We start from the raw sequence: 137,668 nt of genomic DNA, 5'->3' as shown, positions 1-137,668 counted from the left end.
AACCTTACTTCCATCTTCTGTATCTGATAGGCAAGCAAGTGCCTTCCCTGCTGTACTGTCTTGACATTCCCAACTTTTTTTTTTTTGGTTTTAGGGCCACACCGTTTGACACTCGGGGGTTACTCCTGGCTATGCGCTCAGAAATCGCTCCTGGCTTGGGGGGACCATATGGGACGCCGGGGGATCGAACCCGGGTCCGTCCTACGCTAGCGCTTGCAAGGCAGACACCTTACCTCTAGCGCCACCTTCCCGGCCCCAGCCATTCCCAACTTTTGATTTTGTATGTGTTTTGTTTTGGGGCTACAGGTAGGGGTGCTTAGAGATAATTCCTGGCTCTGCACTCAGGGGCAACTCCTGGCAGGCTTGAGGGACCCTATGTGGTGGTGGCAATCTAACCCAATATTTTGTCTTTTTTGGGTTTTTTTGTTTGTTTGCTGTTTTGGGGTCATACCCGGCAGAACTCAGGGGTTACTCCTGGTTCTATGCTCCAAAATCGCTCCTGGCAGCCTCGGGGGACCATATGGGATGTCAGGATTCGAACTGCCATCCTTCTGCATGCAAGGCAAGCGCCTTACCTCCATGCTATATCTCCGGCCCCCGGCCCCCAGTATTTCGTTTTGTTTTGTGGCCACCCCCAATGATGTTCAGGGGTTACTCCTGGCTCTGCACTCAGGGATCATTCCTGGCAGGCTCAGAGACCTTCTGGGATGCCTTGGACTGAACCTGAGTTGGCTGCGTGCAAGGTAAATGCCCTCCCCCTCTGAATCCAGAAGCAGATGTCAAATGAGCCCTATTCCCAATGAACAGTTACTTCCAACATGCAACCCACAGCTTTTGTGAGTCATCCCTCACCATGAACCTCTGAGATGCCCCAGCCTATCACCACTGTCAGACCCAAGAAAATCCAGCAGGTTTGGCTGTTGACAGCAAAGAGTTAAACCCTGAACTTAAACTAACCCTTGCTTGTTCAGGACCTCGTGGTACAGGTGTTTTCCCTCAGTTGGGGACTCGCATCTTACTCAAGAGCAAATGAAGGTGTGAGTTGGGGTTTGAATCAAGGAACCAAAGAGGGGCCGGAGCGATTGCACAGTGGGTAGGGCCTTTGCTTTGCACGCAGCAAACCCGGGGCAGACCAGGTTCAAACCATGTCATCCTATATGTCCCCTGAGCTCACCCATGCACATATCGGCCTCTGAGCCTTCCCTCCCAGCTGACCTCAGTTTCTCTTTCTAGAAAGTTAACCTGCCTCTATTTCCCCAACCAGCCACCACACACTCATTGGGAAGAGAGAGAAGGAATTTCCATGTGCACCCCAGGAGACAACCCAAAATTCAGCCTTGTGAGGAAGTGGGGGCCCCTGGGGGAGACTCTAAGGATCCTAGTGAGTGTCTCCCATCCTGCAAAAACCACTTAATCCCCTTTTATTTTGGAAGGGGGGGTGTCAAATGGAAGTCAGACTTTTATTCTGAAGCCGAGGCCACAACCTATGAGGTAATCCTTGAAGCTGCCTGCGAGGCGTCTTCCCATTGGCTCTGGGGCCAAGCCACACCCCAGTTCCCCGGAGTCCCGCCTCCCCCCTGGAGCCCATAAAAAGGAGGAGCGCGCCCGGCTGGTCCTGGAGTCTCCGGATGCAGCTACTCACCTTGCAGCAGCGGCTGCACCAGGTGAGATGCCTGGGATGGGGGAACTAGCCCAAAACTGTGGCTGCTTGGAAGGGCGCAGGGTTGAAGGTCCTGGGGGGATGGCAACCCAAGAGGGGTCCCCCTGGTTTGCAGATCCACACATGGGGTCTTTCCAAGGCAGCAACAAAGACAGCGAAGTTGGAGGTGCAGCTGGCAGGTAAGTTTCTGGGATGCAACCTGAGGTCTGGAGCAACCTGCCTGTGTCTATCCCCTAGCACCCTCTGATCCCCAAAACCACTCCTGGGAGATCCCTGGGGAGGGAAAAGACATTGTGGAGGGAAGCAGGGATAGAGAGACGCTCTGGTTCAAGTCTCCTTCCTGCACAGCCTCCCCCCAAGCTGGAGCCGCCAACTCTGCCCCGGGAAACCCGGACAGGAAATTGCTGTTTAATTGGCCAATTAGTTCAGCAGTTATAATTTTTCAGCACCAGTCTCCGGACAGCGCCCGAGGAGGCTGGCTTGGCTTCATTTTCAGCACCGAGTCCTGGACAGCTCCGTTGGTAAGAAGGTTGGGGTTTTGGGGGGTTGAGGAGGGGGAGACCTGGAGAGAAAGAGAGTGATCCGGGGTGTTCCTAATGCTTATGGGGACTTTCCCCTATTGTTTTTATACATTTTCGAGTCTTTTTTTTTTGTTTCTTCCTTCCCCAGGGAGAAGGTGGAAAACTCATCAACAGCTGAGTTGATAGATGTACCCTTTGGGGGAGGAAACAGACCCTGGAGATCAAGTCTGTCTTCTTCCATGCAATCTCCTGTTATCAGCAATGCTACCAAACACTTCTCACTCAGTACATCACGCGTGCTGTCACCGGAAGACGGGTTTGGGGGGGGGGGTGTTAGCCCCAGCCACCTGCTGATAGGAGTCTCTAAAGAATGAGATGGGAGAGAGGAGCAGCATTGAAGGAGTCTTCCTGCAGTTGAGGTCCCTGGGTGCGAGCTGGGTATCACCCAAGACCACCCTGGCACTGGGAGACCACTTCCTGGGGAGTCCACTCAGCTCGGGTGAAGGGAAAGAGTTGGGTTGGGGGACAGGGGTTTTGTGGGGTCTTGGATGGGGACAGTGTGCAGAAGGCAGCAGCAAGAAGACCAGCACGAGTATGTGGTCCAATGCTGTGTGGAAGACTAGTGATTTTGTTGTTCTGACCCATCATGACAACAAGTCACATCTTCCCCCCAGCGTGGATGCCTGACAACGTTGCCCAGGACAGAAGATTGAGAGGGAGTGGGGTGTGGGTGGAAAGGGGGTGGGTGGGAGGACTTCCCCATTAGTGGGGCTTCGTACTGGTAAATCCCTTACTTAGCTTGCTGCACCGTCCCAGGAAGTCACTCGGGGCTGGCACTGGGGAACACCCCCAGTTCTGGTTGCTATGGAGACTTTTCAATAAAGGTTCTGGGAAAAATTTTTTCCTCTTCTTTCGTTTTTTCCACATCTCCCGCCTCGCGTCCATCCCCCGCCACCACCACCATCACTTACCATTGGAGCAATTCTTGGGGGTGAAGTGAGTTTGTTCATCATCCTGGGGGCATAGCCCTCCCCAGCCCCCCTAATTCTTTTCAACATTCAAAACTCAAATTGGAGGCACTCACTCTGGACTTCCTTTCCCTTGCCGGTGCACCCTCAGCTCAGAAAGTCCCTTCTGCCCCCCACTTCCCCACAGCCCCTCATAAGCTGCCCTTCACCAGGGGCAAAACTGCTGCCTCTTGCCTCAGTGCCTCCCCCAGGTTGTGTTTGGGACAAAGATATGCCTCCAAGGGGAATAGAAAGGTCCGGATTACATTTCATGGGGAAATCTGTCCTGTCCCCACCTTTGCTCAGTTGCTGGCTCTTAGCCCTAGGCCAGGGGCTCGATAAACATGTGGGGAATCCATTCATGCTTTGAACAAAAAACTAGTATATGGGGCTGAAAAGAAAGCACAGCGGTAAGGCGTTTACCTTGCATACAGGATGGTGGTTTGAATACCGGAATCCCGTATGGTTCCCCGAACCTGACGGGGGTGATTTCTGAGCATAGAGCCAGGAGTAACCCCTGAGTGCTACTGGGTGTGACCCAAAACCCCCCCAAAAAAAACAAATAAAAAGTACATGGTTTGTGGTCTCTTGGTCACTGATGCGTCACTGACTGGATGGTTTCTCTGAGCACACATGGGGGAGATCTCGCATGTCCTCAATGTCCCTTCCTAGGCGATGGTGACTTCAGGTGTTTATTGGGGGAGTATAATTCAATTTGAGGACACTCCAGGGCCCCCATCGGCCCCCTAATAGCCCCAGGAGAGCGCCAGGCTCATTTAATTAGTAATTACGAGGCATTGATTCGTCACGAGCTCTGGAAACCCTGCGCCCCAGTCAAATGAAATCTGTCTCTCCCCTGGGACCTCTGCCTCGGCAGGTCCACTAACAAGCATAGGAAATAGGAGGATGGGGGGGCGCCCATAAGGAGCTCCTTATGAAAAAGAGGAGGGCCGAGCTTTCTCTGGGGTATTGATTGTGCTCTTCTGGGAATCAGGGCGTGGGGGACACAGACAGGAAAAGGTCCTAAGTGGCTGCTGTCTTTGAGAGAGCCCCAGGGGGACCAATGAAAGGGGGGAAACTCCCCCCTCGTTTTCTCTAAAGCACTATCTCCCCAGCACAGCGTGGAGGGCACTTGCCGTGCACACAGCCAAGCGAGGTTTGATCCCTGACATCCTATAGGGTCCCCCAAACACGACCAGGAGTGATTCCTGAGCTCAGAGCCAGAGTTGAGCCTTGAGCACCGTCTAGTGTGGCCCCCTGTAGTTTTAAATAATTAACGATGGATCTGGATGGTGAAGGATGGAGGCCTTTGTCCTTAGGCCTCGACCATGTGGCTTCATCCCCCATCAACCAGCGGGTCTGGGGTTCAGGAAAGCGACGGGTATTGAACTCACTCACAGGCAGGCATCAGGAAGCATCAGCTTTATTCATACCCTATCCACCACATGTGTGTGGCCTACATCATAACCTTTCAAGCATTCAGCCATTCTTAGCTACCCTGCATCTTAATTCCTTTCAGCCATCTTTCCTTTGACCTCCATGCTGGTCAAAGACCAAAAGGGCAAAGACCCAGCCTAAAGCCAAAAGGGCAAAGACCCTAATCCCCTGGGTCAAAGGCTTTATATAACCTTCCAAGACCACTCCCCGGAATGGGAGGGGTCTTGCAGGTAAGGTTACACCTAATATCCAGTTCCCAAGACCCCTCCCAGAAAAGGGCGGGTCTCAGGTATGTACACCTAAATCCAGGGTGGAGTTACAGCCCCCAAACAAAATCCAACAAACACAAAGTCTCTCTTCCTGGTATTGTCAGGTGCCTCCAATTACAAGTTTGTCCTGGAACCCTCAATGGAGCCCACCGCCCAGATACCCCCAACCTGTCTCTTCCTGTTTATGTGGCATATTTCACCCCCGCCCCAGAATCCTCCAGCTCTGCCACTCATCTGAACAAGGCCATTCTCTCTCTCTCTCCTCTCTCTCTCTCTCTCTCTCTCTCTCCTCTCTCTCCTCTCTCTCCTCTCACTCTCTCCTCTCTCTCCCTCCCTCTCTCCCTCTCCCTCCCTCTCTCTTTCCCTCTTCTTCTCTCCCTCCCTCTCTCTTTCCCTCTCCCTCCCTCCCTCTCCCTCTCTCTTCCTCCCTCCCTCTTTCTCTCTCTCTCTCCCTCTCTCTCTCACACACACACACCTATCTCCACAAAGGTTCCTGCCACTAACCCCTTAACATACAATCAGCAGGCATACATAGGCCCCAAACACATGCACACATGTAGGCGTGCACACATACAGCCGTGCACAGAGAAAGCTCACTCACGGCAAGCTCTTCTCAGAGGCCACCTCTAGCCCACACTTGCCCTTCAGCCTTCCAAGACCACTCCCCTTGGCCATCAGGATGAAGCTCTAAGACCACCCAGCAGAGCGGCACAGTGCCCAGGAGGTTGGGAGGATTTCCCAACCTTTCCCGCTCCACCACTGACCCGGGCATCCATGCTCTAAGTTTCCTGAGAACGTCCAATTCCCAGAGTCCTCTCAGGAATACCCAGCCAGAGGCAGGCCTGGTCCCCAGAAATTTACATTTCCACCAGTTTCACTGGCAGCTGCACTGGCTCTTCCTTGGAAAAATTGCTCCTTTGGTTAATAAATGCACCTGCCAGAGGCTGGATCAATAGCACAGCAGCAGCAGCCGATCCAGGACCTAAGGTGGTTGGTTCGAATCCCAGCGTCCCATATGGTCCCCTGTGCCTGCCAGGAGCTATTTCTGAGCAGACAGCCAGGAGTAACCCCTGAGCATTACCGGGTGTGGCCCAAAAACCAAAAACCAAAAAAAAAAAAAAGCACAGCAGCAGGGCGTTTGTCTTGCATGCGACCTATCCGGCACCGACTCAGGTTCAATCCCCGGCATCCAATTCAGGGATGGCGAACTAATTCGACACAAAGAGCCAAAATTTTAAAACTGTGAGAGTCAGAGAGCCACACCACGCAGTGACCTGCCAAAACAGACCCTCACACAAAAGCATATAATTTTAACAATAATATATTGAACACATATTGCATTTTGCCATTTTGAGTGAGGGTAAAAATCCTGTTTGCCACCCCTCTCCTATATGGTCCCCTGAGCCTGCCAGGAGCGATTTCAGAGTATAGAGCGAGGAGTAATCCCTGAGTGCCGCTGGGTGTGGGCCCCCCACCCAATTGCACCAGCTAGGGGCCAGAGCGATAGCACAGCAGGGAAAGTATTTTTGCCTCACACACAGGCCACCATGGTTCTATCTCCAATATTCTATAAGGTTTGCTGAACCTATCAGCAGTGATCTCTGAGCTCAGAGCCAGGAATCAGCGCTGAGCACTGTTGGATGTCATCCTTCCACAGATAAAACAAAAGAAGCCAATAATAAGACACACTTCACCTGTATTCCTGTGCATTATTTCAAACAAGCAAATTCAAATTAATCTCCTGCTCACATTCCACTGAGTTTTTATTATTTTTCGGGCCACAGCCAGTGATACTCAGGACTGACTCCTAGCTCATCACTAAGGAATCAGGGGGTTCAGGGAAACTTATGGGGTGCTAGGGATTGAACCAGATCAGATGTGCATGAGGCAGATGCCTTCCCTGCTGTGCCCCTCTCCAGCTTTGCAAGTGTCTATTTTTTTAGTTTGTTTGTTTGTTTGTTTTTTGGTTTTTGGGCCACACCCAGTAACGCTCAGGGGTTACTCCTGGCTTTGTGCTCAGAAGTTGCTCTTGGCTTGGGGGACCATATGGGACACCGGGGGATCGAACCGCAGTCCGTCCAAGGTTAGCGCAGGCAAGGCAGGCACCTTACCTTTAGCGCCACCGCCCGGCCCCTGTTTGTTTGTTTGTTTGTTTTTGGATCAGACCTTGATGTGCTCAGGGTTTACTCCTGATTGCTCAGGGATCACTCCTGGTGATCTCAAGAACCATCTGGGATGCTGGGCCTCCAACCCAGGAAACTGTGTCCAAGGAAATCACCCTCCCTACTGTGCTACCATTCTGACCACCTCATTTTTGTAATGGGGGTAAATTTTTCTGTTTGTTTTGGGTCAAGGGTTACTCCTCGCTCTGTACTCAGAAATCACTTCTGGCAGGTTGGGGGAACCATATGGGATGTTGGGAATCAAACCACCGTCCGTCTTGGGTTAACCATATGTAAGGCAACTCCCTACCGCTATAGTATTGCTCTGGCCCCCTGGGGTAAATATTATAGTGTGGACAGCCTGTTTGTTGTTTGGTTTTGGGGACACAGACCTGGCCATGCTCAGGAATCACTTCTGGCTTGCTTGGGGACCCTATAAGATGAAGGGGATCAAGCCCAGGCTGGGCCTCCGCAAGGCAAATGCCCTCCCTGCTGTGCTATCCCTCTGGCTCCAGCGAGATTGTTGTTTTTATGTCATCTTGACCTGTTTTGAGAGCCTGGATTAAAGCCCAAAGCTTTTCTCAAGCAGCTGAAGAAGTCCAAGGCCGGGACACATACACACACACACACACACACACACACACACACACACACACACACACACACACACACACACATCTCAGCACCTGGAGCCCAGCAGCCAGGGCCCCTGACATGCCTCAGGATGCAGGGAACTGACCTAAATTAGTTGGAGCAGTGGGAGACATAGTAAGGCTACCCCCACCCCCGTCCCCAGCCAGTCACCCAGGAGACAAGAATTCCGCCTTTGTCCTCTGCCGAGGTCACAGAACACACTCAAGGTAAGTGCAGGGAAGGGGGGCGATGGGTGTGCGCGAGTGAGGTGCCCAGCCTGTCCCTGCCCCTCAAAGCAGTCAGACAACCTGGCCTGTTGGCCTGGAGTGGGGGAGATCTCTTCTACCTGGTCCTGGATTTCTGGGGGTGGGGCATATGGTATTCAGGGAATACTCTTGACTCTGTGCTCAGGGAGTACTTCTGGCAGGGTTTGAAGGACCCTAGGGGATGCTGGGAATCAAACCTGCCTCAGCTGTGTGCAAAGCAAGTGTCCTCTCTACTGGGCTATCATTTCAACCCTGTTTCTATTATTATTATTATTATTATTATTATTATTATTATTATTATTATTATTATTATTATTATTATTATTTTGGTTGGGGGGAATGTCACACCCAGCTGTGCTCAGGCTTACTTCTGGCTCTGCCATCCAAGAGCACTCCTGGTGGTGCTTGGTTGGGGTACTAGATGGGATGCCAAGGATTGAACCCTGGTCATCCGTGTGCAAAGCAAGCGCTCTCCCCTCTGTGTAATGGCTCCAGCCCATGTTTCCATTCCTTGTCATTGCGATGAGCACCGATGCACAAGTGGCTAGAGGCGCTCTCACACTGTGGTGCTGCCGCTGGGTTATGTTGCTCCCACTGAGTTGAGGTGCTCTGGTTGGGCCGTGGTACTCCCCCTGGGCTGGGGTGCTCATAAACTTGTCAGTGTTCCAGGGAGCCCAAAGATTAGTCCATCAGGCTGGCCTTCAGCAGAGGTGCAGTGAGGGGGACCCCATCTAGGCCCATTCCCCAGCCGCAGCTCTACCCCTGTGCCCCATCCCGTGGCCCCATAGGACCAAGATTAGCAGTTTGCACCCAGGTTTGCATCTGAATCACCCCAACACTTCTGGGGGGGCAATCCTAATGGTCGTTATCATCTCTCTGGGGGAGCAGAGACCTTCTGTTTTGTAGGCACTGGGAGGAGGCAGGGCATGACTCTCCCCACCGCACAGAGGAGGTTGGCGGGCCCCCCACAACCAGCCAGGGCAGGGTGGGGTGTGCCTGAGAGCGCTGATTATACCCCGCACCTTAATGGGTCCTTGAGGAGAGCGGCTGTGGTTTCCATGGCAACAGGCAGCAGCAGCCAGAGAGGGGAGAGGGGCGAAGGGACAGGGGAGAGGGCTGCCTTTCCTCCACCACCCACGCATGACTCTGGGGTCTGTCCCCAGCACCCCAGAGCCCAGCCCGAACACGACACAGATCCAAGGCCGTGCGGGGGTGCTGATCCCCCCCAATGATACCTGCATTTTTTTCATTTTAGCTTTGACCATGCGCAGCAAGGGAAGGAAGGTCAGAAGGGGCCTCGCATGGGGTGTGAAGGGAAAAGGGGGCTTCCCACCTCACCCCCGAGTTTTATCACTTCTACAGCCAGGAAGGTGTGCGAAGGCACAAGGGGTGATGTTGAGGTGCCTGCCTGGCACCAGCAACTCCTGCACCCCACAGGATCCCCCCCAAGTCCCTCCAGGAGTGATCCCAGAGCTCAGAGCATGGAATAAGCCCTGAGCAGAGTCAGGTGTGACCCAAAAAAAACAAGGGGGCCGAAGAGACCTACATTGAGGAGGGCTCTAGCCCTGCACTAGGCATACCTGGTTTCTATTGCCAGCACCCCAAGGGTCCCCAGCCCCCCAAGAGTGCTACATTAGCTTAGCTCAGTCCCTCTTGTAGGCTTTGTGCTCAGGAGTGACCCCTGGCGGTGATGGGGGTTCCTCCTGGGTCTATGCTCAGAAATCGCTCCTGGCAGGCTCAGGGGACCATATGGGATGCCGGGATTTGAACCACCGTCCTTCTGCATGCAAGGCAAACGCCCTGCCTCCATGCTATCTCTCCCGCCCCATCAAGGTCAACTTTTTTTTTTTTTTTGGTTTTTGAGCCGCACCCAGCATTGCTCAGGGGTTATTCCTGGCTGTCTGCTCAGAAATAGCTCCTGGCAGGCACGGGGGACCATATGGGACACCGGGATTCGAACCAACCACCTTTGGTCCTGGATCAGCTGCTTGCAAGGCAAACGCCACTGTGCTATCTCTCCGGGCCCCCATTCTTTTATTTATTATTATTTATTTATTTATTTATTTATTTATTTATTTATTTATTTTGGTTTTTGGGCCACACCCGGCGGTGCTCAGGGGTTACTCCTGGCTGTCTGCTCAGAAATAGCTCCTGGCAGGCACGGGGGATCATATGGGACACCGGGATTCGAACCAACCACCTTTGGTCCTGGATCGGCTGCTTGCAAGGCAAACGCCGCTGTGCTATCTCTCCGGGCCCTCAAGGTCAACTTTTAAAAAGCCCATCATTGGGGGCCGGGCGGTGGCGCTGGAGGTAAGGTGCCTGCCTTGCCTGCGGTAGCCTAGGACTGACCGCGGTTCGATCCCCGCGGTTCGATCCCCCGGCGTCCCATATGGTCCCCTAAGAAGCCAGGAGCAACTTCTGAGCGCATAGCCAGGAGTAACCCCTGAGCGTCACAGGGTGTGGCCCAAAAACCAAAAAAAAAAAAAAAAAGCCCATCATTGGCCTTTCCACGGGATAAATTTTTAAAAAATATTTTGCCAGGGGGGGGCTATAGAGATAGCACAGCGAGTAGGATGCTTTCCTTGCAAGCGACCAACCTGGAATCAAAGCCCCAGCATCCCCTAGGTTCCCCCCCCCCCCATCACTACCAGGTGTGATCCCTGAGTGGAGAGCCAGGAGTCAGCCCTGAGCATCACCAGATGTGGCCCTAAAACCAAAATTACATAAATAGGGGGGGGGGGAACCGTATCTGTTGTACATGACAAACACAGATCAGCGTGCCCCAGCAGACACGCAGGCTAGAACAACCCGTTTCCGAATGTGATCTTGAACTGGGGGCCCTCGGGGGGTGCTGGCAGGCCCGAGGGAAGATACTGGCCACCCCACTGACAATCCCATCCGTTCCGGCTGTCACTCGCGCTCGTGAATTCATTCTTGAAATAAATCTCGTGCCTGCCTTGCTGCTGGGACAATTATGCTGCAGGACACAGCCATCTGTTCGGGGACACTGCAAACAGGAGGACCCCCTGGGACGGGCGGGCGGGTGGACCTGCGGGGCACACAGCCTTGTGGCACTTTAATTCGCTGCAGAAATTCTCGCTTTTGGATTCCAGCCAAAAGGAAATGAATGATCAGAGAGAGCTCCAGGCCTAGAGAGAGAAGCTCAAAGAGGGGCTGGAGCAAGCGCTGGGAGTCTAGGCAGTCTCAGGAGCAGGCCCTGAGCAGGGCTAGGGAAGATCCCTCTCCAAAAATCAATCTCTAGAGAGCTGGAGCAAATGCATAGAGAGAGAGAGAGGGAGTTTGCCTTGCAGGAGGTCAAGCTGGGTGGCATCCCATAGGGTACAGACAGCCAGGAGTAATTCCTGAGTGCACAGCAAGCAGCAACCTCTGAGCATGTCTGGATGTGGGCCTAAAACAAACAAAAGAAAGGTGAATAAACAAAGTACACGTACATGTAGATGCACACGTCAAAGTACATGTAGATAGATGAATGCATGCAAAGAGCACAAACAACCAATAAAAAAAAAAAATCAGACAGCCTGAACGCGCGAGGAAGATTGATCCGTAGGGCCACCCGTACTCGCGGACCCTGCCCGCCACGCCCTTCGCCCCGCCTCCTTCCCCTAATGTCTCTCGCGCGCCTCCTGGCGGGCACCACCCAACCCGGAACAGCCGCTCTGGCGCTGCTAATTGGCTCCGAAGCGCTCGCTGAGACCTTCGGGAAACGTAGTCCAGCAGGCGCGGCACGCAGACAAATACCGGAAGTGCGTCACAGATCCCAAGCCAAGCCGGGGCGCTTGGCGTGACGGGAAAGCGGACGTCTCACCGGGAGCGCCTTTGCCCATTGGGCGGCCGCGGCAGTCCCAGCAGGCACCGCGCTGTCCCTCGGTGGAGGGGGGGAACCGCCCTATAGCCTTCTGGGAGATGTAGTCCGCGACGCTTCCAGTCCCCGCTTCCTTTTACGCACAAGCGCGCGGGCGGAACTACCCTTCCCGGCGTGCCGCGCAGCGCGGCGGCCATTTTGTCCCGCCCGCCCGCCCCGAGCGCGCCTAAGATGGCGTCGGGGGAGACGCGGGTGAAGGTTGCCGCCGGCCCGCGCGCGCGCTTCTAGGCTTCTCGCCGCCGCCGTCCCCCTTGTCGCCCGCGGCGGGCGGGCGGCCCATGGCCCGGCGCAGCCGCCGCGCGCCGCCATGGACCTGCGCACCGCCGTGTTCAACGCCGCGCGCGACGGCAAGCTGCCGCTGCTGCAGAAGCTGCTGGCGGGCCGCAGCCGCGAGGAGCTGGAGGAGCTGACGGGCGCGGGCGCGGCGGGCGCGGGGACGCCGCTGCTCGTGGCCGCGCGCCACGGCCACCGCGACGTGGTGGAGTTCCTGGCCGACCGCTGCGGCGCCAGCGTGGAGGCGGGCGGCGCGGTGCACTTCGACGGCGAGACCATCGAGGGCGCGCCGCCGCTCTGGGCCGCCTCGGCCGCCGGCCACCTGGACGTGGTGCGCAGCCTGCTGCGGCGCGGCGCCTCGGTGAACCGCACCACGCGCACCAACTCCACGCCGCTGCGCGCCGCCTGCTTCGACGGCCACCTGGACGTGGTGCGCTACCTGGTGGGCGAGCACCAGGCCGACCTGGAGGTGGCCAACCGGCACGGCCACACCTGCCTCATGATCTCCTGCTACAAGGGCCACCGCGAGATCGCGCGCTACCTGCTGCAGCGGGGCGCGCGCGTCAACCGGCGCAGCGCCAAGGGCAACACGGCGCTGCACGACTGCGCCGAGTCCGGCAGCCTGGAGATCCTGCAGCTGCTGCTGGGCTGCCACGCGCGCATGGAGCGCGACGGCTACGGCATGACGCCGCTGCTGGCCGCCAGCGTCACGGGCCACACCAACATCGTCGAGTACCTGATCCAGGAGCAGCCGGCCCCCGAGGGCCTCGTCCCCATCGTCGCCGCCCCGGAGGAGGACGCGTCCCCGGCGGCCTCGGACGCCGCCGAAGCCCGCCACCACGAGAGCTGCTGCCCCGCCAGCCGCGAGGCCGCCGTCGAGGCCCTCGAGCTGCTCGGCGCCACCTACGTGGACAAGAAGCGCGACCTGCTCGGCGCCCTCAAGCACTGGCGCCGCGCCATGGAGCTGCGGCACCAGGGCGGCGCCTACCTGCCCAAGCCCGAGCCCCCGCAGCTCGTGCTGGCCTACGACTACTCCCGCGAGGTCAGCACGGCCGAGGAGCTCGAGGCGCTCATCACCGACCCCGACGAGATGCGCATGCAGGCGCTGCTCATCCGCGAGCGCATCCTGGGGCCCTCGCACCCCGACACCTCCTACTACATCCGCTACCGCGGCGCCGTCTACGCCGACTCGGGCGACTTCGAGCGCTGCATCCGCCTCTGGAAGTACGCGCTGGACATGCAGCAGAGCCACCTGGAGCCCCTGAGCCCCATGACCTCCAGCAGCTTCCTCTCCTTCGCCGAGCTCTTCTCCTACGTGCTCCAGGACCGCGCGGCCAAGGGCAACGCCGGCACCCAGATCGGCTTCGCCGACCTCATGGGCGTGCTGTGCAAGGGGGTGCGCGAAGTGGAGCGCGCCCTGCAGCTGCCCAAGGAGCCCGGCGACTCGGCGCAGTTCACCAAGGCGCTGGCCATCATCCTCCACCTGCTCTACCTGCTGGAGAAGGTGGAGGCCAGCCCCGAGCAGGAGCACCTCAAGCACCAGACCGTGTACCGGCTGCTCAAGTGCGCGCCGCGCGGCAAGAACGGCTTCACGCCGCTGCACATGGCCGTGGACAAGGAGACCACCAACGTGGGCCGCTACCCGGTGGGCCGCTTCCCCTCGCTGCCGGTGGTCAAGGTGCTGCTGGACTGCGGCGCCGACCCCGACAGCCGCGACTTCGACAACAACACGCCGCTGCACGTCGCCGCCCAGAACAACTGCCCGGCCATCATGAACGCCCTGATCGAGGCCGGGGCCCACATGGACGCCACCAACGCCTTCAAGAAGACGGCCTACGAGCTGCTGGACGAGAAGCTGCTGGCCAAGAGCACCATCCAGCCCTTCAACTACCTGACCCTGCAGTGCCTTGCTGCGCGCGCCCTGGACAAGAACAAGATCCCCTACAAGGGCTTCATCCCGGAGGAGCTGGAGGCCTTCATCGAGCTGCACTGATCTGACTTCCGGGAGGGGCCTGGCCCGAGAGGCGGGGGTCACAGCTGTGCCTGACCATTGGCCAGCGCTCCCCCCGCTTCCGCCTCCCAGCCTGGCTCTGGATCTGTGGCTGGTCCCCCAGGAGTGGTCGGTGATAGAGGATCAGGCTTGACAACCGGCCCACAAGAGACAGCACCTTCCCCCCGCCAGGATTGGGGGGCCCTCGGCTTTTTTTTTTTTTTTTTTAACCTAGGACAGGAATTGAAGCCATGGCCTTTCTCCTAATGGGGTGTGCTTAGGGTGTCCCAGGGCCAGGGCTGTCATCTCTCACGCAGGAGCCCCGCAGCCGAACGCTTCGCCTCCGTTGTTTGCTGTGGGCTGGATGTCTCGAGGGGAGCCCAGGCCCATGCCAGCCACCTAGGGGGTTGTTTCTTAAGTGCTCTTCTCCTCACCCCCACTTCCAGTGGGAAGAGTCTTCCAGACAAGGCTCCCATGGGCGCCCCAGGTAGCCAACAGCCCGCGGTTTTGTGGGTGTCTGCCCTCCGCGCTTCCCTAGGACCCAGTCAGGTCTCCCCAGAAAAGCTGGAGCCCAGATAAGTGACAGTCTCCAGAGTGGGTAACATTAAGTAATCCGGCCTCTGGTCCCAGAGTGGAGTGGCCCCTCGCTCCTCTACCCCACACTGACCTCGCGCCAGGAGCAGGCCCTCGGCTTTTCCGGGCCCCCACCCCTGCAGAAAGTAGGTCTGGTGTGGATTTGCAGTGTTAGCTAGCTGCCTTCCAGTGCAGTGGGGGCCACTGCCCCACTTCTCAGCGGCTCCGAATTGATGTCATTAAAATGGCGACCATGGACATCCCCCTGGTGGTCCTTGCTGGGGGGCTGGGGGTGGAGCGAGCCCCGGTCCCCGCCGTGGGAGTTGGGTCGGCTGTTCAGTTATCTGGATTGGACCAGTCAGGAGCGGGCTGGAGGGAAATCCGCCCCTCACATGGATCAGCACTGCCCAAGAGAGGAGTGTGAGTGAGCATAAAATGGGGAACCAGGGGCTGGGGGTGTAGCTCACTGTGACCCGGGTTTGATCCCCTGGCATCCCATATGAGCACCTGAGTCAGCCAGAAGTGATCCCTGACTACTACGGGTTGTGGCCCCAAAACAATGAAAACTACCTGCTAGCAGCCTCACAGCTTGGAGGGTGACAGAGGGCCGGGTCAGAGGGGTGGCCCGTGTCACCCAGCTGGGGGGCTGCAGGGCCACTGATTCCGAACCCAAATTGGAAGAAGTTAAAACGCCATTCACTCATCTACTTCCTGTCTCCATGTAAATGTGGGGTACCCGATTGGTCAGTGAATAAATAGCTCCCACTTCACTGGGTCCCCAACCAGGCCGCTTTGGGGCTCGGACCACACCCCTGCCCCACACCCCTGCAACTACCTAAGACTGTCTCCTGGGCTATGTTTACAGGGCCTGGGTTAAAGATAGCTCCACCAGAGACAGCGGCGGCCTGGAGTCAGCCCCAAGAGGGTGGTTCCCCCACGTGGTGGGCACACCCCAGTCGTACAGAAGCAAGGAATGTTCCCTCCCGGGGCCCCAGAGCAAACTGTCCAAGCCTTTCCAAACAGCACGGGGAGTGCCAGATTGGATGCCCTCCTTTCCAGGAAGGCTCCCAGATTGCTTCCATTACACATTTCACACACACACCCCTTGGTGTGTTTCCTTCTCAGCTGTCAACACCTGAACCCTGGGATCAGTGACCTTTAATTTCCTTTTATTCTGCAGAATAATCATATGAGCCTGTGGCCCACAGGGTCCCTAGCACTCAGAAAAAGAAGAGCACTATGCCCCTCACTGAGTGTTTGTTGAATGAGTAAATGACCAGAAGTGGCTTAAAGACCAGGGACACTTGTAGGGCTGAAGAGGAGGGAGGCCTGTGAGTGGCTTGATTGTTCTGGGCCTATACCTGACTGCTCAGGGTTTTTCCTGGTACAGCACTGGAGCCCATATGGACTCGGGGGGGGGGGGGGGATATGAGGTGCTGTGGGTTGAACCTGAGGACCAGCTGCATGCCAGGCAAACACCCTCCTTGCTGTACTATCACCTTCAGCTCCTGGACCAAAAGTTTTGTAAGTAGAAGCCCTGGTCTAGATCTGGGTCGCTGCCTCCATTCATCCATTTCCCCCCAAAATGAAGTGATTCAAGTAGTAGAAAATTCGGGCAATTAACCAGCAACAATCTCTGGGAACGACAAATGTTTGGGATTTGGAGGGTGCGACATGAAGGTTGACATGGACAGGGTGACTTCTGGGCACCTCAATGCCAGCTGAGAAGGCAAGCAGTGCTGGGCTGGGTCCCAAGTTCAGCACAGTGTGGAGCCCGATACGCATCCCCAGTCCTGGCTGTCCCTTGGGCAGAGAAGCATTTCTTAACTTCCGAAAACACAACACCCTGGCCAGGTCCCAGCGCTATTAAAAGGCAGGTTATCTGAGCCGGTTAAAAATAAATATCCCCTTGGAAGGAGACGTGGGCACCGGGCAGGATTTGCTGTGTAACTCTCCCTCTGTCCACCCTATCTGGGTTCCAATCCCAGGAACAGACAAGGTTTTTCCAGGGGCCAGAGTGATAGTCCAGTGGGGAAGGCGCTGGCCTTCCACACAACTAATTCGATCTCCAGCATCCCATATGGTCCACTGAGTACTAACCAGGAGTGATCCCCGAGTGCAGAGCCGGGAGTCAGTCCTGAGCATTGCCGGGGATGGCCTCTAGACGAACCACAGGGACCCTGGATTTGTGCTTTAGAAACGCCGCAATTTGGAAAGAAGCAGGGACAAGATACGGGCATTGCATTACCCTGGCAGCAAGCCTGGGGTTAGAGCCCTTTCATGGTAGAGTCCCTTGAGTACCTAGCACAGGGCATGAGCCCTGGAACACCAAACATGGAGCAGCTCCAGAGCTCTACACACACTAAGAAAGATGTGATTGGTGGGCCAGGAATCCGCCCTCTTGGCCAAACTTACGCAGGAGACCAGCAGACACCGCTGCCCAAGGGCGTCCCCTGGCGACATGGTGCCTTCCCAGCACCTGTGTGTTCCCACACATATCCCAGGTGATTCCACAGCTTAACCGCACAGACTTGTGACGTGCCCTTCCCCAACCCATGAGACTCCACCTCCAGGGAAGGTCTCCAGGGTTCCTTGACACTCCAGGGTTCTGGCCATGGTCTACTCACTAATATTATTCAATGCCAACCCCCCTGGCTTGATCACAGGCGCCCAGTAGACCATCCAGCACTGCCAGGAATAGTTCCTTTTGGGGGGAGGGACACGCCCTGTGATGTTCAGGAGTTACCAGTAATTCTACTCTCAGGAATTCTGGTGGTGCTCAGGGAATCTTAGAAGATGCTGAAGAGGGGCCGGAGAGATAGCATGGAGGTAAGGCGTTTGCCTTTCATGCAGAAGGTCATCGGTTCGAATCCCGGCATCCCATATGGTCCCCCCGTGCCTGCCAGGAGCAATTTCTGAGCATGGAGCCAGGAGTAACTCCTGAGCACTGCCGGGTGTGACCCAAAAAAGCCACAAAAAAAAAAAAAAAAAAGATGCTGAAGAACCTGGTTCAATCTGGAACAACCACGTGTTTGCCCCCCCCAAATATACGTAGGCACCCCAAAATATGATGGCTCAGGGATGCATGCCTCATATGTGTGGGCCCTTGGGCTTGATCCTTTGCACCGCATAGCCCCTGAGTGTAGCCCTAGAGACACCCAAGCACCAAAGTGGTGGCCCAGAAAACTCCCCACACTGCAGGACTGTAGGGGCCCTGGGCAGAAGGGGACAGGGCCCTGGCTCAGGACTCATTTTTCACCCTGTCTAGTGGCCATTGAGGGGAGGACAGTTGGGAACCCAGGAGAATTCTGGGTCCTGGGGTCCCAGAACTTCACATGTAGGTAAAGATGTGGAGGTGGCCCCAAGAGGGAGCAGAAGAAGGTAGAAGATGCTTGTGTGTGTGTGTGGTTTTTGGGTCACACCCGGCAGTGCTCAGGGGTTATTCCTGGCTCCAGGCTCAGAAATTGCTCCTGGCAGGCATGGGGGACCATATGGGGTGCCGGGATTCGAACCGATGACCTCCTGCATGAAAGGCAAACGCCTTACCTCCATGCTATCTCTCCGGCCCCCGGTTTGAACAATTTTGAATGTTCTTTTCTTACTCCAGTCTCTAGATCTCAGGGATCACTCCTGTTGGTGTTCGGGGGATCTCGTGGGATGCCGGGGATCAAACCTGGGTCCATACCATGCAAGGCCAGTGCCCTCCTCACTGTGTTATTTCTCCAGTCCCCCCTGGACAGATGTTTGAGGCAACATTAAGAGAACTAATCGCGGGCCCGGAGAGATAGCACAGCGGCGTTTGCCTTGCAAGCAGCCGATCCAGGACCAAAGGTGGTTGGTTCGAGTCCCGGTGTCCCATATGGTCCCCCGTGCCTGCCAGGAGCTATTTCTGAGCAGACAGCCAGGAGTAACCCCTGAGCACCGCCGGGTGTGACCCAAAAAAAAAAAAAAAAAAAAAGAGAACTAATCGCCCACCAGAGACAATGAATCATGATCTCATCCCCCATTCCAGCTGATCAAACCCAAAAAGGTTTGAAGCATCAGATCTGGAAGGGATTAGTCAGACACAGCATGACTTGTGAAGGGGTACCCTGATTCTGAACCTTAGGGGAGGCCAGAACTGGAGGCAGATCTGTGAGTGGCATGGTCGAGTGGAGGAAAAGAAGGATTCTGGTTGTAGGGTAGGGGAGAAGCCAAGAGACCCAGCTCAGAACTATAGGGAGGACCCCAGGAGGTGGAAAGTGAGCTGAGAGAATGGGGGGGGGGGGGGGCCTGAGAACTACCAGCTGGGGAAAGAGAAGGGCAAGCAATGAGCAGAAAACAGCAGTTTCTGTGACTGGGCTTGAGGCGGGGATGTGCAGGGTGAGGGGTTGCCAGATCTGCAGTCAAGTTGCTCAGGGTTGCCCTCGCCTTCTGGAAGGTTCTGATTTGCAAGGACAGCCTGCCACAGCTTCCTCCTCTCAGGCTCGCTAGGCCTTTCGGTTCCTTCCTCAGAGAGGTGGGTGGAAGGGAAGGCTCTAGCCTTGTATGTTCACTCCTTTGGAGTCAAAAACTCCACTCGGTTCCCCAAGCACAGAGCCAGAAATAGTCGTTGCCCAAACCCTCACCCCAAAACAAGTCTAAATAAAGGAATCAGTAGAAGGCGAGAGAACTCTGCAAAGGTGCAATTTCTTCCTATTTCCAAACACACAGACGCCAGTGTTTGTTTCTTTTATTTTTCGAGGGCAAGGGAAGTGCACATTCGGCAATGTTCAGGGCTCACTTCTAGCTGTGCACTCTGGGATCACTCCTGGTGGTGTGCATGGAACTCGATCAATCGCATGAAAGGCCCCACGGCAGTACTTTGCTAAGCATGTGTTGAGCCCGAAGACTACATTTCCCAGAAAGCTCGGTAGTGGGGGTGTGGCCTTTGCTTCCACCAATGGGATGAAAGCGAATAAGCACCATTTCCGGCTCTTGCTGCACAAGGGAAGAGTCAGCCTCTGGCTTTTTATTTCTCTTAATGTGGACCCAAAGGAGACTTTAGCTTCCAGTATATCAGAGGCCTGGGGCCGGTTGGATAGCACTTTGGTGTCCCGGATTCGATCTCCAGCATCCGATAGGATCCCCCAAGCACCAGTGATTCCTGAGTGCAGAGTCAGGAGTTATCCCTGAGCATGGGCAGGTTTGCCCCCAAATCAAAACTAAGGGGAAAAAAATCAGAGGCAGAAGTCTTTCTGATCACAATGGCACTGGACAAGCATTCAATAAATATTTATGAAAATCGAAACACATTACCATCTCCCTCACCCAATATGGGAATTTGTGAGCCCCACACCCAATCTGTACACCCCGAAAAGCCCAGAAAATCAGCTTTCTTTCGCAGTATTCCCTGAAAAAGTTCTCTCCACGTATGGCCTTCAAAGTTGAAACAGCCCCGAGTTCCCCCTACAGATTGGGAAAGAAGAGATGAGACTGAGGCCCCTCTGGGTAACCCCCGTGTAGTCACTCAGCTTCTTGCTTCTTGTCCTGGGGGACCTGGGCCCCTCTCTGGCCCCACATGTGGTTGTTCAGTCCCAGCTGCACCATCTGAGCATTGTGGATGATCAGAGGCTGAAGCCCGGGGCTCTGGGGTGACGCTGGTGAGAAGGTGGGGTGCGGAGACTGGTGAGGCTGGAAGGCGGGGGCCTGCGGGAAGGCTGGTGGCGGGATGCCCGGCGGCCACGGGGGCAGGAGCGGCGCCGGGTGGCCAGGCCAGGTCGGGAAGGCTGGTGGGACGCTCTGGTGATCCCGAGGCCCGGTGGTCATGTATTTTCCCAGATCCGCCTGCAGCTGCTGCATCTGTTGGCAAAAGGCCTGGTAGCTCTGCCAGTAGGTCGAGTAGTCGGCGGCCCAGGCCTGGATCCGCTGCTGCTCCGCCTGGAGCTGCTGGTGCCTCTCCCGCAGGGCCCGGGCCTCCTGCTCCTTCCTCCACTCGGCCCGGCGGGCGAGCAGCAGCTGCGGCTTGAACGTCCGGGCCACCTTCCTGTCGAAGACGGGCGAGCGCTCCTCCAGCCACACCATGCCGGCGAGCAGCGCGGCCGTGTCGGGGCCGAGCTGCTCCAGGGAGCTCTCGAGGGGCAGGAAGGGCACCACGCTGTCGTGCCAGCCCCTCCGGCTCAGGCTGCCCATGACGGCCCGGTTGACCTGGTGCAGGCTCAGGCGGCAGTTGAAGCTGGGCGTGAGCAGCAGGACGGTGAAGGCCGAGTGGTCGATGGCGTCCTGCAAGCAGCTCAGCTCCCCGCGCCCGGGCAGCTGGAAGTCCTCGCAGAACGTCGCCCCGTCCGGCACCCCCAAGTCCTCCAGGTGCTGGCGCACCCGCAGGGCCACGCGCTCATCAGCCTGTGTGTGCAGAACCACGAAGTTATAGAACTTCTGCTCCAAGGCGGCCGCCGAAGTGGGCAGGGAAGGGCTGGGGGTCAAGGGAAACGGGTGAACCCCGCTTGGGGTCTCCCTGGAAGGCGGCGGGGAGGAGGTTTGGGGGGCACCGGGAGTAGCCGAGGAGGTCCAGGTCTCGCCTTTGGGACTAAGGCCGAACTTCTGGTCTGGGTCTGGACTGATATTAACACTTCCGGTCGGGGGTTGTTCGCTTCCGGTCGGGGGCTGTTTGCTTCCGGTCGGGGCCTGGTGGGCCCAGCCTGGCTCCTCGGTGCATTGCACAGGGCTAGGCCAGCTGCTCTCTGCATGGGCTGGGACTGGGGGCTCCGGTGGAACAGTGGGGCTGACATCTGGGGCCTCCACGGGAAGTTGGGGGGCTGGCTGTGGAGGGCTCGAGGGCTCCGAAGATGGGGGCCAGCTCATCTCCTCGGGCACCTGGCCGCCATCCTGGGTGGGCCCAGGCCCAGGCCCAGGCTCATGCTCAGGTTCCATGCACAACTTGCTAGGTCCTACGGGGCCACGTTGCAGACTCAAGAAGGGCCGGGTAGGGGACTGGCTGATCAACAGCTGGCTGGCCAGGGAAGTAGGGCTCCCCGTGGATCTCAGGGAGCGTCCACGGCTCCAGCCCGGTGGGCCCTCGATGGGCTGTGCCGGGCTGCACGTCCTGGAGGGTGGCGAAGGCGAGGAAGAGGGCAGGTGGCCCAGGTCTGAGCGCAGGGGCTGCAAGGTCTCCAGGTCCCCGGTGAGATCCCAGCCACAGTGGGCCCGCGCCTCCTCCTGGAGCTCCCGCAGCTGGGGGTGGTGCCCAGAACGCAGACGGTGCAGTGCGGCCTGGTAGGCGGCATCCCGCATGGGCACCGAGCAGAGATTCTCCTCTGCCAGCAGGTGGTAGAGCTGGGCCACGGCCCACGAGACCTCAGGGGGCTCATCGGGCACTGGGGACCCGTCCTTGCTGGCCCACTGGTGCGCCATCAGCTGCGCCACCTTGTCGGCCCTCAGCGCATCCAGGCAGGCCCGGGCCTGGGTGTCCTGGCCCAGCTGCAGGAGCACCAGGGCCAGGAGCAGGTCAGCCCGCGGGCAGTTGGTGCGCAAACTCTTCAGCTTGTGTTTCAGATGCAAGAGCCGCTGTTCGCCCACAGTTCTCAGGATGGCGAAGACCCCGGACAGCGACGGGGATGGGTGGGCCATGGGCGCAAACGCACCCGCGAACGCATGTTCCTCGCTGCCCCGTCCACCCCTGGGATGCTCCAACTCCCTCAACGTGAGCTTGCAGGAAGGAGGGTGTGTCAGGGACCCATCTGAAAATCAAAGGAGACAGATTAGGGCTCGGGAAATCCTAGGGGATTCTGGAGATTGAACCCCGGTCAGCCTCCAGTAAGGCAAGCACCCTCTGCAAGGTCCCTTGGCTCTCTGGTTTCTATCTATGACTCTGGTTTGGTTCAGTTTTTGAGTCGCACCTGGCAGTGCTCAGGGGTTACTCCTGGCAGGCCCAGGGACCCAATGGGATGTCAGGGATTGAACCCGGGTTGATATTTAAAAAGCAAACAAGGGCCCGGAGAGATAGCACAGCGGCGTTTGCCTTGCAAGCAGCCGATCCAGGACCAAAGGTGGTTGGTTCAAATCCCGGTGTCCCATATGGTCCCCCTTGCCTGCCAGGAGCTATTTCTGAGCAGCCAGCCAGGAGTAACCCCTGAGCACCGCCAGGTGTGGCCCAAAAAACAAAAAAAATAAATAAAAATAAAAACAAATAAAAAGCAAACAAACGTCCTACCCGCCTTACTATGGCACCTATGACTTTACACTTTTTTTTGGGGGGGGCACACCAGTGGCACACGGATTTTTCCTGGCTCTGCACTCAGAAATCGCTCCTGGCTGGCTCTGGGGACAATACGGGATGCCAGGAATTGAACCGCCTTCCTCCTGGTGCTACCGCAGTCCTATCTCTCTGGCCCTCAGCCCTTGATTTTAAAAGAAAAAGAGGGGGGGCCGGGAAGGTGGCGCTAGAGGTAAGGTGTCTGCCTTACAAGCGCTAGCCAAGGAACGGAACGGACCGCGGTTCGATCCCCCGGCGTCCCATATGGTCCCCCCAAGCCAGGGGCGATTTCTGAGCACATAGCCAGGAGTAAACCCTGAGCGTCAAACGGGTGTGGCCCAAAAACCAAAAAAAAAAAAAAAAAAAAAAAAAAAAAAGAAAAAGAGGGGTTGGTTTGACATCCACACCCTCATATTTATTTACAGAGCAAAGGTCGCTGTTGATTAAGCCCCAGGGAAAGGAAGGGAGGGACCAGAGCAGGCCAAGCTGGGTGAGTCATTTCTTTGGGGCCACAACTAGGCAGTGCAGCAGTGCTCTGGAATCACTCTGGAGCGGTGCAGGGGAGGGGGGTACCCTATGGGATGCTGGGGATAGAATCCAGGTAGGTCACGTGCAAGACAAATGCTCCATTCTAACTTCTTTCTGTTTTTTTTTTTTTTTTTGGTTTTGGTTTTTGGGTCACACCCGACAGCGCTCAGGGATTACTCCTGGCTCCACACTCAGAAGTCGCTCCTGACAGGCTCAGGGGACCACATGGGATGCCGGGATTCAAACCAATGACCTTCTGCATTAAAGGCAAACGCCTTACCTCCATGCTATCTCTCCGGCCCCTTCTTTCTGTTTTATGTTTAACTTTCTTGTTTTGGGGCCACACCCGGTAAGCTCAGGACTTACTGAGCATTAGTGGCTCTGCACTCAGGAATCACTCTTATCAGGGATCTGGGGACCATATGGGGTTCCAGATGTTGAACCCAAGTCAATGCAACGCAAGTGTCTTACTCACTGTACCATCGCTCCTGCAGGATCCTTCCATTCAAGTACTTTCATCGGGGGCCAGATGTGTCCCCCAGAAATAATAAATTAAGGTCCAATCAGGGTCTAATTCTGGATTCAAGTTGTGGGGAGGAGTGATAGCACAGTGGGGAGGACACATGTCTTATACACAGCACACACAGCATATGGTCCCAAGAGCACTGAGCCAGGAGTCAGCACTGAGGCAAGAGTCAGCCCTGAGCACTGCTGGGCAGGCGCATATTCACACACATACCAGTTAATTTAGATCTGGCAACCCACTGGCAAGCCCCGTGCTGCTGAGTTCCTTGCCAAGTGCCAACAAAAGCAACTCTGTGAGACTCAGGGCTCCCAGAATCCAGCTGGGCAGAGACAACAAAGGACACTGTCCCTACAGCAGGCCAGGCCAGTCTGCAGTTAGGTACTTCCTGGTCATGAGGGTAGTGGAATGGCTATGCACAAGGCGCTCAGCTCCTACCCAGCTCATCCCTTCCAGGGACACAGATGCCCAGAGACCCTCAGTTCTAGCATCTCCACAGCTCCAGGGCATTGCAACTGTCACCACCCCCCACCCTCACCCAATATTGTGACATTGTCCAACATCCCATTTGTCTGGGGTTTTTGTTTTGTTTTGTTTTGTTTTTTTGTGGTTTTTGGGTCACACCCGGCAGTGCTCAGGAGTTACTCCTGGGAAATTGCTCCTGGCAGGCACAGGGGACCATATGGGACGCCGGGATTCGAACCGATGACCTTCTGCATGAAAGGCAAACGCCTTACCTCCATGCTATCTCTCCGGCCCCTGTTTTGTTTTTTTTTTTTTTTAAGAGGAGACCACACAGGTGTCCTAGAACTCTGCATTCCACTTGTTCCCTCTGAGCTTCCCCAGGACCTTTGCACTGGCCATTCCTCCAGTGAATACCCTTCCCTGCTGAACTCAACTGTTTTTTTTTTTTGTTTGGGGGGTCATACCTGGCGATACTCAGGGGTCACTCCTGGTGGTGCTCAAGGAATTTTATGGGATGCCAGGGATCAAACCGGGTCGTCTGCTTGCAAGGCAAAAGTCCTCCTGCCTTCCTATAGCTCTGGTGCAAGAAGTCACCTGCTCGGGCCGGGAAGGTGGGTCTAGAGGTAAGGTGTCTTCCTTGCAAGCGCTAGTGTAGGACGGACCGCGGTTCGATCGTTCGATCCCCCGGTGTCCCATATGGTCCCCCCAAAAGCCAGGGGCGATTTCTGAGCGCGTAGCCAGGAGCAACCCCTGAGCGTCAAATGAGTGTGCCCCCCCCCCCAAAAAAAAGAAGTCACCTGCTTTTTTTTTTTTTTTTCCAAATTTTTTTTGTTTGTTTTTTGTTTTTTGTGGTTTTTGGGTCACACCCGGCAGTGCTCAGGGGTTATTTCTGGTTCCAGGCTCAGAAATTGCTCCTGGCAGGCACAGGGGACCATATGGGGCACCGGGATTTGAACCGATGACCTCCTGCATGAAAGGAAAACGCCTTACCTCCATGCTATCTCTCCGGCCCCGTGAAGTCACCTGCTTTTTAAGGTCAAGCTCCCAGGGGAGGGTTGCTCTTCCTCAGGAGACCGTCCAACTGTCCTTTCTCCTTGGGACACAATCCCTCTGTCAGACTGGACTCTGAACCCTGGGTGGGTGACACCTGGGCGGTGCCCACAAACACCAACAGCCAGTAAAACTCCATGAACATGGAGCTGTCATCTTTTCGTCACTCCACAACAAGCCGGTCTGGACTCCCATCACCCACAGTTGCCTCCTTCTGGCACCTGAGTAAATATGTTCCCAAGGCATAGAAGGGGAGAGCTGACAAGCTAAGCCCTCCAAAAAACTTTCTCTGTCCCCAGAAACTTCAGGCTAGAACATACGTCCAACCTGTCAATCACTTATGACAACTGTCACAGAAGGAAAAAAATGACAATCCCTCGGTCAGGACGATGCATCCACCTGCCTATTTGAAGAGGCACAGAGGGCCAGAGCTGCAGGTTGGTGTGGAAGGTGTCTGCTGCATTCAGCAGACCCTGGTTCGATCCCCGATCCCCCAGAGAGACCCCTGAGCTCACCAGGAGTGATCCCTGAGCACTGCGGGGTGTGGCCCCAAAACAAAAACTGTGAGGTACATAGAGAAACAGCTACTTGCTCTGAAATTAGGGGCCAGCTGGAATTCTTGCTGTTTCAAAGTACCTACTATGTACCTAGATTCCTGGTACCCTGGGGTAGATTCCTGGTACCCTGGGGTAGCTGGGTAGGTGTGGGGGCGTGGGGGAGGGACTTGACCTCCATACCAAGCCCACCCACCGCCACTCTTTCACTGTTCTGCCCAGGGGGATTGTGGACACCAACAGACTTCAGGGGTTCAGCAGAGGTCCAGAAAATATCTGGGAATGGAGGTAGGAAGGGGGGAGAGAGGGAGAGAGAGAGAGAGAGAGAGAGAGAGAGAGAGAGAGAGAGAGAGAGAGAGAGAGGAGAGAGAGAAGGAGGGAGGGAGGGTGGGAGGGAAGGAAGGAAGGAGGTAGGGATGGAGGAAAGAAAGAAAGAAGAGGGCCCGGAGAGATAGCACAGCGGCGTTTGCCTTGCAAGCAGCCATTCCAGGACCAAAGGTGGTTGGTTCGAATCCCGGTGTCCCATATGGTCCCCCGTGCCTGCCAGGAGAATCCCGGTGTCCTATATGGTCCCCTGTGCCTGCCAGGAGCTATTTCTGAGCAGACAACCAGGAGTAACTCCTGAGCAACGCCGGGTGTGGCGGAAGGAAGGAAGGAAGGAAGGAAGGAAGGAAGGAAGGAAGGAAGGAAGGAAGGAAGGAAGGAAGGAAGGAAGGAAGGAAGGAAGGAAGGAAGGAAGGAAGGAAGGAAGGAAGGAAGGAAGGGGAAGAGAACTGACGGAAGGGCCAGAGAGATAGCATGAAGATAAGGCGTTTGCCTTGCATGCAGTGGACGGTGGTTCAAATCCCGTCATCCCATATGGTCCCCCGAGTCTGCCAGGAGCAATTTCTGAATGTATAGCCATGAGTAACCCCTGAGCGCTGCCGGATGTGACCCAAAAACCAAAAAAAAAAAAAAAAAAAAAAAAAAACTAACCAAAGGAGTGAATGAATAAGTGAATGGGGGAATGAAAGAATGAGAGACTAAGGGACTGAATAAAGGAGTGAAGGAATGACAGAGTGAATGAGAGGCCGGAGTGATAGCACAGCGGTAGGGCGTTTGCCTTGCACGCAGCCGACCTGGGATGGACCTGAGTTCGGCCCCCAGCATCCACAAGATCCCCAGAGCCTGCCAGGAGCAATTTCTGAGTTCAGAGCCAGGAGGAACCCCCTGAGAACTGCGGAATATAGCCCCAAAACGAAAGCAAACAAAAAAGAGTGAAGAGTGAAGGAGTGGATGAATAAGTGAACAAGGAAATGAAGGAGTGAAGTAATGAGTGAATCAGTGAAAGCCAAGGACAGAGGCACAGGTAGGTTGTGAGCCTGTCCCTGCCCCCAGACCCCCAAAATGCCAACCTGACCGTTGGTTATCCTGGTGGGGAGGTGTCCCTCCCAGCCCCCAGCTCTAGTTCCAGGAAGAGGCAAGAATGTGGGTGCCCTGGGGCAGGCTGGCACTGAGAGGGGCAGGGCCAGGCCCTGGGCCGATGTCTCCCCAAAAGAGGGTGGGGCTAGGGGGCTGGATCTTACATCACCAGGTCCGGCAGGAGGAAGAGAACTGGGGAGAAGTGGGGGGTCCACCATCTCCTGGAAAACGTGAGTTCCAGGTGGAGTCATTAGAAACTAGGCAAAGGAATGGGGTGAGGGAAAAAGGCAGGGGTGGCAGAGAGACTTGGAAGTCAGGGAGGGGGGGTAGTAATTAGGAATGAGGGGAGCTGAAGGTAAAAAGGAGGGGATCTTCCCATGCACTTGGCACACTGGGGTTCAATTCCCAGCATCCTCATAGGGTACCCTGAGCCCTGCCAGGAATGACCTCTGAGCACAGGGCCAGAGTCAACGCTGAGCACTGTTAGATGTGTCCAAAAGAGAAAAAAAAAGGCCTGGATTGTTGGAGAGAGATTTGGGGTGTTGCAAAGGAATTCAAAGTGTCCTGGGGTTCTCTGGGAGGAGGTTAGGGTACAGGGGAATGGGGTCACCAGGGATTTGGGGTGCACAAGGTGCATCGGAGGCCGCTGTGGGCCGGACATTCCGGATCACCTTCCCAGGAGTCCTCAACTCTCTGGGAGGGCTTGGAAACCTGCTGGCAGGCTGCAAGGGGGCAGGGGCGCCCCATTTCTATAGCGAGAGGTGTTGTTTGGCCCCCTGGATCCCCACCTCCCGCAAGCCCTGCACCCCTTCTCCACCTACCAGGCTCCGAAGGAGGCAGCAGCGCCGGGGGAGCTCTCACCAGGCCTGCAAGGCAGGCAAGGAGGTTCCTTCCGCGTCTGTCCAGAGTCGGCCAGGAGGGAGGAGGAGGAGGAGGAAGAAGAAGGGGTGGAGGAGGAGGGCGGAGGGAGGACGTTGGTGAGATCACCCACACCCAGAGGCCTGTCTGGGGAAAGTCCCCTCTAGGTCCCTCCACGAGCCAAGGGCACCAAGCCTTGGGAACCGAGCAGAGGACTGGTCTCTAGAGGGACACCCCCAAAGGCCTGCAATGGGGGTGTAGATGAAAAATTGGGGGGGGGGGGACCAGGACAAGCCAGAGAGAAATTCCGTGCAACTTTCATGGAGTCAGAGGACAAGACTGGACGCCCAGGAACTGAAGGGAAGTTCTCAGCTCCCCAAAAGGGCAGAGATTTCCTCTTCAAAGTGGCTGGTCAGGTAGGCCCAAAGGTTCCATTCTCGCACCCCAGAGGGTCTTCCTGAGCACTGAGCCAGGAGTCTGTCCTGAGCACTGTCAGGGATGGTCCCAAACACAGCAAGTACCTGAGACTGGAAGACTGTTCTCCAACAGCCTTTTTTTTCTCTAATTTTTATTTTAAGCCACATAAAAACAAATAGAGATTGAAAGAAAGTCCATGATGTTGAAATCCGTTTATGAAAATATGTTTTTTAAGTAGCTGTTGGGAGCCGGGGATTTGACAGAAAGAGGCCACTTTGTGTGTGGTCCCAAATCGCTGGTGTGACCCGTCTCTGGTGTCCTGTACTTCCCTGAGCACCTGTTGTGCTCCTCCCGAAATTTTTCTTTGTTTGTTCTTTTTCGGCCACACCTGGTGACGCTCAAGGTTTACTCCTGGCTAGGCACTCAGAAATCACTCCTGGGGGCCGGAGCAGTGGCTCAAGGTGTAAGGCACCTGCCTTGCTCGAGATAGCCTAGGATGGACCATAGTTCGATCCCCTGCATCCCAAACACTCCCCCAAACCAGAAGCGATTTCTGAGCGCATAGCCAGGAGTAACCCGAGCATCACCAGGTGTGACCCCCCAAAAAACATATATAGGGGCCGGAGCGATAGTGCAGCAGTAGGGCATTTGCCTTTCATGCAGCTGATCCAGGGCAGACCTTAGTTCCATCCCCCAGCATATTAGAGGGTTCCCCAAGCCAGGGGCGATTTCTGAGCGCATAGCTAGGAATAACCCCTGAGCATCACTGGGTGTGGGCCCCCCCAAAAAAAAAGAAAAAGAAATCACTGTTGGCTTGGAGGATCCTATGGGATGCCGGAATTTGAACCACCGTCCATCCTGGATTGGCTGTGTGCAAGGCAAACTCGGGCCCCCAAAACTAAATTTTTAAAAGGGGTGGATGGAACTGCAGTGCCTGTTTCCCCTATAGGAGGCTCTGGGCTGGATGCCGGATACCCAAAATAGAAATAAGGAGGCTGGAGAGATAGCATGGAGGTAAAGCATTTGCCTTTCATTCAGAAGGTCATCAGAATCCCGGCATCCCATATGGTCTCCCAAGCCTGCCAGGAGTGATTTCTGAGCATGAAGCCAGGAGTAACCCCTGAGCGCTGCTGGGTGTGATCCAAAAACCAAAACCAAAAACAAACAAACAAAAAAAAAACAGAAATAAGAAAAAGAGGGCAGGGGCTGGAGAGATAACATGGAGGTAAGGCGTTTGCCTTGCATGCGGAAGGTCGCTGGTTCAAATCCCGGCATCCCATATGGTCCCCCAAGCCTGCCAGGGGGCGATTTCTGAGCATAGAGCCAGGAATAACCCCTGAGCTTTGCCGGGTGTGACCCAAAAACAAAAAACAAAAAAACAAAAAGAAAAGAAAGAAAAAGAGGGCAGAAGTGATAGCACACCGATAGGGCGTTTGCCTTGCATGCTGTTGACTCTGGAAGGCCCTGGGTTTAATCCCCAGCATCCCATATGATTCCCAGAGCCTGCCAGGAGCAACTGTACCGCCGGGTGTCGCTGAAAGTTTCATGGGTCTTTGGGGGTGAGTCAAAGGATTCAAAGGAACAGAAGGATTTGGGGGGAGAGCAGATACCCAGCACCCAGAGTGCTCACGGGTACCGCTGGTGCACTGGGGGAACCCTGAATGCTGGGGATTGAACCCGGGTCAGCTGTGTATAAGATAAACGCCCTCTCTGCTGCTCTATGGCTCTGGCCCAGCCTTAAGATTTTATTCAGGGGGCCGAAGAGATAGCACAGTGGTAGGGTGTTTGCCTTGCACGCAGCTGAACCAGGACAAATGGTGGTTCAAATCCCAGAATCCCATATGGTCCCGAGCCTGCCAGGAGCGATTTCTGAATGCAAAGCCAGGAGTAACTCCTGAGTGCCGCCGGGTGTGACCCAAAAACCAAACCAAACAAACAAATATTTTGGGGCGGCCGGAGAGATACCACAGCGGTAAGGCATTTTGCCTTCCATGCAGGAGGATAGCAGTTCAAATCCCGGCATCCCATATGGTCCCCTGAGCCTGCCGGGGGAGAATTTCTGAGGGTAAAGCCGGGAGTAGCCCGAGTGCTGCTGGGTGTGACCCAAAAAGCAAAAAAAAAAAAAAAAAAGAAGATTTCATGCAGAGGGCTAAACCAGTTCGATTCCTGGCATCCCATATGAGCCCCCAACCTGCCAGGAACAATTTCTGAGCGCACAGCCTGGAGTAACCGCTGATCCCCACCAGGTGTGGCCCAAAACACACACACAACTTTTTTTTTTCACGCAGAGGTGAGGTAAAGACAGAAACAGAGGTATCCAGAGCCTCCCTGAACCCTGACAGGCTAAGGAGCGAAGGCAAGTGTGTTGAGCTGTGCCTCAGTTTCTGTCAGCCCATGACGTCGCGAAGGCCAACCTGTCTCGTGGGGGTGGAGGGGACAGCAGGAAGAGCCTGGGCAGAGCTGGAAGAGGAACTGACGGATTTTTTCAGGGTGGGATCGGTCAGTCTCACTCTGACTAACCCTTGGGGGCTTCTTCTCTAAATGAGTCTGGCCTGCGTCACCCCAGAGGAAGGGGAGGGGGACTCGAACCTCCACATCCCTAGGAGCACCCTCCAGGACTTTTCGTTTGGGAACCACACCCGGAGATGCACAGGGCTGGCTCTGTGCTCAGGAATCACTCCTGGCGATATTTGGGGATCATAGCGGATGCCGGGGATGGAACCCGGGTCGACCATATGCCAGGAAAGGACCCTTCCTGCTGTGCTATCACTATGTCCCCCACCCCATGGCTACTTAGTGTGGAGTTGGAGTTCACAAGCACTTGAGCCCAATGGCATTGGATCATTGTGCCAACCCAGCCTGCCACACATCAAAAATTGGCATCAGGGGGCTGGAGCCATAAGGGCATTTGCCTTGCACGAAGCCAACTGTTCGATCCCCCCACATCCCATATGGTTCCCCTAAGCCAGGAGTGATTTTTTTTTTTTTTTTTGGTTTTTGGGCCACACCCATTTGATGCTCAGGTGTTACTCCTAGCTATAAGCTCAGAAATCGCCCCTGGCTTGGGGGGACCATATGGGACGTCGGGGGATCGAACTGCAGTCCGTCCTTCGCTAGCACTTGCAAGGCAGACATTTTACCTCTAGCGCCACCTTCCTGGCCCCCAGGAGTGATTTCTGAGTGCAGAGCCAAGCTGAACACCTGAGCGACACCAGGTGTGGCCCCAAAACAAAACAAAAATAATTGGCATAAATGGAGCTGGAGTGATGGTACAGTGGGTAGGTCCCCAGGGCCTGCCTGGCACGATTTCCTTTGTTTTGTTTTTGTGTTACACCCAGCAGCGTTCAGGGGTTACGTCTGGCTCTACATTCAGAAATTGCTCCTGGTAGGCTCAAAGGATCATATGGAATGCTGGGATTCGAACCCAGCCACTAGGCCACCAGGTGCAATTTCTGAGCGCCACTGGATGTGGCTCAAAAAAAAAAAACAAAAAGAAAAAATCCGGCATCAAGAACCAGCCAGGGGGCCGGAGAGATAGCATGGAGGTAAGGCGTTTGCCTTTCATGCAGGAAGTCATCGGTTCGAATCCTGGTGTCCCATATGGTCCCCCGTGCCTGCCAGGAGCAATTTCTGAGCCTGGAGCCAGGAGTAACCCCTGAGCACTGCCGGGTATGACCCAAAAACCACAAAAAAAAAAAAAAAAAAAGAACCAGCCAGGAGGCCAGAGAGATAATACAATGGGTAGGGCACTTGCCTTGAATGTAACTGATGAGGGTTCAATCCCCCACATCCCATAAAGTCCCCAAGCCCTGCCAGAAGTGATCCCAGAGTGCAGGTCCAGGAGTCAGTCCTGAGCACTGCTGGGTATGGCCCCAAACCCAACAAACCACAGATCAAGTCTTGTGGTTGAAGTGTTGGCCCACAGTAAGTTTTACGCCTTCCAGCTCTGCTTAGAGGTCACACTCTTCAGGCAGTGCTCGGAGGCTCACGGGGTGCTGGGGAACAAACCTGAGCCTCTCGAGCTCAGACATGGGGCTCCTCTTCCCTCCACACCCCGCAGCTCACACTCCTGGGAGAAGCACAGGAAGGAACCTGGAGATGCTGGCGGGGGTGGGAATAGGGGGCTGAAATAGTAGGGGATAGTGTGAATGCACAACACATGCCTGGACACTTCATGCAACAGTCATGAACACTCCCATGTACAACCCTACACATGGACACATATCTGTACTTAGCTGTGGATCGTTTATTACGCCAGACTACAATGGCAGGGTCCCCAGGAGGCTGCTCTGGAGCAGGGTCTGGGGTCTCCCCGGGCCCATGATTCCCCCCCTCCTGGAGCCCTTGTCTTATAGGTAGATTTGGAGGGGCTCAGAGCCTGCTTTTTCCAAGCCGTGTGTGTATATGTGTGTGTGTGTGTGTGTGTGTGTGTGTGTGTGTGTGTGTGTGTGTTTAAGAAAAAAAAATCTAGAACATTCTAGAAAGAGGAATTTAACCTCCAGAGCTCTTATCATAAAGAGATCTCAGGAGGGACTCAGAATCTGTTGCTTCCAAGCTGTGTATATGTGCTTATGTGTGTGAGAGAGAAAGAAAAGAACCATCTAGAATATTCTAGAAAGAGAAATTTACACCACCTCCCCAGAGCCGTCACCCTGATAGATAAGGAGGGGCTCAAAACCTTCTTCCAACCCGTGTTTGTGTGTGTGTATATATATGTGTAAGGGGGGTTAGTTTTGAGGACCCCAACTTCCCAAATTAGGGAAGAGTTGAAGCCTCCTGAGGAGGGAGCGAGGTTACCCAGGAGTGTCCACGGCTGCCACCCACCCTTACTGCGGCTGTTGCTCCTCGGGGGCTTTCTCGGTGATTCCGGGGGCGAAGGGCCCCACCAGCCACATGATGGGCGTGTTTTGGGCCACGTAGTCCACCATGTGGTTCAGGGCCTCTCGGGCCTCGGCCACCTGCTGGCGACTCTGGGCCAGGACACTGGCGGGCAGGTCCCTGAAGGCACGTGCCCCTGAAAAGGTGGCCTGGAGGTGGTCCAGCAGACTGCCCACATGCCGAAGCTGCTCCTTGGCTTGCATCGGAAGCCCCTGGACGCTGGGGCCCAGCCCCGAACACATGGTCTGCAATTGCTGCGTGAGGCCCCTGGTCATGTCGAGCGTCTCCGACTCCACCTGCTGGGAGAGGGTGCAGGGGGTGTCCGGAGGAAGGGGCTTGGGGCTCCCAGGAGGGAAGGGAAGGCAGGACCCTGGTACTAAAAGAAACTGACGACAGCAGGAAGGGTGCTGGCATTGCATGCAGTTTGAGCGACAGGACAGCAGTGGGGAGGGCGCTTGCTTTGCACACGACAGACCCGGGTTCGATCCCTGACATCTCACAGGGTCCCCAGAGCTCACCAGAAGTGAGCCCTGAGCACCCGTGGGTGTGGCCCCCAAACAAACAAACAAGCAAATCATAAAAAGTACTGTGGAGAGTGTTTGCTTTTGCACATGGCTGACCCGGGTTCGATCCCGGGCATCCCACAGGGTCCCCAACCCTAGAGTATCTCCAGAATTCCCCGGTGCAGAGCTCAGAGGGGGACTCCTTGAGCACTGCGGCCCCAAAAGCCAAACCAAGACCAAAAAGAGCCAGGATGACGTTGTATGTGGGAAGTGGGGGCTACCCCCCACCCTACCACCAGAGGCCCCAATGCCCAGACATTCGGTGGCCACTGAAAGGGCACCTGGCTGGTGTTTCCTCAAAACGCAAATGACCTAGTATCTCTTCCGTATCTCTGGAGGGGAAGGAACCATGCTGGTGGAGAGACAAACGGTCACACTGCCCCCCTCCCCGTTTCCCCACCTACAACCTGGGCACCCCCCCTCTCGGAAAATCACACTGGGGGGCACTCCGGAACCCAGGATGGCCCGCCTCCCCAGCTTCCCTGGGGATGGAAGGGCCCAGAACAGAGCAGGTCCCTCCCAGACAGGAAGTGAGTGTGTGGGCGTCAGGACTGGGGGAAGTGGGGTGCAGACTGGGGGAAAAAACGGGTTTCCTTAGGGATGTTCCGTTTCCTCTTTCCAAATATGGGGAGTTGGGAGTCAGTCCAGAGCACTGCTAGGTTGGAACCCAAACGAAGAAAAACCCAAATTCGGAGAATGACTTTGGGTTTGGGATTGGTTTGGGCAGGGCTGGGGGGATGGAACCCGGGGCCTCACACAGGCTCTATCAGTGAACCCTCGCAGTGAACACGTGAGATCAGGCTTGGACCTGGGCATTAGGCTTGGGTGAAGAAGGGACACCCCCAAAGTTATCACTATGACTGAGGGATGTGTCCCTAGAGGCCATTGTTCCGAAGTCATATCTGTCACCTACCCAGCAGCACTCCAGGCAGGCTGCCTAGAGGTGGTGTCCTAATAGCCTAAAAACTCTCATGGGAAGGAAGCTAGGGAGGGACTTTCCAGACAGGTTGACCCATGGATCGAAGGTGGGGAAGGGGGTTCCCTCCTCCCAAATTTGGGTACCTCTAGCTTGTCCACAACTGCCTCCGCATCTGGGAACTGTTTCTTGTGCCAGTTAAGCCACATCTGGTGCAGTTTCTCTTGCCCCTCTGCCAGCTTCTGACCCGCCTCCTGTTTGACGGTTTCCATCTGGAGGAGGGAGTGAGTGAAGGAGGAGCAGGGTCCAAGGGAGAATCCCGGGAGGAAATGAGGGGGACAAAGTAAAAACATAGTGGGGAGGCTGCTGACCTTGAACATAACTGGTCTGGGTTTGATCCCCGGCACCGTATAGGGTTCCCCAAGCTTGCCAGGGGTGATTTCTGAGCACAGAGTCAGGAGTCAGCCCTGAGTATCATTGGGTGTGACTCAAAAAATAAATTAACATGGCCGGAAAGACAGTATGGAGGTAAGGTGTTTGCCTTGCATGCAGAAGGACAGTGGTTCGAATCCCGGCATCCCATATGGTCCCCCGAGCCTGCCAGGGGCGATTTCTGAGCATCGAGACAGGAGTAACCCCTGAGCGCTGCCGGGTGTGACCCCCCCAAAAAATTAACAAAAATAAAAAGAGGGAGTGAGGGTCCTAATTGAGACGATGTGTGTGTGTGGGAGGGGGGAGGCTCTGGCTCCTTCCAAGTGCTACAGATCTGAGCCCACATGGCAGAGCAGAGACTGTCAGACAATGGCTTGTATGTAGATGAGTCCTGGGTTCCATAAGAAAGAAAGAAAGGGGGGCCGGCGAGGTGGCGCTAGAAGTAAGGTGTCTGCCTTGCAAGCGCTGGCCAAGGAAGGACCGAGGTTCGATCCCCCGACAGAGGTCCCCCTGCCTTGCATGCAGTCAATTAAGGACGGACAGGCAGGGGTTCCAATCCCAGCATCTATTATGGTCCCCAAGCCTGCTGGGGCCATTTTTGAGCATAAAGCCAGGAGTAACCCCTGAATGCTGCTGTTTTTGGGGTATGACCCAAAAACCAAAGAAAACTGGGGAACAGGGTGTTCAGAACTAAAGCACAGAGGGGAGGGTGCTTGCCTTGCAAGCAGCCGATCCAATTCAATCTCCAACATTCCATAAGGGACCTCTGAGTTTTTTACCAAGCATGAACCCTGAGCAGAACCAGGAGTCAGCCCTGAGCACCACTAGATGTGATCCTCACGCAAAAACAAAACAAAACAAACCCACTCTTTGTTTCTGGGGCTTGGGGGAGGTAACTGAAATCCTGAGGGGTGCGCAGGGGAGACCCCAGGGGTACACCCTGGCCCAGGGGCCCCTCACCAGACTGAGCGCCTGGGTCAGCTGCTGCAGTGTCTCGTTCGCGCTCTGGCGACTGCGCTGGAGCTTGCCCAGCGAGTGCTCGAAGGCCCGTTGGCGCAGCCGCTCCGACAGGGAGCCCAGGCGCACGAAGTAGCTCTGTTCCTGCCGCTGCTGCTGCACAGACGCGATGTCCACGCCGTCCAGGGATGTGGCCAGGCGGGCTACGGACAGGGGGTGGGATGGAGCCATGAGGGCCGGAGGAAGGGCCCCAGCCGCCCTCCCACCCTGGCCACCCATCTGGGGCAGGGGAGAGGAGGCCGGACAGGCACCCCACTGGCCTGGAGGAGGTGGTGAGACATCTGCTCTGCCCAGGGATGGAGTTCTGGGGCCCTCGGACTCCTCACACCACCCTGGGCCATTCACACAGGCCTTATAGTGGCCGGCCCTCAACTGCCCAGTGTGATTGAAGGATTTTAAAAAAAATTTTCCCTTTCGGGGCTGGAGAGATAGCATGAAGGTTGGACTGCTTTGCATGCGGAAGAACGTCGTTCGAGTTCCAGCATCCCATGTGGTCCCCCAAGCCTGCCAGGAGTGATTTCTGAGCACAGAGCCAGAAGAAACCCTTGAGCACTGCCAGGTGTGACCCAAAAACAAAAAAAAAAATTTTCCCCCTTTTTTGAGGGATTTACAATGGCCATCTCTTTTTTTTTTTTTTTTTTTTTGGTTTTTGGGCCACACCTGGCGGTGCTCAGGAGTTACTCCTGGCTGTCTGCTCAGAAATAGCTCCTGGAAGGCACGGGGGACCATATGGGACACCAGGATTCGAACCAACCACCTTTGGTCCTGGATCGGCTGCCTGCAAGGCAAACGCCGCTGTGCTATCTCTCCGGGCCCAATGGCCATCTCTTGGGGTTGGAAAGATAGCACAGCTTGGGCCCAGAGAGACAGCACAGCAGTGTTTGCCTTGCAAGCAGCTGATCCAGAACCAAAGGTGGTTGGTTCGAATTCCGGTGTCCCATATGGTCCCCCGTGCCTTCCAGGAGCTATTTCTGAGCTGACAGCCAGGAGTAAATCCTGATGCTCAGGGGTTACTCCTGGCTCTGCACTCAAAAATCGCTCCTGGCTTGGGGGACCATATGGGATATCAGGGGATTGAACCACAATCTGTTCTAGGTTAGTGTGTGCAAGGCAAATGCCCTACTGCTTATGCCACCACTCTAGCTCCTCTAGTTTGTTTACATTTGGGGCCATACCCAGCAATGCTCAAGCAGTACTCAAGGGACCTTTACTGGATGCTGGAGATGAAACCCAGGTCAGCAGTCTGCAGGGCAAGCACCCTCCATACTGTCCTATCACTCCAGCCAGTTCTTTTTTATTTTATTTTTTTTATTTTTGCCTCTATCCCCTCCACAAAAATCACCCTGGGAATATCTTTTTTTTTTTTTTTTTTTTTTTTGGTTTTTGGGCCACACCCGTTTGATGCTCAGGGGTTACTCCTGGCTATGTGCTCAGAAATCGCCCCTGGCTTGGGGGGACCATATGGGACGCCAGGGGATCGAACCGCGGTCCTTCCTTGGCTAGCGCTTGCAAGGCAGACACCTTACCTCTAGCGCCACCTACCCAGCCCCTACCCTGGGAATATCTTTATTTGGGGGCCACAGAGCTGTGTTTTGAGCATGGATCTAGAGGGGTGTGACAGGGCGCCCTCTAAGGACGAGTCCCAACTCATGTACAAAGGTCATGGTAGCCTGAGTTGTGGAGTCAATACTAAATGGGCACCCTCTGGGGCCGGAGTGGTGGTGCAAAGTGGTAAGGCGTCTGCCTTGCCCGTGCTAGCCTAGGACAGACCGAGGTTCAATCCCTGGTGTCCCATATGGTCTCCCAAGGCAAGAGGAACTCCTGAGTGTCACTGGGTGTGGCCCAAAAACAAACAAAACAAGGGCACCCTCTTTAAATTTTTTTTTTTTTTTTTTGGTTTTTGGGTCACACCCGGCAGCGCTCAGGGGTTCCTCCTGGCTCTATGCTCAGAAATCGCTCCTGGCAGGCTCGGAGGACCAAGTGGGATGCCAGGATTCGAACCACCTTCTTTTTGCATGCAAGGCAAATAAATGCTCTACCTCCATGCTATCTCTCTAGCCCCTCAAGGGCACCCTCTTATGGCCAAAGAGAAAAGAGCAGGGTGGGCATGTACCGGCTCACAGGCGCCCTTGGTGGCCGCTTCCAGAACATTGTGGGTGCTGGGTGGTACTCACCCAGCTCAGCATCTGTCATGGGCAGGTGGTTGTCCATCCACGCCTCCGACTTGCTCAGCAACGTGTCCACACCGCTCAGCACCGCCTGGCCTACGCGGGAACCCATGACTGACTGGACACCGCTGGTCACGGCACCCCTCGTGACACCCACCGCCTCTGTCATGCAGCTGGCCACCGTGTCCTTGGCACTGGTCACGGCGGACTTAGTCATGTCCACGCTGTTCTGCACGGCGCCCCTGGTGGCACCCACGGCCTCCGTCACGCGGCTGGCCACTGTGTCCTTGGCGCTGACCACGGCCTCTCGGGCCTCCGACATCTTGGATGACACCAGGTTCCGGGTATCAGCCAGGACCTGCAAGACACAGGGCTGCATTAGCACCTGGGTTCTGACTCCACGTGGGCCATTGACAAGGTCAAAGTCAAGATCTAAGGTGGAGGACCTGAGAGATAGCATAGAGGTGGGGCATTTGCGGATGGTGCTTCAAATCCCAACATCCCATAAGGTCCCCTGTGCCTGCCAGGAGCAATTTCTGAGTGCAGAGCCAGGAGGAACCCCTGAGCATGGCTGGGTGTGACCCAAAACCCCAACACTCCCCATAAAAAGATCTAAAGTGAGCTTGAGGCTGAAACCAACCCCGCATTACTTTTTTTTCTACTTTTGGATTTTGGGCCACACTCAGTAACGCCCAGGGGCTCCTCCTGGCTCAGCACTCAGAAATCGGTCCTGGCAGGCTCAGGGGGGCCATATGGGATGCCAGGGATCAAACCCAGGGGTCAGCCACTTGCAAGGCCAACACCCTCCCAGCTGTGTATCGCTTTAGCCCTAATAGGGGGCGTACGAGAGGCAGTGGAAGCTCAGGACAGACATAGGCCACCATGGAGGGAAGTCTCAGAGCGGGGTGACATTTTGCAGGCAAGAGGCCTGGGCATTTCCGTTGCATGTGCCCTGTGCTAGGTGGAGCCAGGAATCAGATGGTGCAAGGTGGCAGGGAGCTGAGAGCAAGGCTGGGCCCTGAGAAATGATGACCTCCCTCAAAAGGAGTGCTGCAGCCCTCTCTTCTAGCACCCTGACAGGCCAAGCATCTGAGGCGGCAGATGAATGGAGAAAGAAAGGGCTTTGTCCTCAATACAATGGAACCTTCTTCCACTCCCGACAATGATGGATGTGCTGACCCCCGAGACCCGAAGCTGAATGTCAGAAGCAGGACACACACTGCCAGTCCATGACCTGGGTGTTCTGGGTAGATCACCAAAGGGGCATCCAGGAAATTAACGGGAGGGAGCAGGTGACCCCTGAGACCCGAAGCTGAATGTCAGAAGCAGGACACACACTGCCAGTACATGACCTGGGTTTTCTGGGTAGATCACCAGAGGGGCATCCAGGAAATTAACGGGAGGGAGCAGGGGCTAGGAAAAGGAGGGCGGGGATGTCCAGAGGTGAAAATGCCCAACCCAGCTGGAGAGATAGCATGGAGGTAGGGCATTTGCTTTGCATGCAGTAGGACAGTGGTTCGAATCCCGGCATCCCATATAGTCCCCCAAGCTTGCCAGGAGCAATTTCTGAGCATAGAGCCAGGAGAAACCCCTGAGCGCTGCCAGGTGTGACCCAAAAACAAACAAACAAACAAACAAACAAACAAAGGAGGGGGAGAGCCAACCCAAGTTTTTGTTGTTGTTTTGGATTATTTTTATTTTGGTTTTTGGGCCACTCCTGGCACCACTCAGGGGTTCCTCCTGGCTCTGTGCTTAGAAGTCACTCCTGGCAGGCTGGGGGGACCATATGGGATGGCGGGGATCAAACCCCAGTGGGTGCTGGGTTGGCCTTGTGCAAGGCAAACAAGGCACCTGCTCTGCTACCCTCTCCAGCCCACCAACCCAGGTTTGATCCCTGACATAAGGTGTGTGTGTGTGTGTGTGTGTGTGTGTGTGTGTGTGTGTGTGTGTGTGTGTGTGTGTGTGCCTGCTTGCTGTGCTACCCGCTCCAGCCCACCAACCCAGGTTTGATCCCTGGCAATAAGGCGTGTGTGTATGTGTCCAGCATAATGGGAGCAAAGCCCCCACTCCCAAGCACAGAGTTGAGAGCAGCCCTTGAGCCCCAAATGAACAAAGAACCAAAGTAGTAACACAGCAGCGAGGGCATTTGCCTTAAACATGGCCTACCTAGGTTCAATCTCTGGTATCCCATAGGATTCCCCAAGCCTACCAGGAGAGATTCTTGAGCACAGAGCCAGGAGTAACCCGAGCACTGCCAGGTGTGACCTCTCCCCCAAAAAACCCAAAATAAATAAATGAGCAAATTTCTTATAATTAGTCATTGAATTCTTTGCCACCCAGGCGACATTGGATATTTCTGCCCTGCCTGGGAAGCCCAAGCGGAAAACAAAAGAGTGAAGAAAGTTCTGGAGAAGGGTACCAGCTTCAAAGACCTTCCCTGTGAGGGGGTACAGAGGGGAATCTGTCTAGGGAGGGTTAGAATAGGAGCTGGGAGAGTGTGTGCAAAAGCCCTGGGGTCGATGGCTTCTTCATTTCCTTTGTCTCAGAATCATAATTCTGGGGTGTGGCTTGGGATATTGAGCGAACCTGGATCAGCCGCAGGAAGCTGGATGGGAGTGAGGATGGGGTAGGTGAGCCCAATAGGGAGAGCAACCTGGATATGGCTGACATGTGTGTCCACCTCATTAAAGTCCCCCTTCTGCCGAGCCCACCACACCTGAGAACGAGCTGGAGGGTGGGATGCGGGAGGAGGGCTGCCAAAGGCCAAGACACCCCTCTCAGGTACCTTCTCTGGCTGCTGCTGCAAGATGGGCATATTGTCCTCCAGCTTGTCCAAGCCCATGTGGGCATACTCGCTGGCCGAATTGACTGGAAAAGATGCGCAAGCAGAACTGAAGCCACTGCCTCTACCCCTGCCCTGTGCCGCCCCCTTTTCCCAGGGTTGGGTGTCCGTGCTGGGTGGGGAGATCTGGGACGTCTCAATGTCCACCCACGATTAGTATTAGGGAATGGATCTGAGGATGAAGGAGACCCTCCCCCCCCAAACCTAAGTAACAGGTGAGGTGCACTGAGAGGGGCAGGAGTGCTGGGGTGCTGAGGAATGCCACTCACTCTGGGGCTCCAGCTTCGAGAGGATGGGCTGGGCCCCGCTGAGGGCGGCCGCCGAGAGGGTCCGCACCCCCTTCTCAGCCGCCTCGCACACGGTCTTGACGGGCTGGTAGCTGTCCTTGGTGGCATTGTAGGCGGTGGACACCAGTTGGCATGTGGAGCTGATGAGGGGCAAGCTGGCCATGCGCTCCCCCACGCTGGGCTGCAAGGGATGGGGGGGGCATTTCAGGACCAATGGTGCTCAGCATCCGGTGCTCAGTGCCCGATCTGTTAGCTGGGGACACCCCTCTTGGTCCCCTCTGGGCCGGGTCCCATCACACCCTCTACCTGTGACTCTGCTCACCTGCTGCGGGGATTCCTCCGCCTCCACCTTGGGGCTGGCCATGGCCTCTGCCTCACTGCTGGACATGTTGCAGAAGGAGGGCTACAAGGAAGAGGTGGGGAGCAGGGAAGGTCAGGCCTGTCTGACCCCGCCCCCCATGAGGCGTGGTCATGCTATGCCCGCCCACCAGAGGACCCGCCTATCGCCAACCTCCTGCCCTATCAGGGCCCACCCAAACTTTCCAGGCCCCGCCCCATGGGAGCAGGGTCCTGTCATACCACGCCCACCCTGGCCCCACCCCAAGGACACAAGACACCATCCAAAACCCCGCCCACAGCCCCTGCCCTATCAGAGTTCACCGAAACTTAGCAGGTCCCGCTCTCCCGGCCCCATCTCCCACAAGACACCACTTGAAGCCCCGCCCACAATCCCTACCCTATCAGAGTCCACACAAGTCTCCTAGGACACGCCCCCACAAGATGTGGTCCTGTCTTGTCTGCACATACCCAGCCAGGCACCTAGCAAGGATTTCCCAGCAGCCTCTCCTCAACCCCCACAGACCATGCCCCGCCCACAAGGCATTGCCCTATCAGGTTCCAGCCTGGCCCCAGACCCTGCCTCCAAGGCGTGGTCCTGTCTGGCCCCGCCCACACCAGGCCCTAGCCCTCCAGCCCACAACCTGTTTTCTGTTTTATTTTTTCATTAAATTATTTAAAGAAAATGCATTACATAGTTGACATGCAATGTCAGTTTTGTTCCGCCCACCACCCAGCCCTACCAGGCATCACCTTTTCCCTGCACTCCCACATCTCTGCTCACACCTGCCCTCTGATCCCAGCCCTGAATCCACACCTGCCCATCCACAAGGGAGGGCAAAGTATGGTAGGTTCAAGACAGCCCAGTGGGTGCCACTGAGCCCAAGGGTGAGGTTTCTTTTTGTTTTTTTTTGTTTGTTTCTTTAGGGTTTTGGGGGTCACACCCAGCGGCGCTCAGGGGTTCCTCCTGGCTCTGCGCTCAGAAGTCGTTCTGGCAGGCTCGGGGGACCATGTGGGATATTGGGGATCAAACCTGAGTCTGTTCGGGTTGGCGGCATGCAAGACAAAAACGCCTTACCGCTGTGCTATAGCTCCAGCCCCTGGTGAGGTCAACAGGGGCAACCCAGAGGCCAGAACACTGCCAGGAGTGAGTCCCTGAGGACAGGGCCAGGAGGTGGCAAAAAACAAAAACAAACAAAAACAACCCAAACCCAGAAACAAAAGAATAGTGAGAAAAAGTAGGGCCGGAGCAACAGGACAGCAGGGAAGGGCTCTTGGCTTGCATGTGGCCTACCCAATTCAATCCCCTGCATGCTAGAGGGTCCCCCAAGCCCAGGGTGATCTCCAACTAGAGAGTCAGGAGTAACCCTTGAGCACTGCCAGATGAGACCAAAACAAAAACAAAAGCAAGCAAGAAAAGCAAACAATGTTACCTGTTTCCAAGCAGGTTGGCTCAGAGGCAGAGAGACAGCAGCTGTTCCTACAGCCTGTGGAGTCAGCAAGAGAGGCCCCAGGTAACCTGTGACCAACCGGGAAGAGCAATGTCAGGTGTGACAGGGAAAGTCACGGGGTCCAGTCGGGCTCATATCCGGCCAGGTGAGGTGGGCTGATATGATCCGACCAGATTCCACACCCCACCGGGCAAAGAGCCTCAGGCACCAGCACAACTGGGTTAAAGGTAAGCACTGGCCTGGAAGGTGCCTGGAGGTTGGGGAGGGGGGTGTGGACTCTGGCCTGAACCTTCCAGACACCCCAGGCTGTGAAGGTTTCATTGCAGAGAAAAAACAGGGGGGGGTCCCATTTTCACAACGCCAAACTGGGTGGGCTTGTTTGTTTTTTGCTCAGGGGCTCCTTCCTGTTCATTGCTTGGAAGGGAGGTCACACCTGGCAGCGCCCCAGAAATCATGAGTTGACAGGGATGAGATTATTTTTGTTTGGGTGTTTTGGGGCCACACCCATTGGTTGCTCAAGGCTTTGCACTCAGAGGTAACTCCAGTGTGGGTCTTGGGGGTCGAATCTGGGCCAGTCCTTTGCCTTCCTAACCCAGAAAACTGAATTGTTTTTGTTTTTGTTTGTTTGGGGATGATGCCTGGGGGGTTCCTTCTGGCTCTGCACTCAAGAACCACTACTGAGGATACTTGGGGGACCCTTACAAGGGCCCCCTTCACTGTCCTAGGACTCCAGGCCCTCTTTCGGGACTTCAGCTGAGCTCCAGCTTCAAAGTGTGTGTGTGTCCCCCTCCAGGACCCCCTGGAGACCCACCACGACCGTCACCTCCAAAATAAGTTCCAAGGACTGGGGTGTTGGGAGGGGCGGGCCAGCACCCACCACGCCCACCAAGAAAAAGGGACAGGGTTTTTGCCCAACCTGGTCCCAGGGCGAAACCCAGTGAGAGTCCAGGCGCACCCCAGAGAGTCTCAAGTTTGCAAGTATGCAAAAAAGGAGGCAGAAAGAAAGTCACGTCCTGCCCTGGGGTTTGGGGGTGTGGCCTGGGAAAAGGAACGCAGGAAAGGAGAAATTCCGGTGCTTCGACGACAGGGCAAAAGGGGGACGCGTTTCCAAGCTGCAATTTCTGAGCCTTTGGTCCCTGGGGACGTGGCGGTGTGGTGGTGGTGGTGGTGGAGGGAAACTGAGGCATGCTCACCCTTGAGCCTGATGTGGGTGTTTTTTTGGGGGTGAGCACCCACTTTCCTGTCCCCTGTCCCTCCCCAGCACGAAAGCCGCAGGACTGGAAAGTTTGAAAAGTTTAGAGGCGCTTCCAGAAGTTCAATGTGGGAGCGAAGAAAAGGGGGACCCGGGAGAGGGACCTGTGGTTGAGGCCCAGGGACCCCAGCCCAGGCCCAAGCCCCTGGGGGGGAAACCCTTCCAAACTTGGGCCTCCCCCAGAAGTCGGGGGAACCTCTTCCTGACCTCACTTTAGGTCCCCCATGCCCCCCGGCGCCCACCCCTCTTCTCACCGCGGTTACCGGAGACCCGGGATGCTTCGCCTCCTCTCCTAGCCCAGCTCCCAAACCGATTCCAGCGGCCGCGGGCTGGCCTTTTATAGCTTGGGGCGGGGACTCCAGTGAGTGACGCGCCCAGGAGCCAATGAGGTGGGAGTGTGAGCGCGTGGACACGCCCACACCACGCCCACCTCCGCTCCCCTGCACAGGACGTTGGAAGGCCTTGCAGGTGGGGTCGCGAGGTGGGGTGCGCGCGCATCCCCCAAACCCCCGCCCAGGGGACCAGGGGCCAAGGCCTAGTGGGGACCAGGGCGCCCCTCGTGATCTTGGGTCTCCTGGGAAGCCAAGCAGGAATTAGGGGGGTTCTTGAAGGCCTCACAGTGTCAACTGGGGCTGGCCCAGAATTCTCAAGGTGGAGGGTGGGTGGCCTGACCCCCACCTTAAATCAGAGTCCATGGCTTCAGGACCAGAATTAACTTAAATTGGACTGGAGTCAGTCACCATGTCCTGCCTGCTGAGAAGGACTCTGACCAAGGCACCAACTGCTAAGAGTTCTGGACTCCAGATCGACCATTTGGTCCCCTCAACACCATGGGTCATTTTTTCACAGACACACAAACACACAGACACACACACACATGAATTTGCAGATCAGAAAACAGACCCAGAGATGGATGGTCACAGGGCAGAACAGAAATGAATGTTTTCCAGATTTTTTTTTTCTGGTTCCTGGATCAATCCTTTCCTGAAGTAGTTCGTGGTTGATTGAAATTGAGTTGGTGTCCTGTGTGTGTCGTGTCTGGTCTCGGACATGTAGAGTATATATATGGTTCACCTCTAAGCTGCCCTGGTACCTTTTTTATTAGCACTTTTTTTGGGGGGGCCACACTCAGCAGTAACTCGAGTTACTTCTGGCTCTGCGCGCAGAAATTATTCCTGGTAGGCTCTGGGGACCCTATGGGATGCCAGGGATAGAACCCGGATGGGCCACATGGAAGGCAAACGCCCTCACCTATGTGCTATTGCTTCAGTCCTCCAGGTACCTACTTTTATTTATAAGAGTTTGACTCGACTATTGGCCAAGTCTATCCTAAAAGTAGCACAGGAGACACTGGACTAAGTGCTGTCGAGCTTTTGCTACCCTCCTCTTAGTCCCGATTTCCATATCCCTCATTTTCTGGTGACAGCCCAAACTCCAGGACTGGAGTGATAGATTGCACAGTGGGTAGGAAATTTGCCTTGCACACGGCCAACCCACGACTGACCCAGGTTCAATCCTCAGCATCCCATATGGTCCCCTGAGCCTGCCAGGAGAAATTTCTGAGCACAGAGTCAAGAGGAACCCCAGAGAGCCACTGAGAGTGGCCCAAAACACATTTTAAAAAGCCCAAACTCCAGTGACTACTAGGTCACTTATTCGGGGTTATGAGACAAGAACTGGGTAATCTGGGAGTTACCTGCACCCCATTTCAGAGTTCACTCTGCCTACTTCGCCCCCAGCTCTTCCTCCTCCTCCTCTCCTTCCACCCTCCCTGATGGTCTCCCTCCAGGCTTCTCCCCTCCTCTTCCTTCTCCCTCTCCTACCTTCCTCTCTGCCTCCCCTTCTTCCCTTCTTTTCAAACCACCGAACCCTCCTTACCCTCCTTCCATTCTTCCTCCCCTCACCCTCCTCCCAGGGAGGATTCTGAAAACCCCACTTTTTATCTGTTTATTTGTTTGGGCAATACCCAACGGTGCTCAGGGTTTACTCCTGGCTCTGCACTGGGATGCAGAAGATGAATCGAACCCGAGTTGGCTCAGTAGTGAGTGCAAGGCAAACCCCCACCAGCTGGCTCAGACTCAAAATGTTACTATTTTGGGGCCGGAGAGAAAGCATGGAGGTAGGGTGTTTGCCTTGCATGCAGAAGGACGGTGATTCGAATCCCGGCATCCCTTATGGTCCCCCGAGCCTGCCAGGAGAGATTTCTGAGCGTAGAATCAGGAGTAACCCCTGACCACTGCCCGGTGTGACCCAAAAACAAAACAAAAAAAGTCACTTTTTTTTTTTTTTTGCTCCAGAGCCTAAGCCGACTTGCGGGCAGACACAATGCCACAAGATGGCGATATGGTCCCCTACATCCATCTCCACCCAGTGTGTCCACTCTGCCTGTCCCCTGACGTGTCCCTCTGTCCTAAGGGGACCAGATGTGGTGTACCCGACCTCTGGGCTGTGTGCAAAGCAAGTGCCTTCCCCTCCTTTCTCTTCTCTCTTCAGCTGCAACCCACATGGGTTAGATGATATGAGTGTGGAGTGGGATGTAGCAGGAAAAGCTGTGTGTGTGTGTGTGTGTGTGTGTGTGTGTGTGTGTGTGTGTGTGTGTGTGTGTGTGTGTGTGTAAAACTGGATCATGGGAACCTTCTAGGGGGAATATTTGAGCTGACACCTGAAGGAAGAAATGTGGAAATACGTGGAGGGCTCCCCTGAGGAGGTGATCTCCTCGAGATTTGCTTTGCAAGGTCCTGGAACAGGACCAGGGCCTCTTTCATGGGAGTAGCAGAAGGGAGACCCAAGGGGCTGGAGCACAGAGGAGGAATGATGAGTGGGGGTGCACTTCCCTTTTGTTTTGTTTCTTTGGGCTCAATTTGATCTGGGCAGCACTGAGGGTACACTCCTGACTCAGTGCTCAGAGATCCCGCGTGATGGTATATCAGATCCTACTGCAGTGCCAGGGATCAAATCCGGGCCAGCTATTTGCAAAGAAAGAAAACACCTTCCCTCTTCTATTAATACTCTGGGCCCCAAGTTCAGTTGCTTTTACTTATTTGTTTATTTTGATTTATGGGCTAGGGCCGGCCATGCTCAGAGGTTCCTCCTGGCAGGTTCTGGGGACCATATGGGATGCCAGGGATTGAACCTGGGTCAGCTGCATGCAAGGCCTACTCATATGTGTTATGGTTCTGCCTCTCCTATTTTTAATTTATATATATATATATATTTTGTTTGTTTGTTTGTTTGTTTGTTTTCGGGTCACACCCGGCATCCTGGCTCTATGTTCAGAAATCGCTCCTAGCAGGCTCAGGGGACCATATGGGATGCCGGGATTCGAACCACCGTTTTTCTGCATCTAAGGCAAATGCCTTACCACTGTGCTATCTGTCCAGTCCTATAATTAATTTTTTAGTCACACACAGCGATGTTCAGGGCTTCCTCCTAGCTCAGTGCTTCTGGAGGGACCCTAAGGGATGCTGGAGATTAAATTCAGTAAGGCCACGGCCAAGGCAAACATACTGTACTATCACTCCAGCCCCGTTTTTTTGTTTTGGTTTGGTTTTTGGGTCACGACCGGCGGCACTCAGGGGTTACTCCTGGTTCTGTGCTCAGAAATCGTTCTGGGCAGACTCTAGGGACCTTATGGGAACCGGGGTCCATCCTGAGTTGGCCGCTTGCAAGGTAAATGCCCTGACACTGTGCTATTGCTCTGGCTCCAGCCCCCTGTATTTTTAATTTTTTTTTTTTTGGTTTTTGGGCCACACCCAGTAACGCTCAGGGGTTACTCCTGTAGCTATGCGCTTAGAAGTTGCTCCTGGCTTGGGGGACCATATGGGACGCCGGGGGGGGGGGGGGGATCGAACTGTGGTCCGTCCAAGGCTAGCGCAGGAGGCAAGGTAGGCACCTTACCTCTTGCGCCACCGCCCGCCCCGTATATTTAATTTTTTAATCTGGCAGCTGGGAAGCTGCCCCCAAGTTCACAGCTGCCCAAAGGAGTGCCCCCCCCTAGACTGTGACTCTAGAGGGGTCGGAGGGAATGAGATACAGGGAGAGGGGCTGAGAAGACCTCGTCTGTTTTCGCATCAGGAAATCTGGGTCTTGGGGGAGGGGAGAGATGCTGAAACACATTGTAGGTCCCAGGGCGGGCTCCTTGCTGCCCCAGGAAGTCAGATGGGGGTTCAGGAAGTAGAGTTTCTCCAGACTCGGGGTTCCTTCATGTAGCCTTTGTCGCAAGAGCCCCAAAGACCAGCAGAGCCAGCAGACACTCCCAAGGCCCCTCCAGGGAAAAGGGTCAGAGTGCTGGAAGGCAACTGTTTGGGAATCATGATCAGCACCCCAAACCCCACCATTTCCCCCAGCAAAGCAGCCAAGCCTGGGGGCACAGGGCAGGGTTCCTGGAGTACCAGCTTCGAGGTCATGCCAGCCTGTTGGATGAGCTGGAGGTTTTGGGGACAAACAGGCCCTCCCTGGGTCTTGTGGCTGTTCCTTTGGGGGGACTTTTTGTCCGGCAACCAACAACCCCCCAGAAAAACACACACACACACACACACACACACACACACACACACACACAAAACGAGACTGGAGCAGAGCGATAGTGCAGCAAGGACGGCATTTGTCTTGCACACAGCAAATTTGGGTTCCGTTGCCAGCATCCTCTGGGGTCCCCCTAAGCACTGCCAGGAGTGACCCCTGAGTGTAGAGCCAGGAATCAAGCCTGAGCACACCTGGTATGGCCTAAAAAAAACAAAAAACAAAACTCAAGGAGTAGAAGGGGAAATTTGAGGTGGTTGAAGAGGGTTTATAGAGGTTCTGGACAAAGTGGGGGACCCTAGCACCCCACATGGCATTCTGGTTCCCTCCCCCAGAAATTCCTGCGGGGTCACTGCCAGATTCCCCCTTGTGACTGGACTAAGGCAGCTGCGGGGTGCAGGGCATCAAATACATCCTCAATGGGGGGCAGGCGCCAGGCTGGCGCTGTCTGACCTCCCCTACTACCCCTAGAAACTGCAGCTGGTGGCGGCAGGGGGTCATGGGGGGCGCAGCCTAGTTCTGGGTGTGTTACTTTGGGGGCCCAGGGCCTCCAGCAGGGTGCAGGAAGTGGGGGACCCAGCTGTGTTTCCCCGTTGGCCCACCTGGTCCTGCGGATGCCACACAGGAAATGTGTCCAACGCCTGCCCGTGTGGGCTCCCAAATAGAATTGGGGAGCCCTGAGGAGAGGCAGCTGCTGTGGGCAGGGGGCTGGGGCTGGGGCTGGCAGTACCCTGGTCGATTCTTCTCAAAGACCCCCCCACCCCCTGCTGTGGTAGTTGGAGGCCTAAGCTTTCTGCCCCTGGCTAAAGTGGGTTTCTCAGGGAAGGGAGGGTCTCTGGGAGACTTGAGTGTCACAGAAAGGGAAACTGAGGCTTGAGGCAGAAGCTATGAATCTTTAACATGCCCTCCTAGAAATCATTTTATGTTGCTTTGTCTTTGGACCTCACTTGGTGGATCACTCCTGGCAGGGCTAAAGGACCCTATGTAGGGGGACTCGGGCATCGAATCCAGGTACATGCCTTGCCTGTTGTATTGTCACTCCAGCACCCCCTCCTTGATATGTTTTTTTTGTTGTTGGGAGATATTTTGGGCTGCAATCTGGGCTCAGAAATCACTCCTTGGGACCGGAGCCATAGCACAGTGGCAGGGCATTTGTTTGCCTTGCATGTTGCTGATCTGGGATGGACTCGGTTTGTTCCCCAGCATCCCATATGGTCCCCCATGCCTGCCAGGAGTGATTTCTGAGTGTAGAGCCATGAGTAATCCCTGAGCACCACTGGGTATGAAGAAAGAAGCAAGCAAGCAAGCAAGCGGGGGGTGGGGGGGAGGCAAAGAGATAGCACAGCGGCAGGGCATCTTTGCCTTGCTTGCAGGAGGAGGATGAATTGAATTCCAGCATCCCATATGGTCCCCTGAGCCTGTAGGACCGATTTCTGAGCGTAGAGCCAGGAGAAACCCCTGAGTAATGCCGGGTGTGACCCAAAAACCAAAGAAAAGGAAAAAGAAAGAAGGAAGGAAGGCAGGAAGGCAGGAAGGCAGGAAGAAAGGAAGGAAGGAAGGAAGGAAGGAAGGAAGGAAGGAAGGAAGGAAGGAAGGAAGGAAGGAAGGAAGGAAGGAAGGAAGGAAGGAAGGAAAAAATGAAAGAGAGAAGGAAGGAAAGGAAAGAAGAAAGGAATGAAAATAAAGGAAGAAAAGAAAAAGAAGAAAGGAAGGAAGGAAAGAAGAAATAAAAAAGAAAGAAAAAAGGAGGGAGGGAGAAAGGAAGGAGAAATCACTCCTTGTGGTGCTGGGGAAGAAAGGAAAGGAGGAGTAGATGGAGGAGGAGGAGAAAAGAGGAAGGAAGGAAAAGGAGAGAAAGAAGAACGTAGAAAGGAAGAAAGGAAGAATAAAAGGAAGAAAAGAGAAAGAAAGAAGGAAAGGAAGGAAGGAAGGAAGGAAGGAAGGAAGGAAGGAAAGAAGAGGAAGGAAGGAAGAATAAAAGGAAGAAAAGAGAAAAAAGGAAAGGAAAGGAAGGAAGGAAGGAAAGAAGAGGAAGGAAGGAAGGAAGGAAGAAGGAAGGAAGGAAGGAAGGAAGGAAGGAAGGAAGGAAGGAAGGAAGGAAGGAAGGAAGGAAGGAAGGAAAAATCACTCCTTGTGGTGCTAGGGGAACTCTAGGGGTTGTTGGGAATTGAATTTGACCACATGCAAAACCAACCCTGCTCACTTCTTTTTTGGGTGTTTTATTTGGGGGGGGGCTGTGTTTTGGCCATACCAGGCTGTACTTAGGGCTTACTCCTGGCTCTGTACTCATCAATCATTCCTGGTGATGCTTGGGGGAACCTAAGGGATGACGGGGTCAAACCTGATTCTGTTGTGTACAAGGCTAGTGCCTTCCCTGCTATCCTATAGCTCCGGCCCAGCCATAGTAGATCAAGAAAGAAAAGAAGATAGAAGGGAAGAAGGGAGGGAGGAAAGAAGGAAAGGAAAGAAAGGAAATAAATAGAAAGCAAGAAAGAGAGGGAAAGAAAGAAGAGGGAAGGAAAGAAAAAGCAAAGTAAAAAGGAAGAAAAGAAGGAAATAGGGAAATAGAGGAGGGAGGAAGGAGAGAGGGAAGGAAGGAAGAAAGGGTGGGAGGGATAGAGGGAGGAAAGGAAGGGAGGAGGGAGGGTCACCCTGGAAATGAAAGAGGAGGAATCCAGAGAAAAGAGGATGAATCTTGTGAAGGAATGTGGGAGGCAGAGGCAGGGAAGTGGGGAGCGGTTAGCCTAGCCCTGAAGCACCAATGATAGAGCAATTCAGGATGCAGATAGAGGAGACAGGAGGGTGTGTGTGGGTGGGGTGGGGTGACAGGAAAATTCCCCCTCTGTAAGGCGACCAACCAGGGATACCCTAACCCTGCAGGCCTGAGTGACCTCTAAGTCAAGGTTGCTTTGAGTCTCTGGGTGTGACCCATGTACAGGCTCCATCTTTGCCCCTCCAGGAAGTTGTTGGTCCCTGGGTCTAGGGGCCCCCTCCTTAAGTCCTCCAGCGATGCAGCTCAGAAATGTCCTTTCCTCCAAGAGCAAAGCCAAGAGGTTGTGAGATTTGGGAATTGTCAGCTGTGGAGCTGGCCAGGTTCCTTCTTGGCATGGACAATGGGCAGAGCGCTGGAGATCCCAAGCACTAGAAAGAATCACCCCCTCACATCCTAGTACCAACCCCCAGTTCAGTTGGTCAAAAGTCAACTTTGAATGGGTCTGGAGCGGTAGCACAGTGGGGAGGGTGTTTGCCTTGCACGTAACAGATTCAGGTTCAGTCCCTGGCATCCTTTATCGTCCTGTGAGCCTGCCCAGAGTGATTTTTGAGTGCAGAGCCAGGAGGAACCCCTGAGCACTGCTAGGCATGATTCCCACCCCCCACCCCCGCCCAATTCTCTAGCACATGAAGTCACAGTGACAGCACAGTGGGGAGAGAGTTTGCCTTGTACGAACTCAACCCAGGTTCAATTCCCAGCATCCCATAGGTTTCTCCAGGCCTTCCAAGAGTGATTTCTGAGCACAGATCCAGAAGGAATCCCTGAGCATTGCAGCGTGTGACCCTAAATTTTGGGGGCATTCATTTTTGGGAAGCAGAGGCACCCTTCAAATACCACCTGGGGTTAAAGAAGTAGACGGAGAGAATGACCAGGGGATCTTGGTTTCACGGGCTGAATGAAACCTGCTCCCCATTTCCAGCCAGCACCCCTTGTCTCCTACCCCACACCCACCATGTCACCAAGTCTTTCCGGGACAAAGTACAGGCTGCAGGACAGGAGGTGTGGGTAGGTTTCGATAAAAAGCTTTAACTCCCAGAGAAGTTTAGACACTGATTTCTGTCGAGTCGGCCTCCGGGGCCACAGGCCTGGCTGTGGGGCTCCAGTCCTGTCCAGGGGGGCTATCGGACCTCAGCGGGGGATGGGTGATGACCACCGGGACCTTGGCCTTCACGCTGGCCAGGGACCAGGGCAGGTGGACCGTGGTGACCAGCTCGTAGTGGGCGCTCAGCAGGTCTTCCTCGGAAACCCTGGCCTCCCCACTCAGGGGCAGCACCTGGGGCAGCTGGAAGGTGCAGACGATCCTGCTGCTGCTGTAGGGTGGGATGTGGGTGTTGCTGTCCTGCCGGGCCAGCTGGCTGCTGTCGGCTCTGGCACGCCGTTCCGTGTTGGGCGTGAAACCCTTGTACTGCACATGCACCAACAGCGCCCAGGCCACCGTGCGGATGCACCGGCCTGTCTGGTTGCCCACCTCGGTGGTGAAGACCATGAGGTCGCCGGGGCTGAAGATGTTGTGCTCCAGCTCCACGTGCAGGCTGATGGTCCCCTGGCTGCAGCAATTGTAGGACACCCTCTTCTCTGTCTCCACCGACACGGGCCTCTGCAACCAGGCAGGGTGCACGGCCATCAGGACCGCTTTTGATTTGGGGGGGGGGGACACACCCAGAGGCACTCGGGTTACTCCTGGCTCTACACTCAGAAATCACTCCTGTCAGACTCAGGGATCACATAGTATGTCAGGAATCAAACCTGGGTCTGTCCTGGGTCAGCTGAGTACAAGGCAAATGTTCTACCGCTGTGCTGTAGCTCTGGCCCTGCTCTCTCTCTTTTTTTAAAATTTGTTTTGGGGGGGGGCCAGAGAGATAGCATGGAGGTAAGGCATTTGCCTTTCATGCAGGAGGTCATCGGTTCGAATCCCGGCACCCCATATGGTCCCCTGTGCCTGCCAGGAGCAATTTCTGAGCCTGGAGCCAGGAATAACCCCTGAGCACTGCTGGGTGTGACCCAAAAACTACAAAAAAAAAATTTGTTTTGGGGGCCACACCTGAAAATGCTCAAGGGTACTCTTGGCTCTGATCACTCCTGGTGGTGCTCAGGAGATCTTATGGGATGCCGGGATCGAACCTGGGTTAGCTTCAGGCCAGGGAAGCGCCCTCCCTGCTGTGCTACCTTTCCTTCTTTTGTTTATTTTGTGTTTTGTTTTTGTTTGTTCGTTTTGGGGTCCTACCTGGCATTGCTCAGGGGTTCCTCCTGGCAGGTTCTGGGACCATATGGGATGCCGGGGATCGAACCCTGGTCGGCCAGGTGTAAAGGCAAACGCTCAACTTGCTGTGTCTATTGCTCTAGTTCTAGCCCGTTTCTTTGTTTTTGTTTTAGTGTCATACCTGGTGATGTTCAGGGCTTTTTCTCATGGTTCTGTAACTCGAGAATCACTCCCAGGGCCAGAGAGATAGCAAAGAGGGAAGGGAAGTTGCCTTGCACATGGTTGACCTGGAGTTAAATCCCCAGCATCCTATAGGGTCCCCTGAGCACTGTCAGGAGTGATCTTTGAATGCAGAGCTGGGAGAAACCCCTGAACACCAATGGGTGTGACCCTAAAACAAACAAAAATAATATGGGGCCAGGGTGATAGAGCAGCGGGTAGGGCATTTGCCTTCCATGAGGCAGACCTGGATTTGATCCCGGGGATACGATATGGACCCCAGAACCTGACAAGAATAATTTTCGAGCACAAAGCCAGGAATAATCCCCCAGCACTGCAGGGTATGGCCGAAAAACAAAAATAGGGACCAGAACAGAATAGGATTCTTGCTTTGCACGTGGCTGACCTTGGTTTTGGATACTCCGCATCCCACATGGCCCTTGAGTCGGCCAGGTGTAATTTCTGAATGCAGAACCAGGATTAACAGCTAAAGACGGCTGGGTGTGGCCCCCAACCCAAAAGAACTAATCAGGAATCACTCCTGGAAGTGGTCAGGAGATTGATAACAGTGCTAGGAATTGACACCGGGTCAGCTGCAGGGAAAGCAAAAAGCACCCTTCCCCCACCCCTAGATTAGTGCTCCGATCCCTGGATCTTTTTTTTTTTTTTAAATCAAAGATCTAAGGTGAAGGGTTGAGCACCATAACTCTCTCCTTTTGCTGATTTGTTTGCCTGCCTGAAGGAGGAGGAGGAGGAGGAAGAGGAAGGGAAAATACATAAATAAAATCAAGGATAGGCAAAACAGTTTAACAAATATTTGGAAACTTCGAGTTCCCGGATTTAGAGACACCCACATAGGCAGGTGAAAGCAACAAAGATCGGAAGTTTGAAGCTCTAGAAATTAACAAAGCGGGAAAATCCTGGCTGGGAGGGTCAGGGTCACCTACTGGTTAAGGCCAGAGTCTTAGCCAGCACCAGTTGGCACCCTGGTTTCATTACCAACTATGTCTGAGCCTGACCCAAACCAGTTATCACCCATTTACCCCTGAAAAATAAGGAAAATAGTGGTTGGATTTCCTTGGATTCATTTAGGGGGGGGGCATACTAGGCTGTGTTCAGGACTTATTCCTGGCTCTGTGCTCAAGGATCACTCCTGGGCATGCTCAGGAAACCCTATCAGGGAGCCTGGGATTGTATTAGGGTTGGTCCCCATGCAAGGCAAGTTCCTTCTAACCCCACAGAGGGGAACTTTTCCATTCCTACTTCTTTGCTTCCTCCTGCAAAGCAAAGGGGAACCTTTGAGGTAACCCCACCAGCGTCCCCCTCACCCCCTGCCTTTCCTCACACCCTAGTTACCTGCAGTGAGTTTTTTCTGTGGAGATCCGAAGTCCCTTGAACCATTAAGTACACTCTTTTCTTGCCCAGAATGGATTCTCGGCCCCAACAGGTGGCCTGGACGAAATAGAAGATGTGGCCGAATTTACTGGTGAAAGTGGAAGGAAGCCTGGCAGGTAAATTGAAACGAAACCCAAACTCGTGGCTGCCTGCGCTTAACCAGTTACCTGGAAGTGAAACACACCAGATATCATTAGAACTTTCTAGAATTTTCTATCCCCCCTCCACAAAAACCACACACACACACACACACACACACACACACACACACACACACACACACACGCCTGACTTTTGGATGGGCTGTTGGGGCAGAGAGGAGTTTGTTCTGGGTTCGATTGAGTTGATCTCTGTCTGGGCTTTTGGGGCACTGCTGGACCCATCAATGATGGACCTGGGAGTTGGGGGGACTTTAGCTTCATCCACTCACTAGCTCAATTCTGCTCTGAGGTGGACATGCCCTTGGGATTGTCACACTTTCATCCCACAAGAACAGCTGAAGATCTGGATTGGGTTCTGAGTGATCATCCAGCGGGGAAGGTGCTTGCCTTGCACACAGCTGACCCGGGTTCTAGCCCTGGAAATCCATAGGATCCTTGGAGTCCTTCCAGGAGTGATTCCTGAGTATAGAACCAGGAGTAACTGCTGAGCCCCACCAGATGTGGCACCAAAACCAAAAATAAAAATAGGGGCAGAACCAAAGCAGAATGGTAGGATGTTTGCTTTGCACGCGGCTGGCCCGAGACAGACCCAGGTTTGATCCTGGCATCCCATATGGTCCCCCGAGTCTGCCAGGAGCGATTTCTGAGCACAGGGCCAGGAGTAACCTGAGCACCTCTGGGTGTGGCCCAAAAACCAAATAGAAATAAAAATAATAAAATGCATGATGGGGGGGGGTGAATCCTCCCAGACACTCCAATCTAACTCATTCTTACTCTTCTGATGAGACTTCAGGACCACCTCTCTCTACACTGGCTCAGTGTTGGGGCGAATCCCCAGAAGAATTTAGGAGTTTCTCTTGGCTCTGTGGTCTGGAATTGCTGCTGCGTGTTCTGGAGTTGGCCCCATGTGTGGCAAATGCCTTAACCCCTGTATATCCCCCTGGCTCTCAATGGATGTTTTAATTATTAAAATTAAACCATTTCTTTTGTTTGTTTTGTTTTATTTTGGAGATGGTTCACAGATGGTTACTCCTGATTCTGTGCTCAGGGGAGCTTATGCAGTGGTGGAGGTTGAAATCCAGGTTTGTTTATGCTGGACAAGTGCCTTCCCCACTGTACTATCTTTCTGTTTTTTTTTTGTTTTGTTTTGTTTTGTTTTTTGGGTCACACCCAGAGGTGCTCAGGGATTACTCCTAGTTCTGTGCTCAGAAATCGCTCCTGGCAGGCTTGGGGAATCATATGAGATGCCAGGAATTCAACCCCGTTCTGCCCTGGGTTGGCCACTTGCAAGGCACACTCCCTACCACTGTTCTATCGCTCTGGGCCTGTACTATCTTTCTGGGCCTAAAATGAAATAAAACCTTTTTTTGGTTTTGTTTTTGGGTCACACCCGGCGGTGCTCAGGGGTCACTCCTGGCTGTCTGCTCAGAAATAGCTCCTGGCAGGCACAGGGGACCATATGGGACACCGGGATTTGAACCAACCAACTTAGGTCCTGGAATGGCTGCTTGTGAGGCAAATGCCGCTGTGCTATCTCTCCGGGCCCTGAAAAAAACCTTTTAATAATATCCAGAGACAATAGAGACAAGGGCAGGAGGATCAGTCCATGGTAGGGAGCTTGTCACCAAGAGCTGGGGAGGGCAGTGAGGGCAGAGAAGGGAGCACTGTGACAGTGAGAGCTGGAGATGATCACTCTGGAACAGAACTGGGTGCTGAAAGAAGATAAAGTGATATGCATGATAACCCCTTCTAAAATAATTTGCAAACCACAGTGTCTCAAAGGGAAAAAGGGGGAGGGGAGGTGGGAGAGAGAGAGAGAGAGAGAGAGAGAGAGAGAGAGAGAGAGAGAGAGAGAAAGAGAGAGAGAAGAAAAGTGTCTGCCCCAGAGGCAGGCAGGGAAGAAAAACTGGGAACATTGATGGTGGGATGAATATGTGCCCTGGTGAAGAGAGTTGGAGATAGTATGCTTGAAACCCAGTCATGAATAACTCTGTAAGTGAAAAGAAAAAAAAGAAAAAAAACACAACTGTATTATGAACAACCTTGTAAGCCATGGTATTTAAATAAAGTAGGTTTTAAAAATAAAAAAATGAAATCTCATTGGGCCCTTTAATTTTTATTTAAAAAAATTTTTTTTGGTTGTTGGGTTACACCCGGCAGCGCTCGCTCAGGGGTCACTTCTGGCTCTACACTCAGAAGTCACTCCTACCAGCCTCGGGGGACCATATGGGATGCCGGAATTCAGACCACCGTCCTTCTGCATGCAAAGCAAACGCTCTGCCTCCATGCTATCTCTCCGGCTCCTGGGCCCTTTAATTTTAATAATGAGCTGTGTATAACACCCGTATGTAGGCCTTTTGGATGGAACGTCTTTCTCCTCAAAAGTTCGGCTTCCCTCAGAACATCATAAACTGGGGCCACTGATTCCTTCCAGTTAACCAGTCTCTGGGATTCCAGCCATGTCCTGTTTCCCTTTTTCCTCTCTGTCTCTTCCTCTGTCTCTGTGTGCATGCCTGTGTCTATCTGTCTCTTTTTGCCACACACACACACACACACACACACACACACACACACACACACACACACACACGACTTATTCCTGATGGGCTTGGGAACCCATATGGGATACTGGGGATCAAACCTGGATAGGCTGTGTGCAAAGCAAATGCCCTCCTCACAGTACTCTCTTTTGTTCTGTTTCTGCTTTTCTGGGACTGGATTCATTCCTCTGCCTTTCCTCCTCCGACTTTTTTTGTTTGTTTGTTTGTTTGTTTTGGTTTTTGAATCACCTGGTGGTACTCAGGGGTTACTCCTGGCTCTGTGCTCAGAAATTGCTCCTGGCTAGGGGGACCATATGGGATGCCGGGATTGGAAACACTGTCCGTCCTGGGTCAGTTACGTGCAAGGCAAATGCCCTACTGTTGTGCTATCTCTCCAGCCCCTCTCCTCCAACTTTTGTCCCTGAGTCCCAGAGGGAGCTGAAATCAGGAAGCAACAAAGGCAGGGTCTGACCTCAGGTATTTGTCAAAGGGACACACCCTCAGACCTGCCCATGGTCTGGGCAGCAGTGCATGTCCTGTTATTTTTGTGTGTCTAAGGGTCAATGTTCGGGCCCCTTCTCCAGGAAACTTCTCTGTCCAGAGTCTGAACTCCTGGGGGGGTGGGGCAATGGAGAGTGGTATTTCAGGAGGGGATTTGGGGGACTCTGAAGGAAGAGGAAGGAATCTCTCCTGACTCAAATCCTGCAGACAGATGGAGTTTGGATTCTTTTTTTTAGGGGATCCACACCCAGTGACACTCGGGTTACTCCTGGCTATGTGCTCAGAAATCCCTCCTGGCTTGGGTGACCAGATGGGATGCTGGGGGATGGAACCAAGGTCCGTCCTAGGTTAGTGTGTGCAAGACCAGGCAAATGCCCTACCGCTTGCACCACCTCTCCGGCCCCTGGAGTTTGGATTCTTACCCTCCACTGGGAATGTCTTGGTCTTATGCACATAGTCCACTTTGTTGTTGCAAAGCACATCTTTGCTATAATCCAGGGCCTCCCCTGTCTCCTCACTCCACTCCACGTAGCCCCTGCCCACCAGCTCCACCTTGACTATGGGGTCCACCAAGGTGCTGTTCAGGGTGAGAACCACCTGCCCCTTGATGGAGGAGCCGGCCAGGTAGACGGCATCCTTGGGCAGAGTTATTTGGATGGACTTCACCACAGACATGGGGGGCTGGGAGGCTGTACACACATGTTCCAGCCATTGAGTCTCCTGGACCACATTTGGATCACCTAACTGTGACATCAGTCAGCTGGGGTTCCGGGAACAGGGTTCTCAAGGGGTGGGGGTGTCACCGACTAAAATCTTGAACAAGTTCTGGAATCATGAACATTTACCTGGTCTTTTTGATTGTGGAGGGGCCCACACTGGCGGCACTCAGGCACACCTGGCTCTGTACACAGAAATCGCTCCTTGCAGGCTCAGGGGACCATATGGGATGTTGAGAATCAAACCGGGGTCTGTCCTGGGTCAACAGCATGCAAGGCAAACACCTTACTGCTGTGCTATCTCTCCAGCCCAGGTCTCTTTATTTTATATTTTTTGAGATGGGACCACACAGCCATGCACAGAGTTTAGTTCTGTGCTCTGTGCTCAGGAAACACTCCTGATTGATTGGGGTCTCAGTGCAACCCGATGGGATGTTGGGGATCGAACCTGTGGCCATCACGGCTAGATGGAAGACAAGTGTGTAGGGCTGTTGCTGATCCCAGGTGCCACCCATTCAGCAACACTCCCTCTGTTTCTCTAACTCAGCCGGGCTCCTTCCCTTTCTGTGCACACCTGGGACCTGGCTGCCACCACGTGATGAAGGCCTTGCAATTCCAGAAATGTCCCCAGTGATGTGACGTCAAGGCTCTGTGTCCCAGAGCACAGGACAAAGTTGAAAATAAACCAAGCGGTCTTTCTTCAGGACTAGCATCTGACTCGGTTTCCTCCCCAGAACCAGCACTGGAACTGGAAAGGAGCTGGTTTTACTTATCTGGGTTCTGCTTAAGAATCTGTCCATGGCCTTTCTCAGCTTCCAGAAGCTTCCTAACATTTCTGTTGTTATATTTGGGTCACACCTGGCCATGCTCAGGGATTACTCAGAAATGATTTCTGGTGGTGCTTGGGGGACCACGGGGATGCCAGGGATTGAACCTGGGTTGGTTGCGTGCAAAGCAAGCGCCCTCCTCACTGTGCTATCTCTTCAACCCTTTCAAGATCTGTAATCCCACCTGCCAAAGTCCCTCTGGGTCCAGAGGACAAGGGAACCTTTATCCAGATTCAGGATGAAATGAGAACATTGCATAGTTATATATGTGTGTATATATATACACGTATGCATGCCTGATCGTGTCTCCCACGGTGGAAACCCAAGCAGAAATGTCAAGAACCAACCAACGCTTTGCACCAAGCCAGAGAAAAGTTGTCAAAACAGGAATCAGAGAGGCCTGAGTGATCTAATCCAGCCTGCCTGGCAAGCAGCCGACTGATGTTCAAACTCCGGCATCCCAATCCGGTTGCCCAAGCACCGCCGGACTCATTCAGGGTTGGGAGGACTCCCCAGAGTATCATCAGGGGGCCCCCCAAAACCCATCACCACCAAAACAGAAACCGGATGAACCCCTTGTTTTTCTGCAACAAGAGTGCCTGCCTTCCCCGGGCACCCGGGTTCCTCTGGAAAGATCCAAGACTTCCTGGGGGGTGGGTGGCCGTGGTGAGGTTTAGAGACACCCCCCTGGGTCTGCATCGCCCCACCCCCTCCTCCCCTTAGCCGTGTGCCCCAGGAACACAGGTGGTCATCCGGGACCTCCTCCCCCAGCTCCTAAATCTTTTCCGGCCTCCAGCTTGCCCCTCCGGCCTGCATCCACCTGGCCTGGGCCGCTCAAATGTCATCCGGCCACTGAAATCAAATAGTCTTTCCCTGCCGCCTACATCTACGTGCCCAGCCAAGCTGCCACTGCAGTTGCTTTGCCGCCTCCTTTCTGCACCGTTAGGCATTTTCACTCATTCCATCCACACCTCTCGCCCCAGGCCTGGATGCACCGTGGTTCCTAAGACCCATCAGTGGGGTGGATCCCACCCACTTTTTGGGTCCGTACCCTCACTCCCAGATCCACTCCCGAGCGCCCAGTCAGGTCCAGGCGCCTTGGAGATGCCCGAAGGGGTCATGGTGTGCCCGGCATGGCTGGCCACGTGTAGGGGGCAGGGCTGGCTCTGGCCTGGACAAAGAGGGAAGAGGCGGAGGCGAGGTGGCGGGTGGGGACATGCGGCTAACAAGCCTGTGGTGGGGTAGGTTGGCTTGAGGAACTGAAGGGGGGACCCTGGGGAGATAAAGTAGTGGGGGGGCATGTCCTCTGAGTCTGTCATTTGGACATACCTAGATTTCGGCCCTTCCTCCCTGTCCTACAGGCCAGTGGGCCAGTGAGTGTCCAGGGAGCCGTATGCATGGACATGGGCTTAAGAAGGCATAAGGTGTCGGGCCTTGCAGGGGTGTCTGTGTGCCTGGGGGGGGGTGCAAGGCATGGCAGGGGTGGGAGGGTAACCCCCAGAGTTGCCGCCAACCAGCCAGCCAGCTAGCAGGCCCTGTTGCACGCTGGGCGCGCCCACAGAATGAGCCGGGCTGGGTTGGGCGGGGCGTTGGCCTGTTGGCTGACTGGGTCGAAGTGGGGTGGGGTGGACAGAGGCGGGGGTGCCCCCTCGCCCCCCCTTTTTCGCTTCCCGCCACTGGTGCGGCCAATCACGGAGCACGCGCCTCCCACGGGCCCCAGCAAGTCCCTAACGCCGAGTTTTCGCGGGAAAAAAAAATCAGAGCAGCTGGCAAGGCGCGGGGGGACGGGGCTGGCCGGCCGGCTGTCTGTTGGGGCGCTCGGGTGCACGCACGTCGGAGCGAGATTGGGTGTCCCGGGCCAGGGCCAGCAGGGGTGCAAGCAGGCGGGCGAGTGCGAGTGTGAGTGTGAGGAGCATCTATCTGCACAGCCGGGAAGGTGAGCAGCGGCCCAGCCTGGGTGGGTGCAGGGGAGGGGGTGAACGGGGTGCATTGGGGTGCACGGGTGGAATGAAGGGGCTCCCTTTGCAAAACTTTCCTGAGTGGGTGGGTGGTGCACGCGTGGCCTGGGCCTGCACGCGGCCCGAGCTAGGCCTGGGAATGTGCGGATCCCGGAGCAAGCAGCGAGCCAGCCTTGGAAGCCGGGCCTGGGCCTCTCGCGTGGGGGTCGGGGGGCCAGGCCGGTGGGGGAGGGGGAGGGGAGGGCCGGGCGGGGGGGGGGGAGAGAAGGATGTCAGGCTCTGCGCCTGCGCACGGGGAGCCTCCGCGATTCAATTGTCGCGCCTGGTCCGGGTTTCGCGCGCCCTTCGCGCCCGCAGCCAATGGGGAGAGAGCGGGGCGGGCCTAGGGCGCGCGACTGGCCAATCAGCGCCGAGACCGGGCGGGGGCGTGGCTTGGCGCGGAGCGGGCGGCGGGGCCTCCCTGGCCCGGCCCGGCGGTGGGGGTGGGCGTGGGCTTCCCGGCGTGGCCCGACCGGGTATAAGAGGGGCCCCGGGCTGACGGCGCGGGGGTCCCAGGGTCTCCAGCCGGCGCACCAGGGGTCCTTAGCTCCGGAGGCCCGAGGTGAGCCGGTGGGGTGCAAGCCGGGGTGGTGAGTGGCCGGGCCCGGGATGGCCCTAGTTGCCATGGGCACTGTTGGGGGCCCCCAGCTGCATGCAGCCTGTTTTTGGGGGGTGGTCCGGGGTGGGGGTTCTCCTGTAGCTTGGGAGTCCTGTAGGGGCTTCACAGTCTTTTCAAGAGACTCGAGAAGTTTCAACCCGCTTCGGACTTTGACTGTTTTAACTCCTGGCTCACTCAGTTAGGGACCCTGGGAATGAATGAATGAATGAGCAGACTCTGCCACTCACTCTCCCCCCCTTGCAGCCGAGTCTCCCCAAGTCCCGTCTCCCCAAGTCTTGGGGTGCATTTGTGCCCCCTTTGCAACTTTTTTTCCTCCCCTTCCCTCCTAATTGTCACTGGCGCCTGAATTAATGCTTCCCCTCCCCGGTGCTGCTTATAAGGGCCCGTTAACAAGTCTTTATTGACGCTGCCTGGCCCCCAGAGCCCACTCAGGGGCTGAGAAAGGGGGGTCCCCATGCTCTGTGCAACCCCTGATTTCCCCGCGTCCACTGCCTGGACAAAGGCACAGCTGACCTGCGCGTGGCAGGAATGGGGTGAGTGGTAGGATGGGGAGGGGCGGTTGCTCTGGCACTGCCCTATCACTGACCCCTCTGGGGGGGGTGACCCCCGTGTCTGTCTCTTCTCAGTATCCGCAGGCACCATGTGGATCCGGGTTCGAACCATGGACGGGAAGGAGACCCGTACCGTGTACTCGCTGTCCAGGCTCACCAAGGTGGAACAGCTGAGGAGGAAGGTTCAGGTGTTGTTCAACGTGGAGCCAGGCCTGCAGCGACTCTTCTACAGGGGCAAGCAGGTAAGCCCGCCCCGGCCCGGCCTCCTGGGCCACTGGCCGAGCACAGTGAGCACCGTGTCCAGGGCCAGCAACACCAGCGTGCATTTTCCTGCCCCCCCCCAACACCTCCCGCCCATCCGCTGCAAACGCCTGAGCAAGAAACAAAGACCTACCACCAGCAGGGTAGCAGCTGGCACCCCCCCAAAACCGCTACCGTTCGGCTATTTCAAATTCCTTTCATCTATCGTTTACTTAAAAAATATTTTTTTTCCAAGTCATTTCTAGAAACAAAAAAGTTGCAAGCACCACACTGGAACTGCACAGAAAGGAAGTGCCTGGAATTGGGGCTGGGGGCTGAAGAGTTTGGGGGGGGGGGTCGAGCAAACCCCACACACACCCCAGGAACTGGAGCATCTGTTAGCTGCAAATTTGAATCCCGTATGCCCGCCACCCCAGATGGGGCTTTGGCAGGGACCACCCCCCCCAACCTGGAATTCCAGCTGTGCAGAGCCCTGAGAAGTGATGCCCCCTCTCTTTGGCAAAGAGGCTTTTTCAAGAGTTGGCCGAGGGCACCACCAGCCTTGTGCTGTGTCCTCACCGGCTAGCTCGCTCTCTCCAACTCCTTTTTTGTGACTTGTAAAATGGCTACCCCGCTTTCTCCCGGGCTGCCCACATTCGGGACGCTTCCCTGGCACACGTGGAGGCGGAAGAGGCCTGGCCAGGCTCCCCCACTGTGTGTCAGATCCTGGGACGCCTGGTGGTGGCGGTGGGTGGGTGTTCATGGTGGCCAGGGTTGCTGCTGGCTCGGCGCAGGCAGCTGGCGCGCTCCCATCTGGGGGGAGGCTTTGGGTGGCCTTTGGGGGACAGCTGCTGCTGGAGACCTTTTTTTTCAAATACTGAGTCTCCCCTGGGCCCTGCTGGCCTCTGGAGTCCGTCCACTGCGCCATCTGGCGTCTGGTTGGGAGAAATTCAGAGCACCCCAGTAGCCGGGCTGGTTTTTCTTTTCTTTCTCTTTTGTAAAATTTATTTTCTTGCCTTGCTGGGGGCTGGGAGGGTCTCTGGCGCTTACCCCAAAATGAAACCCGGTGGTGATGGATTCCTCCGGCTGGCTGGCTTGCAGCATATCCTGGCGACCCTGGAGACCTTCTTTCTCCTCCCTTCTTGGGAGGCCTAACCCTGGCTCAGATGTCTGAGAGTGGCCGGAGGCGCCCGTCTGTCCCGGCCCCGGGAAGGGCAAAGGGATCCCGGAGACCCAGGAGGGTGGGGCTTGTGTCTGTGTGTGCATGTGGGGGGTGGGCTTGGTCTTGTGGTCAGGGGCCCCCACCCCCCTCGGGGCCAGGCGCCGCCAACAGCCAGGCGTGGGCAGGCAAACCGGCAGGCAGGGGGTGGAGCTTGGCCCTCTGGCCTGAGCGTGTCTGTGTGTCTGTCTGCATGTCTGTATGTCTGAGTTTCTTCTCACTAGGTACCTGGTTGTGTGTGTTCTCAGAGGGACCCCCATGATTGTTGGGGAGTGACCATTTCCTGGCCCCCTGCATGGGAGAGAGGATAGATACCCTTTTGGCCCTCCTGTGAATGTGCGAGTTTCAGGTTGCAGGGAAAGTTGAAAGCGAAGCCAGTCTGTTCTCTGTTCTCTTCACACTCACCCCTGCAGGCCTTGTAAGGACCCTCTTTGCCTTACCACACATTTGAGCTCACCCCTAGGCCCAATTTGGGGGTCAGATGCAAAGACTTCTGCATGGCAATCCTCTGAACGTGTCAACTTGTGCCCCCCCCCCCCAATGGTTTTGGTGATTGGGGCTGGTTCTTAGAGTTTTGCTTCTTTTAGGGCTTGGGGTTACTCCTGGTTCTCCATTCAGAAATTGCTCCTGGCAGGCTTAGGGGACTATGTGGGATGCCAGGGATCAAACCTGGGTCCACCCTGGGTTGGCCGTGTGCAAGGCAAACACCCTATCGCTTTGCTATTGCTTCGGTCTGGTTTTGGTCAGTTTAGACATTCTCCGCCCTGAGGTTTTGCGTTCTAAGGTCAAGTTTGAATTGCATGCAGGACTCGAGGGATGGAACGGAGAGTGGGGAAGGCATTTGCCTTGCATGTGGCCAATATGAACTGGATTCTGGGCACCCCGGAGTGAACTTCGAGCTCTGAGCATCGCCAGTTATGACCTCAACCCACCTATCCTCCCCCCAAATTGCCAAATTTGAAGGTAGTGAATTTCTTTGTGGGGGGACAGGGAAAGGTTAGACCATGCTTGATGTGATGGTGTTTGGGGTTCCCCTCTCCACAGGCAAGTTTGGTTCTTTGTTGTGGGGGCACACCCGGCTATACTCAGGTTACTTCTAAACCTATGCTCAAGGATCATTCCTGGTTGGGCCTTGGGACTCTCAGATGAAACCTTGATAGTTTTGCTCACCTTATTTTATGTTTTTGGTTTTGGGGTCACACCCGGCATCGCTCAGGGATTACTCCTGGCTCTGTGCTCAGAAGTCGCTCCTGGCAGGCTTGGTGGACCCTATGGGATGCCAGGGATCGAACCTGGGTCCATCCTGGGTTGGCCACGTGCAAGGCAAACGCCCTACCTCTTTGCTATCGCTTTGGCCCAGTTTTGCTCAGTTTAGACATTTTTTCAGCTTCTAGGAAGCCAGACACCCCCCTCCCTCTCTTCACCCTGAGTGTCCGTCCTGGGGGTCTACCCTGCCCCCGTTCCTTATCTTATGTCATCTTTGGGTGACACAAAGGACCCCTGCCCCCCAAGGGAAGAGGAAGCTGGGTCACTGGACACCCCACCCTAGGCTCGGGGACGGCATCCCGGAATGGTCCCTGGAACCCCAACGTTACCAGTGACTGCTGATCTTGACTCTTGAGTCCCTGGAGTGGGGAGAAGGTCCCCGATTGTCCAGGGTACCTCACCTCGACCTGCCCTGGGAGTTGTTGCCACTTCCGCCCTAGCAGGAAGTCGCTGCCTCATGATGCAACTTCCGAGGTGACCCTGGCCAGGCCCCCCCAGGAAGTGCTTGGGGAGCCTCTTGGGGGGCCAGGCGTCCACATGGGCAACTGGGGGGGGGGGACACATCAAGGCTGCTGATGACAAGGCACAGCTGGCCTGGCGGGGTGAGAAGTGGCGCCAGACCCCACCCCCCAGAATGTTCTAGACGCATCATTTTTTTTTTTTTTTTTTGGTTTTTGGGCCACACCCGGTGGTGCTCAGGGGTTACTCTTAGCTGTCTGTTCAGAAATATAGGTCCTGGCAGGCACGGGGGACCATATGGGACACCGGGATTCGAACCAACCACCTTTGGTCCTGATCGGTGCTTGCAAGGCAAACGCCGCTGTGCTATCTCTCCGGGCCCGCAACTTATTTTTTTAACCCCCCTAGAGAAACTGGCTTGCTTGGCCCTCCCAGGTCGTGGAGACCCTCAGTCTGACCCCTGAGCGAGCTTTTCGCCCCTGGCTGGCGCTGAATAGCTTGATGGGCGGGAAATGCAGGGCTCCTGAGTGGTTGGGGGCAGGGTGGAGTGTTCTCTCCCGAGCCCCCCAGTGGCCAGATCTGTGGTGTTGAGCCCCATCCCCAGGCTGCCCTGCCATGCCTGGCCACTGAGCACTGTGCGGGCCAGTATTTCTAGTCCTTTTCTACATGCCGAGGGGCCCACTGGAATACCCTGGAATCTCTTGGGTCCCCCCAATTAGCCCAGGAGACAAAACACTTACCATCGTGGGCCCCAAATGGGTTCAGGTCTGAAGTCTCCACCTGTCTATTCTAGGTCAGGGACACCCCCACCCCCATCAGGGTATACACTTGGGAGGTGATAATGCCCTTCTCTCCCAGCCTGGCAGACTTGGGGAACCCCGAGTCCCTTTGTCTCACCATCACTCTCTGGGGACAATTTTGGTGCTATGCATGGGTGTGTGTGTGTATGTGTTGGGAGTGTCCTGTCACCTCTCCAATGCCAGGATCTCCACTCCTTCCCCCCCAAGTCATGCCACTCAGTGGTCCCAACCAGGTGCCCCATCTCTGCTGGGTTGTGAGTCTGAAGCTGCTTTTGGTGTGTGTGTAGGGTTCAGTCCTGGAGCTGGGCATCCTGGGGAGACAGGCTATTTCAACAGCCCCCCAACAGAAGCCTGAACTTAAGGCTGAGGGGTTCTACCTGTCCAGGGGAAACATTATGTTTTATGCTTTGTGGCATGGGGGTGTTGTCAGAAGGAGCAGAACAGTTCTGGGGTGTCCAGGACCTGTACTCCCACCCCGTCCCCCCTCTTTCTCCCCCTGGGCTGGGCGCCTGCCTGCCTGCCTCCACTTCTCTGAGCCTGCATTGCTGTGGAATGTGCTAGAACAGGTTTCCCCCACCCCAGCACCCCATTCCAGGAAGTTTGGGTTCAGGACCCTGGAGCAACCCTGGAGACCCTGGAGCATATGGCTGGGACAGGGACCCCCAAAGAGCCTTGGTGCTCAGACAGGGCAGTGGTGGGGAAGTCTCTCTCACTGGTCACCCCTTTTGCAGTCCCCTTTGCAGCTGAAACAGGGAGGGAAGGTGGAGGCTGAGAAAAGTCGCCACTGTTGCCTCGGTTTCCCTGTGTGGTGTGGGGGTTGCTTTGAAATTAGTTTGAGTGCCCCCCCCCCCGCCTGGTTTTGGAGCATGGTGCCATCACAGTCTTAGTTGTTGGGGACTCCTGTGTTTCGGGGATCCCTGGGCAAGTAACCTCCAAGGAATGGTCTGGCAGTTGGGATGTGCCTGGTAGGGCAGGTCCACGCTGGCAGCTCCCCCAGGGGAGGCGGCTTTGGGGGCTCTGGGCTCCCCTTGGGTCATGCATGGCAAGGACCCCTGGGTGCACCTCCAGAAAGTGGGGTACGAGGGCAGAGCACTTGAGTCGTCCAGGTGTTTTGATTTTTTTTTGTGCTCAAGGGTCACTTCTGTCGGAGTTTGGGGGAGACCCTTTGGGGAGCTGGTGATCGGCGCCTCCCCATGTTCTGTCTTTCCAGCCGCTTTTTTTAAAATCTTGATTTGATATCAGGCTTGAATACAAGCACTTGGCTGGGGCCCCCACATTTATGCTGGCGGCCCCTCCAGCCTATTCTTAATTTTTTTCCAGCCTATTCTTGGAGTGTACTGAGACCCCCCTCAGCCCATGACTCCTGCAGCTTCTGTGCATTTGGGGGTGGCAGGGCTGGGTAGTGGGATAGAGAAAGGGCGCCCACCTCAGCCCATCTCACCGGTGGGATACAGGGGTATACTGGTCTTCTGGAAGGTTCCACACTGGAATCACTCCCGGTAGGATGGACTGGTGAGGTACCAGGGGTCACACTCAGATGGGCCACGGGCATCTTCCCTGCTGTTCCATCTCTCCAGCCCCAACTCTAGATGTTGGGGGGAGTCTGACTGAGGTGGGCCCTAAATCATCTTTTTTTTTTTTTTTTTTTTTTGGTTTTTGGGTCACACCCGGCAGTGCTCAGGGGTTACTTCTGGCTGTCTGCTCAGAAATAGCTCCTGGCAGGCACGGGGGACCATATGGGACATGGGGAGTTGAACCAACTACCTTTGGTCCTGGATCGGCTGCTTGCAATGGCAAACACCGCTGTGCTATCTCTTCGGGCCCGGCCCTAAATCATCTTATTTCCACCTCCCCACTTGTTGGTAACAACCCACTCCAGGGGGACCAGCCACAGAGGCCCTATTTCTTAGCCTGTCCACTAGGGACATGCTGGGCCCGCCTACCCCTGTGACCCGGGGCTGCTGATTGGCTGGAAATAAAAACTGTTGCAAAATTCTAGTATTAAGACTTAATTTCAATGGGGCTGGAGCCATAGCACAGCAGGGATGGTGTTTGCCCTACTTGCGGCAGACCAGGGTTCGATTCCTGGCATCCCATAGGGTCCCCCAATTACTGCCAGGAGTAACCTCTGAGCACTGCTGGGCGTGGCCCCCAAAAGCCAAAGGAAAGGAAAAAAATCAAAGCAGAACCTGGGGCTCAGCCCCTTGGGGTGCTGAGACCAGGCCTGCCTCCCCCCAACTGCAGATGGAGGACGGCCACACGCTCTTCGACTACGACGTGCGCCTCAACGACATCATCCAGCTGCTAGTGCGCCAGAGCCTCGTGTTGCCCCCTGCTGGCGGTGGCCGGGAGCGGGAGTCCGAGCTCTCGGATTCAGACTCGGGGTGCTGTCTGGGACAGGGCGAGTCGGACAAAGCGTCCAACAGCAGTGAGGCGGACAACAAGGCCGGCCTGGCTGACGAGGAGGCCTGGGACGAGACGGAGTTGGGCCTGTACAAGGTGAGGCCTGCGGTTCGATCCCCCGGTGTCCCATATGGTCCCCCCAAGCCAGGGTGATTTCTGATTGCATAGCCAGGAGTAACCCCTGAGCGTCAAACGGGCGTGGCCCAAAAACCAAAAAAAAAAAAATTACCCAGTTTCAGTGCGATAGCACAGAAGTAGGGCATTTGCCTTGCATGCAGCCAACCTGGGATGGGCCCGGGTTCGATCCCTGGTATCCCATATGGTCTTCTGAGCCTGCTAGGAATGTTTGAGTGCAGAGCACCAAATTCCTGAGCTCTGTTGGGTGCAGCCAAAACAAAAAACAACTTGCCCAGTTGTCCATCCCAGGGACTGGCCTGTCTGTTGTCTGTCGTGTCCTCTAGGAAAGTGACCCTGGTGTTCCTTAGCATGAGCTCTGTGTCCCCCACAGGTGAATGAGTACATAGATGCACGGGACACCAACATGGGTGCCTGGTTCGAGGCCCAGGTGGTGCGGGTGACCAAGAAGGCCCCATCGGCGGCTGAGCCCTGCAGCTCCATGGCCATCCCGGAGGAGGAGGATGAGGATGAGATCGTCTACCATGTTAAATATGACGAGTGAGTGTGGGGGTCCGGGCAGGGGTTTCTGGGCTGGAGATCACAGCCGGCAGTTCCCCCTTCCCAGACCCGCATCCTCCGTGCCAGAAGCCTGGTTCTGTATTCGGGGATCATTCTGGCTATGGTTCCCTGTGTCTGCTTATTCCGGGGACCTAGAGATGCTGGGAATTGAACCCAGGTTGGCCCTGTGCAAGGCAAGCGCCCTCCCCGCTCTCTTGTCTTTCTGAGCCCCACCCATTGATGGAAACACCTGTAAATATACCTGACACTATATTTCATGTCACAGTTGTCATCCCTCAACTCCCAAACATCTCTTCCAGTATTTTTTTTGGGGGGCAGTCCACACTCGGCGGTGCTCAGGGGTTACTCCTGGCTCTGCACTCAGAAATCGCTCCTGGCAGGCACGGGGACCATATGGGATGCTGAGAAACCAACCGGGGTCTGTCCTATATTGGCAGTGTGAAAGGCAAAAGCCCTACCGCTGTGCTATCACTCCGGCCCCTTTTTCAGTTTTTTTGCTTGCTTGTTTGGTTTTTGGCCCACACCTGGCAGCACTCAGTTTACTCCTGGCCCTGTGCTCAGAGATCACTCCTGGTAGGCCTGGAGGACCACATTCCTGGGATGCCAAGATTAGACTCAGATTGGCAGCGTGCACAGCAAACACCTTTCCCACTGTGCTACTGCTCCAACCCTTCTTCTGGTCATTGTCACTGGATGTCCCTGTGTTTGGGTTCTGTCTCTGATTGGTCCAAAGGGCTGCATATGTTTAGGACCCCTGAACTTCAAACCAAAGATATTCAGGGCCTCTGGGGCCTCCTCAGAGATGAAAGGGAGAAGCACTTTCGGCCTTCCCGAGCTTGGCCTGTCGCTCCACACTGTGGTCTGCTCTGTCTTTTTTATTTATTTTATTTTATTTTTTTGGTTTTTGGGCCATACCCGGCGGTGCTCAGGGGTTACTCCTGGCTGTCTGCTCAGAAATAGCTCCTGGCAGGCACGGGGGACCATATGGGATGCCAGCATTCGAACCAACCACTTTAGGTCCTGGATCGGCTGCTTGCAAGGCAAACGCCGCTGTGCTGTCTCTCCGGCCTGCTCTGTCTATTTTAGTCCTGCTGTCCCCCTGTACCTCAGTCTTTGGACTGAGGGACCAGCCTCTCTCCCACTCTGTCCCTAATATGCTTGACGTGCGAGAAAATCTTTATAAGGGACTGGAGTGATATGACAGCAGGTAGGACACTTCATGTACACATAGCTGATCTCGTTTTGTTCCCTGGCATCCCTTTCCAGTTCCCCTAACCCTGCCAGGTGTGATGCTTGAGCACAGAGCCAGGGGTATGCCCTGAGCACTGAGGGTTGGGAACAATAGCACAGCAGGGAGGCCAGTTGCTTTGCACGTAGCTGACCCGGGTTCGATCCCTCTCGTCCCATAGGGTCCCCTGAGAACCACTAGGGGTGATTGATTCCTTGAGGTCAGAACTAGGAATTGGCCTTGAACCCCCTGTGGGTGTGGCCCGAAAAACCAACAACAAAAGAGATGAGGTCCCCAGTCTGAGTATTGGGGCTCTCTGCGTAAGTGTCGGGGTACAGGCACACACACATGCTGGCCCCCGTCGGCACCGTTTTCTTCTCCACACTGGCTGGTGTGGCAGTCCCGGGGTCCCCCCCCAACCGGGCACCCGCGGGCTCTGAGGTGGCCTTCCCCGCAGCTACCCTGAGAACGGTGTGGTGCAGATGAGCGCCCGGGACGTGCGCGCCCGCGCCAGGAACATCCTCCCGTGGCAGGAGCTGGAGGCGGGCCAGACAGTCATGCTCAACTACAACCCCGACAATCCCAAGGAGCGTGGCTTCTGGTACGACGCAAAGATCCTGCGCAAGCGGGAGACACGGACGCAGCGCGAGCTCTTCGCCAACGTCCTGATCGGGTGAGTCTGGGGGCGCCCGCCAGGGACTGGGGTGGGGCGTGCTCGTGGTGTCATTGGTGCATCATGCTGGGGGGCAGGAGATGATGCGTCTGGAGCTGCCTGGGAAGGATCTGGCTCACCACCTCCCCTCTCCCTTCCAGGAGTGGGTGCCTCAATGACTGCCGGATCATCTTCGTGGATGAAGTGTTCAAGATCGAACGCCCAGGGGAGGGGAGCCCCATGGTGGAGAACCCCTTGAGACGTGAGTTCTATCCCCTGACCAGGGAAGATGGGGCAGGGTCTGTCTTTCATTTCTCCCTGCTGCTCCCGCCCTTTCCTGAGAATCCCACCCATCGTAGTGGACTACTCATTCTATTGGCCCATCTTCTCTGTTGGCCCCGCCCACCCTGGTAACCCTGCCTGTCCTATTGACTCACTCTGTTGGCCCTGCCCATTCTAGTAATCCTGCCTGTCCTATTGGCCTACCCTGTGTTGGCCCTTTCCCTCCTGGGAATACTCTGGAATACTCTGTCCTATTGGCCCCTTCTCCCTATTGGCCCTGTCCCTCCCTATGGGCTGCTTATCCTATTGGCCCACCCTCCCTGTAGACTCCCTCTCCCAGTAGCCCCAACCCTGCTGACCCTGCCCTGTGTCCAGGAAAGAGTGGACCATCCTGCAAACAATGCAAGGACGACCCCAGCAAGTTGTGCCGCGCCTGTGCCTGCCACCTGTGCGGGGGCAAGCAGGACCCCGACAAGCAGCTCATGTGCGACGAGTGCGACATGGCCTTCCACCTCTACTGTCTGTCCCCGCCCCTCACCAGCGTCCCGCCCGAGGAGGAGTGGTGAGCAGGGCTAGGGGGTGTCAGGGACACATACACACCACTAGCTGTCAGTGGCCTGCTCAGCCTCACCTGCCCTCCCACGCTGCACTGTCACACTGTCAGCCACCCTTGGGGATGGAAGTAGGCAGAACACAGGGATGTGGGGGCACTCATGAGATGGCAACCGTTGTCTGTATCTCTCACAGGTACTGCCCGGAGTGCCGCAATGATGCCAGTGAGGTGGTGCTGGCTGGGGAAAAATTGAAAGAAAGTAAAAAGAAAGCTAAGATGGCCTCCGCCACGTCCTCGTCTGGTCGCGATTGGGGCAAGGTGAGACCCCGCCTACTCTTTCTGCCCCACCCATCCCTTGCTCCGCCCATACTGAGGCCTCACTCATCTCTAATGTTGGACCCCCCCACTGAAGCCACTCACACCCTGCTATAGCTATGCCATTCCTGACTCCACCAATCCCATGCCCCATCCCCAGTCTTGTAGTTCCACTATCTTAGCTCCCTTATTGCCCATCCTCTATCTTGCCTCTATCCGCCCATCCCTCCCTCTCTGCCCCCACACTGGCCCCTCGTACTGTGCCCCCTCTTCTCTGCCCAATGTCACTCCAACCTTTGCTTCCCTGCCCCAGGGTATGGCCTGCGTGGGCCGAACCAAGGAATGCACCATCGTCCCCTCCAACCACTACGGGCCCATCCCAGGCATCCCTGTGGGTACCATGTGGAAGTTCAGAGTGCAGGTATGCTCGGGCAGGGGGGAAAGGGTGGCTGGCCTGGGAGGGAAGCGGGGAGCCGGGCATCTGTCCCATCTGTCATGCCTCTGACAGCTGGGCTGAGTGGACCCTGTGTCTTTTGGTGTCCTAGGTGAGCGAGTCGGGGGTCCATCGGCCGCACGTGGCAGGCATCCACGGTCGCAGCAACGACGGTGCCTACTCCTTGGTCCTGGCCGGGGGTTATGAGGATGACGTGGTGAGTGGGGTGTGGGACCCTTGGCCAGAGGCGACATAACTGCATGGAGGCTTCTAAGCTGAGGCCAGCAGTTTCTAGAACATTTTTTTCTACCGGAACACAATTCAGGGAGGAAAAATAAAACCCTGCCCCCCTTTGTTCTCTCATCTTTCTGTGCCTCTGCACAAAACTCTCCTGGGGGGTGGGTGGGTGGAGAGATAGCATGAAGGTAGAGGGTTTGCCTTGCATGCAGAAGGACAGTGGTTCGAATCCCAGCATCCCATATGGTCCCCTGAGCCTGCCAGGAGCGATTTCTGAGCATAGAGCCAGGAGGAACCCCTGAGTGCTGCCGGGTATGACCCAAAAACCAAAAAACTCCTAGGGCTGTAAGCAGAATCCCCAAGATATTCCTTGGGGTGTCTGGCTCATGCCTCTTCTGGTGGTGGTGGTGGTGTATTCTGCATTTGGGGTTGCCTGTCTTAGCTACCGAAAGGACACTGCAACCTGCACCCCCAACCAAGTGTACTGTTTTCCCTGTCCCCTCCTATCCTATGGTCACTGGTGGGGACAGGGGTGGCGGTTGGCGGTTGGCTGAATTCTCCTTTCCGACTTCCTTGAGCTCATGCCTGAGACTCTGCCCGCTGCATTTCAGGACCATGGCAACTTTTTTACATACACGGGCAGTGGTGGCCGGGACCTCTCCGGCAACAAGCGGACGGCCGAGCAGTCCTGTGACCAGAAGCTCACTAACACTAACAGGTACAGGTGGGGAAGGGATGCAAGGACCCAGCTTTCTGTATGGGGCCTATTAGCTGACCTGGGTTTGATTTTCAGCATCCCATAGGGTTCTCTGAGCGCTGCCTGGTGTGGTCTTCACTTCACCTTCGAAAATATAAAGATTGACTGTCCTGGGTCTGGAGGGATAGTACCATGAGGAGGGCATTTGCCTTGTTTATGGCAGACCCGTGTTCATTCCCAGCATCCCATAAGGTCCCCACAAATTCTATTGGGAGTGATTCTTGTGGGGCCAGAGCGATAGCACAGTGGTAGGGCATTGGCCTTGCATTTGGATGATCCGGGATGGACCCGGGTTTGATCCCCAGCATCCGATATGGTCCCCCGAGACTGCCAGGAACGATTTCTGAGCGTAGAGCCAGGAGTAACCCCTGAGTACTGCCAGGTGTGACCCAAAAACCAAAAAAAAAGAAAAAGAAATCAGCTTCGGGGCTGGAGCGATGGGACCGCAGTAAGGCTTGCCAACACAGGATAGACCCCGGTTCAAATCTTAGCATCCCATATGGTCCCCCGAACCTGTCAGGAGCATTTTCTGAGCACAGAGCCAGGAGTAACTTTGGAACACTGCCAGGTGTGACCCAATACAAAACAAAATAAAAAGTCAGCTGCAGAATGGTTGCAGGGTGTGGCAAAAAAAAAAAAAAAAGGCAGTGGGAAAACATTGTCCTGGGTTTGAGAGATGGTACTGCAGGGAAGGTGCCAGTTTTAATTCATGGTACCTGAGCCACATTTAGTGAAGGGCGATCCCAATCTTAGGTTTCTTTGTTTTCCTGGATAAGCACTTATATGGGATAATTTTGGGCTGGAAGCTGACCCTGGGTCAGCATGTGTGTAAGGCAAGTGCCTTCCTTTCTGTTCTATGACTCTGGGCTCCTGAGCCTTTGTGACTTAGGTTATAAAACTCCAACTGGTGGTGGTTGTTTTTTTTTTAACTTTTTGATTGATTGGTTTTTGGGCCACACCCAGTGGCGCTCAGGGACTACTCTTGGCTCTGCACTCAGAAATCATCCCTGGCAGGTTAGGGACCACATGGGATGCCAGGAATCGGACTGGGTCCCTCTCGGGTCGGTCACATTGAGGGCAAATGCCCCACCGCTGTGCCATCTCTCTGGTCCCCACGGTGTGGTTTGTGATGTCTGGATTCCCTCTCATGATGCAGAGACTCAAAGTAATTTTGTTTTCTTTCTGGATGGGGGCATAACATGGTAGAGATTGGGTTAGTGCTGGGGCGTCGCTCCCTGGGGTGCTTGGGAGATTGCTGGTACCAGGCAGCAAATCGAGGTTGATCTTATACAAGGCAAGTGCCTTCACCCACCCATCCCACAGACACTTTTTTTAGTTCTGGAGAAAAAAGTTGGGATTGTCTGGTTCCTGCTTCATGGGAAATCTGCAGGAGAAAGTCTTTTTTTTTTGGGGGGGGGGTCACACCCGGCAGCACTCTGGGGTTACTTCTGGCTCTAAGCACAGAAACCGCCCCTGGCAGGCTCTGGGTACCTTATGGGATGCCGGGATTCGAGCCACCGTTCCTGCATGCAAGGCAAATGCCTTACCTCCATGCTATCTCTCCGGCCCTCTGTGCATTTCTTGCTGCCTTACTCTTGGGGTGATTCTGACCTTGACTGTCTCTGCAACAAGTGCACCCAAGGCTGACCCAGTTGGGTCTCCTGTGTGTCCTTTATTGGGGGGTGGGGTTTGTGCCATCCATCCCATGACCTGAGATTGTCTGCTCTATCTTTATCCCTCGTTGCCCTCACAGGGCGCTGGCTCTGAACTGCTCTGCCCCCATCAATGACCGCAAAGGGGCAGAGGCTAAGGACTGGCGGTCAGGCAAGCCTGTGCGGGTGGTCCGCAGTGTCAAAGGCGGCAAACACAGCAAGTACGCACCACCAGAGGGGAACCGCTATGATGGCATCTACAAGGTGAGACCCTTCCCACAAGCCCCCACGAACTTGCTGTGTACCTACCATCATGATCTGACCCTGCGGTGTCTCTGACCTGGGCCTACCCCCTTATGCCTGCTCTAGGTGGTTAGGTACTGGCCTGAGAAAGGGAAGTCTGGGTTCTTAGTGTGGCGCTATCTGCTGCGGCGAGATGACGAGGAGCCGGGTCCCTGGACCAAGGAAGGGAAGGAACGGACCAAGAAGCTGGGGCTGACCATGCAGGTAGGCTCCGATGCTGGCTGGCTGCCTGCTGGGGGCGGCCATGCTGGGTGTGGGGTGTGAGGGCAGAGGCCATGCTGGGTGCGGAGCCACAGCTAGTGCCTGCTCCTGGGCCAGCTGCAGCTGCTGTTTCTCCAGTTTTCTTCCTCTGGGCTTGGATCAGCCTGGCTGCTGGCTGCAGCCTTTTGTGTTGGCTTCTCTCTGATGGGAAAAATTGGTTCTATCCCTGGCACTATAGGGTCTCCTGAGCGCCTCCTGGTGTGGACAAAAGTCCCAAAACAAACCAGTTCTCAACATTCTTGTTTCCTCTTCCTTTGTGACATTTTTTTATTTACGGCAGTGGGGGTGGGGGTGGTAGGGGGGGTGCTGAATTTTTTGTTTGTTTTTGGGCCGGCGATGCTCAGGGGTTACTCCTGGCTTTCTGCTCAGAAATAGCTCCTGGCAGGCACGGGGGACCATATGGGACAACAGGATTTGAACCAACCACCTTTGGTTCTGCATCAGCTGCTTGCAAGGCAAACGCCGCTGTGCTATCTCTCTGGGCCCCTGCATTTTTTTTTTTTAATTTATTTTGTTGGTTTTGTTTTGTTTTGTTTTTGGGTCACACCCGGCCACACTCAGGGGTTACTTCTGGCTCTATGCTCAGAAGTCGCTTCTGGCAGGCTCAGAACCATATGGGATGCCAGGATTTGAACCACCGACCTTCTGCTTGCAAGGCAAATAAATGCTTTACCTCCGTGCTATCTCTCCAGCCTCAGGTGCTGAATTTTGGATTGCTCCTGGCAGTACTTTGGGATCACTCCTAATAGGGCTTGTAGATTCTCTATGGTGCCAGGGATCAAGTCCAGGTTGACAGCATGCAATGCAAGTGCCCTTCTCGCTGGACTGTTGCTCCAGTCCCTTTGTGGTTTTTTTTTTTTTTTTTTTTTGGTTTTTTGGTTTTTGGGCCACACCCGGTGTTGCTCAGGGGTTACTCCTGGCTGTCTGCTCAGAAGTAGCTCCTGGCAGGCACGGGGGACCATATGGGACACCGGGATTCGAATCACAACCACCTTTGGTCCTGGATCGGCTGCTTGCAAGGCAAACACCGCTGTGCTATCTCTCCGGGCCCCTTTTGTGGGTTTTTATTGTTGTTGCTGTTTCTTGTTTGTTTTTTTGGGGGGCCACATCCAGCGCTGGTGCTCAGGGTTTATTCCTGTCAGTGCTAAGGAGACCATATGGGGGCACTAAGGATTGAGCCCTGGTCAGCTGTGTGTAAGGCAAGCACCTTCCCTACTGTTCTTTTGCTCACTTGCTGCTTATTGTGGCTTTATAGTAATAGTATGGTTAGAAATTATTTCAGGGGTCGGAGTGGTGGCACAGCTGTAGGGCATTTGCCTTGCATGTGCTAACCTAGGACAAACCTTGGTTAGATCCCCCAGCGTCCCATATGGTCCCCCAAGCCAGGAGTGATTTATGAGTGCAGAGCTAGGAGTAATCCCTGAGCATACCGGTATGGCCGAAAAGCCAAAAAAATTTTTTTTATTTTTCAGGCTCTGGTTTTTGCACCTCACCCCTTTATCCCATAGCTCCCCCCAAGTTGTCCAATAGTCAGTAGTGTGAGCACCAGAGTAGATAAGTGGGCTCTGCCCTGACACTTGTTTTAGTGGTTTCTTCCCCCTGCAGATTCCCTCTGTGGGGGCCATGGGGCTCTCTGCACTTTTAATTAGGGTGTTTTCTGTTCCTTGGGGGGCGGCTTATCAGTCAAATGGGACTATTTAAGGCATCTTAATTGCTATTGAGCCTGATAGTGCCTGTCCCCCTGTGGTTGGGAATGGGGGCCACAGAGCTCCCCTGTCCTTTGGACCTCGGGAGAATTTCCACAGCCCCGGGAGCTGGGAACAGGAGAAGCAGCTGCCAGGGATGGTGTGATGGGACATGGGGAGAGGATCCCAGAAGATGCTGCTCAGATCCTGCTCTTGATCCAGCTGCCAACGCCAAGGGTGCCCACAGCCCCACATGAAAAGCAGAAAGTTTTGGGACATGTTTGCAGCTCTTGGTGTGTAGGGAGCAGGCAAGCCCCTTACCGAAGCCTGTCCAGGTTGGAGTCCTGGCACCTCTTGTGATGCCCCAAGCCAAGGGTGGCCAAAAAGAAAAGTGTTGGGATGGAAGTGATAACACAGCAGGGAGGGCCTTTGCCCTGCATGCAGCTGACTTGGATTCGATCCCTAGTATCCCATAGGCTCCCCTGAGCCTGCCAGGAGTGATTTCTGAGCACAGAGCCAGGAGGAACCCCTGAGCGCTGCCAGGTGTGTCAAAAATCAAAACAACAAAAAAAGAGTTCAGGTGCGTGGAGAGATAACACAGTGGTAGAGTGTTTGCCTTGCATGCAGCCAACTCAGGACGGACCTGGTTTTTATTCCTGGCATCCAATATGGTCCCCCAAACCAGGAGTAACCTCTGAGTACAGCTGGGTGTGGCCCAAGAACCAAAACAAACAAAACAGTTGGGGGGGGGGGTGTTCCAAGAATGAAAAGTGGCAAAAGTGCAATGTGACCATCCCAGTCTCCCATGGTCCCCTCAGTCTCTTTGGGTGGACCTCAGACCCCCTTTTCCCCACCCAGTACCCTGCTGGTTATCTGGAGGCACTGGCTGGGAAGCAGAAACACAGTAAGGGAACGGAGGAAGAGGAGCAGGAGGACATGGAAGTGAGCAGCTCCGTGACTACCAAGAAGGGCAAACGGAAGAGCAAGTCCTCAGGTGGGGAGACCGGACCTTGCGTGGATGGGGGTGTGGTGAGGGCAGCTTGAGGGGAGGTCTGGCCTGGGCCCCCTTCTTTACTCTTGATCCTGCCCATGATGCCTGATCCCACCCACAGTCCTCAGCTCCACCTTCACTCATCCTGCCCATGGTGTATGGCTCCGCCTTCAGTGCTCTCACCCACAGTGCTCTGCTAGGCCTTTACTCATGGCCCTGCCCATGATGATAGGCCATGCCCACAACTCTGCTCTGCCCCTCACTTCTGACCCCCTCCCCACAGAGGACCCATCCAGTGGGACCTCCCCAAGGAGCACCCCCAAGAAGTCCAAGGTGGAGCCCCTCCGGCTGACGGCACAGCAGAGCAGTCTCATCAGGGAGGATAAAAGCAACGCCAAGCTGTGGACCGAGCTCCAGAAGGCTGGGAAGGACTGTACGGTGAGCCGCTCTGCACCCCAAGCACCTTACTCGCCTTCCAGGCCCCACCGTACCCTGTGCCTCCAACCCCTCCCAGTGTTCGTTCTCTCTCTCTCTCTCTCTCTCTCCTCTCTCCTCTCTCCTCTTTCCTCTCTCCTCTCTCCTCTCTCTCTCTCCCCTCTCTCACCCCCCCCTCTCGGCATCTGTCACTCTGTACCTGCTGGCACCTCTGCTCTCTTGAGACAATCTCCCTCATCCCCACCCCACTTTTTTTTTTTTTTTTTTGATAATTTGGGCTACACCTGGCAGTACTCAGGAGTTATTTCTGGCTTGCCTCTGTAGTCAGAAATGGCTCCTGTCATTCTTGGGGGGACCATATGGGATGCCGGGAATTGAACCCGAATCTATCCCAGGTTGGCTTCTTTTTTTTTGTTTGTTTTTTGTTTTTTGTTTTTGGGCCACACCCGGTAGTGCTCAGGAGTTACTCCTGGCTGTCTGCTCAGAAATAGCTCCTGGCAGGCACGGGGAACCATATGGGACACCAGGATTCGAACCAACCACCTTTGGTCCTGGATCAGCTGCTTGCAAGGCAAACACCGCTGTGCTATCTCTCCGGGCCCCCAGGTTGGCTTCTTGCAAGGCACACACCCTACTGCCATGCTGTCACTGTGGCCCCATGAGCCCCCCCCCATTTTTTGTTTGTTTTTTTGGACCTCACCAACTGTGTTTAGGTCTTAACTCTGGCTCTGCACTCATGAGTCACTTCTAGCAGTGTTCAGGGGACCCTATGGGATTTTGAGGATCAAACCTGCATCAACTGCATGCCAGGCAAATGCTCTATCCCCCATCTCTGATCCCTGAGCCCCATTCTAGGGGGAGCGAAGCACTTCTATTGGTTTTTGGGCCACAACCTGGCAGTGCTCAGGTTACACCTTGCTCTGATCACTTTTGGCCATGTTGGGAGACCATATGGGATGCTGGGAACCAAACCTGGGTGTGCCTTGTGCAAGGCAAACACCCTCCCTGCTGTTTTTTGTGTGATATACCTTGGCAGAGCTGGGGTGTTGGACCTTTGACTTGACAGGCCATGAAGGGTCACTGAGTCCATGACCCAGTAATCCCCAAGCTCCTGCCCCCTTGCACTCTAACCCCTTCCTGTAGCAGAAGCTGGCCCCTGGTCTCAATGTAGTTGGGTGCTGGGTGCCTCTGACCTTCCCACCAGCTGCAGTGCCCCCTTGTGGGGATCTTCCACCCCCCCCCCCCCCCACCCAGTCCTGGAATTACCTCTGGCTGCCCCAACCTCATTAGGAGCTTCAGTCTGGGGTGAGGAGAGCCCGACCAGCTTCTGGGGATGCAAATCTGGTGTTCCCCAGTCTGTTACCTTGGCTACCCATTCATCGGATCTGTTGCACTCGGGCCCCTTCTGGAACTTGGTGGGTCTCTGCCTGGCGACTGTCAACTTTGATCTGCCTGCCTGACTCAGTAGTCGGAGTGGGAGGACCAGTGTTCCACTAGGAGGGCTGCCTGGAGGCGCTGGCTTTTCCGAGCTCACGCCCCCTTCTCGGACCCTCCCCAGTTCCAGTTATTCCTGAGCAAAGTGGAGGAGACTTTCCTGTGCATCTGCTGCCAGGAGTTGGTGTTCCAGCCCATCACCACTGTGTGCCAGCACAACGTCTGTAAGGTGAGCCGGTTTCTAGAACATTCTGTTGCGTTCTCCCCACAGTGGGATACTGCCCCTCCTGGAAATGCCCCCTCAGTGCTGTGGGCCTTGGGGACTTTCCGGAGCCTGAGAGGTTCACCCCATCTCTCTCGCTCATTCACAGGACTGCCTGGACCGCTCCTTCCGCGCCCAAGTGTTCACCTGCCCAGCCTGCCGCTGCGACCTGGGTCGCTCCTACTCCATGCAGGTCAACCAGGCGCTGCAGGCCGTGCTCGACCATCTCTTCCCGGGCTACGGCAGCGGCCGGTGATCCGCCAGCCCTCGGTGCAGGGGAGGCCTCTACGTCTGTCTGACCGTCGGTTTTAACAGCTTCCCTGAAAAGCCTGCATCCATCTTCCTCCCCTGCCAGCCTCTTTCTTCCCTGGGCCCTTCAAAAAGCCTCGTCTTCCTGATGGGGTTTCCTGTTGGCTTCTGTGGCCTTGCCCCCCTCCCCTTATTTTTTTTCCTTTCCTTTTCCTTCTTTCCTCCCTGCCCCCGTTGATATAAAGTTTTAGGAATTGAAGGGAAAAGAAGGCAAAGTCGGACCTCTCCAGCTTTTAGCTCACCTCCACCTTTTTCTTCAAGACACGTATTTTTTGTTTTTCATCTCAACAGCATAAAACCAGCCAGCCAACAAGCATACAAGCATAAAATTCAAAATTTCTATTTTTCTGAGGGACAGACCCAGGAAAGAAGTCCACTGTGGAGGCTGATGAGGGTGTGGCTTTGAATTCGAGTTCCAAAGCTTCCTGCTAGCCCATCCCCAAAGGCACCTACCCAGGGTCCAGAACCAGCTTTCCCAGGCCTGGTGTGGGGGGGCCTGTCTGTTCTGTCCCCCCTCCAGGTGTGAGCTGAGGGGAGGGCATCCAGTTCACCAGCCCAGTCTACTACACTGCCAGTCTACAGTCTACACTGCGTAAATCGAGGCCTTTTCCCACGTTGATAAGAACTGAAGCCCCTCTCCCCGGTTCCCCTCCCTAGAACTACCTCTTCAGAGCCTTCTCCATGCAGTCAGCCCTACACACCGTCTTCCCCCCACCCCCCCCAATTTGAAGCCATGTTTTAAAGTGCCTGGGGTTCAGTGTGTCACCCTACGCACCAGAACTCAACTCGTTAGCACTGCATTGTCGGGTGGCCTGGTCGACCCCCCCCCAGCTTTTCCCGCTGCCAGAGCTCTTAAGAGCTGGTCTTGGGTTCTGTCGACCCGTATCAGAATTAAATTTTCAACCCACAAGTTGAGAGTTACAAAGGGGATATATATTATTATTTTGTTGTTATTGTCTAAGAAACGAACACTTTGGCTGAATGAATTTTTTTTTTGTAGTTACTGTATATGTTATTGAAAAAGTGTAACTTAGGTTGGGGTGTGAGAGTATGTGTGTGTGTGTTGTGTAAGATTTTTCCTTTGGCTATTGTTTTGTGTTTGGGGATGGAATTTGTTTTTTTCTCACTTGACCAAAATTTGCAGTTCATACCTCAACAGAACAGGGATATTTGAAATCACATCACTGCAGACCAACTGGAAAAAAAAATCATGTTTTTTTTTTTTTTTTTTAAGTTTGAAAGTGTTTCTTTGGTTTTTGTTTACTGGTTTTTTGTTTTGTTTATAAACTTCGGTGGTTAATGTGTTAGTAAGATCCCCTGTAGGCTTTTTGTATGTAAATAGTTCAATATTCTTGGTCCAGATTTTAGATTTCTCAGAATAAATGACTTTTGCAGATTTATTAAGTTGTGTGTCTGGTCTTGTTGAAAGAACCTGCAAGAGGGCCCGGAGAGATAGCACAGCGGCGTTTGCCTTGCAAGCAGTCGATCCAGGACTAAAGGTGGTTGGTTCGAATCCCGGTGTCCCATATGGTCCCCCATGCCTGCCAGGAGCTATTTCTGAGCAGACAGCCAGGAGTAACCCCTGAGCACTGCCGGGTGTGACCCAAAAACCAAAAAATAAAAATAATCTTGGGTGTGTTTGGGAGGTTCTTTTTTTTTTTTTTGGTTTTTGGGTCATACCCAGTGACCCTCAGGGGTTACTCCTGGCTATGCGCTCAGAAATCGCTCCTGGCTTGGGGGACTATATGGGACCTCGGGGATCGAATCCATCCTAGGTCAGCGGGTGCAAGGCAAACACCCTACAGCTTGAACCATTGCTCAGGCGCCTGGAAGGTCATTCTTCCCCCCAGTACAAATACTTCACTGGGGTTAGAGAATAGCGAATCAGAGTGGCCATTTTGCCTTGCAGATGGCCAACCTGCTTTGGATCCCTGGCATCCCACATGGTTCTTGAACACCAGGAGTAATTCCTGAGGGTAGAGCCAGGAATAACCCCTGAACATTGCAGAATGTAACCCCTCAAAAAATAAGATGAGGGGCCGGGCGGTGGCGCTCGAGGTAAGGTGCCTGCCTTACCTGCGCTAGCCTAGGAGAAGGACCGCGGTTCGATCCCCCGGCGTCCCATATGGTCCCCCAAGCCAGGAGCGACTTCTGAGCGCATAGCCAGGAGTAACCCCTGAGCGTCACCGGGTGTGGCCCAAAAACCAAAAAAAAAAAAAAAAAAAAAAAAAAAAAATAAGATGGGGGTCAGCCATTCCACCTCTACAAGGGGTTGTCTTTCCTCCCCCTTATAATTGACTTTCAGTCCTGTTGCAGCCCTAGCATTACTACCAATGGCCCCAGGTTCTCCCCCACAGCCTGGATGGGCATATTTTGGGGATAAGCTTTTTTTTTTTTTTTTTTTTTTTGGTTTTTGGGTCACACCCGGCAGTGCTCAGGGGTTATTCCTGGCTCCAGGCTCAGAAATTGCCCCTGGCAGGCACAGGGGACCATATGGGATGCCGGGATTCGAACCGATGACCTCCTGCATGAAAGGCAAACGCCTTACCTCCATGCTATCTCTCCGGCCCCGGGATAAGCTTTTTTGAGGGGTTGGGGATACCCCAGCTAGCATCATAAGCTGTTGTGGTGGGGGGACTTCGTGTGTGGAAAGAATCTAGCAGTCCGGGAGACTTTATATAAACCAAAGCTTATAATGCTGAGATATTAGACTCAGTAATATTTATTCCCAGCCAGGGTCCATCGCCATGGATGAGGCAAGTTTATATACCAACTTGGGGGAGGGGGAAGAGTTCTGTAATCAGAGTTTAGCATGGAGAAGAAGCCCATGGTACAGTGGGAAAGCTGCCCTTAGCTTAGTCATTGGGCCCCTTGTTTTCACAACCCACTCTGAGTCAGCCAAGTACAGTCAACCCTGTTGTCGTCCTCAGTGGCTATAGAAAAGCCTAGAAAATGGAGTCTTCTCCCAATGCATTTCTGCTCAAGTTCTAAGTCTTGTGTTTATTATTTTATCATTTTGGATTTAAGGCCATACCCGGTGGCGCTCAGGGCTTAACTCCTGGCTCTGCACTCTAGAAATTTCTCCTGGTAGGTTCAGGGGACCTTATGGGATGCTGAGGATTGAACCCAAGTCTGTTCCAGGTCGGCTGTGTGCCAGGCAAACACCCTACCATTGTGCTATCATTCCTCACACCTAAGTCCTGTTCTGTTTGGAGCAGGAGAGAGAGAACAATGAATAAGAAGTATTTGCTTTGTACACAGCCAACTCTGGTTCAATCCCCTGCACCCCAAATGGTCCTCTGAGCCCTACTAGATAGGAGTGATTTCTATGCACAGCCAGGAGTAAGCCCTGGGCACTGTTAGGTGTGACACTTTCCCCCAAATCTATGGTCCTCTGATCAACACCAGGAGTAAGTCTTGACACTACCAGGTGTGTGCCCCACCCCCACCCCAACAAATAAAATACCAGAGCGATATTGCTAGAGCGATATAGCACAGTGACTTGCAGGCACCTAGCCAACACAGGATGAACCGTGGTTCGAATCCCGGCATCCCATATGGTCCCCTGAGCCTGCCAGGAACAACCCCTGAGCGCCACTGGGTGTGACCCAAAAACCAAAGAGGAAAGTCAGAAAAAAATAGCCAACTTGCAGGGCAGATGAGACATGATAGGTTGGAGCTTCAGGGTAGATCCTAAGCACAGAATCCTGTGCACTGCAGGGAAGGACTCACAAGTGCTGAGTCAGGAGTTAGATGTAGTTAGGGTACAGTCAGGTACCCCAAAGCAGGTATAGCCCCAACACTGTTGGCTCCCTTAAGACGATTGGGGTTCTGGAGAGAGAATACAGGGCTTAAAGAGCTTTTCTTACAGTGAAGTTCGATTCGATTTGTGGAACTTATTATGGTCACTCAACAACCATTAGAAGTGATCTCTGAGCACTGAGTCAAGAGTAAACCCATCATTAAATTTTGGTGTGACCTCCCCCCTCTTTTTTTTTGGTTTTTGGTTTTTGGTCACACACCAAACACATTGGAAAGATAGAGAGAAACATGTTGGAAACAACTGTAGACCTAGCAGTTTGCAAGCAAGTTTACTGAATTACCCAACCGAGGCATTTATTTTATTTTAATTTTTTTTCAACATAGGCATTTAAACAGCAAATTCAGGCTGGATAGTAGAGTTGGTGGGAGCTTGCCTTGCATGCACTTGACCTGGGTTTTATTTTTTATTTGTTTATTTTTGGCCTACACCCGGCTGTGCACGGGACTTAATCCTGACTGAGCTCAGGGATCACTCTTGTTGGGAGTAGGGGTGTATCTGGGGTTCAAAGCGAGCTTCCTACCCACTGTGCTATCACTCCGACCCCTCGACCTGGCTTTGATACCCAGCGTATGGTTCCCTGATCCCTGCTAGGGGGTGACAGATAGTCTGAGAGCAGAGACGGGAGTAAGTCCTTGAGCGTGGTCTGGTGTGGCCCCCAAATAAAGATGCCACCAAGTGCAAATTTGCAATGGCCTAGTTTGACACTCCTCCCAGCGAGATGGGGAAAGGGACACCGTTTCTCTGCCAGGTGTGTGTTGAATAATAAAGATCGTCCAGCTGGATTTTTGCACCTAAGCAGGTGGAGGAAGGAGGCTTTCACTGGCCCAGCAGGATTGAAGAGGGAGAGGTGGCGCCCCGCAGAGCCGTGAGCCGCCAGGTTAGAGCAGCATCAATTAGGAAACTCGCTCCTCGGTGGATTTTTGCAAAAAAAATCAAAGCAAAAGAACTTGGTGGGGAGGGCATTGCAAGGGTAGGAGGTTGCTTCCTATCTAACTTCTATTTTTTTCCCTACATAACTTTGAAATTTCTCCACTTTTTCTTCTGCACAATTGGGAACGTATGGGACTAAATTTTCTAACTACAGCACTGCGAGCTTTGGGGGTAGAAAAACTCAAATCCCCCAAGTTCCGACAGCGGGTCTCGAACCCTTCACCGTTCAGGGCCCGGTCCTGATGCTGTGCTAGCTCTCACGTACTCAGCAGCCAGCCGCCTGATAACCTAGACGGGGCCTCTGATTGACGTCCGTCTCGACCAATCCTCGCCCGGCCTGCGCCGCCTCCACCAATCCTCGCTCGTCCCAGTGCGTCCTTGTCCATCAAAGCCGCAGCCGCCTTCCGGTTGGGTCGTCGCCGTTCTGACTAGCGGCCGCCTGCTCCAATGAGAAAGAAGCCGGTCAGCGGACACGTGGGTGGGCGCCGGCGTGTCCCGGCTTGCGGACCAATCAAAGCTGCGAACGAGACGCCTGAGCCCGCCCCGTAGGAGGGAGCATGAGGTGAACGGAAGGCGTTGTGTGGCTGGGCCGTCCGGAGGGGCGGGGCGGAGCTGTCAGCGCCAGCCAATGAGCGCGCGGGTGTGCGCTCGGCAGCCAATAGCGGCCGGGGCGGGGCGGGCGTTTGGCTTTAAAAGCCCCGCCCCGGGCGCTCGCGGAGGGCTCGGCCGCCAGCGACGGAGCGGGCCCGGCCCGAGCGGGGGCCTCGACGCCGGCCGAGTGCGGGGGGGCGCGCCCTGCTGCTCCGGGACCGAACCGAGCCGAGCCGAACCGGGCCGCGCGCACCGCCAGGTGAGCCCCCGCGGGAAGCAGCCGGCCGTCGCCGAGCACCGTTGTCGTCGTCGCCGCCGTCGTCGTCGCCGCCGCCGCCCCCGCGCTGCTGCTGCCGCCCGGGGCCTCGGCCGCCGCCGTCACGCGAGGCCCAGGCTTCGGGCGCGGCCTACCAGGGCCGCGCATTGTCCCGGCGCGCCAGGCCGTTGGGGGCGTTAACCGGCCGGACAATAGCGAGGCCCCGGGGTGGGCGCCAGGGGGCCCGCGGGGGGCGCCCCTTCTCGGGGGGCTGCTAGGCCCGGGGCGTCCCCCCCAACCCCGCACAAAAGATGACAGCGTGGGTGGCCCCGGCCCGGCCCTGCCCTTCTTCTTCTTCTTCTTGCATTATTCGCACCCATCCCATCCCATCCCGGTCATTCAAGAAAAGGAAAAAGAAAAGAAAGCAAGAGAAAAAAGGAAGCAAAAAAAAAAAAAATCACTCCCTTTTTTCTAAAAGCCAAAGAAAAAGGAAAGGCCACCCCCCCAAAAAAAAAAAAAATAAAACCAGCTTGCCTGCCATTGAGGGATGGAGATCCCAGGCACCCCAGGGCCTGCAAAGCTGGCCTCCTGCGTTTGTTCCTGGCCTTTAAAAGGGTCCCCTTGGGGTTCCCCAGGGTGCGCCCCAAAATATCCTACCAGAGCGAGATGCCACCCCATCCCAGTCCCACCAGGCCTGCCAGCCTCAAACTCTTGTCCCCATCACCCACCACCTCTTTCTCTTTTTCTTTCTCTTGAGGTCACCATCCTGCAGTTAGCTGGATTTTTCAGAATTTTATTGTCATCTAAGGTGAATCTCCATACAAGGCATTATTATTGTCATTATTGTTGTTTTTGCCTTTACAATGGCAACTTGTCATGCAAATCGCCGTAGCTGGAGGGTCTGTCCCTCCATGCCTCATCCCTGCCCCGAGCCCCAGACCCCAGTCGATTAACTAACCCATCTCCCACCCTCACCCCAGCTCGCCCCAGGGCCTCTCTGCTTGGGTGAAGTGCCCGAGTTGGCTGGTTGGTTCTGAACTGGGCCCAGGGGTTCTGGAGCCCTGCCCCAGTGGGCGTCCTGACAGCTGGGGGGCGCAGGGGGTTGCGGTCACCTGGATCCCGTGGTAGCTTTTTAGGTATTATTGATTTATATTTACATTTATTATTATTTTTACCCTCTTAATTTCTTACCCCAGAGGTTGCAAGAGCTGTGGGGGTGCTGTTGGTGCACCCCAACTATGGTTTTGCGAAGAGTTTTTGGTTGCTACTGTTGTTGGTTTGGTTTTTTGTTTTTGCCATTTGGAAATAATTCAGGTGTGTTCCTGGAGTTGGCAAATGTGCCTGTGTGTTGTGGGGTGCGGAGATGGGACTTGGGGGTTCCCCACCTCACTCCACTCCTGGGATGTCCTTCTGGCTGGGCTGAGAGCATGTTTCTTGTGGGGTCCCCAGAGCCGCCTCCCCGAGTGTTGCCCCATTCCCTCTGTCTGGTCCCCTGAAACTGGCTCATTACGGGGGGGGGGGTCGGGGGTCCCTTGAGCTTCCCTCACCCCCAGCTAATGGGTCCCCTAATTCCCACCTAATAGCTTCCCTGGGAGGCCAGTAGGACTCTGGCAGCTAGCAGCCTCTCTCCACCAGGACCCTGCCCCAGGGGTCCCCCCTCTCTGCTTTGCAGTGGGGCTGTTTGCTTTTAAGGGTCCCCGAGGGGCGGGACGAGACATGATGGGAAGTCATCAGGGCACTTTTGGGTTCTGAGAGTCGGTGCCACCCTTTTCCAGGGCTCAGGATTCCTGGGACTGACCCAGGAATGCCCCTAGGCCAGGGCTCCCCTATGGGGAAAAGCAGTTTCTCTCCTTCCTGGAGTGTCGTCCCCTCCCCAGAGTTAGGGGCGTCCCAGCTCCCTTTGTTGGAATCCCCGGGTCAGGTCAGCCCGGTCACTTCCTGCGGAGCCCCTTGGGGCACACTGCCCATGCTCCTCTCCTCTGCCCATCTGTCCCTAAACTCTGGCTGATACCTGGGCCTCCGCCTCCTGGGCATCCTCGGGGTGGGGGGCTGGGGTGGGCTTGGAGAGGGGGGCAGGGCCTGAGGAGGAGGTGATGGGTGACCTGGGATTAATGCGCTTTTGGGGTCCCCCAGCACTTCCCTCAGCTTCCTTGGGGCTGGCTCTGGCCCACTGACCTTGGGTCAGCTGCTGACTTCAGTATAAAGCTGCGAGGGGCCCCATTCCCTCCCCCCCTCCTGCTGTCCCCGAAACCTTGGGGACCCCATTCCGGTCACCCTGGGGCCCCCTTTCCCCAGGATTCAAGCTCCTGGCCCTGGGCTGTGTGGGACAGAATGGGCATGCATGGGGGGCCCCCAGCACCCCCCATTCTTCCTTGTCTCCCCCTGGCTGGGGAGTGTAGGGAGGGGAGGGACCTGGCTTTGGTCCATCCTGCCACCCCCACTCTGGGCCCCTCCAGCCCCACACAGGCCCTAAAGGAGGGTGGGTGCCAGGGTATGTATGTGTGTGTGTGTGTGTCACTTCCTGAGTCTGGGCCTCTCTTTCCTCACCTGTAAAATGGGATCAAAGGCATCGGGAGGCCCTGGCACCTCAGCCGGGCAAGGGGCCCTCCTGCCCTTCCCTCTGCCCTTTCACCCAGGTGCCCACTGCCTCTCATGCTCCCACCTCTGCCCCGTGAGGGATCCCGGGTCTTCCCTGTATTTTTATTATTATTATTATTATTGTCTTGGTGTTTGGGCCACAAAATCTGATATGCTCAGGGCTGACTCCTGGCTCTGCATTCAGGAGTCACTCCTGGAATGGTTCAGGGGCCCCTTGGGGGTGCTGGGGAATTGAATCTTGGTCTGCTGCGTGCAAGGCAGGAGCCCTCCAAGCTGTACTTTTATTGCTTCAGACCCCAGTTTTTTTTCTTACTTGTTTTCGGGAGGTCTTGGCTTGTGGTGCTCAGTAATTGATCTGGCAGTGCTTGGGCGACTTTAAAGGATGGTACCAGTCCTAGCCTCATGCAAGGCTGGTGCCCTCCACACTGTGCTGTCACTCCTGCCCCCAGTTTTCTTTAATGTACTTTCAGTTGGGCATGCAGCCCCTGGTCCCGGCTCTGGGTTTCTATCCCAGCCCTGGAGAAGGAAGAGGGACTTGGGGACCCAGGTAGCGGCCCAGTGGTCTGAGCTCCCCGGAGCTCCAGTTTCCATCCCAGCATGGCTCAGTCCCTCAGCATTACTGGGGCTCAGGACCCCTGAGCAAAGAGATAGGAGTAGCCCCCAGCACCCCAGAAAATAGAACTAACGTGAAGAAAGGAACTTTGAAGGGGCTTTGTCTCATTCAGGCTGCAACTTCCCAGCTGCATACACTCCCCAAGAACAAGTTTACAAATGTTTGTTTGCTTGCTTGTTTGTTTGTTTTGGGGCCATACCCAGCAGTGCTCTGAGGGCTGACTCTTGGTTCTGGGCTCTGGAATCAGATTCATTTCTGGCAGGCTTGGATCCTATGGGATGCCAGGGATCGAACCCTGGCCAGCTGCGTGCGAGGCAAATGCCCAACCCCCAGCCCCAAGAGTTCTTGCCCGGAGGGAAAAGAGTAGCTTTGTTCCAGGTTTCCCTGCGTTAATTCCAGGCCTTTCACATTCCTGCTTGCTACTGCCTTTTTTGTTGTTATTTGTTTTGTTTTCATTTTGGAACCAAGTCTGATGCTCAGGGCAGGCTTGGGGACCCTATGGTGGGTGTGCTGACTCAAACCTGGGTTGGCCATGTGCAAAGATTGCCTTCCTCGATGTCCAGTATCTCACTAGCTCCTGCATGCTCTGAGGCAGTTGTCTGGGGGCAGCCCCATCCTGTGAGCCCCCCTGATTCCTGGGGACTCCCCTCTACCTGCTCTATCTTGCTTCCATCTCTGCTTAAAGGGGCATGTCACAGAGGCTTCCTTGTTCAGCTTTGTGGCCATTGTCCCAATAAAACTTTATTCCGGGACATGGACATGGGCATTTCATGTGTCTTGCTTGAACTCTTTTTTTTTTTTTTTCCCCTTTTTTTGTGGGCCACACCAGTGACTCTCAGGGTTACTCCTGGCTATGTGCTCAGAAATCGCTCCTGGCTTGGGGGACCATATGGGATGCTAGGGATCAAACCAAAGTCCGTCCTGGGTCAGCCACATGCAAGCAAATACCCTACCCACTGCACTACCGCTCTGGCCCTTTCTTGAACTTTTTTCCATTTTTCTTTTTTTCTTTTTTGGTTTTTGTGTCATACCCGGCAGTGCTAAGGGGTTGCTCCTGGCTCTATGCTCAGAAATTGCTCCTGGCAGGTTTGGGGGACCATATGGGATGCTGAGATTCGAACCACCGTCCTTCTGCATGCAAGGCAAATGCCCTACCTCTGTGCTATCTCTCCGGCCCCCAACTTTTTTTCTTTCTTTCCCTCTTGGGATTTTACTTACTCCCCACACCCCAGGAATCAGCAGACACTCCACAGTGCTGGTGGGGGTGTGTGTCAGATTTTGACCCACCCCAGAAACCTGATCCTGTCTGCTCCTGGCTAGGGTGGGTGGGCTCTGTCTGTGCAGGACTAAAAGCATTTGCATCTAAGTGAAAAAAAGGAGGAGACAGAGGGAATGAAGTGCCCCATGCCACGGAAGACACCCCATTAATTATCCCTGAAACCCACCTCCACGGGGCAGAGCAATGGTGCCATCCTGGCACTTGTCGACCCGGGTTTGACCCTTGGCATCCCATATGGTCTCTTGACCCTGTGTGGAGTGATTCCTGAGGACACAGCCCAAGGTTAGCCCAGGGCATCACCCAGGGGTGGTCAGGTAACCAAACCCCCCAATGAAAGAGAGTGGTCACCAGCAGGAGACAAGGGCCACACACAGGCAGACATGGCTCCGTGGGTGCTGCCCAGGCCCCCCCCTTTTTTTAAATTTTGGGCCACACCTGTTTGATGCTCAGGGGTTCCTCCTGGCTAAGTGCTCAGAAATTGTCCCTGGTTTGGGGGTACCATATGGGACGCTGGGGAATTGAACTTCGGTCCTTCCTTGGCTAGCACTTGCAAGGCAGACACCTTACCTCTAGCGCCACCTCTCTGGCCCTCCCAGCCCCCCTTTCTGTCTGCACCCCCTGCCCCATATTCTCAGCTGTCGCCCCTCCGGCCGTGGGTATTCTGGCTTGGCAACAGTTTGGGAAGATGGTTTCCCAATCTCGGGGATTGAGAGCAGCGTCCTGCTCCCCTCTTTCCCCCCTCCCCCATGCCAACCAGGAGGAGTGGGGGGTTCCCTGGCAGTGCCCCAGGGTTGGGCACAAGACAGCATTTCCATGGCTCCATGCCCCCTGTCCGGATGTTGGGGGGTCCAGATTGCTGGGTTTCCTGGCCCAGGAGCTCATCAGGGTGGACGGCGAGTGTCCGTCCGGGTTTCCTGTGGCTGAGAGCCTCGTACCCGAGCTTGGCCTCCTAGCCTACACCCTAGCTAGGTACCTGCTTTATTTTAATTTATCATCATCATCATCTTGCTCTTTGTTCCACACCCAGTGATGCTCAGGGCTTCCTCCTGGAAGTGCACTCAGGAGTCACTCCTGGTGGGCTCTGAGGACACCATGGGATGGTAGGGATTGAACCCCGGTCGATTTTGTGCAAGTGTCCTCTGTGCTGTGCTATTACTCTGGGATCCCATCGACTTTTGCCTTGCTGGTCCCAAGCTCATGGTGGTGTTCAAGGTGGGGTCCCCAGTCTCACTGCCGTGTCTGTGACAGTGAGGTGCCTTTATGTACCCCCAGGGTCTTGGGGCCAGATCCTGGCAGAAACAGGGGCCACTGAGCAACTTGGGTGCTTGGGCAAGTGGGGGTGTGTGAAATTGCTTGCTCAGCTCCCATTGAGGACATCCTGCAGGTGCTGCAGCTCCCCAGGTGAGGGAGGGTCCCCGTGCACCTGGGCCCCCAGAGTAGGCACTGCTCTGGTTCCTTCCTCACTTTGCTGCTCCCAGTTCTCCTGTTTTGGGGGCCATATGTATCGCACTGGTTCCAGGCCGCCACCACTCCCAATGCCAAAGGGATGGGAGGCTGAGGACAGGGGCTTGAGAAGCCCCTGGCCACACCTCTGACCCCTGTCACCTTTCAGGAATGACAGGTGCAGAGCAGGGAGAGGCCCGGCCCCCTTGGAGCTGCAACTCGAATTCGGGGCCCAGTGTCAAACTATGGGCATGGTGTTCCGGGGATACCTGGCTTGTTGTGGGGAAGAGGGGGAACCACAGTCAGTGCCCTGTGCCTGTGTCCTGGGGAGTCCAGCCCGTGGGCCAGTCCAGAGCAGGGCTTTGGGAGCCCATTGAGTTGGGAAGGACAGTGAGCTTGGCGGGGTGGAGGCAAGGGTCCCCATGGAGATGAGCAGCAGCAGGGGGCACTTTACCTTACCTTGCCTTGAGGTATTGGGGTGTCTCATGTTTCCTACATGCCTAAAGTCCTGGGACAGAGACTGATTTCTCTGGGGGCAGTTTGGGCTCAGGCTGAGGTGCTAGGGCCAGTAGCGTATCTCCTGCCGGCCGTGGGCTTCTTTTTATAATTTTGTTTTTATTTATTTATTTATTTGGTTTTTGGGCCACACCCAGTGATGCTCAGGGGTTACTCTTGGCTATGCGCTCAGAAATGGCTCCAGGCTTGGAGGACTATATGGGATGCTGGGGATTGAACCTGGGTTGTCCCAGGTTGGATGTTGTGTGCAAGTCAAATGCATTACTGCTGTGCTGTTACTCCAGCCCACTTTTTTTTTGTTTGTTTATCTTGGTTTTTGGGCCACACCTGACAGCATTTAGGGATTGCTCCAGGCTCTGTGCTCAGAAATCACTCCTGGCAAGGTCTGGGGGAAAACATGGGGATGGATTCCAGGTTGCTCGCATGCAAGGCAAATGCCCTTTCCTGCTATGCTATGGCTCTGCCCCCCCCCCCTTTTTTCTTTCCTTACTGGTCTTTGTTACTTTTTGTTGTTTTTGGGCCACACTCAGTGGTGCTCAGGGATCATTCCTGGCAGCTTTGGGGGATCCTATTGGATACCAGAGATGAAGTTGGTTTATCTGTGTGTGCAAAGCAGGCACCCTCCCTGCTGTCTTGTCCCTCCAGCCCCTCTTAGTTCTTCTACCGGGATGTAAATCACATATCCCACAATTCTCTTTACTTTTCCGGGTTGTTTGTGTATATTTGTTTTGGTATTAGGAGTTGAGCCTGTGGCTCACGCCCTGCAGTTCAGTTGTTCAACTATGAATCTACTTATGATTTACCTGCCCGCCCACCTACCCACCTCTCCTTCCACCTGTCTGTCCTCTTTTGGGGTCCCATCTGGTGGCGCTTAGGGCTTATTCCTCACTCTGTGCTTACTGGGGGGTAACCCTTTGTTGTCCTGGGGATGAAGTGGGGTGGCCTGTGTAAATAACCAAATAACCTGCCCCTTTTAAAGTGAACATAGGGTGGGACCGTATCGCAGTATAGCAGAGAGGGCGTTTGTTTTGCACATGACTGACCCTGGTTCCATCCTGGCACCCCTTATGGGTTCCAAACACCTCTTGGAGTGCTTTCTGAGGGCAGGGCCAGGAGTAATCCCTGAGCATCACCAGGTGTGCCTCCCAAAGCCCCAAATAATTAAAAAGAAAATGTATGCAGGCGCAGGGAAGGTAGTCCACCTGGGGAAGGCGCTTGCCTTGCTTGTCTTGTGGCTGACTAGGTTCGGTTCCCAAGTTGATCCCCTGAATTCTGAGCCAGGGGTGAGCCCTGAGCACCTTTCTGTCTGCCCTCCCCCAAAACGAAACAGAACAGAAAAAGAATGTATATAATTGAGGGACTTTTCTGTTTTCAAAGACATGGACGGAGTTGGGCAGCTACGCTGCTCAGTGGGCATCCCGGCCTGCCTGCCTGCCTGCAGGTGAGGGTCAGTGGCGTCCTGGGGTTTGGCGGCGGGGGCGCGCCTGCCCGTGGGTCCAAGCTCTGCGAGCAGCACCTGCGCCGGGGCGTGGCTTGTTCGGGGCGTGGCTTGTTGGGCGCGTGGCTCGCGCGTGCGCGCGGCTGCCGGGCCCGGACCTGGCCCGCTAGGTGGGCGAGCGCCGCCCTGCCCCGGCTGTCCTGCAGGGGCGCCCTCCGCCCGTCCCGCCCCCCGCCCCCTCCAAGTTTTCTCGCGGTCTGGGGTGCCGAGCGGAGCCCGAGTGCGTTTTGGGGTCACACCCAGCGGTGCTGGGGGTTCCCTCTCGGCGCTGCCCTCGGGAGAGGCTGGGCCCGGCCCGGGGACCCCTCCACGGCCCCTCGCGCCCCCGACCGGCTCCTCCAGCTCCCGGGCCCAGCTGCGCGCGGGGCGGGGCGGGGCGGCGCCCGGGCACGCTGGCCACGCCCCTCTCGGCAGCCCTGCCTGGGATTGGCCCGCCGCGGGCAGCGCTCTCGCGCGCACTCCGATTGGCCGGCTCCCTTCCGGGCCCGCCCCTTCCGCTTCCCCGGCCCAGTCCCGCCCCTCCTCCCCGCCGTGTTGCTTGGGATGCGCCCTCCCTCGGCGGGTCCGCGGGCTGTTTTCAGTGTTGTCTTCCCTTGGAAAGCGCCTCGCTCCGGGGATCCCCCAACGCGCGTTGATTCCCCAGAGACCCAGGATCCGGGCCCCGGATTTGGGGCTGGAAGCTGATGGGGGAAGAGCCGTCGGTCCTTGGCCCTCCCTCTCCTTTGCCCCGCCTGGTGCAGTCCAGGACTCCACCCACCTCCGCTCTGGCTTGTGGCCGGGCTGCTGGGGACCCCCGAGGCGCGTTGCTCACACACACACCCCTGACCGTCCTGTGGCTGGAAGGCTCCAGGGAGAGGACGGGGTGACACCGGGCACTCCGCCTTCTGTGTGCAAAGGGCACCCTCGCGGGGCCCCCACCTGCCACCTCCCGGTTCCCTGAGCTGGGTGTTTGTCCAGGAAGCAGGCCAGGAGCCGGACACGACCGGGCGCCCCGAGGCGGTCGCTCCCTGGCTTTCAGGGCCACCTGGCCATCCCCCCCCCCCCCGTGTCCCCCGCAGGCATCTGCTGAGAACCAGTCACAGCAGTTGTGGCTTTTGGTGTGTTGGTTTTGCTCTCCGCCAGCAGTGTTCAGGGCCTGCTCATGACCAGCCCAAGTCATGTTTCCCTGCCAAGGCTTCAGGCTGCGGTGCTCGGGGTTGAGGGGGTTGCTGGTGGCCTTTCTCAGGGGCCTCCGGTGCTCGGTTGGAAGTGGTGGATGGAGGGTGCAGCCGGCTTGTTGCCCACGCCGCCGCCCTGGACCCTGGGAAGGTTCGGACATTGCCCAAGCCGGGGGCAGCCTTGCCCACGCTGCTCTGAGGCACTTCAAAGTGTGTGTGTGTGTGTGTGTGTAAGGGGCCAGAGCAGTGGCGCTAGTCTAGATAGGACCACGGTCTGATCCCCCGGCGTCACATAGGGTTCCCCCACAAGCCAGGAGCGATTTCTGAGCGCATAGCCAGGAGTGACCCCAGAGCGTCAACGGGTGGGGCCGAAAGACAAAAACAAAATGTGTGGACATGACAGATGCAAGGCAGCCCGGGACCTGGGCCGTCAACCACACTTGCCACGTCCCTGGCCCGGCCCAGAGCACAGCAGTGTGTGATTGCAACCCATGCACCCTTTGCTAGTCTCAAAACATGTCGCTGGAGCTAGAGCACAGTGGGGAGGGCAGACCTGGGTTCGATCCCCAGCACCCCATGGGTCCCTGAGCATCGCCAAATATTTATTTCTGGTTTGTCGGTCCTCAGGGCTTCCACTGACAGTGCTCAGGAGCCTATGTGGAGCCTGGGTCCCAGCTGGAGTGAGCTGCGTTCCAGCAATTGGTGCCATAAGCTCTATGCTCACCCTTGGCTCCCTGGCTCAGACTCCACCCACTGATGGTCATTTGGGCCTTTCTGAGCTTTGACAATCAAGGTTCATGGGACATATCTGTTTTTTCTCCCTGTGGTGGTTTTTGAGCTCTTTCTCAGGGCGTCTTTGTCTTTTGGGACACATCTGGCAGTGCTCAGGGTTTACTCCTGGCTTGGAGCTGTACAGAAAAATGCTGGGGATTGAACCCTGGTTGGCTACATGCAAGGCAAGCGCCCTCCCGGTTCTGTGCTCAGGGATCCCTCTGGGGAGATAGTCCCTGGGGTAGGTGTGGGGTGGCCTGGGGTCCATCGCAGTTGCTGCTCATGCCTCTGTTCCCTGCAGGGACCTCCACCTTCACTGTTGCCACTGGTAGACGAAGCCCTGTGGCTGCCAGAAATCTACGCCACACCCCGACTGCAGGACAGACCCGCAGCCTCCAAGTAAGTGGTGGGCTCTGACCCTCGAGTGTGTACCCCCCCAGACTCTGGCTTTTCCCAGCCTGCACCCCACTAAACACTTTCAGTTCTCAGCCTCCACACATCGCGTGTCCTATCTGGGGAGGGCCCTGTCCTGGATCCGTATACCCTTGCACCTGCTGGGCTCTCGTCTTGGGGATCTCAGGCGTCTTAGTCTCACCCTGAGTATTGGGGCAGAGGGGTTTCCCAGGCTGAGGTGTGTCCTGGTATGGGGCTTCGTCTCTTCCCTGTGCATGTCGCTGGCCCCACTTTCTGGGTTCCTTGTGGGAGCTGCTGGCTTTTGGCCATAGTCTGTGGCCATTACTTGGGGACCCTCCCCCCACATCAGAATCTGGGATGGCTGTGGACCAATGTTCCCCTGTGTTGAAGGCAGACAGCTGAGGTGCTGCCTCTGGGGTGCATCTTGCATTGATCTTTTTTGTGCCGGGCTTGAGGGGGGCATGTGAGGGGGAGGGCACGGGGGAGGTGAGTGCCGGAGGTCTGTGGTCAGACCTTGCACAGGAGTCTCCAGTTTTAGAGTCCAGGCCACGTGGGAGCAGAGTCCCCCGGTTAGTTGACTGTTGACCCACTGCTCCCCCCCCCCCCCGCCTGGATGAACCGGGGAGATGGGTGAGGGATGGCCAGGACACACCTGAGGACATGGCAGTGGCCCAGGACAGACTAGGTGGCCCTAGGTCAGGCTAGGCCCAAAGTGTCAGGTCCCCAGAAAACGGAATATTTGGAGAGCAAGAGATTCATTCACAGGCCTCGAAATTGTCCCATTCAGAGCTTTGTCTGGGGCGGCTGATAGGTGCTTCTGTCTGTGTTGTCACTGCATCTCCCGCTGTCACCCAGTTTTCTGCCAACCCATCCCCCAATGTCATCCCATCTCCCTCTCTCCCCATCTCTCCTGTTGGGAACCAGACACTGGGCTGTGGGCCAGGGAGTGAGTGTAGCAAGTGGGTTCTGAGCATCCTGATAGATTGTCAGTGGGGTATGGGGGTGAACCTTGGGCAAAGACGCCCCCCCCCCCCCCCACGGGCTGTGTCCTGTCTCAGGACAGGCAGACTACAGGGAGCCCAGCATGGTGCCTGCTACCTACCATAGTCTCCAGGCCTACCCCTCCTGCTGTGCGCTGTGCCACCAGTGCCAGAGTCTCAGTTCCCCCACCCCTCCCAGAGATTTCAGGATTAGGCTCATGGAGCGTTAGGCTGTTGAGGGCATTCACCCAAGTGAGGAGCGAGCTGGGTAAGGCTGAGCCTGGGGTTCCCCAGAGCCATCCCGCCCATTCCTGGGTGCATGCTGCCCCCTATTGCTCGCTGCTGGCACTGTCTTTGGGAGCTGTGGCTTTGTACCTCCTGCTCTTTCTTTTGTTTTGGGGCCACCAGTCTGGTGGTGTTCAGGACTGACTCCTGGCTCTCCACTCAGGGTGACAGGGTTTTGGGAACTCTGTGGAATGCCAGATATCGAACCTGGGTCGGCTCCATGCAAGGCCCTCCCTCCCTGCTGTCCTATTGTTGCTCGGGACTGATCCTGCCTCTTTCTTACCATGCAGCTTGCCTTGAGGGGCCTTTGGGCCTCAGTGGTTCTGTGTACCAAGGCCTAGGGTCTGTGGATCCCGGCGCTCCTCCTTCTGGGGGTTTGGGGAGATATTTGTGCTGCTGTCTGGTTGCTGGGCCACAGCAGGCAGTGCCAGGAGCCAATTGCTGCTTCTTTTGGGCTCCCGTAAGTCTGTGGACAGGGGGAGCCCTCCAGCCTCTCAGAGGGTTCCCAGTCCTCCCACCAGCTCTCCTGAGATGAGATTAGTCTGGGGCCTGGCTGAGTCCAGGAGCTTCTTTGATTGCTGGGGAAAAGCTTTCAGGCCTGATGTTCCCTCTGCTGCTTTCACACATCCCCGGGGCGTGTCCTGGGGGCTCAGCTGGTCTACACTTGCCCTCTGGGATACCACGTGGAAGGGCCAGCCACTCCCTACTCCCCCCAGCTCACCCCTCCTTCCCATAGGCACTGCCACCATGGGGTCGGAAGATCCTGGGGCCCAGAACCCCAGCTGCAAGATCATGACGTTCCGGCCCTCGCTGGAGGAGTTCAAGGACTTCAACAGATACGTGGCCTACATCGAGTCCCAGGGCGCCCACCGCGCTGGCCTGGCCAAGGTGCAGCTTAGAGTGGGCCCTGAAGGAGGGGGGTATGCAGCAGCCCTCTGGTGGGTTTATGAGCCCGCAAGCTTGAGCTCAGATTGGGGGGGGGGCACGGACTCTGCCCTGAGCCCTTTGGTCGCCCCCTCCCTGGTCCCTGGGCTGCCCCTGCCCGTCTCCCGCACTGGCTTTGCCTTTGCTCCCAGCTCTGGGTGACCACAATTATCCGGTAGGTTGTGTGTGTGGCTTCTGTGTGTCCCGCCAGGCCCTATGGCCACTACAGGTCCTCTCCCTGAGGACTTTAGCTTGGGCCGTCCATCAGTCCCGCCGCCACAGAACCCCTCCTGTCTGACCCCTTCCGCTCCCCTGTCCTTGCTTGCACCTCTGTCCCCAGGGTCTTTGCAGTGTGGGACTGCAAGTGCGATGCTGCTGCCTGCTACCAGGGGGCGCTACGAATCCAGTCCTGTTGGCTGGCCTGCGCTAGGCAGGGGAGACCCCAATAGCTGACGCATCTCTCGGCTGGCAGATCATTCCTCCAAAGGAGTGGAAGCCTCGGCAGACGTACGATGACATCGACGACGTGGTCATCCCGGCGCCCATCCAGCAGGTGGTGACGGGCCAGTCGGGCCTGTTCACACAGTACAACATCCAGAAGAAGGCAATGACCGTGGGCGAGTACCGGCGTCTGGCCAACAGCGAAAAGTACGGGGCCACCAGGGCACCCCTGAGCTCACGGGCACTGTCCCGGCTTCTCATGGCCTCCGCGCCTCCCTGGCTCTGTATGGATGGATGACTTGTGTCCAGCTGCTGTCCTGTTCTGCTGTCCCAGCCCCGTACTGGGGCTCTGAGTGTTTGTAGTGGGTGGGGTGCTGCTGGCTTCTGTGCCCCGTCTTGTGTGGAAGGGCTAGAAAGGCCGACAGCAGAAAGTGTGGGGCCCCCTTCGTGTTTGTCCACAGTCGCCCTCCCTGGGGCTGGCCTGGGTGGGTTTCGGCAGAAGTGGGTACCCTGTGTCTGCCCGGATCCTGGGGCCTACTGTGGTGCCTGTTGCTCCCCAGATACTGCACTCCACGGCACCAGGACTTTGACGACCTGGAGCGCAAGTACTGGAAGAACCTCACCTTCGTGTCCCCCATCTACGGGGCCGACATCAGCGGCTCTTTGTATGACGATGTGAGTGTCAGTCATCCCTGGCCCTGCGGCCCATTCTAGAACATTCCGTTGACCTGAGAAACACTGTGTTCTTCTGGACCCTTGTCCCCTTGGATATTTGCCCCTGGTACCCCAGCCTGGCCTGGACCCTTGAGAGTGCCAGGACTAAACACTGGGCGACAGCCCGGGGCCACGCTAAGAGCCCCTGAGCACCTAGGGGGTGGGGCTAGGAGGATCCTTAGCACTTGATTTGGTGTCTGAAAAGTGCTGTGGTTGGGTGTAGGATGGCCCTGAGCTTCCCAGTACCCTGGGGATGCGGGTTATTCTGGCTGTATTAGTCCTCCCTGTCGAGCCCAGCCTGCAGTGGGGTCACGAGTGGGCAGCCAGGAGGTCTCAGGGCCTGGCAGTGGACAAGTGTGGCTCAGAGCAGGGCCTGGGCTATGGCTCTGTCCAGGCAGTTGTTGGAAGGCTCAGTCAGTGCCTGAGTACCATGCTGTCCGCCTGATGACTGCATCACTGATGTTGCGTAACACTGACATCTGCACCGGGCCTGCCCGTCACAGGGAACCCTCAGGGCATAGGGCAGTAATGGCTAACCTTTTTGAACCCGAGTGCCCAAACTGCCCCACGAAACCAAAGAATTTCCTCAAAAGTGCCAGCATGTCAATTAAACCTTAATAACAAGATTTTAGTATCTAAAAACTATGCGGCAAGTCAGCATATCTTTTTTTTTTAATTATCTTTATTTAAACACCGTGGTGACAAATAAGATTGTAGTTGTATGATTACAGTCATGTAAAGAACACCCCCCTTCACCAGTGCAGGATTCCCACCACCAATTTCCCGGAACTACCTACTCCCCACCCCACCACACCTGTACTCGAGACAGGCTTTCTTTTTCCCTCATTCATTCACATTGTTATGATAGTTTTCAGTGTACTTATTTCTCTAACTGCACTCATCACTCTATGTGGTGAGCTTCATGTCATGAGCTGCACCTACATGGGAAGATGGGGGAAAATAAGGGTTGGGACTGAGGCAGTAAAAGATTAGAAATGAGCTTTGTAGGGCAGTATCAAGGTCACAATACAAGATGGATATTATGCATATATAAACTATATGCATACAATACTATCAATAGAAAAAAAAGGAGAAAAAATTTCCAGTGACTGTCCCACCATAAACCAGTGCTAGAACAGCCCGCCCTCCTCCAAAAGCGTATAGTGTAGGGAGAGGTAGGGGGGAAGCCTGTTGACCCCTATAGAGTCCACCTAGACCGGCGCCCAGGGAAGGCCTGGGGTCAGGGGAAAAAAGGACGGCTGGGGGCCTGCCAAGCTTCCCAGCACTCCCCAGACTAGGGAGAAGGGCACTGGTATGGGGCCTCCCCAAACCCTATACCTGGCAAGAGCTGGTCTCCAGAATCAAGAAGGAAACCGAAAGCCAGATATCTGCCCGCCCTCCTCCCCATGCACCTCCCCTCTGGAGTACGGAGGGAGGGGGGAAGCCTGAGGACCAATAAGAGTCTACCTGAACCCACTTCTGGCCATCTGAGCTGACATCCAGGGAAGGCTTGGAGTCAGGAGAGAAGAAGGGGACGGCTGGGGGCCTGCCAAACCTCCCAGCACTCCCCAGGCTAGGAAGAAGGCCTCTGGCATGGGGCCTCCCCAAACCCCATACCTGGCAAGAGCTGGTCTCCAGAATCAAGAGGAAACTGGAAGCCAGATATCTGCCTGCCCTCCTTCCCTAGAGTACGGAGGGAGGGGGGAAGTCTGAGGACCCCTAAGAGTCCACCTGAACCCACTTCTGGCCATCTGAGCTGGCACTCAGTGAAGGCCTGGAGTCGGGAGAAAGGGGGGGACAACTGGGGGCCTGCCAAGTCTCCCAGCATTCCCCAGGCTAGGGAGAAGGCTTCCCCAAACCCCATACCTGGCAAGAGCTAAGTGCCGCATATCTTAATTGAGGATCTTCTGGCGTGCCCGCTGCAAGGCCTTCGTGCGCCACTACCGGCACACGTGCCATAGGTTCTCCATCAAGGGCGTAGGGCATTCGGAAAGTTCCAAATGGTGTGATGTGTGAACCCCTCCCTCCCATTTCCTGTACCCAGGAGGCCTAGCTGACCACGGGGTGGGGGGGAGGGAAGGAGAAAGCCTCTGAAGTGTTCACCCTGGCAGGTGTCTGTGGGGTCTGTCAGGGGTCACCTTGCAACTGGGCCCCCTGCTGCCCCCAGGACGTGGCGCAGTGGAACATTGGGAACCTGCGGACCATCCTGGACATGGTGGAGCGTGAGTGCGGCACCATCATCGAGGGCGTGAACACGCCCTACCTCTACTTCGGCATGTGGAAGACCACATTCGCCTGGCACACGGAGGACATGGACCTCTACAGCATCAACTACCTGCACTTTGGGGAGCCCAAGTCCTGGTAAGCAAGTGGGGGGGGCAATGAACATAGAATGGAAGTGGGGGAGTACCCATGTGTGTGCCTGAGATGAGTGTGAGCACCACCGCGTGTACAGGGGTATGAGGGTGTGTGTCACCCGCTGGCCTTGCTGGGTCTCCTTCCTCACTGGGGCCCCTCTGCCAAGTCCTGCATGTCCCCTGGCGGCCACCAGGTGGCACTCCTGTCCTTCCCAGGAGCCCCTGGCACCTGCGACTTTCTCTGCCGGAGGCTGGGCCTGGACGCCCCTAGCCTGCTCCTTCGTGGGTCGGGGCTCAGCCTGCCAGAGGAGGAGGTTCTGTGGGGCTGCTTCGGGCCATATCTTGCCATGCCTTGCCCTCCTTCACTTTCCCAAGATATGGCCAAGATATGGGGTGCAGTCTGCAGGGAGAGAAGCTTCTCAAAGGCTTCTCAGCTGGGCCGGGGTCTGGTTGTGAGAGGCTGTGGGGGAGCTGCAGGGCGTCTCCATGCCTTAGTCCCTTCTCTGGGGTGGAGCCGCGTGGGCTTGTTCACCACCAACTCCCTGGTGCTCCTTCCCCACTGGCCTATGCTCCCCTTTGTCTTCGTGTCTGCTGTGCTGCAGAGGTGACCATAAGCGGCCCCTTGTTTGTGCGTGTTGCCTCTGTGCAGTGTGGGAGCTGCACCTCCAGACCACCCATCCCTCGAGGGGCTCCACAAATGCCCCAGGCCCAGGTACGGCTGTCCTAGCTCTCAGATCCGGCTTCCAGCAGCACATCCCCTGTCTCTGGGCCCAGGGAAAGCTTGCTCAGGGAGGGCTCAGGCACTGGCCATGGTGGTCAGGGGTGGGGAGCGGCTCCCTGCTCGGGGCATCTCAGAGTCATGCACAGTGCAGACTAAAGCCCCACTTTGCTTCAGAGGGAGCACGGGGACTCTGGGTGTTATGGGGGGCAGGGAGGGCAAGTCTGAAGAAGCAGGTGGGGCCAGGATTCTCTGTGTCTCTCTATCATTCTCTGTCTTTTTACATCTCTCTGTCTCCTTGTCTCTGTCTCTCCCTGTTCCTCTCTCCCTGTCTGTCTCCACTATCATCAGCTCCCTCTCGGGCATCTGTGAAGAGGCTCTAGCTCTTCCCGGCGCTGCCAGCAGGGGTCAGGGCTGCATTTTCTCAAAGGGCAAGGCTGTCACTCCTGCTGGAAAGTGGTTGGCCTGGTGGCCACAGGCTCCTCCTAGTCCCAGCCCTGCCCCTGTGGGAGGTTCTCCCCCACCTCCTGCTCGCACCACTGCCACGGACCACTGACTGGCTCGTAGACTGTGTCTGCTCAGCTGCTCTTGTGGGACACAGGTCTGGGGATCTGGGCTGAGGTGTTGCACACTTAGTCTAGCCTCTGCTATTTTTGTTTTTGGGTCACACCCAGCAGCAATAAGGGGTTCCTCCTGGCTCTATGCTCAGAAATCACTCCTGGCAGGCTAGGGGGACCATTTGGGATGCCAGGATTCGAACCACTGTTCTTCTGCATGCAAGGCAAATGCCCTACCTCCATGCTATCTCTCTGGCCCCCAAGCCTCTGCTTTTTTGACCTTGTTTCCACAGGCACCTGGACATGGGCTGTGGGGTGCAGTGGGGCAGGGTAGGGAGGTTCTGGGTCCCTTGGCCACACACCGGAGTAGGTGGATGGGACATGTGGGGGCTCCAGAGGGGACCAGCAGTCTCAGGCTGGACTTGCAACAGGGCTTCAGGCAGAAGGTCGGGCCTGCAGCTGCATGTCCCTGCCCTGTGTCCTCTGGGTTCCCCATTTGCCTGTGCCCCATCTCTGCGGCCCCGCTATGTGGTTTGGCAGGAGTAGGTGGGTGTTGTTTCGAAGGCGCCACTCAGAACACTTGGAGTCAAGCTGCAGCCAGGCTGCAGGTCACAGCTGCCCCCCAGCGTCCTGCCAGAACCCCTTCCTGCAGCCCAGCCCCCCTCACCGCAGGGGCAGTTTCTGTGGCAAGCTCCCAGCCTTTGTGGGTGGTACTCACAGATGGGTCTCAGACCCAGTCCACCTCACCCTGTCTTCTTGCAGTCACACAATTGTGGGGATGGGGGGCTGTGGTGGGATGTGAGAAGCTGCTGGCTGCCATCTGTACCGAGCTGGTTCCTCCAAATGGACTCTCAAGGGAGGCCCAGGATGGGTCCAAACTCCGAGCTGTGGGGCCAGAGTGGGCCAGATCCTCATGACCAGCAAACGCCCCCTAGATTGATCCCACAGGCTGGCCTCACTGTTGTGTCCAGGGTCTGCGGCAAACCCAGCCCCACATCCTGCTTCTGCTAGCAGTTGCTCTCTCTGGGTGCAGCATGCACACGGACTCACACACACACACTTCCACATGTATGTACAGGCACTCACTGCCACCTGCTGCTAGTTAAAGCACCGGAGGTTCAGGGTGCCTCTGGGATCGAGGAGGGGGGTGTCCTGCACTCCAGGCCCCTCACACTTGCTTCCCTCATGATCACACCCTCACAGCTGTGCTGGGACTTGGCATTTTTGCTTCTGTCGCGTCAAGACAAAACCCAGGGATGTGATGTTGTTATGATGCCTCAGCCCTGAATTCTTCCCGGCTGTGTGGAGGAAGCTGTCTCCCCTCCCACCCAGTCCCTGCCTGGCTGGAGTACCTCAGAAGCTGGATCCTGGCACCATAGTGTCCCCAGCTCCTGGGGGGTGCAGGTGGAGCCCCTGGGACCTTGCATGGCTTCTGTGTGTGCCAGTAAAAGCAGAAGGGCACATGGGTCACAGTAGGTGGGCAGGGGGCAGTTTCTGACCCTGTCCGGGCGGCACCTGTCCAGTGCTGGGTCTAAGGGCGAGATGCGTTGAGCACTGAGGGAAGAGTCCCCACCTGCCCCTAGGCTGGCCCTGTGTGTCCTGCGTGACTGTCGCAACTGTCCTTTCATGGCCTGGGCCTACATTGACCCTGGGTCTGGGACATCCAACACCTGTCGGGAGCCTTGGGGTGCCACGTCCCCACACGATGCAGGTCCCCGAGCCGGCCTGGTCCGTGTTTCTCTTCCTGACGCGCTCATTTAATTCTGAACCTGCGGGGTGCTTCCTTATTTATTCTCATTGTTCTTGATAATAATTCTAAGCCATTAGAGGAGAAAATTATGTTCAAAAATGCTGTTTCACACTTTGTTTGATGATTTAGAGCGATAGAAAATAGCCCATTTGCTGGCTTTTATAGTCTGATAATTATTCACATCCATCAAGTCATTCCGGGGGAATAAACAAAACATGAGGAAATGACACTATTAATAGCTTCTCCACAGTCTCCAGGAAGACAGCGTGGGCGCTGGGGGCCCCGGCCCACCCGCCACTCCAGCCTTGTCTGCCCTGAGCCCAGGCCCCAGCCCAAAAAGGGGGCCGAGGGTCACTGCAGATGGCAGGCGGTGACCAGTTTTCCGCATTACATTTTGGGCAGTGTCCTCGATTTGGGAATATCAGTACTCCAAATACCTCCAGTGCGAACAGGACCATGGGAAGGCAGTGAGTCTCGGGGTCCGGCAGACTCAGCCATTCTCCCTTCCAGAAGGTTCCGCGTCTGCTGTGCTGGCATTTCAGCTGGGGATCCAGGATTATTTCCCAGAAGTCAGCCTGGGTCCTGCTCTCTCACCCCGCCGACCCCCACTCTGCAGATTTGTCTCTGTAGAACAGGCTTGACTTCCAGCCGCCCTACAGGGCATTGGACGCACACACACCAGCATATGCATGACTTATGATCACGGCTGCCCTGAGGCTCGTTGTGTGGAGCCTTGGCCGGCAAGAGGGAATGAGTACATGTGCACAATATATGCACACTTGTACATGTTGGTGCCTGCATGATGAAGCATGAACGTATGTTGTCCGCACATATTTGAGCAGCCATGTGCACACATTCGTGTACAACAGTATTCCATACACATGTGCGCGCACATCTACTCACGCACATAAATTAGATACCCTGTCTCTTATTACATAGATACACTTGCCCATCTCTGGTCTTACTTCCCCGGGGGCTGAGTCCCCATCCCCGCCCTCAACGGATGTGGGGACTCTGGCCGTGAGTGGCCCTCACTGGCCCCCAATGCCGTCCCCATCACTACACTACTGCTCCCCGCCCAGGCTCATCCTCCCATGCTCCTCCTGTGAGTCTCGGCAGCTGGCAGACGCTGCGCTGCCCTACCCGATCCCCTCTAATCTCCGGGGGGGGGGGGGCACCCCGCCTCCTCCCGCAGGCTGGACTTCCCCGATAATGGGTGCCTGAGCCAATGCGTTCAATGGAATCTTATCTTTCAACTCCCAATTATGGGCCGAGATTAGGCCAGGAACTGTGGTGTGAAGTGAAGTCCACCTGGCCCTAAAGGACAGTTCAGCTGCAGTGTGCACATGTGTGCGTGCATGTCTGTGATAACAGCCCCCTTGCCCTGTCCCCTTCCCTCTGACACAGGGGCTCCTCTGTGCCCCCCCTCACTGGCCCACAAATGAACTAAATGAACTGTTAGCTTGGAGCTGGCCTGACACTCACTTATGTCCCAACCTGCCACCCTCTGGGCTCATCAGAAACAGTCTGCATCCTCTGTTGATCCAAGTAAGGGGCTTTTCCCGCAGCCTGGTATTTGAGAGGAGTTGGGGGCTCCCTGATGTCTTCTCCTGCCCCAGGCACCAGTGTGATCCCCACAGCGGTGTCCGGCTCCTACTACACACATTGGGGCTTCAGGCTGAGTCAGAGCCCCGTGCCCCCCCCTCTGTTGTGAGGGTCCTGGCAGCTGCTGTAAGGAATCGCCTCCCCCCACCCAAGATGGGACGGCCCAGCGCCCACCCTGATGCCACCATGCTGTGTCTCTCACTGTCTCTCTTTTCTCTCAGGTATGCCATCCCCCCAGAGCATGGCAAGCGCCTGGAGCGACTCGCTATCGGTAGGTCCCTGTCACCCCATCCCAACCCTTCCCTGCACCCGAGCACCCCGCCCCTGCAGCTCCCCCTGGCTTCCCCTCAGAGATCCCCAAGACCTAGGATCGGGAGCCACGGCCTGGGCTGGGACTCCATCAGGCCACTTCTCCACAGCCACAGACCCTCCCCGGGAAAGGGGCTCCCAGGCTACAGAGATGGGCGCACGGGTCACCTGGAGCCCACTCCAGGGTCCGATGCTCTGGCAGGCAAGCTCAGGGTTCCCCTGTCCTCCCCTCCCCCGCCCTCAGCTGCTCCGTGGTCCAGCGGGGGGCAGGAGCTGGCGATTAATCAGAAAAGCCTCTGATGGGCTCGCGGGAGAGCCAGTTAATGTGCGGCTGCTTGGTGCTAATCACTTCGAACGTGCCTTTATTAGCGCCCTAATGAGGCCGCTCCCACCGCGCGATTGTGTCAGGGACAGAGTCAGCCCCAAGTCTAATGGAGACGCTTTTAGGGGGTTCCATGGCTGCCTGTCTCCCGAAAGAACCATGCCAGCATCATGAATTCATGGATACGGGGTGGGGTCAAGGCACCCTTCTCTGGCCTCCCTGCTGTGCCCCAGGGGGGGTATCCCTGGGGAAGGATGAGGGTGCCATCTGAGGCCCTGGAGCTCACCTGTGGGGGGGGGGCCATGTGCTCCCACCCCACCGTCACCCCTTCGGTCTGTCCCTTCTTCTGTAACCCTGGGGCACCCTGCGGGGGGGACCACTTTGCAGGCACCCCCCTCACAGCTTTCCCCACCCACTTCCCTCCCCCAGGCTTCTTCCCCGGGAGCTCCCAGGGCTGTGACGCCTTCTTGCGCCACAAGATGACCCTCATCTCACCCATCATCCTCAAGAAGTATGGGATCCCCTTCAGCCGGGTACGTGGGGCCCAACCGGGGAGGGTGTCTGTGTCTCTGATTGTGTCCACATGTCTGTTTCTACGTGCATGTCTGTGCGCTTTCCTTTCCAGCCCCTTCAAACCCAGCTGTCAGTGACTGGGGGAAGTGGGGGGTGGGTTCTCCCAGGTTCGATGCCTGCCACCTGCCTGCCCAGGCGAGACTGCGATCTTGGTAATTTACTGCTCTAGGGGCTGCCCGCTCAGCCTGCTGCTGTGATAGATGAGCCTGAGCCAGGGAGTTAGGGGGTCCTGGGCTCACCCCCAAGCCCCCCCCCACACACATCCTGGGACATCTCAGACTCGATCCTTGCAGGCAGGCTCCTTTTTGGACTGGGCAGAGGTGGGAAGAGCCCCCCCCCAACTGGTCTCTGAACATTCCCCCAGAAGAATGTTTTGGGGCCCACTGGTATGTTCTGCCATCAGCCCTTGTACGTGTCCCCCGCCCCCACTTTCTCTCCCAGGGTGTCAGCGAGTCAGAAATTGCTTCTGACATTTCAATCTTGGTGCCTACAGTGGCGGCGGCGGGGCTGGGAGCAAAGCCCGCAGCTTTGCAATGCTCTGTGCCAGCTCTGTGCCAGCTCTGTGCCCTCCTTCCGTCTGTCTCTTCATTGTCTTGCTGGCAGCAGGGGTCAAGGGTGATAGGGTACAGGATGACAGGTCAGACCAAGCACCCCAGGCTCATACCCTGGGCCCACGGCAGGCAGCACCCTGTCACCCTTCCAAAACTGGGCACCCCCTCATCTGGATTCCTGGCCGCCTGCAACCAAGCAAGTCCCTGAGCCCCAAGTATAAGTCTCTGCTATGGTGTTTACTTCTCGAAGCAGGTGTAGATCAATGGCCAGGCCTCTTAATTAAAAGTGTATTTCTGTGATGGGCAGACGGCAGGCTGCCAGCTGCCTCCCTCAGTGGGTCCGAGCTGGGCTCCCCCAGCGACACCCCCACCCCAACTGAGGCTGTGGGGCAGGGGCTTCTTACCTCCCGAGCTCAGCATCCCTGGTGAGCCTGACTGAGGGACTGTGGGAGCAGGCAGTGAGTCGATCACTGGCGGTCTTTGGCATTGCCCCATTCTCGTGTCCCCACCCCCCGGGGAGTCCAGGAGGGTCCAGGCAAGGTGGGCAGGTGGCTGAGCCCAGGGCCCCACATGGGAGCATCCAGATCAGGAGCTGGGGTGCTCTATTGTGGGGGATCCTGCAGCTGACTCCTGTGGGGGGCTGGGGCCTGAAGGCCGGGAGGCTCCTGCGGGATTCTGACCTCGCATTGGCCTTGGGCAGGACTCTCCTACCTTCGCAGACAGGACGGGGACAGCCCTTTGAACTTGAGGCAGCAAACATGCCCCTCGTGGCATCAGGGACACCCTCTGTGCCCGTGTGCACGGCCCAGGGCCTGGTGCCACCCAGCCTGGTTCCCAGGGAAAGGCCTGGGCTGACGCAGATCCACCTGGCGGGTGGTGCTGGAACAGTGGCAGTGCTAGGGGCCCCAGGTGAGCCTGGGTTCTGGGGTGGCCTTGCTTCCCTTTGGCGCCACCTTGACTCTCTCTGCCAAGTGGAAAGTGGGACCCGGGCTGGTCCGGCCTTCTGGGTGCTGGTGGTTGGGCCCAGAAGTGGCAGCACCTGTGTGGTCTGGGGGGGCCTGAAGCAGAAGCTGCCCCCCTCAGCCTTCTTCCCATTTAGGTCTCTGGGGGAAGGGTCTGAAAGCTTCGGGCTCTCTGCTCTGGAGTCTGGGCTGCACCAGCCTCTCTAGACTCTCCAAGTGGTGTTGGGGACCAGCAGGGCAGTCCTGTCCCCCCGTGTCTGTCGGAACTTGGGTCATCTTGGCGGCCCCCCGCCAAGTGGACTGGGGCCTTCGTCCCTCTGGGGCCCACTGGCCGCTGACATTGGCGCCTGGGCCCGCAGATCACGCAGGAAGCGGGCGAGTTCATGATCACCTTTCCCTACGGCTACCATGCTGGCTTCAACCACGGCTTCAACTGTGCTGAGTCCACCAACTTCGCCACCCTGCGCTGGATCGACTACGGCAAAGTGGCCACGCAGGTACGAGGGTGGGGGCAGAGCCTGACAGTGGACACCTTGGGGTGGAGTAATGAGTTGGGGACCCCTGCGGCCTTGGACATGGTTGTTGGTTCTCTCTACTCTTCCCCCCATCCCACCCCCGCAGAAGACAACAGGGAGCTATACTAAACTTTACCCGGGAAAGGGTCTCTGAGATAGGGGAGATGCTGGAGCGTGGAGCACATGGGGTCCTGGGCTGTGTGGGCGCCAGGCGACGGCACCAAGCGAGGGCCCCTCTTTCTTGGACACCGACCCATGGGCTCAGCAGCAGGGGAACCTCGAGGTTCAAAGCTGGGCCCAGAGTCGGGGTGGGGGGTGGGGGAGTGGCATTTTGGGGGTTCAACTTCAGGTCTGAGCTGTCAGCCGGGCACCTTCCAGAGGGGCTGTCAGTTCCAGGCTGTCGGGACTGCCCACTTATTGACAGCAATTTGGGGGCCAGCCATGTGTCCCCAGACAAGTGACGTTTGGTGAGTGCAGCCTGAGATGCAGCCTCGCTGCCCTGGATGAGGGCAGTCAGTGTAGCGTGAAATGACTAAACAAGCCTCCCTTGTGTGGTGCCTGGAGGCTGGTGGGGGCCGGAGTGGGGGCGTCGGGGCTGTGGGTCACTGACTCTTGTGACCGGGACTGACTGTGAGGCGCCAGCACAGCTGGGATCCCAGAAGCCTGTGGCGTGTTGGGGCGGGTCTGGGGCCCCTGAGACCAGGCTGAAGGCGAGGGGCCAGGACCCAGATTTGTCATTCTGCAGGACCTGAGCGGCCTCATGTCACCCCACTGTCTCCTGCTCTCACTCCCAGCCCAGATCCCGTTCTTGGGGGGGGGGTCCCATTCTTGGGAGTGCTACCCACAAGGTAGAGGACACAGCCACACTGGCCAGAACTTGGGGGTGCGCAGAGGTAGTGGAGCCGCCCATGGATGTCATCCCCAGGAGGGTCCAGCTGCAGAGACATGGACACCCATGGGAGCCCTGTTCTGAGGATCCGGGGGGGGGGGGGTCTGTATCTTGTCCACTCCTGGGCTGGTGGTTGTCCGACTTCCTCCCGCTGCAGCACCCTGAGTGTGCCCCCCTGCCCACGCAGTGCACGTGCCGCAAGGACATGGTGAAGATCTCCATGGACGTGTTCGTGCGCATCCTACAGCCTGAGCGCTACGAGCAGTGGAAGCAGGGCAAGGACCAGCCGGCACTGGACCACACGCGCCCCACAGCACTCAGCAGCCCCGAGCTCAGCTCCTGGAGTGCCTCCCGTGCCTCGCTTAAGGCCAAGCTCCTCCGCAGGTGAGCCCGAGCAGAGACAAGCTGAGCCAACATCCCTGCTCCTCCAGCCCCCTCCCTCTGGCCCTCCTCCCTACTCTCTTCCCCCCTCCTTCCAACACTTCTTCCCTTCCTACAATACTCTTCCCTCCTCTCCGTCCTCCCCTTTCCTATTCCTTCCTCCTCCTCTCCTTCCCCTCCCTGTCCTGCAACCCTGCAGGAATCAGCTGTTGCTGGGCAGAGAAAGGCCTGACCAACTAGCCCCGACGGGGAGTCCTGGGAGAGGGAGGGTCCACTGAGGGGCCTTTCTAGGGGCTGCAAGCCGGCCAGGGCGGGACTCAATGTGGATATCCGGCTGCCTACCCTGACCTGGGGGGCAGCCCCTGGTGGTGATGGGGCAGTGGTGGAATCTGGTCTCTCCTACTCTGCCCTCCGCCAAAGGGCTGTCCTGCCATTTATTTCCCGGACTCCTTTGCACCCGTCCTGCTCCTCGCACCCCTACCCTGCACCCCCGCACGTGCCCACCGACCCTGCTTTTGCCTCTGGCCATGGGGGGGCCATGCTGCAAGCCATCACAGGCCTGTCACAAGCCAGGCAGAGGAGACAGACCCGGGGGGTTTGGGCAGAGCCAGGAGGGCATGGGGGGGGGGGGGAGTTGGTCCTATAAGAAGAGGCCCAGCCTTGCTCCCTGTAGTGAGCGTGCAGGTGCCTAGAGGGGCAGTGGTGGCCCCCGAAGGAAGGTCCAGCCACTTGCCTACTTCTCTGCAGCACTCCCTGGCTGCTTGGCCACGTGGGGGGGGTCCAGGTTTAGAGCCCGGAGCCGTAGCCATAGGGGGAACCCCAGTGCAGAGGGCTCAGCCATTCGGCTCCCATGCAGACAGGTGAGTGTGAAGGAGAGACACTGGCGGAAGGCCGAGGACGACAGACGGCCAGGCCTAGACAGGAAGAGAGAGCCCAGCAGGAAGCCGGGGTTCCAGTAAGTGACCCCGCGCCCGCCTCATCCATCCCCATCGCTGCCTGCCCGCCCCATCCCCTCCGCTGTCACCTGCCTAACACCCGCATCCCGGAGCCCGCCCCTAGGCTCCGCACCCGCCTGCCTCACGGCCTCACCCCCAGGTCTCATCGGAAGCGGAACCAGCCCAAGAAGTCCAAACCTGAAGACTCCAAGTCTGCAGAGGAGGGCTCGGCCCCGGCAGCCATCCAGGAGGAGGTGGGTGTCGGCCTGAAAGAGGCGGTGCCCCCTGAGGTGGAGCCCGAGGAGGAAGACGAGCCCCCGGTTCTGGCCCAGGCCCGGGACCCTGAGAGTGCAGAGGGTGAGTGAGGGAGTGAGGGAATCCCAAGGGCGATGACTCTGACCCGTGACCCCAACCCTGTCCTGGTCCCCGCCTAGCCCTGGACCACAGCTTGTCATGGCAGGGGCTGAGTGTGTGTCTGTGTTTATGTCTGTGTGTCTGTGTTTTTGTGTGTCTGTCTGTGTGTGTCTCGTCTCCCAGCTCGTTTCCTGCTCCCATACAAGATGCTGGGAATCGAACTTAGGTTGGCCACGCCCTCCATGCTGTGCTGTTACTAGACCCCAGTGTGGGGAGTCACATCTAGGACAGACCCAGAGTGGGGTGACCCACACCCCCCAAATAGTAAGACCCCACAAGTCCCTCTTGCAAATTGTGGAAATTATGGTGGGATCAGGCTAAGAATCCTGGCAGGTGCCTATGACCCCCAGAATGCCCTGGTCGGGCTCCCTGACCTCTGACCACTGACCTCTCCACGTTGGGGAGGCTCGTGGGGTGCACATGGGCCAGGCAGCACCCTGAAGTGACCCCTCTCCCACAGAGGACGACAGGGGCAAGGCGCGACCCCCCAAAGCCAAGGGCGACCGGAAGAAAAAGGGCCTGAACCCCCTGCACACACACTCCCCGCCCGCACCTGCCCCCTCCTCCAGCAGGGAGGCCCCTCGGCCCGAGCCCCCAAGCCCCGCCGCCCCCAGCGACAGCCCCACGGCCGCCCCCCTCAACGTGGTGCCACCCGAGGCCCCAGGAGAGGAGCAGGAGGCACGACCACGCCCCATCATACCGATGCTGTACGTGCTGCCGAGGCCCGGGCCATTTCCCGGGGACAAGGGCCGTGTGTCCTGCTCGCCACCCACGGAGCCGCCTGGCCACAAGGAGCCCGCCTGGAAGGCGTCCGTGGGGCCCATGGAGCTGGGGGCGCCTGAGGACGGCGGGGCCCCTGATCGTCAGGTGAGGGCTGCGGGCAGGGCTGGTCTGTACCCCCTGCATGCGTCCTTTGTCACCCCCTCACTCTCACCCCCATGTCCCAGGCACCACCCCTGACTCCCCAGCTGAAGGTGGAGGTGAAGAAGAGCCGGCGCCACCCCTTGGGCAGGCCCCCTACCCGCTCGCCGCTGTCTGTAGTCAAGCAGGAGGCATCCAGCGACGAGGGTGCGTGTCCAGCCCCATCTGAGGGTGGCCCAAAGGGAGTGGGAAGTCCCCAGGGGGCCACGGCATCACCATGAGTCTGGGGTCATCAGCCAGACCCCCGGGATGGGAAACACTTGAGATGCCTTTTCTGCCACCTCACCCACCTGTCCATCCTTCTGCCCCTAGAAGCTCTGGCCTTCCCCGGGGAGGAGGATGCAAGCGATCCTGTGGCCCTGCGGGCGCTATTGGACCTGGCATGGGGGGACCAGGCCGCCCGCTTCCAAGCCGAGCGCAGTTTCAATGAGGCCGCTGCCCTGAGGGAGCCGCACTGTGCCGTGTGCGCCCTCTTCTACCCCTACAGCCAGGTGCCCGGGGGCTTTCCTGGCAGGGTGGTGTGGGGCGAGCGTGGGTCGGCCAGGCCACTGAGCATCCTCACCCACAGTCCTTGCAGATGGAAAAGGAGGCCCCTCCGGCCCCTGCTGGCGACACCCCAGCTGCACCCCCCTCCAGGAGGGGCCAGAAGACGCAACCGCTGATCCCTGAGATCTGTTTCACGTCGGGTGGGAGCACAGGGAGCACCGAGCCACTGCCGGGCACCGCGGCCATTGGGGAAGACGGCGCCAGTCTGCTCATCGCCTGCGCCAAGTGCTGCCTGCAGGTCCACGCCAGTGAGTGCTCCCGGGACTCACCTGAACAGAGGTGGGGGGGCCTCAAGACACACCTGTGTCCTGAACCACACTGAGCCCCCATCACCCTGCATCCTGGCCTGCCAGACCTTGAGTCCATGGTGGTCACTCCCTGAGGGGCAGTGAGGACACGGAGCCCATCCATGGATCCTTTCCCGGGAGGCTGCACAACTGCCCCTTCCGCCCTTGCTGTGACCCCCTAACGCCCCTCAGCCCAGCCGCCCCACTTAATACCCCAACCCCATCCGTCAGACCAGCCCGCTTGCTGCTGTCCCGCAGGTTGCTACGGTGTCCGGCCGGAACTGCTTAGCGACGATTGGACATGCTCCCGCTGTGCCGCACACGCCTGGACTGTGGTAACTTGGGGACCGCTGGCACTAGGGTGCAGGGAGGTGGGGATGTGAGGACCTTGGGTGGGCCCACATGGGCCCCGGAGCTGTCAGCTCGGCCCACATCCCTCACTCTGGTGTGTGTGCCCCCAGGAGTGCTGCCTGTGCAACCTCAGGGGAGGCGCCCTACAGGTGACCACGGACGGGAGGTAGGTGGGGCCTGCAGTGACCCTGTTCAGGAGGGGTGTGTGGGCGCCTGCCCCAGCGTGGTCCAAGCAGAGAGACAGGAAGGTGACCCCTGCCCGCCCTCCCGTTCAGGTGGATTCATGTGATCTGCGCCATTGCCGTCCCGGAAGTTCGGTTCGTGAACGTGACAGAACGCCACCCTGTGGACATCAGCGCCATTCCCGAGCAGCGTTGGAAGCTGGTAGGTCGGGCCCCCTCCCATCTCCTGTTGGCCCCACAGTGACTACCCTGCTGAAACCAACCCTCGGTGGGCACAGCAGCTGTGGAGCTGGCTGCACGGTCTTCCCCTCTGAGCTTCCTAGGGATTTCCTTGGTCAGGAGTTCTTGTTTGTTTTTAACTTTTGTTTGTGTGTGTGTGGTTTTTGGGTCACACCCGGCAGTGCTCCGGGGTTATTCCTGGCTCCAGGCTCAGAAATTGCTCCTGGCAGGCACGGGGGACCATATGGGGCACCGGGATTCGAACCGATGACCTCCTGCATGAAAGCCTTACCTTCATGCTATCTCTCCGGCCCCTTTTAATTTTTTTTTTAATTATTATTGGGCCACTCCCAGTGACATTCAGGCTGTGTGCTCAGAAATCGCTCCTGGTTTGGGGGACCGTATGGGACGCCGAGGGATCGAACCACAGTTCGTCCTGGGTCAGCCGCATACAAGGCAAATGCTCTACTGCTGCTCTGGCCCGTTTTAAAATTTTTTAAAATTTATTTGCTTATTTTGCTTTGGATTTCTGAGCCACAACAGATGATTCTCCTGGCTCTGCACTCAGGGATCAGTCCTGATGGTGTTCAGGGGACCATCTGGAATGCTGGGTATCCAGGCCAGGTCAGCCGCAAGGCCAGTGCGCACCCCTCCCACTGTCCTATTGCTCCGGCCCCTGGAATTATTTGCCCTGTCAGTACAGGGGTCCCCTAACTGGTCCCGAGACACCTCTACCTGGCATCCTCTTGGTACTGCCTGCCGGAGCCCCGCAGAAGAGGGGGTGACTGCCATTTCCCCTCAGCCTTTCTGCCTGCGAATGGGGAATGGGGTTGCCTGGGTCCCCCCATCTGGGCATGGCTGAGCATGGGTGCTGCTGGTGTTTTCTGTGCTCTGGTTCCTCAGATAGGGTGATGCCCCCCGCCCGTTTCTCCCCCACTTCAAGCTCATCTGACATTTCCAGCCGGCAGCCTCTTCATTGTGGTCCTTGTACCGATGAATGAAAAATTCTTTTACTTGGGCTTGCCTGCTGGTTCCCTCTTGTTTTGTTCCGCTCCATTCGCCACCTTAACTCTTGCCTGTCTGGGTGGCCTGACAGTGTTTGCAGGGAGTCAGCCATGGCCTGAATCCAACTGTGGCCCAGCACCCGTAGTCTTGTGGGGGCAGGGATGGTCTGCACTGGATCTGCTCTGGAACCAGCTCCACACCAGGCTGGGGGCCACTGGCTGCCTGTCCCAGGGAGCTGTGGATGGGGACAGACAGCTCAGGAGGCCCCGGTCAATAGTGCTCCTGGCTGCAGCTGGCCCTAGGGTTGTCAAGGACACTGGGTTGGCCCTTGCACCCCGTCTGTGGGGTTCTGTGCCAGGCAAATACTCTATCCACTGAGGTATCGCTCTGGCCCCACCAACCAGGGTTTCTGGAGCCCAGAAGGCCCAACTGTTCAAATGCTCTGTGGGACAGCTTGGGCCAAGCGGGAGTGGGAGTGGTTTCTGCCCCAGGGAGGGACGTGGGGTTCCCCAAGGCCAAGAAGATTTCAGATAACCTTCCCCTTGTCTCGTGTATGTCTTATGCTGCCTTCTGGAGCATCTTTATCTGCCCAAAGTAAACCCCCCTCCCCAAGGTCAGGTGCCCCCAGCCCAGGCCAGCCAGGAGTCTGGGCTTGTGTCGGAGAAAGCCCATGAGCATGTTTGTGCGCTGCTCCCGGGGCACCCTCTGGGGACTGAGTCCCCCCCTTAGTCCTCCCCTTCAGGGCTGAGCCCCATGCACACCCACGCCCGTGTCCCCCAGAAATGCGTGTATTGCCGGAAGTGGACGAAGAAGGTGTCGGGTGCCTGCATCCAGTGCTCCTGCGAACACTGCTCCACCTCCTTCCACGTGACCTGCGCGCACGCCGCAGGGGTCCTCATGGAGCCTGACGACTGGCCCTACGTGGTGTCCATCACTTGCCGCAAACACAAGGCGGCCGCCCACAGTGTGAGTGGCCAGCCTGACCGACCCCCCGTGGTCCCTGTCCTTGCCCCTCCTTGCCCACCGTGACCCCTGACCCGTGCCCGACCCCCCAGGCGCAGTCCCTGCGGGCCGTGTCCCTGGGCCAGGTGGTCATCACCAAGAACCGCAACGGGCTCTACTACCGCTGCCTCGTCATTGGCAGCACTGCCCAGACCTTCTACGAGGTCAACTTCGAGGACGGCTCCTACAGCGACAACCTGTACCCCGAGAGCATAACCGTGAGTGGTAGCAGGGAGCGTGGTCGGCAGGAGGGAGGCTGCACCTGCGCCCGGGGCACCCCCACATCACCCTTCGCGTCCCGTCTCCTGCCCGCAGAGCAGAGACTGTGCCCGCCTGGGGCCCCCGGCCGAAGGGGAGCTAGTGGAGCTGCGCTGGGCCGACGGCAACTTGTACCGGGCCAGGTTCATAGCTGCTGCTGCTAATGTCCTCTACCAGGTGAGCAGCCCCTTGCCCCCACCTCCCCTGGAGGGCCTGGCTGCGAGTGGGCCTTCGGGCCGGCCCTGAGGGCCTTTAGCTCATTACCCGCTTCCAGCCAGGCCTTCCTGGGGCTAAGGGGAGGTGACAGGGGTGGCTAGTGCCCTGTGTGCTCCTGGGTCCCTTGAGCCTGCTCCCGTCCCGTCCATCCCGCACAGACGTGGGCACGGACAGGGCTGTGCATGCAGGAGGGCAAGCCCTGGGCTTGCGGGGCACCTGGGTGACCCCAGGAAGAGGCTCCCTGTCATCCTGCTTCGTCATGGGGCCTGGCCCATGGCTCGGGTAGAGATTGGGGGGTGGTTTCCTCCGCCCTGCTAGAAATGAAAACCTTCTCGGCCATTTTCTACGGGATCCCAGCACCCTGTGCTCCTCTCTGCAACTGTCACCTCCCCCGTGAAGCCCTCCAGGCCCCACGGGGTGAGTGGGTCCCTGTGGTGGTGCCAGCAGCTGTCCCTTCCCAGGTGGAGTTTGAGGACGGGTCCCAGCTGACGGTGAAGCGGGGTGACATCTTCACGCTGGATGAGGAGCTCCCCAAGAGGGTGCGGTCGCGGCTGGTGGGTACCTCGGGTCCCCCCGACGAACTCGCCCCAGGATACTGGGTGCAGCCAGGACAGGCAGTGCCTAGCCCTGAGGCCTGAGGGGTCACTTGGTGGGGGCCCTCCACCCTGGGCCAGCCCCTCCCCCCCCTTGAGAAACTCAGTCTGCGCCCACCCACCACCAAGTGGGTGCTGCGTGCCTGGGAACTGGCACGTGGTACCCTGAGCCTGGTGCCTCTGCCCCAGCCACGCCCCCTACTCGTGGGACCACCCCCACCGTGCCCTGACCCTTCTTCCGACCCTTGACCCTTGGCCTCTTCTCCGCAGTCGCTGAGCACCGGAGCGCCCCAGGACGGCCTCTTCGCGGGGGAAGAGGTGAAGGCAGCGAAGCGGCCACGGGTCGGTACCCCGACCTCCACTACCCCGACCTCCACCTCGCGTGCCCCTGAGGTGCTGGGGCCCAGTCCGGACTACCTGGCCTTCATGGAGAACCTGCTGCAGGCGCAGGCGCAGGCCCAGGCCCGGCCCGGGCCCCCCTTCTAGGATGCAGGCGGCGGCGGGCCCGGCGTTGGCGTGCTGTGAATCCCCGGCCTGGCCCGGCCCGGCCCAGCCGGGGACCCCTCTGCGGCCGCGGCCCGCACGGACTCAGGGAGCAGGGCCACGTGGGCAGGGCCGGCTTGGACCCAGGCGAGCTCTTCTCGGAAACGGTGCTACTGCAGAGCCCGAGAGCGATTGCGACTCGTGTACATACCCACCAACCGCCTTTGTGAGGTTCTTTCTACGAATTCCTGTTGTTTAAAAAAATAGACGCGCGGAAAAGAGAACAAGAGGAGAAAAAACCCCAGAGTTGTTTTCTAGATTTGTGGCTTTACCAACCCAACCCTCCTTTTCTCGAGCCAGAGGCGATGTCGACGGACACAAACTGCTGGTTGGGTCGGTTCCTGAGGGTTTTTTTGGGGAATCCTTCGAGATCGGGCTTGGGGGGCCGGGGCGATCGTCCAGCCGATCGGTGCTGCTTGTGCTGTGGCCCACCCGGGTTCCATCTCCGGCGTCCCCGAGGGTCCCCCATCGCCACCAGGAGTGGTCCCTGAGTGCAGGGCCTGGAGTCAGCCTCGAGCACCGCCTCAGGGCATGCCCCATCAGCTTTGTCTGGGGCCAGCGGGCGTGGAGGGGGCACCACCGCCTGCGGTCAAGTTTGGGGTCACCCTGCTGTCTGGTCGAGAGGGTGGTGGCTTGGGCTCAGGGAGGGAGGGAGGGACCGACGGGACCTTCCCCCAGGCTGTCCGTGGCCAGGGTGAGTGAAGGGGACAAAACGGGGCCCCTGGGGACCCCCCACCGGGGACGAGCACCTGGGCCCCGTGTTCCAAGTAACGGTTTTGAAAAAAGAGCGGAAGGTCCGCGGGCTGCCCGCAAAGAGAGGGTGTCGTTTGGGGGGCGGGAGGTGGTGGGAGGCGGCCCGGAGAGGGGGTGTCCCTCTGCATGCGGCCCTGGGCGCGGACACGCGCTCAGACGTAGTGAGATGCTATTTATATTGTAAAGAGACTGACTGAAAGGGGACCCTGGCTGGCTCCCTCGCTCTGGGTGCCCCTCCTGGTTCCCCAGTCTAGGGAGGGGGCACTCATGGCCCCCCACGGCTTTGTGTGCGCCGAGGAATGGGGGCACCCCGCCCCAGCACCCTGAGATGAAGGACGCGACACGCTGTACTTTTTGCCTAATTTCCTGCCTCTGGTTCCCCCAGAATTAAAGGCTCCTGAGCACTGCGAACCCCCAAGTGTCTTCATTTCCGAGCTGGGCTGGGCCGGGTTCCCCGGAGTCTCTGCTCCTTGTCTGGACCCTACCCGACTTGAGGGGTTAGTGCCGCCGGGAAGGGAATACCCTGCTCGCCCCAGTCCCTCCCCAGAAAGACACAGCGGGATTGGGGTGCAGGGCCGGCACCCATCTCGGGTGTCCTTCCTCCACTGTCTTTCATAAGTTGGGCTGCAGATGCCAGGTGAGCCCTCTGGGTTATCTGGGACCCCTTCACCCCAAATGCAGTCATTGAACCTCGTCTAGGAGTGGGGTTGGTGGGCGTTTACTTGTGGGGGTCGGAGCCCACCCAAACCTTGCAGCTCCCTTCTCCCCCATCCGGGACAAGACGCGGGTCTCGCAAGCCAGGTCGGGCTGGGCAGCGCCCGCGGCTCCCCTGCATGAGCGGGAGCGGACGAGACCTTGCCCAGGAGCCGGTTCTGCTATTTTTATGCCAGCCCCCTCCGGAGGACGCCGTGGGCCGCTTTTTCCAATTAGGAACAAAGCCGAGCCGACCTGGAGTAGCGCTTGTGTGGCTTCTCTGGGTGCATCGCTCCAGAGGCCAGGCCAGGCCAGGCTGGACCGGCTGGGGGCCGTGTCGGATCTTCCCCGCGGGCTTCGAGTCCCTGCCTGCACGGGTGGGGGCGGCGGGCGCCCCTTCTTTCTTTTGATTCCGCCCAATTAGGAAAACCAAACCCTGGGCACTGCCGGTTGGGGCCCAAACCTTTACCAGAAGACAAGGGGCCAACCCCGTTCCAATCAGGTGTCCCTCCCATTGGGTCCACTGAGCCCTGCCAGGATGATCCCTGAGTGCAGACCCAGGAGTGAGCCCTGAGCATCACCAGGCCTGGCCCCAAGACCCAACCAACAAAAGGATCCATCTTGGCAGGCGAACCTCCCTCCCTCGCATTCTCACTTTCCACCCACTCTGCTGGAAAACCAGACACCCACTCCCATAGTCCGCATCTGTCTCGCCTGCGTGGACTCTGCCAAGCGCCCCCACATGGGCGTCTGCCAAGAGTCTCCGTGGGTTTTTTGCATTTATTTTTGTTTTGTTTGGAGGGCCACACCCAGCGGTGCTTATGGGGTTCACGCCTGGCTCTTGCACTCGGGAATCGCTCCTAACAGTGCTGGGGACCATATGTTGGCGCCTTACCCGCTGTACTATCATATCATAGTTCCGAGCCTGGCTCTGCTTTTTGATTCTCCTCCACAATGACTCATCCAGCTAGTCCGGCAATGAGAAAGGAAAACCAGGCCTCGCCCAGGGTCAGAACTCTGACGACGCAACCATCTGCGTCAAAGCTGTTTGAGGTTTTTGTCATTTAAAGAAAAAAGAATTCTCGTTTTCCTACCGCCCGTCTGGTGGTGGTGTTACTTGAAAAGATGGAGAGACACTCTGAGTTGTAACTGGCACACCTGCTCGCCGGGAGGGAAGCCGGCACCTGCTTTTTGCGGCAGGATTTGCCCACACCTCAGGCTCGATTTTCTTCAGAAACCCTAATTTTAATTTAGGGCCTGGAAGATGCGCATGGTGTGCAGGGAGGAGCCCCAGGATGGTTCGCAGGCAGCAGCACTGAGCTCTGAGCACTAGAAGCACCAGGCCGAGGGCAGCCCTGGACACAATGCGTGTGGCCTAGTCCACACCACCTGCGGCTGGCCACACAACCTGCAACTGAACTGCCAGGCGGACCCCACCCACGCCACCAGCCCATGGAGCAGGCCGACCTTCTGTGCTGTGCCTGGCACATCCTATTCCGAAGCCAGCAAGAATAGCAGCGGGCTGTGGGGAGTAAGTGCAGCCCCACAAGCCCGTGCCTGGCATTCAGGAGCCGCATGCTCCATCTCCAGCACCGCAGGGATGCCACAAGCACCCGTGGGGGCAGCCCCAGAGCCAGGCTACGCCTCATATCCCACTCTAGGCCCAAAATTTCACTCACGGTTCAAAATGTTGTGGATGTTTCAAAGTTCTGGTCCAAAATCCCATTCCCTGTCCAAAGTCCCAGTTCAAGATCTCGGTTGGGTCCCAAATTCCACTCAGGGTCCAAAATCTCGCCAGGTTCCAAAATCCTGGTCCTAAATCCCACTAAGGAACAAGATCTTGCTTAGGTTCCAAAATCCAGTCCCAAATCCTGTTCAGAATCCCTTTCAGGGTCCAAAATCTCACGGAGGTTCCAAAACCCTGATCCAAAATCCCGTTCATGGTCCAAATTCCTGGTTCATAGTCCCACTTCCGGCCCAAATCCCACCAGAATTCAAAATCTTGCAGAGGTTCAAAATCCCACTCAGGTCTTAAATCTGGCGGAGGTTCCAAAATTCTGGTCCCAAATCCCATTCACAGTCTAAAATCCCCGTTTATAATCCCATTTCCAGCCCGAAATCCCACTCACAGGGTTCAAAATATGGAGGTCCCAAAGCCCCAGTCCAAAATCCTATTCCATGTCCGAAGTCCCAATTCAAATTCTCAATCAAGTTCCAAAACTCCTCGAGGTACAGCTGGGCCCAGGGAGCCCGGAAGCAAGACCTCTACCTGGTAGGTATGTGGCCACCTCCACGGTCCCAGCCCAGCTTCTGGACACTTGCACAGTGTCCTCCAACACCTATTGTTAACCTCAAGCACAGAGCCGAGAACAGCCCAAGACTAGTACAAAAGTATGACATTCCTGGTTCATGAGTCCCCAACCACCCCTGTAGTCATGACTGGGGCCTTGTCCCCTACCTCAGCGACTCCTGCTCGTCTGGCCAGGGCTGCTCAGTGGCTCATACTCGGTTGAATCAGGATCTAGAGCCACTTCTGCAGCCGAAGAGGCACACACATGCCTCCAATGTGTTCTGTGCTCTATTCCTGCACTGCACCGCATGTAGGACCCTGAGTGTTGCTCCCCTCCCCCGACTTCCTGTTTTGTTCACCTTTAGAGGAGACCTGCCCACATCTGGGAGGGGTCTTTGGCTTCCTGTTTTGCCCACCGGGAGGATAGATGGGGGAGATTCAGAGGGAGGATGGAGAGAGGTTTCGCTAAGAGGTGGCTGGGAGAGACAGGTTTGAATGCAGGGCTACTTATGGAGCAAGCTTAAAAGAAAATTTAAGGGCCCGGAGAGATAGCACAGCGGCGTTTGCCTTGCAAGCAGCCAATCCAGGACCAAAGGTGGTTGGTTCGAATCCCGGTGTCCCATATGGTCCCCCGAACCTGCCAGGAGCTATTTCTGAGCAGACAGCCAGGAGTAGCCCCTGAGCACCACAGGGTGTGGCCCAAAAACAAAAAAAAAAAAACAAAAACAAAAAAAATGTAAGTTTAAAAAGAGTAGGAGCCACATATGGCGGCTAGGGCCTGAATAAAGCTTCAAGTCTCCTGAAACCTGACTGCCCGTAGATCATTTCCTCGTGGCTATCTTGAACACTCAGACAGGCCGGCTGGAGGGAGTTGCAGACACATGGCCCGGCCGGCAGAGAAAGACCTCACCCTCCATCTATCTCACCATCATCCAGCCCCACCAGGACTCAATAATTAATGTTTTTCAAGACCTGAGTGCACCTGAACACCTCCATGTGTGGCCCCAAAGCGAACAAAAAGAGCCTCTCTTTGGGGGAGTTCTAAATGTCTAAGGATTGGCAAGGCAGAAGCTCAGTGGGTATAGATGTCAGGTCCAGGGCCCGAGTTTTTTGTTTGGGGGCCACACCCAACGACACTTGGGTTATTCATCATAGCTCTGCACTCAGAAATCGCTCCTGGCAGGGTCAGGGGACCATATGGGATGCCAGGGATCAAACCTGGCTTGGCCACTGCTAGGCAAAAGCCCAACCTGCCATGCTATCGCTCTGGCCCCAAGCCTGATTTTATTCCTCTGTACCACATTACCACATCCCTTGCCAAAAGCACCACCAGGAAATTTATCTTGCGAAAATTAACGGTCAAGACTGGCATTGTCGCTCTCTCTCCCTCCCCTTCTCCCTCCCTGTCCCTCTCCTCTTCTCCTTCCATCTCTCTCCTCCCTCTCTCCCTCTCCCTGTCACTTTTCTCTCTCTCCCTCTCCCTACCTCTCCCTCCTTCTCCCTCTCTTCGTCCTCTCTCTCTTCTTTCCTCTCTTCTCCCTCTTCCTCCCTCTCTCTCCCTCTTACTCCTTTCTTCTTCCCCTTCTCCCTCTCCCCCCTCTCCCTCTCACTCCCTCTGTGTCTTTGTCTGTCTGTCTGTCTGTCTGTCTGTCTGTCTGTCTCTCTCTCTCTCTCTGTCTCTCCATTCTCTCCCTCTTCACTATCTCTCATCTCTCTAATCCCAGTGGCCCAAATACTACAAAAAAAAAAAAAAAAAAGATTGGCATTACCTCTTTTCATTCTGACCTCTTGCTCCCAGAAGAAGCATTAAGTGTAATGGCTAGAGCCACAGCAGCCCTTTACAACCACAAGGAAGAAAGACTCAAATTCATGACATCAGGGCCCGGAGAGATAGCACAGTGGCGTTTGCCTTGCAAGCAGCCGATCCAGGACCAAAGGTGGTTGGTTCGAATCCCGGTGTCCCATATGGTCCCTTGTGCCTGCCAGGAGCTATTTCTGACAGCCAGGGGTAACCCCTGAGCAACGTAAGGTGTGGCCCAAAAGCCAAAAAAAAACAAACAAACAAAAAAAAAACAACAATCATGACATCAGCAAACGGTTTTCACCAAACAGGTATGAAAAAGATACTTTTATTTATTTATTTATTTATTTTGGTTTTGGGCTACACCCGCTGTCACTCGGGTTACTCCTAGCTATGCACTCAGAAATTGCTCCTGGCTCGGGGGACCATAAGGGATACTGAAGACCGAACCACCATCCATCCTGGGTCAGCTGCATGCAAGGCAAATGCCCTACTGCTGCACTATCGCTCCCGCCTTATATTTTTTTTAAACTTCACAGGGGTCTCAAACTCGCCGCCTGCGGACCATTTTCGGCCCTCCATACAACATTTTGTGGCCCTGCCCTAGAGGAATCTTTTTTTGTTTTGTTTTGTTTTAGTTGTTTGGGTCACACCCCCCAATGTTCAAGGCTTACTACTGACTTTGCACTCAAGGATCACCCCGACTTTGCCTCCTGAGGCCCCCAGGTAAATTGAGTTTGAGACCCCTGTAGACGTAATAGCAAAATGTAGTAAGTTAAAACAAGGGATGAGGGGCCGGAGAGATAGCATGGAGGTAAAGCGTTTGCCTTGCATGTAGAAGGTCAGTGGTTCGAATCCCGGCATGTGGTTCCCTGAGCCTGCCAGGAGCTGGATTTCTGAGCATAGAGCCAGGAGTAATCCCTGAGTGCTGCCAGGTGTGGCGCAAAACAAAAACAAATAAAGTGGGGGACCAGAGAAATAGCACAGCAGTAGGGCATTTGCCTTGCACACACAAAAAAAACAAGGGATGAGGTTAAAATCTTTCAGAAGCAATGTGTATATATACTTTTGGTTTTTGGGTCACACCCGGCAGCGCTCAGAGGTCCCTCCTGACTCTATGCTAGAAATCGCTCCTGACAGGCTCGGGAGACCATATGGGATGCCGGGATTCGAACCACCGTCCTGCATGCAAGGCAAGCACCTTACCTTCATGCTATCTCTCCAGCCCCACAATGTGTATATTTTGGACCCATCCAGCAGTTGCTCATGCTTAGCGATTGATCCTGGCAGTGTTCTGGAGGCACGATTTTGGGGATAAAGCCTTGGAGATCCACATGCAAAGCCTGTGCCCCAACTGCTTGTGCTTTCTCCGTGGCACGGGTTTCTAATATCCATTGTTTTTCTTTCTCATTTCATCACATTTATTTATCCAGTGGTAAATTCATATACTTTTGAATGTAATTCTTTATTAAATTTCAACACTTGCTTTACTTCCTACACGCTAACATTAGATATTTCAACTCTAAGATTTCCAAATCCTCAAGTATACAGTAGCTTAGTGGCTATACTTGAGTTTGTAACCTTAAGAATATTTTTATTTGGAGGTTGGAGAGATAGTATAGTGGATAGTGCGCTTGCTTTATACCCTTTTAATGCATGGCACCCCATCCTTCCCCCTGAGCATGACCATAGTAATTCCTGAGTGCAGAGCCAGAAGTTATCCCTGAGCATCATCAGGTGTGGTTCTAAAACAAAAATTATTTCAGGCACTCTCCATATATTTTATTCCCCCCCTTTTTGGGGGGACTGCATGCATTTATATTCAGAGATTCCTCCTGGCTTTGCACTCAGGAACTCCTGGCAAATTCAAATGCTGGGAAACAAACCCTGGTCAGCTAGAGCAAGACAAATGCCTCTCTCTTTTGCCCTGTTTATATCATTCCTCTCCCCTATCATGGCAGCTTGTAACAACTAGTTTTCAACTTTTCAAAATGGTTGATTATCAGGGTTCCATTCCCACACCACTCACTGCTGGCAATTTCAGCTGGCATTTGGAGACACGGCTATGGCTCAACAGTGAAGCCTGCGGAAAACTCGGGTTTGCTCCCCAACACAAAGAGAGAAAAGAAACTTGAACCTTCCTGTGAGGATCTTGAGATGGGATCTTCGTGTGTTCTCCCGTTTCTCCTAGTAGTTCTGGGATTATTATTTTTTGGGGGGGGGGGACCACACCTGTTTGATGCTCAGGGCTTACTCCTGGCTAAGCACTCAGAAATTGCCCCTGGCTTGGGGGGATCATATGGGACAATATGGGACGCCGGGGGATTGAACCTCGGTCCTTCCTTGGCTAGCGCTTGCAAGGCAGACACCTTACCTCTAGCACCACCTCGCCGGCCCCATCCCCTGCTTTTGTTTGTTTGTTTGTTTTTGGGTCACATCCATCGGCGCTTAGGGTTTACTCCTGGCTGGCTCTGTGCTCAGAAATTGCTTCAATGTCACCTCCAATCAGTCGGCTCCACCAGGATGGGGACTTGAGAGCCCAGGGAAGACAGACCTCACATCTATCTTACCCCATCTGGCACTGCTCACTCTTCCCTTTGTGCACTCCCTTTGTGACTGCTTTTGGGGCCTCCCCCAGGGCCTACCAGTATGGACACAGACACATACCCCCATTCTACATGTGCTCCCTTGCACATCCCGCAGAGTGTTGGCTCACTGTGAAGTGTATGTGAGCAGTAGTGGGGACCGAACTCGCACTCTCTGGGTTTACCAGGCAGGCCATTTGCTGCTTCTTTTTTTTTTTTTTTTTTTGGTTTTTGGGCCACACCCGGTGGTGCTCAGGGGTTACTCCTGGCTGTCTGCTCAGAAATAGCTCCTGGCAGGCACGGGGGACCATATGGGACACCGGGATTCGAACCAACCACCTTTGGTCCTGGATCGGCTGCTTGCAAGGCAAACGCCGCTGTGCTATCTCTCCGGGCCCTCTTCTTTTTTTTTTTTTTTCGGGCTAAACCCGTTTTTTTTTTTTGTTTTTGTTTTTGTTTTTTTGATGCTTAGGGGTTACTCCTGGCTAAGCACTCAAGAAATTGCCCCTGACTTGGGATGGGATCTTCGTGTGTTCTCCCATTTCTCCTAGTAGTTCTGGGATTATTATTTTTTTGGGGGGACCACACCTGTTTGATGCTCAGGGCTTACTCCTGGCTAAGCGCTCAGAAATTGCCCCTGGCTTGGGGGGATCATATGGGACCATATGGGACGCAGGGGATTGAACTGTGGTCCTTCCTTGACTAGCGCTTGCAAGCCACCTCACTGGCCCCTTGCTTCTATTTTATTTGGGGGGGGGTTCACACCCAGCAGCGCTGAGGGGTTTACTCCTGGCTCTATGCTCAGAAATCGCTCCTGGCAGGCTCAGGGGACCATATGGGATGCCGGGATTCGAACCACCGACCTTCTGCATGAAAGGTAAACGCCTTACCTCCATGCTGTCTCTCCGGCCCTAGGCTATTTGCTTCTGAGCCTCTTTGGAACCCTTGACTTGGGCTTCATCTGGAGCCTGGGAGGGTCCTTCCCAATCACATATGCATGACCTGTGCCAACTCTGTTGCCAGATTCACAGCACATGTGCCAGGGACAGTCATTGCCGTCACAGAAAGAGCCCCACAATGGATGAGACTTGAGCCTGCGTTGTGTGAGGTTTGGGGGTTTGGGTTTTTGGGTCACACCTTGCCATGCACGCATTGGGCTGACTCCAGGCAATGCTCCGAGAGTCAGGGCCGTCTTTGAAGTTGGGGCTCCTCCAAGCAAAACAAAACACGTGCTCCTTCCGTTCTATTGAACCCTCTCCTGCCTCTGTGCATCTGAAGGACTGGCGGGCAGGGAGGATTTTGAAAGGGGCAGCCTTTCGATGTTGGGGGATTCTTGTGGGGGAAAAGGAGTGAAGTCAGGAGAACTTTGTGCCCCTGAGAGCACCACAGTCCCACCCGTTTTGGTGTAGGGGTCCCGGATAGCCATGGGCCCCTGGGTACGCCAGATGAGGGGCCACGGGCACGCACGGAGACCCCGGACATCTGACGGAGAGACTGTTCCAAGCAGCTGTCTGGTGACAAGTCTAATAAAACGCATTAACGAGGCCATTATTACTCCCTAATTAAAAGCTAATAACTAAGAGCTAATTGCCTATAAAAGATGAGGCTAGGCTGGGATTTATCTCTGTTTTCCTGCGCCTGCCTGGATTCGCTGATATTTGGGAACTAATTAATTGAATCAAATCCTGCCGGAACCTCGTAATCTCCATGTGCCGGCCGGGCCGCTGCAGGAAAAGTCGTGCCGGCCGCTGGACTTGGAGGCTTTGGGTGGAAAAGCCTTGCACCCCCTTTCCATGGCCTCTGTCCTCTCATGGGGTAACTGGGGCCTCTGGTCCTTGCCATCTCATGCTTGGTTCTCTTATGACCAGTTGGAACGAGAGTTGGGGGGGTCTAGAGACAGTTTCTCTTTGAGTGCCTGCTCAGCATCATCTTCTTGTCTTTCTCTCCACCATCACCATCATTTTGATCTTTATCGCCCTCCCCCTTATCACCGTCTCCCGCTGCATCTCCAGCACCATCCACACAACCACTTTCTTCATTGTCATCAGTCACAGGTCTTCTCTCTTTGCAGGGACAGGAATTACACCTGGGAGTGCTCGGGGGCTTTTCACTCCCAAAGTGCTCAAGAGGATCGTCTGCAGTCCTGGGGGTTGAACTGAGTTAAGATCAACACCTTAATTCCAGCCCCCTCTTTTACCAAAAAAGAAATTTTTTTTTTAACTAGGGGCTAGAGTAATAGCACAGCGGTAGGACATTGGCCTTGCATGCGCCAACCCGGGACGAACCTGGGTTCGATCCCCACCATCCCATATGGTCCCTGAGCCTGCCAGGAGTGATTTCTGAGCGCAGAGCCAAGAGTAACCCCTGAGCGCTGCCGGGTGTCACCCAAAAACCAAAAAAAAATTATTTTTAACTAAAGAACTGGGGTTTACAATACAGCCCCCTCTTTCTTTTCTTGTTTGCTTTTCAGTTTTTGCTTTTTTTTTGTTTTGTTTTGTTTTTGGTTTTTGGGCCATACCCGGCTATGCTCAGGGGTTACTCCTGGCTATCTGCTCAGAAATAGCTCCTGGCAGGCACGGGGGACCATGTGGGACACCGGAATTCGAAGCAACCACCTTAGGTCCTGGATTGGCTGCTTGCTAGGCAAACACTGCTATGCTATCTCTCCTGCCCCTGCTTTTCGGCTTTTAAGCTACTTCCAGTGATGCTCAGGGCTTACTTCTTGCTCTGCCTGCGTTTAGGAATCACTCTCGGCGGGTCTCAGGGGTCCCTCTGAGGTGCTGAGGATCGAACCCAGGTCAGCCTTGTGCAAGACTGTCGCGCTCGCCGTTGCCCTGTCTCTCCCACCTCCGCAGTCTCTTTGGGCAGTGAAGCAAATACTGTGAAATACAAGTGAAGCAAATACTGCTCAAACACTGCCTGCAAAACTCGTGCCGCAGGCCCTCATCGCCAGGCTCGGAGCCTCTTGGGGCACCCAGACCCCCCACATTTGCACTTCTGTGGCAGCCCCCATCTCTGTGAGTGGAAGTTGTCGCGGTGAGCCCCCAGGGAAACACACTTACCAGGCTAAAATTGTGTTCACGAAGATGAAATCTCAGTTTTAATGAAAGCTGGCTTGGAGCCGTGTTTGTTTTTCTCGAAAAGTCCCCCCAGACTCGCCTTCTCTCTGCCTTTCCCTTGTTTGCACATATGAGGTTTAACTTCCACCCCAGGGGTCTCTAGCTGGCTGGTTTTGCAAGTGCATTTCCTGCTGCCTGCCAGCCCCTCTAGGTCAGCATAGTGTCGGCCTGACTTGGGCCCTGCCTGCGTCCCGAGCCTACAAAATCTGGGGCCGGAATGATAACGCAGTAGTAGGGTGTTTGCCTTGCACATGGCTGACCTAGGACGGACCTGGGTTCAATCCCCGGCGTCCCATATGGTCCCCCAGAGCCAGGAGCGATTTCTGAGCACATAGCCAGGAATAACCCCTGAGCATCACGGGGTAGGGCCCGAAAACCAAACAAAAATCTATTGTTTGACACTTCTTTTTTTTTTTTTTATAAATTATCTTTTTTTTTTTTTTTGGTTTTGGGCCACACCCGGTGACGCTCAGGGGTTACTCCTGGCTATGCGCTCAGAAGTAGCTCCTGGCTTGGGGGACCATAATATGGGATGCCGGGGGATCGAACCGCGGTCCATCCAAGGCTAGCGCAGGCAAGGCAGGCACCTTACCTCTAGCGCCACCGCCCGGCCCCATAAATTATCTTTATTTAAACACCATGATTACAAATATAATAGCTGTATGATTACAGTCATGTAAAGAACACCCCCCTTCACCAGTGCAGGATTCCCACCACCAATTTCCCGGAACTACCTACTCCCCACCTCACCACACCTGTACTCGAGACAGGCTTTCTTTTTCCCTCATTCATTCACATTGTTATGATAGTTTTCAGTGTAGTTATTTCTCTAACTGCACTCATCACTCTATGTGGTGAGCTTCATGTCATGAGCTGCACCTACATGGGAAGATGGGGGGGAAATAAAGGTTGGGACTGAGGCAGTAAAATATTAGAAATGAGATTGGTAGGGCAGTATCAAGGTCACAATACAAGATGGATATTATGCATATATAAACTATGTGCATACAATACTATCAATAGGAAAACAAGGAGAAAAAATTTCCAGTGACTGTCCCACCATAAACCAGTGCTAGATCAGCCTGCCCTCCTCCCAAAGCACATAGTGTAGGGAGAAGTAGGGGGAAAGCCTGTTGACCCCTAAAGAGTCCACCTAGACCGGCGCCCAGGGAAGGCCTGGAGTCAGGGGAAAAAGACAAGGACGGATGGGGGCCTGCCAAGCTTCCCAGTACTCCCCAGACTAGGGAGAAGGGCTCTGGTATGGGGTCTCCCCAAACCCTATACCTGGCAAGAGCAGGTCTGCAGAATCAAAGAGGAAACTGGAAGCCAGATGTCTGCCCACCCTCCTCCCCATGCACCTCCCCCCTGGAGTACGGAGGGAGGGGGGAACCTGAGGACCACTAAGAGTCCACCTGAACCCACTTCTGGCCATCTGAGCTGGCACTCAGGAGTGATTTCTGAGCGCATAGCCAGGAGTAACCCCTGAGCATCACTAGGTATGGCCCCAAAACAAAACAAAAATCTATTGTTTGACACTTCTACAGTAATTTGTGTGTTTGATGATGGGGTCACACTCGGGACTGTGCCCAGGGTTTCCTCCTGGCTTTGCACTCAGGAATCACTTCTGACAGGGTTCTGGGGACCTCAGGGAGTGACATGCCCAGAACCCAGGTCAGCCTAGTACAAGGCTAGTATCTACCAGCTGTACTATCGCTCCGGCCCCTGGCATAATTTTTTAAAATTGTAATACTATGATTTACCAAGTTGTTCCTAATACAGTCGTCTCAGGCATTCGATGTTCTAACACCCATCCAGTGGGCCTTCCCTCCATTTCAGTGGCCCCAATCTCCCACCCACCACCCTAGCCAGCGCTCTCTGCAGGCACAAATTTGCTTCAGGTTGTTCCAACACAAAGATAGGTAAATAGAATGACCAAAACTTAGATCAATATGGAGCAGTTTGAAAAGATCTTTAGGGCCGGAGAGATAGCATGGAGGTAAGGCGTTAGCCTTGCATGCAGAAGGAGGGTGGTTCGAATCTCGGCATCCCATATGGTCCACCGAGCCTGCCAGAAGCGAATTCTGAGCATAGAGCCAGGAGGAACCCCTGAGTGCTGCAGGGTGTGATCCAAAAAACAAAAAAAATAAACCAAAAAGAAAAAAGAAAAGATCTTTGTGCTGACTTTGAAGCCTGGAATTCCCACCAGAGCTTCTGGGTTCTGGGCGGAGTTACCCGGTCAGGGCGTGGCTAACATAGAATGGGCGTGGCTACTCCGAGCAATGGAGGATTATATTTATGAAATGGGTGGGGTAATTCTGGGCACTGGGCGGGGCCTATCTGATGGGTGGAGCTACTCCAAATAGTGGGCGGGGCTACGGGTTTGCCTCCTGGGCCAGCAGTACACCATCTCTCAGGTGTTCTTGACTGCTTCTTGGGGTGCAACTTCTTCAATGCAGTGGGCCCGAAGTTGCAGCTGGCACCACAAAGCTCAGTCTTGGCCCTCCTGTGTCAACTGTGTTCTAAGCCGGCACCACTGGTGCACAAGAGGAGCAATGCCTGCATGGGACCTGCATGCTTTGCAGGTGCTTTGCAGGTTGGTCCTCCCGGATGAGGTGGGGGAACTTTATAGGTGTTGGGGGGCAGGCCTGGGAGACTGTGGGAAGCTGCTGGGCATGGTCCATGACCCTGGCTAGTCCAGTTACTGTGTGGTGTTGTATAATTTTCTCTAAACTTTTGTTGTTGTTGTTGTTGTTGTTAGTTTTTGGTCTTTGGGAAGTTCTGGTGGTGCTGGGGTGGACCCTGGGGTTCTGGGCCAGACCCTGGGGCTCCCCCATCGGAGTTTTTTGTGTGTGATTTCTGATTTATAGCTAAGTGTGTGGTGGAGGGAAGGGGCAGTGGAGTGGAAAGGAAGTGTGTGCAGTGACTGGTTTTCTTTGACACCCAGGCCAGAAAACTTATAAGTTCCCAAATTTGACTCCAGGGACCCTGTGCCGGGAGACCAGACTTCATTCCCTCCCTTCGGCTGTCTCATAGGCTTGCCAAGGACTGTCATGTCCTCCAGGAAGTCTGTCTTGCTTTGCTTTGTTCTGCGCCACCATTTCACCTGGGCTCTGTGTGCTAAGGACACAGCCATGTCACACACACACACACACACACACACACACACACACACACACACACACACACACGCCAAGACTTGATCAGTCTTGGAAGCTTCGTTAAGATGCGCTCACTTGGGCAGGCAGGAAAAGTAGAGGAAAGGACTGGTGAGCACTGGAAGGGGGTCAGGGGGCTGAAGAACAGCTTGAGCAAAGGCCTGGAGATAGAACTTGCCAGAATGAGTGAGGGCAGTGGGCGCTACAGGGGCTTCATTCCAGTTCTAGCTAGCCCCTGATGATGTGGGGGTCTTACCATGCTGAGCTCACCCTGTGGATCCCCAGAATCTGGGGATCAGCCAGTTCCCCAGTGAAGCCAGTGGAGCTCTGTTTTGGTTACCCTGCTCCTGGGTACTTATGAAGGCTTTTGTTTGTTTGGTTTTAGGATCACACTCGGTGGTGGTCAGAGCTGACTCCTGGCGGTACTCTGGGGACCCTATGATGCCAGGGATCGACCTGGGACTGGTTGTACGCCAGGCCAGTCCTCCCTGCTGTGCTCTCGCTCTTGCCCCTGTGGACTGCTAGTTTAGAAAAAACTTCCCCAGGCCCGGCAGGTACGTCTCAGCTCATATCTACCCCAGCTGGACTGAGCAGCATGAGTTCCAGTGGACCCTGCTAAGTGCTGCCCCTTCCTCCTGGCTCCGACCTACCAAAATGTCTGTGAGCATCAGCCGAGGCTGGCCAGGGCCTGGGCATTCATTTTGGTGTTGGAGCCTTCCCCTGCCCTTGCATGGCTGTATGGCATTCCTTAGGCAGGGCAGGGCGGGGTGCAGCTGCGCCCCATTGTCCCCTATGCTTGAGCAGGATTCTGCAGGATCATTCAGTCTTTTTTGCTGGTTATTTTTGGGGGCGGCACACCTGATTCTGCCCTCAGGAGTGAGGGAGACCTTACAGGGTGCCGGGAATTGAACCCTGGTTGGCTGTGTGCAGGGTCGAGCCCTCCCCACCGAGCTCTCTCCCCAACCCAGAATATTCTCTTTCTTGCCTTTTCTCTGGGACGAGGCCCAAGACTCAGGCTGCTGCCAAGAGGCTGTGGGTGCTGCCAAGCTGTTCTCTGGGGATGTAGGGGGCCGGTGCCGCCTTAATGTCCCCCTCCCACTAGCCGTGTGATTTAATTTTGTTTTTGTTTTTGTTTTTGGGCCACACCCGGCGGTGCTCAGGGGTTACTCCTGGCTGTCTGCTCAGAAATAGCTCCTGGCAGGCACGGGGGACCATATGGGACACTGGGATTCGAACCAACCACCTTTGGTCCTGGATTGGCTGCTTGCAAGGCAAACGCCGCTGTGCTATCTCTCCGGGCCCGTGATTTAATTTTTTTAGCAGAGGGTGGGGTTCATTTTTTATTAAGCTCATTCCTGGTCAAACTCATAGGACATTCAAAGCAAGTATCCTCTCTTCTCCTTTCCCCTCCCCTTCTCTCTCCACACCTTTCTTCCAGGGGTCTCAAACTCAATTTACCTGGGGGCCGCAGGAGGCAAAGTCGGGGTGATCCTTGAGTGCAAAGTCAGTAGTAAGCCTTGAACATTGGGGGGGTGTGACCCAAACAAAACAAAAAAGATTCCTCTAGGGCAGGGCCACAAAATGTTGTATGGAGGGCCGCAAACGCGAGTTTGAGACCCGTCAGGCTATTCTAATCCCTTCTGCCTCTGGAGGGTTTTTTTTTTTTTTTTTTGGGGTGGGGGGGCCACACCCGGTGATGCTCAGCGGTTACTCCTGGCTATGCACTCAGAAATCGCTCCTGTCTTGGGGGACCATATGGGTTACTGGGGGATCAAACTGCGGTCTGTCCTAGGCTAGCACGCGCAAGGCAGATGCCCTATCGCTTGTGCTACCGTTCTGGCCCCTGGAGGGGTATTTCTGATACTAACCTTAATTCTGAATCCAGAACCCTCAAGTTTTCCCCCTGAGTGGTTAGGGGAGCAGTCTGGGTCTGCCCGATTGTTTTCTTTATTTGGATTTTGGGACACGTACTGAGGGCTGATTCCTGGCTCTGCATTCAGAACTCACTCCTGGCAGGGCTCAGGGGACCCTGTGGGATGCCAGGGATTGAACCCGGGTTGGTTGCATGCTCTCCCTGTGGTTCTGACTTGGCTTCATCTGCCCAGTAAGTCTCCGCACCATGGTATTAACCTACCTTCACAGGCCTGTCCCCAGGGAATCAGCACCCCATTTGTGTGTGTGTGTGTGTGTGTGTGTGTGTGTGTGTGTGTGAGACAGATCACTGGCAAGTCGCATATGTGGAGGCGGCAAGAGGTGATCCTTCTGGTGTCGTGTTGAGAGCCCACCCCACCCTCCGGTCACACTGTCCTTTCGGGGCTGAGTAATATGCTCGAGGCTGGCCCGATATCAGGTGGCTCCGCGG

The 137,668-nt window shown here is 55.9% G+C and overlaps 6 protein-coding genes across 8 annotated transcripts; 3 read left to right on the top strand and 3 right to left on the bottom strand.

Moving 5' to 3' along the window:
- The first annotated feature begins 12,141 nt into the window (after positions 1 to 12,141).
- FEM1A (fem-1 homolog A) lies at positions 12,142 to 14,583 on the top strand. The gene has a single exon (XM_049788052.1). It carries the CDS (start codon positions 12,149 to 12,151, stop codon positions 14,105 to 14,107), a length of 1,959 nt encoding a protein of 652 aa, XP_049644009.1. The 5' UTR covers positions 12,142 to 12,148; the 3' UTR covers positions 14,108 to 14,583.
- Positions 14,584 to 19,967: 5,384 nt separating this feature from the next.
- On the bottom strand, positions 19,968 to 22,347 carry TICAM1 (TIR domain containing adaptor molecule 1). Its single transcript, XM_049788309.1, has one exon. It carries the CDS (start codon positions 22,259 to 22,261, stop codon positions 20,162 to 20,164), a length of 2,100 nt encoding a protein of 699 aa, XP_049644266.1. The 5' UTR covers positions 22,262 to 22,347; the 3' UTR covers positions 19,968 to 20,161.
- An 11,011-nt stretch (positions 22,348 to 33,358) lies between these two features.
- Positions 33,359 to 42,180, bottom strand: PLIN3 (perilipin 3). Of its 2 annotated transcripts, none has more exons than XM_049788056.1 (7): positions 42,108 to 42,180; positions 41,768 to 41,966; positions 41,442 to 41,524; positions 38,663 to 39,014; positions 36,432 to 36,631; positions 35,186 to 35,311; positions 33,359 to 33,859 (listed from the first exon to the last, which is right to left on the bottom strand). In XM_049788056.1, the coding sequence occupies exons 1-7, from the start codon at positions 42,171 to 42,173 to the stop codon at positions 33,509 to 33,511; spliced, it is 1,377 nt and encodes a 458-aa protein (XP_049644013.1). In that variant the 5' UTR covers positions 42,174 to 42,180; the 3' UTR covers positions 33,359 to 33,508. The 2 variants fall into 2 exon arrangements, with proteins under 2 accessions (XP_049644013.1, XP_049644014.1); XM_049788057.1 differs by having other exon boundaries at positions 33,359 to 33,856.
- A 10,980-nt stretch (positions 42,181 to 53,160) lies between these two features.
- ARRDC5 (arrestin domain containing 5) lies at positions 53,161 to 59,809 on the bottom strand. The gene is made up of 3 exons (XM_049788308.1): positions 59,557 to 59,809; positions 55,894 to 56,099; positions 53,161 to 53,715 (listed from the first exon to the last, which is right to left on the bottom strand). The coding sequence occupies exons 1-3, from the start codon at positions 59,807 to 59,809 to the stop codon at positions 53,161 to 53,163; spliced, it is 1,014 nt and encodes a 337-aa protein (XP_049644265.1).
- Positions 59,810 to 63,923: 4,114 nt separating this feature from the next.
- Positions 63,924 to 82,695, top strand: UHRF1 (ubiquitin like with PHD and ring finger domains 1). The gene is made up of 16 exons (XM_049788050.1): positions 63,924 to 64,086; positions 70,073 to 70,327; positions 70,740 to 70,906; positions 72,613 to 72,828; positions 72,969 to 73,069; positions 73,465 to 73,651; positions 73,837 to 73,960; positions 74,271 to 74,378; positions 74,503 to 74,607; positions 75,239 to 75,345; positions 77,138 to 77,300; positions 77,406 to 77,543; positions 80,144 to 80,299; positions 80,562 to 80,714; positions 82,270 to 82,374; positions 82,517 to 82,695. The coding sequence occupies exons 1-16, from the start codon at positions 63,934 to 63,936 to the stop codon at positions 82,661 to 82,663; spliced, it is 2,385 nt and encodes a 794-aa protein (XP_049644007.1). The 5' UTR covers positions 63,924 to 63,933; the 3' UTR covers positions 82,664 to 82,695.
- A 5,493-nt stretch (positions 82,696 to 88,188) lies between these two features.
- On the top strand, positions 88,189 to 121,490 carry KDM4B (lysine demethylase 4B). Of its 2 annotated transcripts, XM_049788042.1 has the most exons (24): positions 88,189 to 88,319; positions 98,493 to 98,590; positions 100,607 to 100,758; positions 101,267 to 101,442; positions 101,796 to 101,910; positions 104,117 to 104,310; positions 109,158 to 109,207; positions 109,997 to 110,100; positions 112,013 to 112,150; positions 113,245 to 113,441; positions 114,295 to 114,393; positions 114,534 to 114,730; positions 115,248 to 115,654; positions 115,735 to 115,855; positions 116,021 to 116,199; positions 116,277 to 116,502; positions 116,800 to 116,876; positions 117,003 to 117,058; positions 117,168 to 117,276; positions 119,079 to 119,264; positions 119,354 to 119,518; positions 119,616 to 119,735; positions 120,236 to 120,328; positions 120,638 to 121,490. In XM_049788042.1, exons 3-24 carry the CDS (start codon positions 100,618 to 100,620, stop codon positions 120,851 to 120,853), a joined length of 3,366 nt encoding a protein of 1,121 aa, XP_049643999.1. In that variant the 5' UTR covers positions 88,189 to 88,319; positions 98,493 to 98,590; positions 100,607 to 100,617; the 3' UTR covers positions 120,854 to 121,490. The 2 variants fall into 2 exon arrangements, with proteins under 2 accessions (XP_049643999.1, XP_049644000.1); XM_049788043.1 differs by lacking the exon at positions 114,295 to 114,393.
- The last annotated feature ends 16,178 nt before the right edge of the window (positions 121,491 to 137,668 follow it).

This window comes from Suncus etruscus, chromosome 15 (genome assembly GCF_024139225.1).
Source record: "Suncus etruscus isolate mSunEtr1 chromosome 15, mSunEtr1.pri.cur, whole genome shotgun sequence".
NCBI lineage: Eukaryota > Metazoa > Chordata > Mammalia > Eulipotyphla > Soricidae > Suncus > Suncus etruscus.
Note: the sequence above shows the minus strand (reverse complement) of the source record. Positions and strands in the feature narration are given on the sequence as shown.

Excerpts from the sequence above, each read along its gene's own strand:
- FEM1A (XM_049788052.1), top strand. The coding sequence starts at position 12,149 with ATGGACCTGCGCACCGCCGTGTTCAACGCCGCGCGCGACGGCAAGCTG.
- TICAM1 (XM_049788309.1), bottom strand. The coding sequence starts at position 22,261 with ATGGCCCACCCATCCCCGTCGCTGTCCGGGGTCTTCGCCATCCTGAGA.
- PLIN3 (XM_049788056.1), bottom strand. The coding sequence starts at position 42,173 with ATGTCCAGCAGTGAGGCAGAGGCCATGGCCAGCCCCAAGGTGGAGGCG. Across the intron at positions 41,525-41,767 it reads CTCGAAGCTGGAGCCCCAGA|TCAATTCGGCCAGCGAGTAT; the intron begins GTGAGTGGCATT and ends CATCTTTTCCAG. Across the intron at positions 39,015-41,441 it reads TGCAGCAGCAGCCAGAGAAG|GTCCTGGCTGATACCCGGAA; the intron begins GTACCTGAGAGG and ends TGTGTCTTGCAG.
- ARRDC5 (XM_049788308.1), bottom strand. The coding sequence starts at position 59,809 with ATGTCTGTGGTGAAGTCCATCCAAATAACTCTGCCCAAGGATGCCGTC. Across the intron at positions 56,100-59,556 it reads CAAGACATTCCCAGTGGAGG|GTAACTGGTTAAGCGCAGGC; the intron begins GTAAGAATCCAA and ends TTTCACTTCCAG. Across the intron at positions 53,716-55,893 it reads ACAGAAAAAACTCACTGCAG|AGGCCCGTGTCGGTGGAGAC; the intron begins GTAACTAGGGTG and ends GCCTGGTTGCAG.
- UHRF1 (XM_049788050.1), top strand. The coding sequence starts at position 63,934 with ATGTGGATCCGGGTTCGAACCATGGACGGGAAGGAGACCCGTACCGTG. Across the intron at positions 64,087-70,072 it reads TCTTCTACAGGGGCAAGCAG|ATGGAGGACGGCCACACGCT; the intron begins GTAAGCCCGCCC and ends CCCCAACTGCAG. Across the intron at positions 72,829-72,968 it reads TTCGCCAACGTCCTGATCGG|GAGTGGGTGCCTCAATGACT; the intron begins GTGAGTCTGGGG and ends TCTCCCTTCCAG.
- KDM4B (XM_049788042.1), top strand. The coding sequence starts at position 100,618 with ATGGGGTCGGAAGATCCTGGGGCCCAGAACCCCAGCTGCAAGATCATG. Across the intron at positions 112,151-113,244 it reads ACGGCAAAGTGGCCACGCAG|TGCACGTGCCGCAAGGACAT; the intron begins GTACGAGGGTGG and ends CTGCCCACGCAG. Across the intron at positions 115,856-116,020 it reads GGAGGCATCCAGCGACGAGG|AAGCTCTGGCCTTCCCCGGG; the intron begins GTGCGTGTCCAG and ends TTCTGCCCCTAG.